The sequence below is a fragment of the Rhamphochromis sp. 'chilingali' genome, assembly GCF_963969265.1.
Source record: "Rhamphochromis sp. 'chilingali' genome assembly, chromosome: 3".
NCBI lineage: Eukaryota > Metazoa > Chordata > Actinopteri > Cichliformes > Cichlidae > Rhamphochromis > Rhamphochromis sp. 'chilingali'.
In genome coordinates this window covers 6,721,858-6,843,753 of record NC_137931.1, presented here as the reverse complement: position 1 = coordinate 6,843,753, position 121,896 = coordinate 6,721,858, and the positions used below count along the sequence as shown (strand labels likewise).

The window sequence follows — 121,896 nt, the reverse complement described above, 5'->3', positions numbered from 1 at the left end:
TGCATCTGGCAGCAGTGAAGCCGAAATTAAACAGTCGGATATGTGAGTTTAGAGCAGCCATTACTGGGTACAAATAAACAGCAGACAGACAAAGGCAGGCGGTGGTTTCCACCAATCAGTGACCTCGTGTCACCCCTGCCTCCAAAATGTTGCTGATTGCGGTTCTGTGTTTGAGGCAATCGGAGACTGACGGTGTGGAAACCACGTGTCTACACTTACTGGATGCTGCGTCTGCCAGTACGCCCGCATCAAACTGCACGAGGAAACCGGAGGTGACTTTTCCCTTCAGAAGAAAAGTCGAAGGAAAAAAAACAAAATATTTGAATTATAAAGAGGATTGATTTGTTATTTCTTCGTTATTTTATTTGTGTTTTCTGGTAATTGTGCTATAGCTTATACTACGTTGTTTAAGGTAAATTTTACTAAAACAACTTTTTTTTTAAAAACTTTATAAACGGAATAGGCTTTTTTTTTAAAAATCTTTAAACAAATTCCCTGTTTTATTTATTTCTTGTTTTCTGATAGTATTCATTTCTATGAAGGAGTATTGATGCGACATTAAGAAAAAAATATTACAGTTGTTGTTTCAAGACAAACTGTTGCTGTAGCCTATTGAAATCCTAATTCTGAATCGACAGTTTCCTCACATGAACTAAAAAAATGGTGAAAGGGGAGGGGCTTTTATTTTGGAATTACCAAGCGGAAAATATGTTTTGCTTAATTGGGTTCGGCTTTGCAACTGATTTGGCATCGTTAGTCAGTGCACCTCCTCGCGCCCCGCCGGCCGCTGGTTGCCTCGAGCGCAGAAAGACTTTGAAGCGCCGAAAGAAGCGCGTGAGGACCAGGAGCCAGACTCGGGTCTTCTTCTTCGTTTACTTTCAGTAGTCACAGACACGGCAAGCAGAACCACAGTCCAGCAGCTCCTGTTTATCAGGAAGGTGAAGAGTAGGAGGTGGAGGAGAGGATAGGAAGGGGAGACAGACAGCACCAGTGTCTTGGCGCATTGGAGCTTATGGATTATTGAGAAGTGAAGGCCAAAACGTGGATCAAATATTTATGAGGACTTTTTAAAAAGAAGCAAAAAGACGGAGCGGGGTAGCGCAGAGATTCCCCGCAGTGGTTCACCTGCCCGTTCCAGTGCCGTGTGTGCGCTCTCACTTGACCAGAGACCAGAGAAGCTGCTGGGTGAAAAAAAAGGACTGTGCATCTAGCGCGTGCGTGCGTGTTTGCGAGTGTGCAGCGTGCTGGTGTGCGCGTTTGGAAAGGAGCCCCCCTGCTGCAGTAGCCTACTCGCTCGCCGCGCGGGTACAGGGATGCCACCGACTTGCTGACGGATCTCCGGTATCCGCACCCCTCCCCTCCTCCCGGACGGACGGACACACCGACCCCTGCCATCCCCACTAATATGCAATGGTTTTTTGTGCAGAAGCCGACAGCTGCCGCGTACCGCCGACTTCACGCTAGCGCCGCCGCATGCCTGTCCGTCGCTGCCGCTCCTCTCCCCGCGCCGCGCGGCAGACGACGCCATTTGAAGAGGAGCGCTCGGGGGCTTTCCACGCCGCGGCGGCCGGGCAGCAGCAGCGACCGCTCCTTGGCTGAGGACCGCCGGCAGCTAGGGCAGCCGGAGGCGGGGACCGAGGAGACAAGCGCCGCGGCGGTTGCTCTCTTCCTGCCGCACGGGGACGACGTCGACGCGGAATACGTGCGGTTGGTGGTCTCCGAGCTCGTGGGGGAACCGGGCGAGAAAGCGGGCGAGGAGCCGGGCTTCCTGCTCTTATTCTTGTCTATGGTGCAGGTCAGGGCGGCCAAGCACCGCCGAACTGAGCCCAACAGCTGGCCGGCTCTGCTGGCATGCAAACAGGGGGGCGTATCAGCCCCCATGCGGTGGGTGAATTTTAGGCTGCCGCATCCGGAGCGCCTCTCGTCCCCCACCTCCTCTTCCTCCACTCCTTCCTCCTCCTCCTCCTCTCCCCCCGTCTCAGCCAAATCCATGCGGTTTATTTGGAACAACATTTTCAGCAAAGGATCGCATATGCTGCAGTGTCTTTGTGGCAGGAGCCTCAAGAAAAACAAGAACCCAACTGGTGAGTTTGTTTTGTGCGCGTGTGTGCGTGTGCGTGCTTGGAGGTGACAGAAGAAGACTTTATTAGGTGTTCTGTGTGTGTGTGTGTGTGTGTGTGTGTGCGTGCGCGCACGAGCGCGAGCCTGTGTGTGAATTCCCTCCCGAGACTGCACTGTTCGAGCGCTCGCTGGTGTTTCTCCGCAATCGTGGTTGTGCAGCAAGTGAGAGCGCCACGGGAACGGTGGGGGTGTGGGTGGGGTGGGGAGGTGAGGTGGTAGGGTGGGGGTGCTAACTTATTAGCACAAATACTGAGTATACGGTTGGCAGTGCGTGCCGACAAAAAAATAAATAAAATTAAAGGAAAAGCGTGCCGTGCCGTGCATGGCAGAGATGCTGCAGACAAATTAAGTCTAATGCAGCATGCAGACCCGTTCAGGCTCCAGTACTCTGCATGATTAAACAACACATGGCCTTATTTAGACTTCCACTGTGGATATACAGTGCATGATGTGGAAATAGGAAAGAGTCCCGTGTCTGTGTGTGTGTGTGCGTGTGTGTTTTCTATTTCAGTCACATCTCTTCTCCTGAGATCGAAGTCTGAATGCGATGCTGCGCACAGCAGAGCTTCTTTGGAAGGAGTAGGGGGTGTGGGGAGGACCCCTAATACTGTATGTGCGCCAACTTTTTTTTTTCATTCAGGTGAGCCGAGAGTTAGCGCTCCTCGTGCTCACGTGCAACATGTCCACCTTCAGGGATGGGTCTGTCACACAAAGATGCAAAGATTTGAAGTCAGAGGGAGATTTGATTGAATTTACCAATTCAGAGAGTACAGAGGGCAGTCTTGCAAACTTAATTATCAAACTTAATTAGTTTGCTTTTTGTGTTTGTTTTGTTCCAGCAGATTCCCCTCTGTGAGGCTGAAAGCAGAGCAGAGATTGACACTGGCATCACTAATGAAGCAGACATTGTTGACTTTATTGGCATATTAACATTGCACCAGAGAGCTGGCCCATGTAACCTGCACACAGTGTTGAGAGGGCAGTTAAATGATGCATGCCCTGTAGTCAGATATTTTCAGTGAACACAAGCGAAAGTTTATTCAGATTACTCATCGCTTTGTCACTTTTTTTATTCACCGGGCTTTTGTTGAGTACTTCATTGGCTCATGAAATGACAACAGGTAATAAGGAGTTAACAAGTGATCTCAGGTGTCAGTACGAGTGGTGGTAAATTGGAATGTGCACATTTGTAATCCCATAACTTAAAAAAAAATAGATTATGAGTCACCCTAGATAGAAACTGAGAGGGGAGTTCATTTTACATGCAGTGCCAGTGTCCAGATTCTGCAGCTGGCCTTTTTTTTCAGTGTGTCTCAACAGCTATTCATCAGTTAAAGGAGCAGTACACTACACAAGTCAAATAGACAGAGGACTATTTGAAGGGGTGATGTATGACGTTTTTCCACTCTTTGTCACTATCTGCCTTTGGACAAAGTGAAGGGAGGTGCTGGTGCAAATAGTAGACTGTATCTAAAAGATGGACATAGCCACCAGTGCCTTCACCCATTGGTTTTGTCATTTTGGAGCCTCAGTGTTGGCTGCTGCTGTGTAACTTTCTGGTGTCAAAAGTGGCTGTTTTTGAGTTCTCATCTAAGACTAGCAAGCTTGGTTAGCAAGATGTATTTGTAAACACTACAGGTGCAACACACAGACAGATAGAGGACTGCATAAATATAATGATACTTAACCAAAAGAATCTAAAACGTTAGCAGCAGCTGCATACAGAATGTTGATATTGTTCTGTCCTTCTACAAAGTCCTTTGCAACAGTGAGGTAATATCTGAGAGTCCACTGAGCCCACAGAGTGAAAAAGTATTCAGCTCTGAGAAGAAAATTGACATGCACAGCGGATCTTCAGAGGGTACGATGAGGTCAGCCATTAATGCTGTGTCTTCTCTTTGTCCCTGAATACTAAATGCTCATATCTTTTTTATTGTTTGAGTGATTACAAAGCACTGTCACCTTTTTGGTTTAGAGCTGATTTATGAAAAGGACAGGTATGCAAAAAATTTCAGCACCATGGACAGCAACCAGCATTTCAAACCTAGGCGTTGAAACATTTTTACAACGTGTAACCAGAGTTATTAACAGTTATTTAGAATTTAGCTGTCATCGCTAGGCTATTTCATTGTTTTTTTAGATGTTTTATGTATGTGTAAGCATCAATAAGTCCCTGCTTTTTATTTTGCTATGTTTTCTGAAGCAGCAAAGAAGAAGTTTAACAATATTCAGTTTAATATATATCCTTATCCTATTCTGTCCTATAGAACAGCATACTGTGTTAATCATATTAATCATGGAGAGATAACAAAATATTTCCAGCATTTTGTTAGGTACACCTTGTTGGTACCTGTTTGTTGTTGCCTTCAGGGCTACTGTGGCTCAGGGGTTTGGGAAGCGCATCTGTAACCGGAAGGTCGCCGGTTACAGATGCGCCGGTTTGATCCCCGGGCTCTCTGTCCTGGTCGTTGTGTCCTTGGGCAAGACACTTTACCCTACCGCCTACTGGTGTTCGCCAGAGGGGCCTTGCTTCTGTCAGTCTGCCCCAGGGCAGCTGTGGCTACAACTGTAGCTTGCCTCCACCAGTGTGTGAATGTGAGAGTGAATCAATAGTGGCATTGTAAAGTGCTTTGGGTGCCTTGAAAAGCGCTATATAAATCCAATCCATTGTTATTAGGGCTGCCTTAATTTTTCATGGTACAGATTCAACAAGGTGGAGAAAACATTCCTCAGAGATTTTGGTCCATATTGACATGACAGGGTCACACAGTTGCTGCAGATATTTTGGCCATACATCTCTCATCCATGATGAGAATCTCCTCCTCCACATCCCAATCCACCACATGCTCTGTTGGACTGAAATCTGGGGACTATGTAGGCTGTCTGAGTACAGAGAAGTCATTGTCGTGTTCAAGAAACCAGTTTGAGGTGATTTGAGCTTTGTGGCATGGTGTTTTATCCTGTTGGAAGCAGCTATCAGAAGATGGGCACCCTGGTCATGAAGGCATGGACATGCCCAACAATATTCAGGTAGGCTGTGGTGTTTAAAAGATTCTCAGCTTGTACTAAAGGTCCCAAAGTGTTACATCACTACCAGCCGCCTGAGCAGTTGATACAAGGCATGCTTTCATGTTGTTTATACCAAACTCTGCCCCTTCTATAAAGCCTCATCAGACCAACATTTATCCAGTCTTCTCTTGTTCAGTATTGAGGAGCCTGTGCAAATTCTTACCTCTGTTTCCTGTTGTTAGTGGACAGAAGTGGGACCTGGTGTGATCTTCTGGTGCTGTAGCACATCTGTTTGATTTGTTGTGCATTCAGAGATGCTCTTACCAGACCTTGCATGTCACCGGTGGTTGTTTGAGTTTTTGTTGTCTTCCTCTCAGCAGTCTGGTTATTCTCCTTTGACCTCTTGTGTCAAAAACATTGTCAGGCCGGTGTTAAGTTTGACTAACGTCTAAAGTCTTGTAGTTTTAGCCGACTAAATATCATGAGATTAAATCCAAAGTTGCCTCAGTTGACTAAAACATAAAGTTCTGTATTGGTGAGAGTTGCTTCACATGGTTTACAAAGCATCTTCTTTAACTTGACATCAAACGTGAAATGTGTCCATATGTCTGCTTATCTCTTCTTTATTAACATTTTGTTGAGTGTTTATAAAAAAACAAAGAGGATGGGAGCTTCAACTTATTTGCAGGGGGGCAGATCATATTGTGCATGTCTAACCTTACTGCCTCCGTAGATTAATTCTGAATTGATCACTTCCCACAAGATATTTAGTTCTGATTGGATCTCGTGTCACCAGAACATTTTCTTTTTTTTTAAATTCATTGTCCAAAGTATCAGTACAATTGATCGTAGTTTTTGTACGTGCATTAGTTTTTATTTACTTATCGTCTTGTTTTCAACAGAAAAAAGTTCACTGATGAAAACTATGATAAAAGTTTTTGGTTAACGAATAAACTTTGGCTCTTTGAAAACTACAGACAGTTTGTGAAATACTGACGACACCAGCCTAACCGCCACCATCAACCATGCCACATTCAAAGTCACTGAAATCACCTTTATTCATTTTAAACTTCATCAGGTTGCCTATGTGGCTAAATTGATTGAGTTGCTATCATGCAATTGGCTGATTAGATATTTGCATTACCAACCATATAAAGTGGTTTCTGAATCTATATTTATACTTTATCAATAAATGAAAAAGGCTCGTCTTATTAGAAAACACTCATTTAGTGTTTGGCTCCTGAATCTTACAGATTAAAGTTGAAAACAAACAAAACCAAACCATTTTTGCTGTGCTGACACAGGTGAAATAGCTGGTTTGCTAATAACTGCAGAGCATTCACAGCTTTAAATCCTGCCAAAACGTCACAGCTGGCAATTTACAAAGTGTCACATGACTGGATGTGTTTTGTTTCCTCTGGGCGCTTTGTTCCTACTTTAATTCCTTTTTATGTTGCGCTCCTGTGTGCTCATTTGATGAATTGGCTCGGAGCAAAGCTTGCTGGGTTTATGAGAGAGCGTGTGCATTCCTGTGATACACAAGCAGGACTCTGACAACTGAAATGCTCCTAACCAGAGCATTACACCAGCAGCACACTGCACACTAACACGCACACTTAAAAAACTTTCACACCCACTCTTTTTTTAGGGGTGTAAAATGTTATTAAATGCATACATTATGAGTCACAGCTTTGCTTTCAAACAGTTGACGAATAGACAAATACATAATCTGCTATACATTTTTTGGTAAACTTGTGTTGAATACAATGTAGCACTAGCTGCTTCCAATAACTGGCATGCTAAGTTCATCAAAAAGTTTGTAAGTGGATGCAGTTAATCACATTTTTCTGCAACAGCAGGGCACATCACACTATTTGTGTTTTGTGACAATTCAGTTTATTCTGCCATGGAGAAAATAATCTGTTGATCTGTTGTAACACCAAGCACAATGTTGTGTAAATAGCTGAAATGAAGTGACTGCAAATATTGAATTCGGCTTCAGAAACTCGGTTTCTGCGTGTGTTTTGTCATATGAGGCAATTAACCGAAGAAATAATATCTCACCCACCCACACGCGCAGCGTGAACGTAAAGAGGAACAGCACTATGTACTTAACACTATCTTGAGAGACATGAATTCCCACCAGTATCCTGCTGCAGCTCAGCCTGCAGATTTATAGCAGCCAGCACTATTTAGCTGTCTCCCTCTTCTTCAATTAAAGATAACATATGAACTCTTGCTCTTGTTCTCTTTATGTGCGGGCATTTATGTTGGCTGTCAAATACGGACCTGCTGATGGGAAGGAGACAGAGTTTAGCTGACTCAGCATTTACTGACCTTTTCTTTTTCTTTTTCTTCTTCTTCTTTTTAATTTTTTTTTACCATGAACTGCACTGTTTAGTGAGGGTCCGCCTGCATGGCTGAAATACAGCTTTGTTCAGCGTGTAAAGATACACGCGCTGATGGGGGTGATCAGAAGCAAGCTTCGGTTTTGGTTTCTTTATAATTGTAGTTGCTGCTGTTGGATGATGGTATAACTCCCAACTCTTGAGCCACGATCAAGAGTTGGGAGTTCGCCTTGTAATCGGAAGGTTGCCGGTTCGAGCCCCGGCTCGGACAGTCTCGGTCGTTGTGTCCTTGGGCAGGACACTTCGCCCGTTGCCTACTGGTGGTGGTCAGAGGGCCCGGTGGCGCCAGTGTCCGGCAGCCTCGCCTCTGTCAGTGCGCCCCAGGGCAGCTGTGGCTACAATGTAGCTGCCATCACCAGTGTGTGAATGGGTGGATGACTGGATATGTAAAGCGCTTTGGGGTCCTTAGGGACTAGTAAAGCGCTATATAAATACAGGCCATTTACATTTTGATCTAGAGTTGATTTAGCTATTTGGGATCAAAGCTAAGCAGTGACCTCTGACAAATAACCTAGTTCAAAAGCACCAAAACCTGCAGTTCCTCCAGTGGCCACTTGAGGCTGACGCTCAGTGTTAAAATGTTTGCAGCCTGGTATTTTATTGCTCTCTAGCTAATTTCCCCTCATCTCATTACAAGGATCTATTTTTAAAAGTTAATTATGGCTCAAATGCACCACTTTGTGGGTTCTAGCTGTGTACTGGGATTTACATTAGCTAATTCAAGGCACTGAACCGGACCTCTCAGCTGTGCTGGTGCCTTTTGGAACATCAATCCATCCATTTAAAAACAAAACACTTAACCAGTTCAGTGGGGTTAAAAGCAGGGTGTAAACGTGCACGGCAGACCCAGTCGTGTTCTGTACGTTTTTTATTATTCTGTGCACATCAACACCAACACCATCAACAACCAGTCAGGACCCAGTCCCATATTTAAGTTGGCGGGGCATAATTGCTGCTGCCATGCAGGTGTGCTCGCCTGCCCTGCACGGCCCCGCAGACCACGCCCCACCACACAGGGTATACCCTGGTCACATAGACAGTCTGTTGGAGGGCTAACACACACCTACAGCCAGTTTACAATGTTAAGCTAACCTAATATGCAAGACTTTTAACAGTGAGAGAGGAAGCAGGAGTGCCCAGAGGTCCCACATAGGCATAGCAAGAACATGTAAACTCCACACTGCCTAAATTTGAACTCAGAACCTTCTTGCTGTGATGCAACAGTGCTAACCACTGCACCACCCTGACACTCCCTATTGGTAGCATTTTAATTAAATGATAATTAACAAGACTTCCTGTATGGCAGCAAGCTGACCAAGAATTTTGAGCTTAAATTTTAGTAAGAGAAATTCCTATATTTGATAAAGTCTTTTAGTTAGTGCTAATTAGCAGGTACCTGTGAGTGTGCGCTGCATCTGCACAATTTAAAGATCCACCACACTAATCAAGGCTGCTGGTTACCAAGCCCTCTTGTCCAAATATGGACACTAATGGCTACAAAAAAATTAAGACGCTGAAAGGTTTACAAATGGTCTACAAACCTGTAGTTATGGTCACTTGCCATTTACCATCCTTTATATACAGTCTATGTGTTAAGTGATTTTGTTCAAAGAATGGCACTACAGGCTATATAACTGATATCAGGGACTAAATTCAACTAATGCATGTAGAATCAAGGCCATGGAATCAAATACTTGAGTTTAGTGATTCGGTTTGGCCTCGCTGTCAGTGTATATGTTCTGACAGAAAGAAGCTGAGTGAATGGTGTCTGACTACTGAAAAACTTCTCCACTAGCATCTGTATCATTCATTGTTAAGAGGAATAAAGCACGGTGTTACTCAATGTCTCGTGTCTCATGTGGCGTGACCCAGATAGAGACTTTCACCTTTTATAGCACACGTAGGTGTGCGAGTCCATGCATCCACACAGGCAAGCTTGCTCACCTTCTTCGGAGAGTTTCCATTAAGGTGTCTTACTTTATGTTTTATTCAAACTCTGGAGTATAGCAGCAGGGTTCGTGCCAACTCAGATCTGTCGCTGTAAGCGAAAGGGTCACATATACACAAACACGCATGGACTAAACATGCCATCTAAATATATTGCTTTTAAAAAGCGGTTATGCTGAGATCTGCCTTCAAAATCCACCTTCGTGTGCGTTGTTGAATCAACTGAATTGTGTGCTTCTTTCTCTGTTCTAGTTGCGCGCTGTTATGTTGTCCACAGATGATGAGTTGGCAAAATAGTGACAGCCGTAGTGATGTCTGTCCTCTACGGTCACATGGAGGGTTTTGGTGCAGTACTCTAATATCCCCCCTCATATGTATGTATGAGTGTGTGTGCGTGTGTGTGTATGTGTGTGTGTAAGGATGCTTATTAGATCATGGCGTCATTGTCCAAACACACTTAGTCTGCAAAAAGAGGGATGACTTTGCTGGTCCTTTCGTCTGGACTCATCATATATGCCATACCGAGCACTTGCACACACACACACACACCTTATATAATCAGGCTAGATTTTTGGTTAAAACAAAACAAACTTATATTGCAGACACAAGCCAAGCGTTATGCAACATTTATGCCAGAACTATAGGAATAAAATCTGAATATAACCAGCTGGGTGCCAGTCGAATCAAGTTCTGCTCAATGACATGGAGTGATTCAGATTGATGGCAACATGTTGGCAATTTGCATTTTAAATACTCCAATTTTTTTTACAAACTTTCAACAATCTCTCGGAGAGTGATTGCAGTCAGTCCAAGCCAGACTGCAGCTGCTTGCATCAAGGTTGCCTCCTCTCAGGTGACCTGTGCAATTGCCTTGCGGTCAAAAGTTGTCATGAGTGTGCAACAACCTCTGGGGTGGAAACAGTTGCAAAATGTGAAAACATTCAATATAATCAGCTGGCAGTCAGCAGTTCTGTGTAGGTGTAAGAAGGTTGCTGTCCTATTTGACTTGTGTGACCGAGCTGTTAGCTTGCTCTGAATTAGGGGGTGGGTTTTTCAAGCTAAGTCAGACCAGTGTTGGATTTAATGTGAATTTGCTAACGTTATCACCAGATGGTGGCTCTCGATGTCAGCCTTCTTGTTCTTAGTGCTCCAAGAATATTTTTATTTATTTAAATATCAATACTTGGTGTCTCTGTATCTATACAATGTTGCCATGCAAAACACTATCCTCTATCAATTTTTCCCCGCCCCTAATAAAAATGTAGTTAGGATGTCTTTAAAAAAGACTCACTCTTAATAAAGATCGCAGCCACACTGCTAACATCTTATGTCAAGCACAGTGTCTTCACTAAAAAGGAGGCTTTCATTCATGCTGTAAGCCAAGACAGTGAGTTATATAATCTTATGAAACATCTCAGTTCTGCTGCAAATCCTGTGTCATTAAATTTCTGCCTGGATAGGACAGCAGAGATGTGGAGGTAAATAAGTGTAGTTATTGCACGGTGTCAAAAAATCGTTTGAGAAGCTAGTGCTGTTAATTACAGTGGAGCAGCGTTCGCACTGGAAACACTATAATTTTCAAAATGAAGCAATGAGCGAGTGAAGAAAGGTGAGGATGTGTGTGTTTCAGCGTGGGTGTAGGAGCACCCGCATGTGTCTGGACTCGGCTCCAGGTATCCGTCACGAGAGAATGAGCGCCCAGTGACATTTTTCCAAGTGCACTTAAAAAAGCAACAGGGCATCAAAGGCGCCACTGAGAAGTGTTTTCACAGACTGAACGATAAGGAGCAGAGAGGCACTTGACGGCATCTCGGTCTCTCTCTGTGACTGGCTACATAAAAAATGTTTAATTGGTGTGGCCGGAGCTGCCAGATACACTCGGTCAATGTTACCATTGCTCGAGTACAGAAGGACAAGACTGGAGGAATTCTGTATTTTTCTAAAAACACCTCAAATCAGTGCAAACCCACATTATGGTCTTCATCAATAGTGCCGAAAGGACAATAAAAACTTTCCTTCCATTAAAGGCGACTCTAAACATTTGAAAAGCCCTCCTGTGTTGTTTGTTTTTGATGGCTTTTCAGTCTGTAGCTTTTCTTAGCACCTCTCCTTGATATCTCTCCCTTTGTTCTACCTCTCAGTCACACACTCGAGCTGACTTTTAGTCTTCTCTTGTCTGTGTTAACCTTTTGCTTGATGACAGCCCTGCATGACATAATCACCATATCTATCCCACTCACAGTGTGTGTGTGTGTGTGTGTGTGTGTGTGTGTGTGTGTGTTTGTGTGTAGCACTAGAGAGAAGGGTGCAGAGAATTTAAGAAGTACGTTTTCCAAGTAAGTCCAATGGGCTGGTGTTTGCAGGTGTGTGCGCGCCATGGACTTTGAGTTTATATTGAAGGTAGCGGAGAAGAGAATAAAGGCTGCTTTAGGCAAAGCTGAAGCAGGTAAGCCACTCTTTGCTAAAGGACGTAGAGCAGAAGAATAAGACTAGCTTTGCTTACGTAACACCCTCCTAGAAACACACATCTTCAATAATACCTGTAGTCATAAACATACTTCTATGGTTTTCATAGAAGGTTTTAGGAGGATTTAAACTCACCCATTAGATCTTTACAACAACTTTGAGAAAGTTGGTTAGAAACAGGCCAATCACAACTGATCAGTCTTGACTTTAGTTAAAAATTGATCACAAAGTTATTGTTAAACCAGAGTTTTTAAAATATATTCATTGTTTTGTGTTAAATTTAAGCGATTATTGGGAGTGTAGAGATGAAATAGCAGGTTCTTATGTGTTTCTCTTGTGTAAACTTGAAATTGTGACAAGATCAAACTTTTTTCTTTGGTGCATGTTTTGTGCCATGTGAGCAATCAAGAATTCAGGAAAGAGTCCAGCATAATAACACAAATGTGTCTGTTGTGAATAATCCCACCAATCTACGTCAATAATATTAATATTAGGAGGTATTTTAGTGTCTGGTCTTGACCACGACGACTCAAAAGGACACACACTGTCCTTATGCATTTGGACCAAGAGCACAGAGAACACAGTTAGATGCACACAACACTTAAAATGCCTCTTGTAGTAATTGATAAGTCAGGCGTCGCTCTCTAACGTCTGCCTGGAGGTCTCTGTTATATAGCTGTCGATGGTGTGTCAGTATGTGTGCATCTAGCGGACAGATGAGGTCATCCACTCATCTGGTGCTTGATTCTTTGCAAAGTTGTTTTTTCCTCTTGCAGTCGCTTGTTTTGCTCTTTTTGAGCCACATCAGGCTTTGGGAACACAGACGATACTTGTCAATTGTAAAATTTCATTGTTTGCTGTGGTCTCTACGGGATTTGCAGAATACAGTAGATTTATCTGAGCATTAGAGTCTGCTGCTTGTATTTTTTCTCTGTTTACTGAAGTAAATTGAAAGCTGAAGTAAAGTGAAAGCTTTTATGAAACGGTATTCTTTAAACATACTGTTATTTAACTCTAACTGGGCAGAAGGATCTTGCTTTATCGAACATGACTTGGAGCTGTTAGACTATGCAAAGTGAGAATTTTAAAGGACTTGCTTTGAGAAAAATTATATTGAGTTATTATCTGATAAATGTTCTGCACCGGCCATGAAAAGGTTGCACCACTGCCTTCAGCTATTATCAAAATAAATCTGTTAATAAAGGAATTGTTACAGAGTGCGTATTTTTAGATATATCCGATTTTCTCACTCAACTGAAATCTCCTTTTTTTTTTTTTCGCCACAGAGGAGATTTACTCTCACATCGGTATTGTGTCACAGTTTGAATTGGATGCAGTCCCATGTTAGCCTCACAGGCTAATGCACCATGCTGCTGAACTGTCATTGTTATAGGGATTACCGTACACACAGACATGCCACATGCACATATTTCTATAAAAGGTGTTTCCTTTTATGTAACACTGTGTCTAAACCAGATTTGTGTGTGAGGTCTTTTTAGTGTCACAGCAAGGCTAAGTCATGTGTGCAATAAGTGGAGACTCCCAAAGAATATTAGCTTTGTTTTTGTGACTTTGTGAATTTGGAGTTAAATTCTTGATAGAATTATGGTGGCTGTAGCTGAAGAGGCAGAGCGGGTTGTCTTATAGCTGGACAGTTGGTGGTTTGAACCCCAGTCATGTGTCCTTGGGCAAGATACTGAACCTCTAATGCATTCATCGGCACATAAGTGCATGTGTAAATGGATGAATGAAGCATGTGGTTGAAAGTGCTTTGAATGCTTGAATTGATTTAAAAAGTGCTACACAAGTACAGTCCTTTCACTATTTTACCATTTAGAACATCAGAAAAAGAAACAGATGAAATAAACCAGGCAGTAGAAAGACAGTAGTGTGTAAAAATGTTCCCACTTAAAACAAGCATGCTAGGGTAGGGCGATATGTAAAAATATTCCAACCGACAATCATCAGTCCAGTCCAGACGATGGGGAATACATTTGCGCATGCGCACTTTTTGATGATTTGCAATGTAATCATGCATGGACTGATTTGGGCGTTTACAACACAGAAATCCATCGTCCTCACCTGTTAGTGAATCACAATCACTGAGTAATAGACCAAATGATTGTGATTCACAAGGGAACATAAGATCCCAAAACTTTATACCACGCTCAACGAGGCAGAAACGCAAGATTAATGAAGAAACAAACCCAATAAAACTGTTTACTTCAGTCCACTTCTTTAGCCCTAGTTGCTGATGCCATGCTTCTACTTTTCCAGCTTCTACACAGTGCACCGGATGATGTTGCTCTGCAAGCAAATATATTTCATTTAACTGGCTTTACCTTGAGGTTAGCCTGGCATAATTTGGTTAGCTCCTCATCCAAGCATGACAAAGGCTCCAGAAAAGTCCAGCTGAACACAATAATTTGATTGTGGTACACTAAACAAGTTATTGAACCTAAACATGCCAGCACCAAATCCGTCAACCTCTTAAATATGTTGGGGCTATTGAGCTCTAAAAGAGAGACACTGGTAATGGATGCTGGTTTGTCTTTGAGATCCTCAAGCTATCAAGGACAAGCTTGTACAATAGACAACACAAAAGTGAATCATCCCACTTGAGGACAAGAACTGGTCTTGACCAGGGGGTTCAAGGGTCAAAGTCATTTTCAAGCATCTGTTTTAGATGCACTGGCTTTGCGTTAACTGTCCCAGCCTGATGCAAATAGATGTGAATTCTCCTCAAACAATGACAGACTCACAAGCCAAGATGGTTTCACAGGATATCATCTTGGCTGGTTCCACTTCCTTAATTCTTCGATAAGCCAGGCCCAAGCCAGCTCCGATCAGCAAGAACCCTGTTATCATGGTTCCGAATAGGTAGATATCTTCAGCAGTCAGGCTCACCCGAGCCCAGACTTCTCGTTGAGAAGGGGTGTCAATTGCATTCAGAGACCAGTTGATCAAATCCATAATTCCTCTTTTAGGTTTTAGAGAACAGACTGTGAGAGAGTGTTCCAGGGAAAAGTAAGTAAAAACACAAGAGAAGACAAGGACATAAGAAGCTAAGCAGGGAAGATAAGGGCAGTAGAGGAGAAAAGTGCGACCGCCTTCGCTGAGAGCCAAATGAGAAGATGAAGGAAGAAATCATTTTTATCACAATTAAATTCAATTTGCCTCGTACCAAACAGTTTGTAGTACAAACTATAAGACATATATCTCAGTCAGCGTCAATTAAAAACATGGCGAGAGGCAATTATCACACAGACACTGTACACCCCCTTAGGGCACTGCAACTGGATATTGCACTGCAACTCACACCAAAAATTACAACCCTGCAGGCATAATACTGTAGCTACTGCAAGCCAGAGCCCTCGGCACATATGCAGGAGAATTTCTGCACGAAGAAACTGAAATGAGGTGGAAGTTCAAAAAGGCTCAAATCTCTCCAAAAGTCTTTTCTTTGAGCGGTGCAATAACTGAGCTGGTGAATGTTCTGCCCTTTTGAACATGGAATGTGACTCTGGTAGAAACATCAAACAAAGAAACAAAAAAGGTTTAGCATCAAAGCTGGGGCCTGCACTATGAAGCTGGATTAGGGGTCTAGGAAGGTAACTTCAATTTGACATAGGGTTACAAAGGGTTTTCATTACTTACATCGCCATGGTAACTCATGCTGCAGGCCTGCTGTAGATAAACACGTGTTACTGAATATGCCATCAACCTCGGTGTGCAATTAGTAAGAGGATATATAGTTTTAGGGACACTAGTTCTCCAGGTTTTCTGAAGCTCTTTCTGTTTCTTTGGACATTTATTTTCAGTCCAGTCTTTGTACCTGACCACTTTCACAGGAATGCTTCTTGTTATTAAGACAATTAACTAACCTATGAATAATTCAGACAGACAATAACACACCTAAATCAAGGGATGAACCAGTGTTTCTGTACATAACAGAGAACTTAGTAAAGAAGCTATTTAAAATGATATCTTTAGGCACTTTGTATCTGTCACAAAACACATTATTTGTTCAAATTTTTTTAGTTAAATGAAAGATGAAAAAAAGTAAATTCTTTGTGGAAAACATGGATGCTGCTTCCTATAGTCTAAAGAGGAAAGAGAGCACCTGGCTTGTCATTGGTGCTCAGTTCAAAAGCCTGAATTACAATGGTATTGTGGTGCATTAATACATCTATTACAACAACATGGCTTAATAGTAGAAGAGTCCTTGATCTGGCTTTCCTGCAGTCCAGACCTTTACCTAGCTGAAAACATTTAGCACATCATGAAACCAAAAACATGAAATCATTTCCAATCAATCCAAATCAATCCTCCATCAGACAGGAACAGGACAGCATTCCTGTCCAAAACGTTTCAGCAGCTGGTCTCCTCAGCGCCCAGATGCTTATGGACTGTTCTTAAAAGAAGATTTGATGCTACACAGCTGTAAACATGGGCCTGTCCCATGTTTTTGTAAGACATCTTGCTGCCAACAAATTGAAAATGATTTAATCATTTTCTTAAAATGCCACATTCTTTTAGTTGGCAACTCCACCTCTCCCAACCAACTACAAAGAACTGTGAGCTAAAGCAACTTTTTTTATGGCCTAGTGGCTGAAATGAGACCTTTCGTCACTCAGTCTACGGGCTGCCTGGAGCTGCTGCTGAGAAAAATAAGCTTAAGTTCCCACACAGCGTGTGCACGACTGTGGGTGGCTCTGAAAACATTCTCCATTGTTGAGCAGCAAATGCTTAACAAAGTATTTTATCTTTTTGTCATATTATCTAACTATACACTTTGCTCCCGTTACTGAAAAGTAATTTGTGCGTCTTGTTCGGTAAGCCTTGCATACAGACGTGTATGAAAGCTAAACAAAAAAAACCACTGTTAGGGAAAAATAAGGCGTCTGTCATTGCAGTCAAGCCGAGCTCTAATCTCCTTCAGTGAGGAAATTATGGAGCACGCAGTTGACGTATTGTCTGTCTTTCAAGCTGCAACAAGCAGAACAAAACCTTCAATGCATAATAGTACAGATGGAGGACATCGGAACTAACCCGAGTTTCCAGCCTTTTGTATTCTGCCAGAGCATCTGAGCATTGTGAACACAGTGAAACCTGCCTGAGATGTGACTGACTCATTTACAGACAGGCCAGAAAATTACAGTGATGTAAAACTTCTCAGAGCAATGAGAAGAAAATCATAGCCATTACTCACTAAAGGTCCACAAACGGTTGGCAGGAGGAGCAGTGGGTAGGGGGCTGAGGTTTAGTGCAGGTTGGGGGAGTGCAAATCAGTTATACTTTGCCTTCTGAAGTAAATGGATTAGCATTGACAGATATATTAGATTTCTGCAGACCAGTCTGCTCAGGACTATAATGTTCTTCTTCTGGACCACACAATAATTTTACTGTCCATCGCTGCAGCAGGATCAACAGGAGGGTACACTTTTTTCACAAAATGGGTCAATACACGAAAAGGGATTGTGAATGGGAATGTGTAAATGATATGTGCTGTAAAAGGAAAAGAAGCTTATACATGGAGGAGGCACAGTGGTCACAAACATTTTGTTTTTTTGTTTTTTTCCGTTGGGCATCTTTCTTTGCCTTTAGACAATAATTCTGATGGCAAAAGAGCCAAACGGGACAGGCAAAAAAAAAAAAGAAAAAAAAAAGGGGGGGGGGGGGGGATTACATTTTGGCCACAGAAGGTACAAAACATGGACGTAGCTTCTCAGCCACTTGAGGCTGGCTTCAAAAGTGAGGTTAAAACTGGAGTTTCAGTTTTAAGGATTTCCTGTTTATTGTGGTAAATACCCATACTTATTTAGCATCTTTTTCTGTTTCTGTACTGTAATTGTCTGCTCACTCATCATTAGTTTCACTTGTGTCCAGTCAGTTCTCTGTAACTCGGTCAGTCCCCCTGTCCCTCATTCCCCTGGAGTAATTTCACATTACAGAAGAAGTTCTTAGATTTTGGTGTTACGGTCCTAACAAAACACATTTTTGGCCATAACTTTGGATTCACTAGCTAAATGATAAGTCTGTGTATGTTTTGTATTCAAAATCAACTTAATAGTGACATCATGATTTTCTAAGTTTGGTGGTGATACTGAATTGGTAAAGCTAAGCTTAGGCTCCCACCATACGCCCTTGTTCTGTGCAGCTGGAAATATATGTTGAGCATCCATATATTAAAATCTGTAGCTTCATCCATATCTGAGGGATTGTTTTCTGTCACTGCCACAACTTTTGTGTTCTGGTGGAATACACGGAAATGCACTTTTTAAAAATCAATTCAAAGCCTTTATACAGTGGGATGCAAATGTTTGGTCAACCTTGTTAATAGTCATTATTTGCCTGTATAAATCGTTGGTTGTTACAATAAAAAATGTCAGCTAAATATATCATATAGGAGACACACACAGTGATATTTGAGAAGTGAAATGAAGTTTATTGGATTTACAGAAAGTGTGCAATAATTGTTTAAACAAAATCAGGCAGGTGCATAAATTTGGACACTGTTGTCATTTTATTGATTCCAAAACCTTTAGAACTAATTATTGGAACTTAAATTGGCTTGGTAAGCTCAGTGACCTCTGACCTTCATACACAGGTGAATCCAATAATGAGAAAGAGTATTTAAGGGGGTCAATTGTAAGTTCCCTCCTCTTTTAATTTTCTCTGAAGAGTAGCAACATGGGGGTCTCAAAACAACTCTCAAATGACCTGAAGACAGAGATTGTTCACCATCATGGTTTAGGGGAAGGATACAGAAAGCTGTCTCAGAGATTTAAGCTGTCTGTTTCCACAGTTAGGAACATATTGAGAAAATGGGAGACCACAGGCTCAGTTCAAGTTAAGGCTCGAAGTGCCAGACCAAGAAAAATCTGGGATAGACAGAAGCAACGAATGGTGAGAAGAGTCAGAGTCAACCCACAGACCAGCACCAAAGACCTACAACATCATCTTGCAGCAGATGGAGTCACTGTGCATCGTTCAACCATTTGGCGCACTTTACACAAGGAGATGCTGTATGCGAGAGTGATGCAGAGGAAGCCTTTTCTCCAGCACAAACAGAGACACTTGAGGTTTGCTAAAGCACATTTGGACAAGCCAGCTTCATTCTGGAATAAGGTGCTGTGGACTGATGAAAGTAAAATTGAGTTATTTGGGCATAACAAGGGGCGTGGAGGAAAAAGAACACAGCATTCCAAGAAAAACACCTGCTACCTACAGTAAAATATGGTGGTGGTTCCATCATGCTGTGGGGCTGTGTGGCCAGTGCAGGGACTGGGAATCTTGTCAAAGTTGAGGGACACATGGATTCCACTCAGTATCAGCAGATTCTGGAGACCAATGTCCAGGAATCAGTGACAAAGCTGAAGCTGCGGCGGGGCTGGATCTTTCAACAAGACAACGACTGGAAACACTGCTCAAAATCCACTAAGGCATTCATGCAGAGGAACAAGTACAACGTTCTGGAACGGCCATCTCAGTCCAGACCTGAATATTATTGAACATCTGTGGTGTGAGTTAAAGAGCTGTCCATGCTCGGAAGCCATCAAACCTGAATGAACTAGAGATTTTTTGTAAAGAGGAATGGTCCAAAATACCTTCAAACACAATCCAGACTCTCATTGGAACCTATAGGAAGCATTTAGAGGCTGTAATTTCTGCAAAAGGCGGATCTACTAAATATTGATTTCATTTCTTTTTTTTTTGCGATGCCCAAATTTATGCACCTGCCTGATTTTGTTTAAACAATTATTGCACACTTTCTGTAAATCCATTAAACTTCATTTCACTTCTCAAATATCACTGCGTGCGTCTCCTATATGATATATTTAACTGACATTTTTTATTGTAACAACCAACGATTTATACAGGCAAATAATGACCATTAACAAGGTTGACCAAACTTTTGCATCCCACTGTATATGTTATGACAGACATGGACGTGGCCAAGTTTGTTTCTTCTCTCTTCATTGTGTGCAGACACACAGACACGAGTCAAATCGTGACATCAGATGGTCATGAATAATTTAGCAGTGGTTATATATCAACTTCATTTCATGACGTGCTGACTGACAATGCTTTTTTGTGCATTTAGTCAGTTTTTTCTCTTATCCCTGTAAGAGTTTTATTAAAGTCAGCCAAATACAACATCAGATATCATGTGATATGTAAGATAAAGGTATTCGTGAACACTGGACTGCAGGTGAAAGCTAGAGAATACTATTCCCTATATTTCTTCCCGCATTTTTTTAAAAATGCATATATATTTCATATCTCTCTGCCACCTCCACTCAGCTTTCAGCGTCTTCCTTAATTCAAACTCTCACTTGAAGGAGTTCTCCTTTCGCTCTTGTTATCTCTCTGCCCCCCCCACACACACACCTCCATCTTCTCGTGTAGTTGGGATTTTTTTTTTTGGAGGGGGGAAAGATCTGGAGTGATTATATAACTGTTCTGATTCAGAAGCCTTCCATTTTCAGCTGTTATCTTTTTTTTGCGTTGAAAATCGTCGCTGATGATTCGACCCTCGGGTGGTTTGGCGGTCTAGCGGTAAGCACAGCTACAAGAAGTTGCTGGTTCAAACACACTGCTCTGTGTGGAGCTCCTCTGCTCGACTGCTAGGGTCACTCTGATCATCTATAATCATTCTAAATTGGCCGTAAGTGTGAGTGTGAGCATGTTAGCCCTGCGATGGCCAGCTGAACTGTTCACCCAACCCAGCTCCAGCCTATCAAACTGGATAAGCAGTTAAGAAACAGATGGATGGATGGGTGCATATGGGAATGCCTCAAACCAATGCCAGCCCACATCAGTTTATGGCTCAGCTGATGCCCTTTTGGGGATCCCATTGACAAATCTCCTATGTGCTTGAAACTCCCCATACTGTTACATCTGCAAGCTCTTTGCAGACTCACTTCTCAATTTCCTGCAGTTTAATCAGTGTTGAGTCTGTTTTTATTGATATCTGCTCTGGTCTGTGCCTTGCTGCTGATCTCCCTGCAGTTTGGCTTGCCACAAATGGACATGGAAAAGTGGTGAGGCCCAAGAACAAAGCCATGCCACCAAATATGAATTGCTTTTGGTGCTAAAATTTATTTACTGTCCTATATGTAGCTATTTTTATATGTGATATAATGTGAAGGATTGTTTTACTGGTGGTCCATTTTATAAACCATTTTCATTTGTCTTGCTCCTACAAGAGCTTTGATTAAGTCAGCCCAATACAGTATCAGATACCATCTGTAATGTGAGATAAAGGTCTAAAATTAGAGATGGAAACTGGACTGCAGGTTATTCTGTGCTCCTCTCAGTTAATGAGCTGCTACTTTAACCAGCAGCCATACAGATAAACACGTGGACCTGATTGGAGCATTTCAGGTAATTCCAGTGCCATTTTTCTTTTTCAATAAACACTTGGTAACTCTATGGAAATTGGCATGACTAATATAAACTTTACTGCCACTACTTCATACTTCAAAGTGGCACAAATGGCAGAAGGCTTTGAATGGCATTTCACGGGAATATATAGGCTAAACTAAAAACTGAGACATCACTATGTAATCAGTGTGAGAGTGTTTTGGAGACAGGAGTACTTGATCTTGGGGGTAGTTGAGTTAGTTGCTTTTCAAGTTTGTCAAGAAAATCCGCCATGACAAGAGAGGGGGGAATTGTGTGTGTGTTTTTTGTGTTTTATTGTTTTTAGGGGGTTTTATTCAAGGTTATCCAGACAATTTTTCTATTCTATGATGTATGCACGATACAGTGGACTGCAAAATGCTGTAAGTAATGGCACAACATGAGTGTCAAATCATTGTACGCATGTTTGTGTTTGTGACTCTGTCTCTTGTGATCAGTTTCTCCGTCCTTTTTCTTCATTAGGTTTCTATTTTTCTATTTTTTAGAGAAACATAAAAGTTTACATCTCTTGCACATTATCTGCTAGCTACATTTGTTCTTTTCATATGTCAAGAATTTCGAGTTATTACCTATTATTACAGTTTAGCATATTTGATAACTATCTGCTAAACCAGTATTTAACACGTCTACACAATATGCATACTAATGAGCATTTGTACACTATAAGAATAGCCTGAAATATATGGGCTGGGCTATATATTAGCTGATGCTGACATTTACTACAACCGATAAGTGAAAGTTTAAGAAATAAAGAACAGATGAGAAAAACACCCTTCAAATGTCTTATGAGCAATCGGTGTGTTCCCAGCTCCCAAAACAGCAGGTCTGTCCCTGTAATCGACCTTAAGACCTTTGCTGTTGATCAACAAATTCTGAGTTGGAGGAAAAGGGAACTTTGTAGCTGCTCCATGCACCTCATACACAGAGAAAAATCTGCAGTAAGCCCTCAGAAGTTGTATTAAAATATGCAAGGGGGCATGAGGTGTACTAGACCATTTTGTTTCAAGGCTTTTGTAAAAAAATTTAGATTAAAAAAGTAAAATAATATAAAATATGGTATTATTTAAATTGCATTAATATTTTACATGTAAAAATAAAAGCCTTTTCACAAGCCAATAAAAAAAATGTACATAGGCCAGTAAAACGCTGAGCCACTGACCTGAGGGTAGTTAGCTGGGACACTGAATTATCATCGATATTAACATGAGATTTCGGTCACTGCAGTGTCTTTATAACCCTGCGCTTCTGGCGCTAATTTTAAGTTTTAAAGCAATAACAAGACCTCAAAATCTCAATCCCCCTAACCCATTCCCCCCACCCTCCTTCAAAAACTTTAACGCTCGCTTTAACAGCCCGAATGACAAACTATTATGACAGGAACAAAAATACTCTGTGTTTTTATTGCGTCTGTCCTTGTGATGCACATGTCCCTGTGAGTTTTCTGACATCCAGTACATGCAAAGTTTCTCACTGGTCTTTGTGCTAGTGAGCAAAAGAAAGAGAGAGAGGCTGCTGAATGCTTACAGTTTTTTCTGAATGCTTAAACCCTAACTGTGATTCCTGTAGCACAATCTCTAAAACTATTCAGACTTATAGCAAAACCACTCACTGAGTTTGCAAAACTAAAAGCACAAAAACTGCTTTGCACTCAGTTTGCAATTTTGTAACACACACTTTGCAAAACTGTAGGCACAATTCACTGCACAACACTCAATTACCAAATTTCCAACACACTCCTAGCAAAAGTATACACATGTATGGCTATCATTAACACTAATTTGCCAACTGTCTGGCACACTTTCACATGTGAAAACTTTCTTAGATAATTAGTTCACTTTGCAATCAGCCTAAGCACTATAATACAGGTAAGCTGTGTGTGCGGAGTACAATGGTGGGAGCAGAAAGAGTGAGAAGTAGAGGAAGCCGAGGAAGAGGACGTGGAGGTGAAGAAGTAGGATGAAGAGGACGACAAGGACAAGGAGGAGCAAGAGGAAGACGAGGAAGGGGGAGAGGAAGATGAGGAGGGGGGAGAGGAAGGGTAGGAAGAGTAAGAAATAGAATTGCTGATGACATCAGAGCTACAATAGTGGACCATGTCATCAACCGTGGAATGACCCTGAGGGTAGCTGGCCAATGGGTCCAGCCTAACTCGAGCCGCTACACTGTAGCCAGTACCATAAGGACATCTTGAAATGAGAATCGGTTAGTACAGTCACTTCGCACAAAGATTTGTAGCACTGCCATATGCCAATGAGAAACACACCAATACCATTGATGTGAAAATACTGAAATTGTTACTTTACAGAATTGCTAGATGACCAGATGCTGGGGGCAGAGGAAGCATGTTCACTGCAGACCAAGTAACCCATATAGTCATTATGGCGATTGCAAATAATCCTATACTTGGAAATAAACACTTGTGTTTGTTTTGATGTGTTTGAATAAACACCAGTACTTGAAGTTTGGATCCCTCTATGCTTATGGATCTATGACAGAAGTATGAGCTCAAACTGACATAGCCTACCTTGTGCACAGAGAAAGCAAAAGCCAGATGTGTTTTGTATTCATACCATCAGTGTGTAGTTGGCGCATTGTGTGCTTAGTAGATGATGGCTTGTGTGTACTGTTTGATACGGAAACACCATTTTTACGAAGGTGTGAAGAGTTAATCTAGCTGTGTTTGCTTTTGCAAGAGAACTACAATGTTTTGATTATTGGGTGACAGGTTTTCTTATTTGTGTGAAGAGTTTTGCAAAATTAGCCAATAGTTACAAAAAATGTGCTTAAGCAATCAGAAAAAACTGTAAAAAAATTGGGATGAGACAGGAATAGGTATAACAAACAGAGAGAAACAAGGAGGAGGAGCGCTAGAGACACCAGAGACAGCAGAGATGGAAGGAAAAGGGTGGGGGGGTGAATGAATAATTTAGTCCCCCCATTCCCTCTCTTCTTCTCCCCGCTGTGTTAGAGATGTTACAAACACAGATGAGGAGAAGAAAGGAGAGGATAAGAGAAGAGGGGAGATGGGGACAGGGGAGGAGTGAAAGGTGACAAGGAAAGGACCAAAGGGAAGCAAGGAGTGGAGACAGAAAGAAAGTGGCATCTTCTAATGGTGATTGTTTTCCTTATGTCTAACAGCAGCATAGGTGTGTGTGTGTGTGATCATGTGCTTGTGTTTCAGTGTTTGTGTGTGCACAGGAGCGAGGCGCAGCAGCAGCAGAGAGGAGAAAGTCAGAAAAGCCCTGTGATTAATGTAATTGATGCCAGATATGTGTGTGTGTGTGCCTGTGTGCGTGTTTGTTACCCTCTCAGCATTCAGCAGGTGTTCCCTCCCTCCTTTCGGAGACCCATCACTCGTTACCTAGGCAACAGTGGACTTCCCCGCGCCTGTGCCTCTGCGAGTGTGCGTATGTGCATGTGGGCGGGTGTGTGAGCGCGAATTATGACTCATCCTGCTGAGTTCAGAGCGGCTATCCTCACACTCCCGTCTGGGGAACACCCACCCACATCTGTTACCTTCCCTGTCTGTATCTCTATCCCCTCATCGCTACATCATCCTCTCTTCACCAGCTCTCTTATCTCCCCTGCCTCCCAGACTCACTGATATTACAGTTTTTTACAGACGCTAGGACACATTTCTCAATACTTAGGTCACTTTTGCAAAACTCTTCACACAATCCTCCTAACTGACCGTCAGCTTGGCAAAGCAGTTCATTTCACATTCAAAATGCACTACAACTACCAAAACACTTCATTCAGGTCTCAAATAACCTCATTCTTCCAGAACACTAGCAAAGGTTGACAGCCGACAAACACACTTTGTCACCCACAAAACAATGACCTAAAAAACACTAACAACATGTAGCATTACACAGTGTTTTCTTGTGTAAAACAAGGACACATCTCTGTTTATAATTTCAATATATGTTACTGGAATGAATCAGACATCATGCAGAATTCGTTAATATTTGTTTATGTATTTTTTTATTTTTTTTGCACTAAGTAATCCCAAAATACAAGAATTTGTATACACACCATCCACTGATACACATACAATAGTAATGCTAATCTACTCGGTCTTCTCCATTTGGCCACAGGTTCTCATCCACATCACATCTTATGTCATCTAGGGTAATACACCTAGGAAAGAATCTTCTGGCATGCCAGAATTGAAGGAGTTGAAAAATTGAAGGAGTAACACCTGTGTAGATGTTCATCTACAATGAGAATCAGCTGTGGCTGGTTAAACTGCATTTTTAGATTTAAAATATGTTTCAATAAAATATTGTTGTTGAATTTTGCTGTCTTTTCAAGTTTTGCATTGTGTTATTGTTTTGGCCATAAGTTTAACAGTTTTGAAAACAGTATGTAAGCACATGCAAAATGTCCTGTCCGTACAAAGATTTTTGGCAGTTGTTGTGTCTGAGTGAGAAGATAATTCATGAAATTTGAGAGATGTAGTCATTGAATGCATTTTGTGCCAAAACAACGATAACTGATCCTCAGTTTAGCCCACATAGACTTCTGTTGTGCTCACTGTGTGAGGAGTTTTGCAAACGTGACCTAAGTATTGAGAAATGTGTCCTAGCGTCTGTAAAAAACTGTAATAGTTCTTTGATTCTTGATCTCGACACTTGGATGCATTATTTACCTGTTGCTTTGATCAGAGCAGGAGAGAAAGATCAGTCAGCGCAAGCAGCTGTAGTCCTCATGACCGAGCCAGGCAGGCAGATAGAGCGCCACCTGCAGAGATTTTTTAAGAAGTGATTCCCGAGAACCGCCTTAAGTGTAATGCTGACTGATAAAATAGCCTCAGATGGAGGTTATTTTAACTGGTGTGTCCAATTAGATTGTGCTTTATGACCATTTGTGCTTTTCTGCAGTGAAACTTTGTGTTCGTGGCCAACAGTTTAACCGCCCACCCTGCAATCCTGTGCAGCACACCCGACTCTAACTATAGGAAATACACATGAAGCAGAAATTGGGAATCAAGATGTCTTAAAAAATGAATCTCCGTGTTTTTGTTATCATTGTAATTATGAGAAAAAACACTATTTTCACATTTTATGATAATAAATCAGTTACTTCTGATGTGCATGCCATAAACCATTAACCCTGTTATCAAAGCAAAAGAAGACATCAAAAATTTAATTAAACTTTATAATTTATTTATACGTTTGTAGGCAGAAACCTTTTCCCTATTTCCCATCTTATTCCCATCTTTTCAAACTTTGGGTGATTTTTCTAAGAACTGGGACACTGTGAAACAATCAACAATCAATAGGTTTGAAAGCAAACCCTTCTACTTCTTGATTTGTTTTAGGATTGTTTCATTCATAACTAATTTGGGAACTCTGTTTTAACGTTAGAGGGATTTGATGTTGGGTGCCGGGTGATAAAGTTAATGTTCAAGTTTACCTCGAAGGTGCTGGATGGGGATCTGCGTGTATCAATCAAATTATGCTGCTTGTTATCTGACCCCAAAACACAAACTTATGAGGACATGATTCTCCTAAACATTGCTACATGCTGTACAAGAAGCAGTAAGGTCTCGCTTCATTGGAGTAGCGCCCTGTTCAAACAGTTAAAATGCCACTAAAGGAAAATAAAAGTGCCCTACAAGAACCAAAGAAGCCAGCTTCACCCTCCCACATCCAACATGTTCAACATGTTTGCGCGCTTCTCTCAAGGTAGTCGAGCAGTTTTGGTGGTTTGTTGCCAGAACTGTACAATAATTCTTTTTTTCTCTCTTTCTTGGCAGCACTTTGGTGTTTGTGTCTGAGAACAAACACCTCAAAATGTCACAGGCACTCTTCTTCTGTTAGCATTTCATTGCTAATGTTTTGAGGCAATTAATTTCTTTAATGACCACAGATTTACTTTTGTAAAGGGTTTTTTTTGGTTGCAGTTTGAAGCAACCATAACTATATACATAAACCGTGAGAAAAGCTTAGTGCAGTCACCACCAAATTTGAGCTTTACTGCTGCAATAAAAAATACATTTTCATCCCTGTGGATGAAAATGTCTTCACAGCGGATGACAGAGTACATTATAATGAGAGTGAGATAGGGAAAAGTTGAGGTGAAGGAATGAGGGGTGAGTGCCGGTCTCCTTTAGTGCCCGTAGAGGGCGCCGCTGCCTCTGAGCAGGCTGAGAAGAACACTTCGGTGTGTGGAAAATGTTGAGACAGAAGATAACAGTATCTCTCAGTGTGTTTCCTCTCAAGGAGAAGATTTTGAATGGATTTAGAAAGAAAGCGAATCACAATGTTGCATCCTATAGTTTATGCATGTCTGGTGTGTTTGTGATCTTGTGTTGTCTCCCTTTGACTCTGTTTCCCTGTAAAGTTTTTTGTTTTTTGAGGCTGTGGGCAGTGGAATAAGTGGATGGAAGAAGGCGAGGCTTTTCCTTTTTGAAGCTTCTGAGCAGTGTCCCACCTCCCTGGGATGTTATAAAAAGCAGCTGTGGAGTTGAATTTTAATGGAAATGTAGCTTTGATTTATTCATGACTCCCTTACTTGAAGTGACCTGGATAAAAAAAGAAAAAACCTGTCATCTTCACGCAAGTACACACCAACACTTTCTTTGCTCTCTTTTTTCTTTTTTTCTTGCTGTCTGGGAGGAAAAAAACAGAGAGAAATGCTTTAATGGCAGCGCGTCATCACTGCCAGAAATTTCAGAGATACCTGCTGAAATGGGACAATAGATGCAGGGTGACGACGTCATGCTGCTGTTGGGTCTTGGGTCTGTTAAGCACAGTTAAATATAACATTAGGACAACGTTAAGGACACAGTGGCAATGACACAGTTTGATCTCTCAGAGATGAAAGATCTGATAGACTCTTCAGGACTTCATTAAATCATTAACATTAAAGGTTTTACAGTCATTTGAGTTTTTCTCTTACTGTTAGTCATCATGTTAGTGAAGGACTTCTGCTGCACTGGTCCTTCGCTTAGACAGGCTCTGCTGCCACCTAGTGGCAATGAGGACCAACATACATCATATTTCTGTGTTACCTTCTTAACCCTTGTGTGGTGTTCGTATTTTTGTTACTCAGCCAGTGTTCATGGGTCTGGTGGACCCGCTAGAGTTTTGGCTTTCCAAATTAACACTATCAAACAATTTTATGTTAAATTACTCAACAGATGTTTACTTCATCCCAATTACAAGACATATGAACAGCAAACATGGTTAATTTTTTCCCTTTACCTTTGTTAGATCACATTTATGAATTAATGTGCTTCTCGTTTTTCTTTTATATAAAATGTTATAAATAAATCAGTTATAATCAAGTGGAGTGAGTGGAAAGACACAACACATTTACACGTGAAAAAATAATTAATTGTTTAATTTTTCTTTTGAAAAAAACTGAACACGGGTCTCACAGACCCGAACACCATACAAGGGTTAAAAAAACACAATGTGTGTGTGTGTGTGTGTGTGTGTGTAAAACTCCCACACACACACATGCAGAGAGAGAGAGAGAGGAAGCAGGGTGAGAGGGCTGTCGCTGTCTCTGGTGCTGAAATATTTTGGTTCAAGTGTTCCTGACCTGCTTCTGACGTCAGGAAGCCTCACAGCAACATCCGATTATTTTTTAATCACATCCCACTGCCCTAAAGTCATTTTTTTGAAGCCGCACAACAAGGACAAAAAAAGACCTATGACAGGATAGCACTTTCATTATTATTGCAAAGTTTTATAACAGAGAATTTTCAAAGTAAGATAAAGAAACTATAGTAAAAAAACCCAAGAATAATTAAAAACATATATATTTTAAAATGAACACAGTAATAATTTTAGCCCCAGACTATACCAGAATCAAAAGGATTTACCTGCAGGGAAAAATGAATACTATCAAGTATAGTAATTACCATTAATCACCAAACTGCACCTTCTGGTTGCAGGGCACCACCAAAAGCACCTTGTGCTTCCTGGTTAAATTATGAATATGCAAAAGCTAAATTAAACTGAATTACAGCTGTGCGTATTTTCCTCCACACTGAAGTTTAGCCCAGCATATTTAAAGCACATGTTGGTATCACTGCTGCCGCATATCTGCAGAGAACTGCACTGTGCCAACTTGATCAAATGTGTCGTTCTCTGATAAAAAATTGAGGTTCTAGCCGGCGCGTCTTCAAAGACCCACGGGTCCTAACCCCACGGCCCTGTTACTCATCGTAAAGACAGATAGACTGGCGACGGTTTCGGGATTTTCTTTGATATCAGTTTCCCCAGAAGAAAGTGGGGGAAATTCATTTCAATGCTCTTTGTGTCCAACTGGGTCCCAGCCCAGCTCTTTATTCTGGAGAGATGGCTGACCTACATGCAGTACTGAAAAAGACAGATTCAGGCAGGCTTGTGAAGTTTAGGCAAAACATAAATTTTCAAAATAATACAGTTTTTTCTGATTGCTTAAGCACATTTTTTGTAACTATTGGCTAATTTTGCAAAACTCTTCACACAAATAAGAAAACCTGTCACCCAATAATCAAAACATTGTAGTTCTCTTGCAAAAGCAAACACAGCTAGATTAACTCTTCACACCTTTGTAAAAATGGTGTTTCCGTATCAAACAGTACACACAAGCCATCATCTACTAAGCACACAATGCGCCAACTACACACTGATGGTATGAATACAAAACACTTCTGGCTTTTGCTTTCTCTGTGCACAAGGTAGGCTATGTCAGTTTGAGCTCATACTTCTGTCATAGATCCATAAGCATAGAGGGATCCAAACTTCAAGTACTGGTGTTTATTCAAACACATCAAAACAAACACAAGTGTTCATTTCCAAGTATAGGATTATTTGCAATCGCCATAATGACTATATGGGTTACTTGGTCTGCAGTGAACATGCTTCCTCTGCCCCCAGCATCTGGTCATCTAGCAATTCTGTAAAGTAACAATTTCAGTATTTTTACATCAGTGGTATTGGTGTGTTTCTCATTGGCATATGGCAGTGCTACAAATATTTGTGCGAAGTGACTGTACTCACCGATTCTCATTTCAAGATGTCCTTATGGTACTTGCTACAGTGTAGCGGCTCGAGTTAGGCTGGACCCGTTGGCCAGCTACCCTCAGGGTCATTCCACGGTTGATTACATGGTCCACTATTGTAGCTCTGATGTCATCAGCAATTCTATTTCTTACTCTTCCTACCCTTCCTCTCCCCCCTCCTCATCTTCCTCTCCCCCTTCCTCGTCTTCCTCTTGCTCCTCCTTGTCCTTGTCGTCCTCTTCATCCTACTTCTTCACCTCCACGTCCTCTTCCTCGGCTTCCTCTACTTCTCACTCTTTCTGCTCCCTCCATTGTACTCCGCACACACAGCTTACCTGTATTATAGTGCTTAGGCTGATTGCAAAGTGAACTAATTATCTAAAAAAGTTTTCACATGTGAAAGTGTGCCAGACAGTTGGCAAATTAGTGTTAATGATAGCCATACATGTGTATACTTTTGCTAGGAGTGTGTTGGAAATTTGGTAATTGAGTGTTGTGCAGTGAATTGTGCCTACAGTTTTGCAAAGTGTGTGTTACAAAATTGCAAACTGAGTGCAAAGCAGTTTTTGTGCTTTTAGTTTTGCAAACTCAGTGAGTGGTTTTGCTATAAGTCTGAATAGTTTTAGAGATTGTGCTACAGGAATCACAGTTAGGGTTTAAGCATTCAGAAAAAACTGTAATAGTGAGTTTCACTGTTTGGGGGGTGATTAAATGTAAGGTGTCCTTATGGTGCATTTACCTGCTTAGAAATAGAGGTGTGACGTCAGCGCACAGGGTTGAGTTACAGCTGTTACTGCCCCACATGCTGTCACATTGTGGGTGAGTATCGTGTAGTCCGTCCCGTGGTGTAACCTTACAGCCGGAAACCTGCACCTGTAATATATATATATATACAAGCATGTGCACTGTAGGCGAACCACACAGGCAAGGCTGCCCCGCAATTTATCAGGCTATCAGTGGAGCCCAACTCTTGCATTTTTAAACCACTCATTCAGACAGCCTTTCCTGAGCTGAATACAGACAGCGGGGATATGTGAGGTGGTAATGAGCAGAACAGGCTTCACTGGCTAAAGCACTGTTCATTTTTTGCCAGTATAGAATGAAATAAGTAGAAGGAAGCTGGTGAATGTAAGAAAAAGCGGAACTGAAGCCAGCACAGTGCTTTATGTCTTTAAACATATCCACGTCCATAGAAAACACTTGAGACATTAATGGATATAAATCAAAGGCGGGAAATTAAATTTAATCAAGGGCCAGACTGGCATAAAAAGAAAACAGCCCTCCAGAATTTTCCCTTTCTCGGCTATAGCTGAGATTTTACAAAGCTGATACCATAAATCTACCTGAAAGTTGACCCGTACCTCACTTGATTACTTAAGTTACTTGACTGAGCTACTTCTTAAACTCATTGCAATGTATCACAATTTAAAGACCCAAAGTGTTTGCAGAGAGATTTTATAGCCAAATAGCAACAGTATTTTGCATCTTAACGGGTCAAGCAATGTATGCAGATCCTAAATTGAAAACCAGCTACTGCTGTTAAGTTTCCTGAAAACCAATCACGAAAATGCTAAAACCAGAACGTTTAGCATTAATGGCTGTCCTGTTGAGGTCTGACAGCACAGTGACACCGTAAACTCCTACGTAAACAGTGGCTGTGCGTTTAATTAGAAACATTTTAAATAAAATATTAGCCACAAATCTGGGTTCAGCCTTACAGCAGGACTAAGGCGCGCGTAAAGGACCGTAGAAGTTCGCAGCTTGCACTTACCTGCGTTTTATTTCAGAGTAAAACCCATCTGCTGCCGCTCCAGCCGGTGACGTCGTCCCCTCCTCCCCACCGGCCCGAGGATGACCAGTTGTTTTTGAGAGCGCGTGTGTGGCCGCTCGCCCGGCGCGTGGCTCCAGCAGCCGTGTGCTTTCAGGTAGAGAGCGCTCGCGCTTTCAAGCGTCAAATAACCTGAGGACATCCGGTCATTACCTTCAAAGTAACAAGCGCCGTAACTGACGCTGAAGCTTTGACACATACCCCAAATGATAACTTAACGGGACAATTTCCGAACTGGAAGCCTAAATTTATTTATTTATGCTTTTCTTAAAGCGTTAAAAATAACAGCTTTTCTCAATTAGGCGTAGAAAAAAAATTAAATTAATTAATTAATTAATTAATTAATTAATTAAAGGTTCAATAAAACAACAAAACAAAACAAACAAACAATAATTACAGTAAATAAGAATCAGACTATTGCAGGACAAATTTAACAATAACGCTACACTTAGTTTACACTGAAAGGCGAGCATAAGTCATTAAATGTTTTTTAAATAAATAAATACATAATAAATGTTTTTACAAATTTGTGACATTTTTTCCTAAAATGTATAAAACTGACCCCTTGATGGCAGCAACAGGTTGTTAAATCACGGAACAATCAGAGTAGAATAACAGAGTCAGACTTGAATAATAATAATAATAATCTTTTTTTATGATCTAAATATTTTTATTTTCTTTGCCGTCAAGTGGCTCATTAATGCGCACAACCCTTTTGGAACCACAGAGAGGGCTATGAGGCTTTCACTGTGAAAGACAAACCGCCCTCTTTCCGGTGATGCTCCTTGTGACTCTCGTTAGTTGCACACAGCTGGATGGGCTCGCGCCGGCAGCACGCGCGCCTCGCGCTTCAGTCAGCGGAATACAAACGGGCGCTTTTCAGAGGAGAGGACGCAACTGCTTTCTGAGGCACTGCTGTGTCTTTCAGATATTTTTTTTAATTGCCGGTCTCGCCCGTTGACCATGGGAGCACAAACTGACGAGCGGGGTGTGGAAAGATTGTTTGGAGGAGCCGTTCAGTGACAGCTGCTGTTCCCTGACTGACAGACAGACCGGTGAAACGTGACGGACAGGTAAACCACTGTGCGTTTCAAATCTATGGCCAGAAGAATATCGGCAGCAGAAAATATGCAGTAACGTGTGGTTTATTATTTTTTTTATATATATATTTTTATTTTTCTTGGACTTTACCGCGTTGTGGCTGAAGTATGGGGCCGTTATAGCCGGTAAAGCGGAGACTGGAGGTTTGTGTCTGGTTTCGTCTGCGCTCCGTCCCCTCCGGTGGACACAACTGAAGAGACTGGAGACGAGGACGGAGACAAGGCTGTTTTTGTATCGGCTGAGCCATGGCAGCGGCAATCGCCAGCGGTTTGATCCGGCAGAAGCGACAAGCAAGAGAGCAACACGCCCACCGACCGACTGCTCACCGGCGGCGGAAGAGCCCCGGTAAGAAGCAGGGGCTGTGCAACGGGAATCTGGTCGACATCTTCTCCAAAGTCCGGATATTTGGATTGAAGAAGAGGAGGCTACGGAGGCAAGGTGTGGAGGAGGGGGGGTTGCACATGCATGCACACATACACACGGTTGCAGGGACGCAAACCTATTGATACGCACGTGCGCGCGCGCTTCTACACACGCATGCGGGTATGCACTTTTACGCACGGCCACATTTTGTGCACAATCTCCTTCACGTTCACGCCCTGGCAGGCTGGGGCACGCGTATACGCACGAGCACACGCACGCGCAAGCACCCCGAACATGCAAAAATACACACTGCCAGACTCAGCCCCAGTCTCCCTCTCTCTCTGTATCCTCCATCTCTCTTTCCCCTCTGTAGTGTGACACACACTCGCGCGCACTGTCATGCCTTGTTGTGCCCTATGGTTCAGTAGTTTCCAGGTACATCCATTATTGAAGCCGCAGATTAGTCTGTCTAGCCTCTCTCTCTCTGCCTGTCTCTATGTGGACCTCTGCCTGGCTCTCTCATTTTCAGCTCATAATTGAAAGTGCCTTATCACCAAGATCACACTTTGCCTTAACACTAGCAAAATGTCAGACAAAAACCCCCAAAACTAAGCAATGACAGCAACCAATTAACCTTTATTTCTTGTTTCCTCCCTATAGAGAAATATGGAAACAGATTTGTTTATGTGGAGGTAAAAAAAAAAAACAAGAAAAGGGAAAAAAGTAAGGAAGATTTTCCACCATTCAGCTCTCAAGGCCCACTCAAATCCAAATTAACATCATTGTTACATCATGGGACGGGCTCTTTGCCACAAAGGGAAGTGATTACACGTAGAAGTGAATGTAGATTAATGAGAATGTTGTGATGATGCGCTATAGAAAGCGTTCAATAGCAGAGACGATAAGTGCTGTTGTAATCAATTGATTGTGTGAGAAACCAGCAGGTGACGGCGTGCGGGAGGGGAGGGGAGGGGAGAGGGAGGCAGGAAATGAGAGGAGGAGGTGGGGGGATGATATGGAGGGGTGGCAAATGTGAGGAGTTGCGCCGATATGAATTTGTTGTCACTGGTTTGGTCTGGTGACTGATGGGAAAATTTGTGGGGGATTTGAGAGCCTGATTCCAGAGCTCGGTGGGAGTTGGAGGTGGTCTCGCTTCTCCATTGTCCCCCCCCGCTCCCACCCTTCTCTCGTCTCTCTCATCTTATTTTCCTGTGTTTCCTTCTCGTTTCCTTTCTCACCTTGCCAACTTTCATCCTTATCTCCTTTCTTTCCTAATCGTCTTTCCTTTCAATTCTCCTGTCCTCTTTTCTTAATTTTCTATTTTTTCCCACCTCGTGCTGACATTTCTCCACCTTTCACCTCCATTTCCTCAGAAATTTTTCCCTCCCTTCACTTCCTTTCTTCTCCTCCTCTTCTTCATTCCTCCACCTCCTCCCCCGCACCATAATCTTCCCCACCTGCCTTAGATCTTTTTATCTGTTGTTCAAGCTTCACCTAGTCACTTCCTGTGCATTGTGGCCTCCTATCCTTTCTCCTCATTCCTCCCCTATTTTCCCTTTCCTCTCTTTATCGTCTCCTCAGCGTACTGCTCTCCTTTCCATTCAAATCTCCTTCCTTGCTTTCATCCCTCAATTTCTTCTCTCTCAGTCTCTTTCTCCTACTTTCTCCTTTTCCCCTTCTTCATTCTTCCTCACCTCCTTTAATCTCCTGCCCTTTGGTTAATCACCCCCACACTTTCCACCTCGTCCTGCGTCCCTGCATCCTTCTCCTTCCTTTTAGGTATTCCTGTCTTTCCACCCGTTGTTTTCCCTTGCCTCCCTCCATTTCTGTGTTCTCAGCTGTGAGAGCTGCTGGTGGAAGCTTGGCAACATCCATAGTGTCTGTGCTTTGTGTGTGTGTGTGTTAAAATGAGAAAGATTTGCCAACATCCCCTACTGTCTTCCAGAGGTTTTGTGAAGGAGACACATACACACCCAACTCACAATGATCCGCAGCCTCCATTACTCAATAACTCGAACACACATGTTATATCTGCGTTCTTCTTACTGCTGAAAATGTGATATCTGACCAAAGCGCCTTCTCGTCCACAGTTATTCTTTGTTAGTTGTTATTATTAGTAATTAGACATCTGAGCAGAGAACTCATCACACTGGTGTGGGTGGATTTTAGTCAACAGTCTTTAAATCCTGCAGTGAAATCAGCTTCACTTAAGAGCTGCTGCCATCACTGGAGGATTTGATTGCCACACGACGGACATGCAAATGAAAAAACAAACAAAAATAAAACAATTGTTGCCAAAAAAATAAAGAAATTGTGCTTTAAAAAAACATTCACCTGCTGTCATACACTCTCATTCTTGGCTTTGGGGCTAATTAGAGCAGATGCATTGCATACAAAATACATTGTTTCAATACATTTTATAAACAAATATTTCCCCAAATAAAATACTGAACATGACACTTTAAAAAAAAAAATTACCGCTTCTTCAGTGCGTCACATAAAGTTAAACGGGGCAGTGTGCTTTGATTTCTGTTCTTTGGTGACAGGCGGATGCTGGGCAGGTAAAGTCTTATTTTGAATCATAAATATCACAGCTGTCAGTTGGAATCATGTTTACATTAAAGCATGGGACTCACAAGAGCACGAAACAAAAGAAAAGTGCAGCTGAAGCGAGGAATGTCTTGCGTATAGAGACGCAACACGTGTTTTCGCCATCATTTTAAAAAAGCCTTCAGTGTTTAAAATTATCATGAACTTTGACAAGTCCAGACATTGCAACAAATGGACGTTGGTTTCAATTTATCAGACAACACAAAATAAATTACCGTCTACAGATATGATGAGCAACAAATTATGAATGATTTCATCTTTAATCTCTCCCGAATCCAATCAGAAGCAAAGTTACTTTTCTTAAGGGAGACCATTAAATCTGTGCTTGCAATTAGTGATAGCATGCAGATCTTTAATTTCTGGTTAAATTTTTCTTCATTTAAAGAGATATAGTTGCTTTTTCTAGTTGTTTTTGTTTCTAGTCATAAAAAAACAAATTTTTCTTTTAAACCTGTAAGTGTTTTATCCAGGACATAAAAACCTGACCTGGCATTTACTCAGGCCTTGCAGTAGGAATGTTTTCTCCAGGCTGACCTCTGATCACGTGCAGACCCTCTCCCAAGAGGCAGAGCCTAACTAAAAGGCAACTGAGCTGCTTCCATGTTGCCACATGAACCTGAATCTGGACTGAGTTGCTCTCAGTAAAACGGATTTCCACGGATCAGGTGCCAAATTGCCAATATTCTGCCACATTTTAAAGCCGGTGACTGACTGTCACCCACCGCAGCGAGGGGAAGCTCTGTGGCTCACTCTGTCGCCTCTGTTTGCCCAGATGCTACGTCTGTGAAGCTGCATGTCTGCACAGGGTGTTCCCGTGCTTTGCAGTCAATGCATAATAAGAAGCAGTATAGATAATCAATGAAGGACGGTGCTCTTGTCAAGGCTAGAAAAGCCTGTGAAGAAGTACCAGCACAGCGCAGCATTACCAGACTTGGCATAAAATTTGATCAGGCTGTCTCATTATGAAAAAATTCAGGTTAAGGACTTGTATTATTTATATCTCTAGATTCATATAAATGCCCCCTTTTCAGCAGCGCCTGTTCCTCTAATCACTAATCACGTTGATGCAAATGAGGATGAAATTGGTGCACTCGGTTTCTGGACGTGAATTCTTCGCTCGGGTGCTTTTGTTTGGTGAGACGGTGTGTGCGTGTGTGCAAAGAAAAAGAGAGAAGGTCTTCAAGCGTCTCGCTTGTATGAGACACTTGTGTTGCAAACCGTATTTTACGCCGCATGTAGACTCAGACTGGGGCGAATTAACAGACAATACGACATGTCAAATCAGCGTGGCAGCCTGATTGGCTGACTGATTGAATCAGATCACATCGTGGAGAAAATTTAGCTCTGTGTGTGCATGCGTGCGTGTGTGCGTGCGTGCGTGTGTGTGTGTGGACTGGGGAATACCCTTTCACTGGAACAGTCTGGAATCACGAGACTGTTGCCATGGCAACCCAAGAATGGGAATTTCTCTAGCAACAGACAGGATGGAGGGGAGATACTGGGAATTGTGGGAATGTCACCTCGACGACAGTGGGGGGATGACTGTAGCAGCGGCTGCTTCGTACGGTGGGAGAAGGAGTGAGTGGATGAGCAGGTGACTCTTAGAGGGTTATTGATTTTTTGTGTGTGTGTGTCTTTTTTCATCTTTTATAGCAGCGAGTTATGCAAAGACCAACATTCACCACTTTTAAATACATGAGTGTATTGTTTTCACGCTAAACTCCTGAAAGCGTGGTGTTCAGGTGAAGGCTAACACAGTTGAATTCGATCATCTTATGGAGTTAGGTAGGTTGTTATATACAGACGGGGAACAAATGAAGAACTCAACAACAAAATTATCAGAAAAGATATTTGTTTATTTAGTGTTTTGACCATGAAAGACCATGAATGATGATTTTTATTTGGGGGGGGGGGGGTCTTCCAGAGGACTTCTGTCACTTTTGCTTCACCATCTGTTCAGAACTTTATATTCTCTCGCCTGTAAATAAGACAAAGCTAAAGAGGAGCTATGTTGCTAGTGCAGATTGTGGAACTGGAACCTGCTAGCTAGCACCTCTTTCTTGACGACATCACTTACGTCACAACAGATGGCAGCCTTGACTGATGTCTCTCAGCCACAAAAAAACCCACAAAACATTTCATGACTCTATGATCACCTAACCTTCCACGACGACCATCGCAGCTGACGACAAGCCCGAGCCGAGCATAATGAGTCAGTCCTACCATTCAGTGAACCCTCACGTGCAGCACGGAGGCTGGAAGAGATCATTCCCATCAGGGTAGAAGCGTTTCATCACAGGATAGAGGGGATCTCTCAGAACAACAATTGATTTGCTGTGACCTTTCAAGCGAAGGCAGTGGTTAATCAGACTTTTTCTGCCACACCTCAGTAACCCAAAAAACACACACACAGTGGGGGACACCCCACAGTCTGAGAAGCCATGTTAGCACGACTCATTTGCCACCCTTCTGTAAAAAAGGAGATTCCTGCACTCTTCTCTGTAGATGCGAGATTAAGTTTACACGTCACACATATTGTGATTTTTGCAGCCCAACTTGGAAATAAATTGTTCCGTTAAACAAATCGCCCGTCCTTGTAAATTCCCATCGGCAGAGTCACAACACCAGCCAGAAAACGTGTTCTTTTATTACATGCTGCCACTAAAATCCACCTGCTGCAGTATATCAGACAGGGTTTTTTAAAGCCTACCGAGAGACAGATGTATCAAGGCAAAGCCCGACTGAAAGGTCTCATCTGTGCCTCCAGGTTTAGCTCTAATGCAAAAATAAATTTCACACTCTGTTTTATTAATGCCTTTTAGTTGATGGCACACCATGGGGGGAAAAAGATGAGGATGAGAGACAATGAATTAAATTTACAGCTGTCTGAGAATACGCGTCACGCGAACAAGGATAGATTGAAATGTGACTGATTTCAGCGTCTCTGAAGCAGGCGCTGTGCTCCCTGACTTTAGATTCAAATGTTGAGAGTTATATGGGATCACAAAGCAAAACGAAATACCCAAACTGTCAGCTGGAAACATGTTTACTTAAATGCATGATTTATTTATTTATTTTTTACAAGAGAGAGGCAAGAATAAAATGGATTTCCACTGAGGAGCGTTTAAAAGTATCTATTATATTATTTAGAAATCTTTAGTATAAAATGCGATCGATCCTTCCCTTGTGATTTCATAGCCGTCTCTATATTCTAACTAAGATTTTATTACAGACGCCACCGCATATCGTGCTTGGTTGTGTGCTGTGAATTTTTGCAGTTCAAGTGCTGGTTACAAGCGTCATGGCTCCTCTTTCCTCCTTCTCCCCTGCTGCACAAGATGGATTCTACGCAAAGATGGAAAACACCCCTCTCCCTCTCTGTCTCCCTCTCTCACACACACATGGTCCTCATTAACTGGGTCACTCGCAGCTTTTTTTCCCTTCTCTATGCATTAGGGTATACCTCCACAGAGTCCCTCTCTGTCTCTCACATACATGTTCAAAGGGGATTCCCACCCCTTTTTATAGCTGCGAAGTCACGATGTGTGTTATGCAGGGAGAATGGGCGTAGTCACGCGCGCGCGCGTGTGTGTGTGTGTGTGTACGTGTGTCTGTATGTTTGTGAGATGTCATTTTAGATAATCAGCTTCAGCAACCACTGTGTGTGTTTGTGTGGATGAGCGTTGTGCAGAGGGAGAGATGATAGAGAAAATAACTGTTAGTACCTGTCGAAGAAGCGCCTAAATGCCTAACTAAGACCCAGTCAGAGTTTCGTCCGATTTTCAGTCTCTCTCTGTCCTTCTGTGACTCTCTCGATCTCGATCTTTGTCTAGTGAATCAGTCTGTTGTCTGTCTCTCAGCTGCTTTACATGTCCGTTGTCATTTCGTGAGTTTCCACCCTCTCCTTCAGGCCCGCTGTCACTTTTGTCATTTTGTCTTGTTTTAGTTGTTCCTTGTACGAATACAGGATGCACGGAGTCAAACGGCGAGAGGCAAATGCAGCTTCTGCTTAATTGTAGCGACATGAAATAGCCGAGAGCACAGCCTTCTGTTTGCTACATTAGATGTGCTTTTTAATTATTGCAGAGGTTTCAAAATCTGCGGCGGTTATTAAGTATTTACGTACGATGTATTTGAATCTGAGCTTTAAAATAATATGGGGGGGAAAAGTGCTTGAGATAAAGAGAAATCATTAGAACAGACAGAATAGCACGTGTATACAAAGATGTTGGTAAATCATGACAGAGCACAGTAGACACAAAGCTATTTAAGGCTGCACTTTACCATCAAAGGTTCAGAAATAATTTATCAATGTTATTCAAGTGGAACAATGACCACGAAGGACGGATTAGTCCAAGAATCCTGTAATGGATTGGATGTGCTTGACTAGTCTCTCCACAGGAAATCCCTCAGGATGCAGGAGGCTTCATGTGGTCACATTGTCCTTCTTTTTAAACTGTACTGTACCACAAATACGTCCTCCGAGATGTGCGCAGGATGTGAGTTCAGAGCAGGAATTTTCTACATAAATCAGCGTTGAAACGGACACAAATCACCACTTGGTTTTGTCTCGTGTTGCTTAACAATATGCACGGGTCCTTACAATGTGCGGCATGCTCTGATTTGAAGATCAGCTTGTTTTTTCAACTCTTCCTCTCTCTGTCTTTTGTCTGTGTTTTGTGGCGTGTAGAACCACAGCTGAAGGGCATAGTGACCAGGTTGTTCTGCAGGCAGGGCTTCTATCTCCAGATGGGCCAGGATGGAAGTCTGGACGGGACCAAAGACGACAGCACCAACTCCTGTTAGTAGACACGCTACACACCCACACTCACGCACACATACACACACTGGAAGACATCATAAACAATCATGTGTATATAAGGAATAAAACATCTGGAGATATTCAGTCATAGTCAAAAGAAAGTACACCCTCTTTCAAGTCTAAGGTTTTATTCATAAGGACATAATGAAAAATCATCTGTTCCTCAGAAGGTCTTAAAACTATATAAATATCATATATAATATAATATGGCAACAAAAATAATTGAGTAAAATAATTAAGTGTGCCTTCACTGCTTCCATAGGAATTAAGAAGGTCAGTATCAGACAGGTGCTGCTAATCAAATGCACTTGGTTAACTGATCATCAGCAGGTGTGAGCACCTCTATAAAAGCAGAAGTTTGGGAAGTTTGCTGGTCTGTTGCATTCAGGTGTGTGTTTATACAATACCAAGATAGGAAGGCAATGATCCCTTTCTATCAGTTGTTTTCTTAGAGAAACAACTGTTGCTGCCTGTCAGTCTGGGTGGGGTTATAAGGTCATTTCCAAACCATTTGAAGTTCATCATTCCACAGTGAGACCAGGTTGTTCAGTAACCTAGAAAACATTCAGCATAGCCGACAGTCTTCCCAAGAGTGGATGTCCTGGCAAATCCACCCCAAGGTCAGAGCATGCAATGCTCAGAGAAACTGCAAAAATCCCAAGAGCTACATCTCAGAGTCTACAGGCCTCAGTTAGCGTGTTAAATGTTAAAGTTTATGACAGCACAATGAGAAAAATAGTGAACATGTAAGGATTGTTTGGAAGTGTTGCAGGAGAAAGCCTGTTCTCTCTAAAAAGATCATGGAAAGCATGGATTAGGTTTTCAAGATTACATCTGAACAAACCACAAGACTTCTGGAACAATGTGCTTTGGACAGACCAGACCAAAGTGAAGCTGTTTGGTCATCATGCACAGCACCACGTTTGGGGAAAACCAAATGCAGCACAAACACCTCATATAAACCGTCAAGCACGGTGGTAGCGTACTGATAATTTGGGCTTGTTTTGCAACCACAGGATTTGGGTGCCTTACAGTTATTTAGTTGACCATGAACTTCATGGTCAACTAAATAACTTTAAATAAATTTGATTTCTAGAATCAAATGTGAGGTCATCTGTCCTACAGCTAAAGCCCCAAATCGGATGATGCAAAAGGACAAAGATCACAAGCACAGCAGCAAATCTACAACAGAAAATAATCAAGGTTGACTTGATTATAAAGCTGTGGTGGGATCTTAACAGAGCTGTTCATAAACAAATGCCTGCAAACCTCAAAGAACTGAAGCAATGTTGTAAAGAAGAGTGGACCAAAGGTCACAGAGGGAATGATTACGATTAAGTTGCTACTAAAGGTAGCTAGCTACTGAGTGGGTGTACTTTCCACACATTACTTCTGCATTTTGGCTTCTGTTAGCTGAATAATGACAGGTATGTTTCAAAAATGTTTTCAAATCATTTTAAGACTTGTTAAAGGCCATATGTTCTTTTTTATTATGTCCTGATATATAAAACCTTAAATTTAACAGAAGGTGTATTTTCTTTTTACCACGACTGTACAAACAGCCCAAATGTGTATTTCTGTTGTGGAAAACGGTGTCAAAGGTGGACAAGGCTTTTTCACAGTCTGCTCACAACAATATGTTCCAAAGTTTGTTGCAGTTCTTATTGTACAGATTAGTAGCATGAGGTGTAATGCTATTTTTATGTAAGAAGTCTACACGAAACTGCTTTAACGTAATGGCCAGATTGCCAAATTGTCACTTGTAAAGTGACAGAGTATTTTATTTGCTTTCTTACAACATCTGCTCATGGCAACTAAAACTACAGATGTGTTTGTTTTTCAGAATTTACATTATGTGGAAAAAGAGCTTCCTTTAAACTTTAGGTGGCACGCAAATTATCGTGAATGCCACACATGCCTCAATGCATGAAAAAGCATGAATTTATTTATGTAAAACCTAATTAATTATCAAAAACACACATTAATTAAAAGTATCTCATGCATGTGCTGCTGCATAAACAACACAAGTAAATTGGAATTAGACTGAATACACATTCAGTGACATCCTCTCTGAGTTTTTCAGGCTATCCATGAGCCGCAAACGTTTACATGATAAATAGTTTCTCATTCGTGATCAAACTAGCATTTTTAACACAATGATTAAACATTTTATTAAGATATGTAAGAAAAGCTCTCAGTTCATGTATGTTCCCTTGTGCTTCTTGGTGGCAAAACACCTTTTTTAACATTTAAGCATCATTTGGGTCATATAGAGGTCAGAGCCATTGCTAATAATTGGCCTCCTGGACAGACAGTTGCACACTCTTGACAGATGCACGTACGCAAGGCACGTCAACCAGTATCTACAGTAAATAAGAGAGAAATGAGAGGAGCGTTTTAAACCAAATATATTTCATAGCAGTGTAAAAACTACTGACACTGTTTCTCAAGGCTGCCTGGGTATCTAGAGATGACGTGTCAATCTCTCGACCCTCATCTAATATGAAGGTTGGGGCACGTGTTTTTTTCCCCACTGTTAAAGAGGAGAGTCCATTGGGAAAGAGAGAAAAAAAGACAAGCTAGATATTCAATAAATATTTTACAGTAGTTATAAGTGGTTAAATAGAGGTTCCTCAGTTTGCAAGGGAATTAGTAACATGCTCTTCAGCTTTACTGTTCAGTCACAGTGATCTGCTCACTTTATCGGACCCTCTACGCCCAACCCAGCCCCCCGGGGGAGGAGCGGCAGATGGACAGCTTATTGATTGATGTAGCTTTGTTGTAATATTCTGATGTACTGGGCTTAGAGAAAATCAAATGCTAATCAGTAATCACTGCGGCGTGCCACTCACTCATCCAAAGTGTCCTTTTCACATTGGCCGAGTCGCCTGAGCTCTGCGGTCCGCCTTTTGCGGTAGTGTTCTACTTATTTACTATTATTATTATTTTTATTTTTTTTGCCAAATGTCCTCACATCTACATTAATTTATTTATTTTTAACATTTCTACCACAACGAGTCTGCAGTAAGTAGATGAGACAAAGCTTGTTGCCAAGCTGCAATTTATTTATTTATTTATTTTTCATTTGTCTGGTCAGTAACATTTCCTGCTGCATTTAAAGGGGCAGCTGTCAGCACCTCTGATCAGTTTCATGTCTTCATGTTAATGAAGGCTGTGTAATACGATGGTGGTTGACTAACTGTGGTATCTATCGAGTCTGATTCCTCGCAGGTGTGCTTGGGCATATTTCCACTGTAAATGTTGGTTGAGAAATCAACAACCATTTCTAAGCAACCTTGATTAATGAGGGCTCTGATATCCCAGGTGCAATCAGCCTTTGATTACAAAGAAAAGAGCACATGCACTGTTGTGACCTTCATTTTAGGTCATGGTTGTTTTTTTTAATGCTTTTACGCGATAATGTGTGCACTCGTTTCCTTTCTAAAGGTCTCAGCTGTCGAAAAAAATACTCCAAATGTTAGTCAGCAAGTACTGTATCTATACCTAAGGGTAAATACAGTATACGGTTGATGGATGCATATCACATCAATAGGAGTTCATTGCCTGACAGTCGTATAAAACTTTCAGCAGTTGACAGTGAAGTCTGTGGATTATCCAGAGTATCTGGGACATTGTTGTAGGAAAAACACAGTTGCTGTTGGAGGCAGAAATCTCAGAGGCGGATGTTTCGAAGCTGGGCCTCAAACTCGCAACATGAAACGACGACATCTTTAAGCTCGAGCCGTGGGACGCGGCAGCTAATCAAAAGAGGAGTCACAAACGCCCGAGACAATTATACCGGCAGCGATAGAGGAAAGCATCCGCCCAATAAGACAATAATGTAAAGTCTAGTTCTGGATTCACAGAATGCAACGGAGAATGAAAAACCTAATAAAATGCTTTTTTTTATCAGCTGGAGAGGTTCAGGTAGGTGAGAGGAAGCGAGGGAATGGACAACAGACTTCAAACTCTAATGAAACTTAGATATGTAAAATAGTATAGCTGAATAAAATCAAAGGTAGACATCATGAGTTAACAAAAATGCTGTGGATGTTAGGTTACAGCTAATCTATCACACGATTAGTTTACGTTGACCTGAGGAACCAAAGCTGTATATTACATTGAAAATATTCTCCTCTGTGTACACAAAGAAAGAAGGATTCACCTTAAACCTTGCTTGATGCTGTTTGTGTGTCGGTGCTGTCAGCACGCAGATCACACGAGTTAAATGTGGCACCACTTTAGCCGACCTCAGCGAGAGACAGAAGAATTTTAACAACCTTGAAAGGTCATAACTGCCGATGGGCGTGATTATTTTCATCTTTTCATATCCGAGGATCTAGATTAAAAAACTATATCAGAATGGAAATCGTGAGCATATTGTCTGTGATTTTTCATGCCCTGCCTTTGTCTTTGCAGGTTTATTTTAAAATTGAAAGATTTGCTGCTTGTGATTGTTTAACTGAAGTGACACTCAAGGCCTGATTGGGTTATTTGCTCCGTTTTTGCATCAATTTAATTTTAATCCTGATTCTCTCGCATGCAGAATCCATTACTGTCTTACTGAGGTTTGTAAAGCAGTTTTGGTAAAATTGAAGTCACTCTCATAGAGCTAAGAACATAATTAGAAAGCACAGTGATAATGGAGAGCCACAAAAATGCCATAGGTTATTTCTTCTTCTTGTAAACTGCCTAAATGAATTCCTTAGTTGACCCCTCAAAGAGTAAATAATGTCATCTACTGATATTCAGGTTTAAAGTTCTGTGTATATGTTGAGTTATAATTCTAGATTATTTATCTATTATTCAGTTTAAGAAAAGAAAACAAGATAAAAGATGCTACGTGATTGCAGGAAGTGAACAAAACCACCGGTGACGCTAGCCCCCGGGCTACATGGGTGCAACCAGCCGTCTGTTTGTTTACCGTCACTGACTGCTGTTCTATTTAAATAACACTGACCGATGGAGCTGAGAGGTGGACTGTGCCTCTGGAAAAAATGAGAAGTGGCTCATATTAAAATGTCACAGAGCCCTTGGTTAAGATATCCTTATGTCCTCCACCAGATCTTTATTTTACTGGTGTTCAGATTCAGATTGAACAAACATTTTTCACTGTCCTGCAACGCTTTTAAGAAGACTTTGGTCACAAAGTCTTTTATATGTTAAGCCGAACAATGGATGATTTTTTTTGCTGCACAAATAATATTTCTTATCCAGTTATATTAAATATGTTAATAGACATGAGCACTGGTGTTGGGATAGAAGAAAAGAAATCCATCTCTCTTCTGTAAAATTCAGAATTTAAAAGCCCTGCAAGCAGCCCCACGAGACCGTGGAGGCTGCTTCACCCTTCACCAGTTGACCAAACCAACTGAGCAGTTCTGGGAGCACTGCATTTCAACAAGAGACACACAACAAGTGTGCAGGAAGCGCAAACACATGAACTGAGTTTGTCTCCTTTTGTCTTCAGCTCTGTTTAACTTAATTCCTGTGGGTCTGAGAGTCGTGGCCATCCAATCAGTTAAGACCGGTCTCTACATCGCAATGAACGGAGAGGGTCACCTTTACTCCTCGGTGAGTGCATGCACGCACGCACGCACGCACGCACGCACGCACGCACGCACGCACGCACGCACACACACACACACACACACACAAGACACAACAAGAAATGCTTTGTTTCAGCTTCTTTAATGCGTGCGGCACAGCACAGGGAGCTTTAACCGATTACAACCGGTATTACGGCGCTTTCCTGTTTTTTGTGCATTGGGGAGCAATGCTCAGGAGAAATTGTTTAGCTTACTTGCGGATCTGAATTTATCAATGACAACTTCTTGTGTGATTTTAATTATTGAGAACTGGACATATTATTGCTTTGAAAAAAGTCAGAAGGCTTTGCTTTGTCTGCAGGGAAACTGAGCTGAGAGATTAGTCTGTTAACTTTAGCTCCGATTAAAGTGGTAAATTACTTTGCTTGAATCTGGTCAAAAATAGTTTGGGAAATAAGCAGAGATAGTTTTTAAGGTGTTATTTCATTATTTATTCAAACTTCATATATTTATTTTACATTTGAATAATAAAATGTAAAAGAAAATTGTCACTTTCACCTTAATCGTTTAATTTGGTGGGAAAAAAATCAGTTTAAAAAGAAAACAAGTAAATATTACAGTGTTTTTTTCTCTTGGCAAGCAAACAGTAAGAAAAAACCGGAAAAATTTTTATTTTTCAAGGAAGGTAACACAGGGTTATTACGTTTACTGTGCATGGATTGGTTAAACTTGTGATTTCTTTTGTCATTTTTGCTTAAATGGCTCATCAGTTATCAAAATGAGGGCCTATTATTTCTGTGAATTACCTAATGGGCTCCTTGACTAATTTCCAGAATAACATTTGGATCTAGTGACACTCTTTAAAAGAGCCAGACGTGAAGTAAATGAATCACTGTCCGGCTAATGTGACAGATATTTTAAAACATATATCATCACCTTCCACACTGACGTTATATTGTGTGGAAGAAACATGAGGTGATTTTTTTGTACAGCCCTGCTTAGTTACCAGGTGTAGGGACTGTTTGGACTGTATCCAGGGACCTTGGTCTTGATGTGGAGTTTTTGACTTGAAGGACACATGAGCTTATGCCGTGGTTAGGCGTTCGTTATCCATCTGTCCGTGTCACGAGAATCACTACGCCTCCTAGAGTTTTATCGGTTGTGCACACAGTGATCAACCAATGCATCTCGACTCGAATTGTGCTCAAGGTCAAGGTCAAGTTTGTCATTTTACAGGCACTTTTCCATTTTCACAAGATTCACTTTTCCCCCTAGAGTATTAGTCATATTTTACTTTCACACAACAATCATCTCATGGGTCCTTACCCAAACTGAGGTCAAGCTCAAGGTCATATTTGCTGTTTTAGCTTCTGTTTTAACAGCATAACTTTCTTGCACACTACTTAGAGTTTCTCCAAATTCTCACACTTGATGTACTGAACAATAGTCAGTTGAAACCATTTAGCAAAGATTCTCAGTGTCTATGAATTCTGCATGCACATGAGTACAAAGAATGAGCTTCATGAAAATACTAAACAATGTGATAGCTTTAAATATCACTTTGCACACGTGTTGAATCCCACATATCCTGTTAGATGGTGATGAGCATGATCTTATTGGTCATGATTGTGGAGGGAGTGGTCTTATTGGTTGCCTCCCACATTAGAAGGGATGGTTGGAGGGCCTCCCTATTACCATAATCTAACATCAGTATTGGGACCAGTGCTCTGCAATGCTTATACATTCATGTATTTTCATGCTTATCATGGCTACAATGTTAAAACACTTTCCTTTGACTTCAATTTGAGTGTTTGTGAGCCCCATTGACTTAATAAAGGACTTTTGATTCTCATTAGCTTGTGCAGTACTTTTCACTTCTGTTCTGCACTTCACACATTACAAAAACCTGTGAATTGTGATAGATTGTGAGCTGTGTGAGCCACTACGTCACAGATCTTCTGTATTCTGCTCTGTGTGACGGTACACTGATTAAAAATCAGATGCAAAGATCACTAACCCAGCATGTGTTGGGGAACTTTACTGAAATCTGGCTTTAAAATATGAAAAAAACAAACATACGCTGTTGTTCTATCAAACTGGCAATGAGCTGCAGCTGATTAATTCTTAAAATCAATTAAAAAATAAACTGGAAGGCTCGTCAGAGTTTTGATTGAGAGACAAATACTGAGTCAGAGCCAGCGGTGCATAATAGCACAAAAAGCTTTTTTCATGTCAGAAGATAATGTGAAAGACCCATTTTTTAGGTTTTGTGGGACAGAAGATTGGAGACAGTTTCATTAGATAGAAAAAGAGAGAGATGAAAAGAGAGATAAATTGCTTTGAATAGATGCCAGTGAAGCATATTAGCCTGATTACAGACGAGTATGCGTTCAGTCGGTCTTTTATTATTTGATAATCGTTAGATTCTGTGTCCTTTCCAGAAGCATCTCCTTCCTGAACATAAAAAATTCAGACAATGAAAAAAAGAAAGAAAGAAAAATCTGAAAACCTTGTCGAATAATTGAAATAAGAAAGAGACATGGAGAACAATAAGAAAGACATGACAGGGAGACGGCAGAAGAGGTGAAGAGCAAGTGGAGCGGAGCAGGATGGAGGGGACGTGAGGTAGAAGAGTGGCGGCGTGAAGATGTTTGAGCAGAATATGAATTATTTCCATGCTGACTCTTCAGAGAAAGTTCAACCTCTTCCACTGACGTCCCCTCATCTGACATCACCCCTGCTTCCTCCCCTTCATTTCTTTTTTTGGTTGGAGATGACAGGAGCTGAGGAGGAGGGGAAAGGAGGTGACGGGAGAAGGAGAGAAGTAAGGAGAGGTGATGGAGAAAGAGAGAGAGAGGGAGGGAGGAGACGGGGGAATAGAAATGGATGGTAGCGGAGAGGAGAGGCAGAGACAAGAGAGATGAAAGGAGGGAAATGAAAGGGAGAGGTGAGAGGAAAAAGGGTGAGGCCAGTACATGACAGAAAAAAATGAAAGGAGGAGAGGGGAGAAGAAAGAATAGACTTGGATGTGAGGCAGAAGAAAAGAAAGTGGAGAGAAAGTAGGGCAAGGACAATGAGGAAAAGATCAAGAGGATGGAGGAAAAGGGCTGCAGACAGAAAATAAGAAAGGAGGGAAGGTGACACAGAAGAGGTGAAAATAAAGAGCATGTAAAAGGACGAGACAGTCAGGGGAAAGGAACGAGAGTAAAAGTCGTAAAAAATGACAGAAGGAGGTGGAGAGAGGAGATGAATGCAAGAAAGACAAGAGAAAATAGAAATATATAATGTAAATGTGAGGAAACGACATTGATTAAATAAGAAAGAAATCTGGAAATGAAGGAGAAAAGGGTAAAACAGAGGAAAATACTGAAGGGAGGGGACTGCAGACAAAATGAAATGAGGTAAAATGTTGTGGAGCTAGACGTGCAAAACACAAATGAAAAATGTATGGAGAAAAGGGGAGAGGATGGAGAGGGAGGAGGAAATGTTTAGGCAGAAGGGGGAAAAGGGCGAGAGGAAAAAGTTGTAAAAAAAGAAGAAGAAAGGAGCAAAAACAAGCCTGTAGACAAAGGGGGTAATCGGGAAGAGAAAGAACGGAGATCTGTGCTGCTCTGCTGGGCTTTCTCAGCCTGTCGCTGAAAGTCACAGATGCATGAGGACTTCCTGTAAATAATTGAGGAGGGGGAGTCCCCCCCTGCATATACACACTCACACTCAGCATAAATCCCCTCTAAAGCTGCATAGAGGGAAAGTGAGCATGTTTGATCATTTTCCAGCTCTGTGACTGATGTGCAGACAGCTACAAGATAACAAATATATAAATTATATACAGCAGGATGGGTTTATTGTGATGTCAGCACTGCTTGATGCTTAATTGGTTGCTGCAAAGGTCTTGGCTGTTGGAGTGCCTCGCACTGGTAGTATGAACCAACCTGTAGAAATACTCATTAAATGTTCTAAGGGTGCCATCACAGTTCGTTTTATCCTGCTCTGGACATGAGCAGCGATGTTTAGCTTTATGTATTTGGTAATTGGTTGTTTCAGGTTCGCACTAACCAAAGAGCCTTATTTTGGACACAGTTTGGTTTATCTTTCATCCCTCTTGGCTACATAGGAATTGGACTCCAGTGCCTGCAACTTCAACAAGACATGGTGCACTTGTTTGCAGTCTGTTCTGTAACGACTTCAAGATAGACCAGCAGTCCAAAGCATTTTGCACTTGGAAGGACTTTTACATTACTGCGTGTTTGCTAGCAGGTGTAAAAACATTATCTTGTAGCTGAAGTTGTGTGAAAATGTAAGCAACCCTTTCAAACAGTGCCTGCAGAAAAAGGTGATATATTTCAAGAACACCACAAGGAAAATCAGCTTTACCATATATTAATTAAAGTTTTTTTTTTAAGACAGATATCAATACTTGATGATTTTCTGATATATCGGACGATATTTTCTTTCCAACACACAAAACATAAACAGATTCCCCAAATGTGTTATATGTACTTTTTTATGAATCCTTATTGAGAATATTATCAATATAATATCAATCTATTGTCACAACTTGTGCGTTACCCCCTTACTCTCTGACAAACCCTGCTCAGGTTAGTCGGTTGTTTTTGTCACAGTGATGTGGGAGTCGACAAATTATGCAACTTCCACACTCATAACATGGTTGAAGGGTGCTTCTCCCTGCTCTTTGTTACGTTTTACATTTTAATTTATCATCTGTTATAAATGCCAACACTGATATACCGGCAAATAGCTAATATCAGCGGGGCCAATATACTGCTTGAGCTCTAATATTGACATATGGAGAATTTAAGTACATCTTTGACATAAGACTTATGTGCTTCCTGAATTCCTTTTTTTCAAGGATGCCTTCTTGTTTCTTCCATATAAAGCTTGTATTAAATACTCCACAACAATTAAATGTTTAACTATGAGCTATTCAGTAACCATCCAGTTTTTTTTTTTAGACATTTCTTAGGAGAATTGTTGATTCGCTTAAGGTCGTTATCTTGTTACAAGCACCACCTCTAGTTCAACTTCAGTTTTTAGACAGATGGCCACACATTACCTCTTTAATATGATAGAAAGTCCACAGCTGTGGTAATGGCTGGGATCTGGTCAGTCCATAATAAAGCAAAGCAAAAGTGAAGTCTAACATTTCCAACACCACGCTTGACAAGTGGTAAAAGAGTCTTCTCTTAACAAAGCTGTCTTTGGTCTCTGCCAAACATGGGTATGGTTACTGTGAACACAGCAGATAATGTGCCCAGTACATATTATTTCAAAAGATCTTTGATGTTTGTAGGGCTGTCAAAAAAGAAAGATAGTCAGATACTAATTGATACTAAAAACTGTCGCTTTAGATCAGGGGTGTCGAACTCCAGGCCTCGAGGGCCGGATTCCTGCAGGTTTTAGATCTCACCCTGGGTCAACACAACTGAATCAAATGATTAGTTCATTACCAGGTTTCTGGAGAACTTCAAGACATGTTGAGGAGGTCATTCAGCAATTTGGATCAGCTGTGTTGGATCAAGGACACATCTAAAACCTGCAGGACACCGGCACTCGAGGCTTGGAGTTTGACACATGTGCTTTAGATACTTACCAGCAAACAGAACTGATACCAACAGAGCCGTCTTCGCTTCTTCCAGTCAACACAACCTCATACAGCATTGCTGCAGACAGACACACCTGACCTCACTAACAGCTGAACACAAACACGAACAGCTAACTTTTTTAATGTTAGTAGGTGACATTCGCAACACTAGATCATGGCTCAAGAGTTGGGAATTCGCCTTGTAATCGGAAGGTTGCCGGTTCGAGCCCCGGCTCCGACAGTCTCGGTCGTTGTGTCCTTGGGCAAGACACTTCACCCGTTGCCTACTGGTGGTGGTCAGAGGGCCCGGTGGCGCCAGTGTCCAGCAGCCTCGCTTCTGTCAGTGCGCCCCAGGGCAGCTGTGGCTACAATGTAGCTGCCATCACCAGTGTGTGAATGGGTGGATGACTGGTTGTGTAAAGCGCTTTGGGGTCCTTAGGGACTAGTAAAGCGCTATACAAATAAAGGCCATTTACTAAACAATGCTTTATGAGGAATTCTAAGAGGTCAGTAAATCTCCTATTTCAATGACATTGAAGTATTAAACTGTTATCACAAACATCAGCCTGTCAGGCACACGTGTTAACACTGGCCATTTCACTATAAGCAATTATTCCACAATCATATCGGCCATCTCTTAAGGTATCATTAAAGTAACAGCAGTGGCTAATAATAAAACAGTAATTTTAATGTTGAAGCTGGGTAGCAAACTATCATTGAACTTTTATCTGTATTTTCCTATCAATAAAGACCTACACCACCCACCACCATCCGTACTACACCAAAGTACAAAGACATTTTCTGCAATTTAATGACAAGGTTATATACTAAATTCATAATTACAGAACAGTCTGAGCAATGATCTATCAGGACGTTGTCTGTAACACACATTTAATCACATAGTTTCACTGGACTGGCCCACTTATCATCAAGTGGACTGAATGTGGCTCACGTTGTAAAAATGAGGTTGTCATCCCTGCTCGAGACCTTTGCATAGTTTTTTTTTTCTTTTTAGAAAATGTTAGTTTTGCTTACCTACCATTTTTTCTATCTCTATTCTGATTGTAGAATTTACATAAATTGAATAGAAAATTGATTTGATTTGATTCATGCGCACTAAGAGGCCTAACAGTTCTTAGATCTTTACGGTGGTGACACATCAGTAGCACGCAGAACACCAGACCCCAGATGAAACAGGCTTCAGATGACGGTCATTAAGGAGGATCTAATCACTGGTACCTAATATAAAACTCCTGATTCTGATTTTGTAAATCTGAAGGTTATGTAAATATAACCTTTTACATGTTTTCATGTGACAGAATGACAAAAAAATAAAATATTTGCTTGTCTAAATAGATTGAAAAGGCCACAGTTTCTACAGGATGTGTTTTATTTTTGAGTATATTTAAAAATTTCTAGTCTCTTATCCGATATAGTTTAAATAACATTTATTTTGTGACCCATTAAGCATCAGTGTGTGTGCGCAGTGTGATGGACTAAACTAAACAGGAGTCCAGTTCAGGTTCTTGCAGAAGGAAAAATAATTCCATCGATCTCAACTTTCATATTCGGAATTAAAAGTGCCAGAACGATTCACACGACTTCACAGCCTACATTATGCATTCAAATCCCTGAATAAATGTGTCTCATTTGTCACTGAAAACAAGGAAAAGGACATTTTTGAAGAAATGTGAAGTAATGTAATCAATTTTAACACATTTTCTTCTGACGTGTCATCACTCACAGTTCTCAATTGTAAATGAAACTGAATTTTCTTCTCCAAATCTCAAAAAATATGAGATGTAAAATGCAATAATGTGCATTTTGGGGTTGCGTGGTTTTTTTTACTCTTTAAATGTCAAAAAAGACAAAAAAAGAGGAAACATTTCTTTTTCCCAAATTGCTTTAAGTATCCAAGCTGTGTATGTAGATTACATCATCCTCAGACATTTACATTATTCCTGGTATAGTGCATTTTCTTTGCAGCTTCTTCCTGGATGTATGCTGCTCTCCTCTTGGTGTGTTTTTTATCCTCTTATTGCAAATTGTTAATGATATGCTGCAAACTTAGTTATACATGGTGGCTCTTATTAATCCCAGATAACCATCATCTGGCGGCTGTGTGGTTGTGCACGTATGTGTGGTTTGTGTGTGGGTTTGGGAGTGCGTGCGCTCAGCTAACAGATGGCACAGTGTGCAATGAGCTGCTATGTGATAATTATGGAGCATGCTGGGGGAAGTGGAAAAAAAGTGCTGATGAGTTTGGGACTGTGTGTGTTTGCGTGTGAATGAGGACGAGAGTGGTAAAAGAGTGCGTCCCTGCGCAGAAGGGTGAATATTCCACGTATCGGTATTTTGTGTGTGCGCGGACGTATCAGGGGTGTTGGGTAGGTGTAGGTGTGAAGATGTCGGCTGAGAGGTGAAAGAGGAAATTGAGGTTTTGCCTTGTTTTTTCTTTTTTCTTTTTGCAAAATCATTGCACATTTCCTGCATCACACTGCTGTTACCGCCACACTGTGTTCTTCTACCGCTGCTGTATATGGATGAGAAAAAAGACAGGCAATATTACATTAGGGATGGCTTTGAACGTTATTTCCTGTTGATAATACCTGTTGTGACACACAGCAAACAAAACAGAAACATTTTTCAAAGGTGAATATTTTCATACATTTTGCCAACAGGCCTGTAAGGAGGTTTTGTAGACATGGTATGTTAATCACTTTATATACATTTTCCAGCCATTTTTTTAGTTACACCTTGATAGGGCCAGGTCGATCCCCCGTTTTTATCTTCAAGCTGCTTTAATTCTTTGTTGCATATATTCAACAATGTCCAGGAAAATTTTGCTCGGTGTTGGCATGACATGATCACACGTTGCTGGAAATTTGTCAACTGGATCCCAAAGGTGCTCTGTTGGATTGATCTGGTAACTGTGGAGACCATTTGAGTACACCGAACTCATCAGCAGAGTGGACAAAGTTTTTCTAAAGTTTTTTGGTGCAGTTTTGGTTAGCTCTTGTAAATTGTACCTTCAGTCTCCTGTTCTTAGCTGACAAGACTGATACCCAGTGTGGTCTTCTGCTGCTTTACCCCATGTCTAAAGCAGTCTGGCCATTTTCCTCTGACCTCTGGCACCTCTTCTCAATTCTGATGGTCGGTTTGAACTTAAACAGAATCTCTTAACCACGCCTACAAGCCTAAATGCACTGTGTTGTTGCCATGTGATTGGTTGACTAGGTATTTGCATTAACAAACAGATGTATTTAATAAAGGGCCTCTGTATGCTAGGTTTGTGTAGGTATTGGCATTAGGTGTGTGTATCTTGACAACTGTCCCTGAAAGCTCCTTTTTTCTCCCCTTTTTTCAATTTGTGTTTTGCTGACTGTCCACCATCATAGATTAGAAATGCAAATGTAGTTCTTCATGCAGTGAAGTCTCAGTGAATCGACCTTAGAGCCCTGGGGCCCGTTCTTCGTACCTCGCTAAGTAGGTTAGCCGGATTAGATTGTTGACGATTTCGCGTGATCCTGGATCAGTCGGTTCCCCGAAGCTCATCCGGGACTTGCTGTCATAGCAACAGAGCCGTAAGCGTAAACCTGCTCGGGAGCAGGTTTACTTTATGTAAACAGGATTAGATCGCGGCCACGCAGGTATGTCCGCGTCATCATACGAAAGCAACAGCGATATTCCACCACTGTTTCACCATAAATAAATAACATCAATGTAACTAAAGACAATGCAGCACCTGATCCATTTATTGATTTCACACAGGTCATTTCCTAAAAAAGGGAAATGTACTATTAACATTCTATTACATGTATGTGATTATTACAGATTCAATTCATATTTCAGAGTAGCAATTGTAAATTACTTCGTGTAATCAAGATGAGAGACCACGGCTATAAAAGCGAAGGTGGATTTGGGAAGCCTGTCGCAGCCATGTCCTGTCCGTATACGCGAGCCACCCATTGCGGAAGGTGCAAGATTGATAAGGAGAGTCCTCAGAATTCAGCGTATATTGCGGGATAGACAGGATCCTTTAGCTCAGCGCGACAGTGTGCTCATAGAGAGATATCGATTTTCCCGTGAGGGTATTATTCACTTAACCAACTTGTTGACGAGGGGGTGCAGGACCACCACCTGTCTTTTTTTCCTCTGCCCTTTTCTTGGTTGCTGTTATAAACAAACAGATTATTCCAGGGTCTCTTTCCAAGAGACTAAAAGCAATATAAGTGATAAATATTACCATTCTGTAGGATATTCTTATATTTCACTTTTACCTGTTCCCATGTTCTAGTGGGTCCTGTCGTGGCTCTAATGTGAAAGAGGATAAAATATAACATATTATAATATAATGTAATATAATATTGGATAATATAGTGTAATATAATAAATCTACCCTACCGCCTACTGGTGTTGGCCAGAGGGGCCGATGGCGCGATATGGCAGCCTGGCTTCTGTCAGTCTGCCCCAGGGCAGCTGTGGCTACAACTGTAGCTGCCTCCACCAGTGTGTGAATGTGAGAGTGACTGAATAGTGGCATTGTAAAGCGCTTTGGGTGCCTTGAAAAGCGCTATATCAATCCACTCCATTATTATTGTTATTATTAAATTACTTACGAGTTTAATTTGTCAGCAACTTCCTGCCAGCCCTCGCTCCTTGCTTTTGCAGCCTTTGCAGTGTTCCCTTGCGTTCTGATTAAACTCTGAAACTCCTGAAATCCCTCACTCAAGAGTTCTTGCTCTGCTGCCGAAAAATACCGAGCCGAGCGCGCTCCGTCGACATTTTCGCCGACCAATCAGAGGGTTGCCGATCAATGTTTCTACTATCGATGCGTGGCCCCTTTTACGACACCCAGTGATGTCACATTACTGCGTCCAGCTGTACTAATCGTCAACAGCAGGTGTGTTCGGGGAACCGGATTAGCGAGCTCACGGTTAGCGCGATGATTTGATCTTGGATGTGTCATTTGATCTTGGATGTAGTAAGCGACGTACGAAGAACGGGCCCCTGGTCTGCATGTTTGGGAGTCCCCTGTGAGTTTACACACCATCTTGTTGCTACTCTTCCATCTTTGTCTTTATACACCATTCTTATTTTTTCAGTCATCTTTCTGTCCAGGTATCACTAGATGATAGAAAAGGACAATGGTATTTAATGAAACTGTTTAAAAAAAAAAATTGATGATTAGGAGCATTTTTAAACAAAAACACAGAAAGAAAATACTGAAACTAGCCTAATATAACATAAATAATAATAAAATACTTATATAAATTAGTAAATTAAATAAGGGACCAGTAAGGTAGAAATTATACAAAAGAGAAAGTACAATCAATAGAAAATAGAAAAAGGTCAACTAAAGTAAAAGAGCTCAGTGAATAAAAATGTAAATGTAATACATTAAGGTGGTTTTGGGACAGGCCATTTGTTTGGCTTTGAATAGCGTCAGTTTCCAAGTATAAAAGCCATTAATGCTCCAATAAAATCATTCACTTTTTACAACAGAGGCATTCTGCTATTATATACACAAACATTGTAATATGTGATACACTTTTCTCAGATCCATATCACACGATATTCAGTATACATACTAATTCTACACATTATATACTATAGCTAATGGTCATCATACACAGCAGTTCATGACAAGTTTATTATAGTTAAAACTAAAACTAGATGTGAGAAAGCATTTCAGTTTACCAAAATAAAAATGAACTGAAACTGAAACATTTGTCATCACACCTTGACTGATGAGGCATTAACAGACACGTTTATTAGTCATGAAACATTAAAAGTTATGTTTTTATTCCAGCAGCTGTATTGATTTTCCTATATCTTACCTCTGTGATTTACCCTCCACACAGTAATACTAAAAGAGACTAAAAAAATATATTGACACAAAAAAAAAAGATAACAATAAAGTGTAATAACTGTTGTTTGTGATAAGGAAACTGCACCATATATAAAATAAGTGAACAGCTGGAATATAGTCAGTGTGCTACTTTAAAAATTAAACTCCAAAAATCTAATCTTTGACTCTCTTTTTAGTTTATCAAACGTTTTGTATACACATGCAATTTATAAAACTGCCTTTTGAGATTCCTAAGCTGACTAATAGCATATAATTATAAAGATTAGCATTACATGATAAAATATAGTTATGTAGGGAAGAAAAACAAAATTAAAAAAGTAGCGCTGTAAAAATAAAATAAAGCTACATCAGGAACACAGTAATTGTGTTTAACTGATGGGTTTTGACATTTCAGATGTGGAGAAGGAGAGGCTCCCGATGCATAGGAGAGAAGTCTAAAACAGGCTTTCTCTAATGGTCTCCAAGCTGAAAAGGAAAAAGGACGGATTCCTGGTGTCACAGGAGCAAAGATTTCAGATGTGTGTAGAGAGAAAGAGATCAGGGAAGTAGTGAGGGGCAAGTATGTGAAGGAAGAGCCTGTGCTTAATGTGTTTAATGCAAAAGACTTTAAATCAGCAGCTTTAGTTCAGTTATCCGATGCTGCAGAGATGAATCTTGTTTCAGAGGAGCTGAACAACAGAGCTGTAAGTAATGATTATTTCATTATTGATCAATATTTTTTAAAGGTTGTTTGCAAAATAATTGGATATGCTCAGAAAGACATAGAATATTTATTATTTAAGAGCATAAAAAGATCATATCATTCTTTTGCTTGAAACTAAAACAGTGAGGGTTGTAGTCGTGTTCTGACGCTGGGGTTTGGTGATGTTGAACGTTTGGTTCTTTTTTATTTCTTGAATCTCGTGTGCTCTTGATTTCGTTGTTGTTCTAATGATGGTGAGTTTTTGTGATTTTTGTGAAATTATTTAGCTGTGTTGTTATTTGAGAATCACGTTTGAGTCTCTTTAGTGTTTGTGTGGTTTCTGGTTATTTGCTGTTTTGATAACTAGCTTTCTTGTGTGCCTTGTTTGAGCTTTTACCTAATATCTGTCTGCTTGTCTACATTTGTGTTGACAGGCCTATATTATGACAAGTCAACCAAAGAAAATCTGAAATTGTCTCTACTCTCTATTAATCAATTGGTTTTTGATGATGACCTCTCTCAATCTCACATAAGCTTAAGTCTTCTTTTTTTTCAGCTGAAAATGGCTTTGCAGGTAGTCTGCCTTTCCCTCTGCCAAAAGTAATGACTTAATCCTTAGCTCCATTGATGTGGTGCTTTCACAGACTATTGTCCGACCAATGACAGGCAGGTCACTTGAAAGCAACCAGTCGATCTGGAGAGCTGTCGACAAGAAAGTCAATCAGGTATGAAAATAGTTGGTTACTAATTGTGTGACGGATCTATCGGGTAATTATTTGTCTCAGCACACTGTTAAAAGAGTTATTTTCCATCCGTATCTGCAATGTGGATATTTTTTCCCTTTTCAGCTTCTCTGCACAGCTCTGCGAAATGTTTCAGAACAAGAGGTTTTAGGCAAACACCAGGGGTGTGTGTGCTTTGTATGTACGTTCATGTCTGTGTATCTGACACACGCCTGTGTACGTAGGCGTGCGCTTCCATTCAAAACGCAGTTGGTACAGCACTCAGACAGAGTGAGTCCTGTGATGTCTACATCCAGAGAGAGATGAGAAGGAAGAGGAGTGGCAGAGAGAATAAATGTTAGCCATGTGAGTCATGACACACGCACAGATTTTCTGGTAACTAGAGAATAAATTAGTTACTGTGGAGCTGTGGAGCCTCTTCAAAGACACCACTCTGTGAATCATGACATTGAAGTACCACAGGACAGGCTTCACACTCTACTAGCAGGTTTGAACGTTTATAGAAACATACTGTCCACGGCTGATGTTTCAGAAAGGAGTGATATGCAGTACTTGTGGCAGTTTTTCCAGTGAATCTGCACCTTTTTGCAGAAACTCACATCACTAAAATGGAGGCATAGAGAAATCTAAAGAAACTCAAAACACCCCTGGGTCAAGGACAAGAAATATTTTTTATCAGCTTGGAAACAATTTTGCAGACCACGTTCAACATGTGTGAATTAGATTCTGAGAAAAGGGATAGTTCTGTGATGAGGGATCCTAAGGATGATTAGACGTTGGTCAAATGAAGTTGACCCAAACAGAACCAAACAAGAAAACATCAACACCCAAAGCCACATGTTGCATTTCAGTATAATTCAATTCAATTAAGTTTTATTTATATAGCTCCAAATGACAACAACAGTCGCCTCAAGATGCTTTTTATTGTAAGGTCCCTACAAGGACCCTACAATAATACAGACAAAATCCCAACAATCAGATGACCCCTATGAGCAAACACTTGGCAACTGTGGGAAGGAAGAACTCCCTTTTAACAGGAAGAAACCTTTGGCTGAACCAGGCTTTGGGAGATATGTTATTTTAAAGTATTTTACTTTGTCAAAATGAACAAGGTGAAATGGTTTATTTATGCCTTAAAGACTAATGTACAAAAAAATATGAAATGACTCTTTATTAAATTACCTAAAATTTGTACACGAGCAACCCATCATGGATTGCTCAGTCTCCAAATGCAGCGATTAAAAGGCACATTTTACTCGGTGTCTAAATGTTCAAATTTGAGCTTTATAGAAGTGATGTTACTTATACAAGCACTGCCTTACAACTAACACATACTGCTGGAAAATGCTGTCTGTAGAAGATCCCACAGAGTTTGCTAAGAGGGTCTCAAGAGAGCAAGAGTGTTCAGAGGCTTTACCTGACGAGCACAGGTAGGGTATGAGAGATCAGCGCAGAGAACTCCTTATCTTTGTAAGCTCATTAAAGCACTTGTTGACCTCATAAGAATTACAAGTAAGCCTGCTTACCAGTTTGAGTTATGTTTTCATATTTGTTCAAAGATTAAACACTGCCAGAGTTGCAGCTTCAGAAATAAGGCTAAAATATTTCTCTCACCCCATAGGAATATGTTTAAGGGCCATATTAATTTAATGGAGTGCACAAATAGAATTATAGTCAGATATATTCATGCCTTGATGGTATGCTTTCCTTACTGGCTTTGGTTGAAGCAGCTGTCTCGCTTTAAATCTGTGTTATTTTGTCTGAGTTATCAGTGGCGTGTCTAGAAAATTTTTGTTGGGGGGGCCAGGTAGGGGCACAGATTTGGAGAAGGGTGGCAGATTTAATTGGCAGATAATGTTTTAAAAAAAAAATTCTACCAACCCTTAACCATAATTCAATAATCCTATAAACCTAATAACCAAATGCACTTTTAACTCTTATTAGAATGAGATTTTAACCACTACGGTGCAAAGTTTTTAGATACTGCGTTGATAAAGTACAAGAGATACAATCAGTGCTTTGTCAGTGCTTACTCAGCATTCAAGGACATCAATATTTGCATAGTATTTTTACTGACATATAGTGCACATGTGTTTTGGGCAAAAACATTTTTGAAAATTAAAATACGAACATTTGTAACAAACAATTGACAAATTAGCCAATGCCAATGCAAAACTTTATCTGCCTGTTAAAAAAAGAAGATAATCTTCTCACAAACTGGTGTTTGATTTTGAAACAGGAAAAAAGTGTGGAAACAAATGAAAAGACTAACATTTGAATAAAACCTGAAAGCAAGTAAATACTTTCTATGCTGCCTTATGGTAAACTTTGGTAATATTGATAAAGAACAACACTGGCTGATGATAAAATACAGTCAGCTGGCATGGTGACACTGCCAGTATTAACCTGCAGGGCTGGACTGGGACAAAAAAATTGGGCATTTTTACTACAGACCGACCCACCAGGTATTAAAGCCATAAAGCCTTTGAATGAAAACAAATGCTGTTGTGACAGTGATGTACAGTCTTGTTGGTATATGTATGATTTCTATACATTTTACGTCAGATAAAAACTTTGGTTGTAAGATTTAGATAATTATTTAATAAAAACTAGGTATTTGAAATGAGAATAAGAAAGAAAAGTATTTTTTTGTGCCCACCTTTCCCTGTTAATGCCCTACCTGGCCCCCTGGCAAAACTTTGCTAGACCCGCCCCTGCACAGTTACCAGCTGTCAGCTACATAAAAAAGGATCCTGGTGTTATTTATCTCTCAGAAACAGTTGATAACTTCAACTCATTCATGTCACCTAAAAGGTAAACCTGTTTCTCCATCACCTGTTCAGCTCTGATGATTCAGTAAGGACATCTCCTGGTTTCATCTTCATGTTTCCCTCTCACCACATATCTAAACAGACATCATGACCAGCAGCTTTACAGCTGTGGCTCCAGCAAACATCAGCTGATACTAGAAATTAATATTAAATACATTCTAACAACAGCTGATCAAGCTTAAACGTGCTGCTGTTGTTTAGCGCAATATCCGCTGGTTTCCTCTTTCTGGCGCAAAGTGGGCGATAAACAAACAAGAGAGAAAAGCCGATCAGCTGATCATTGATCAGTTTCATGATTGAAGTAGCAACAGGAGAGGGAGGGGGAGAGAATGAGAGAAGAAGAGGCAGCTGTGCAGCATAAAGACAGAATAACTCCAGCTTTGTGTCTTTTTTCCATTCTAGCTAAAGTCCGGGACAAACTGCGTCTCTTCTCAGCTCAATACGAAACGCGTAATATTTTCTCTGAATGAGGGACCATTCCATTTTTTTAAGGAGCCGTTGGCAACTCTACTAACTAACCTTATGAATAAAATAAAGTTCACTATCAGTAACATCATAGCACCCACCCAGCTGTATAAAAACTCCGTCAAACTGGCTAGAACGCAGTATGAGTTATTGCAACTGACAGTAAAAAGTCAGCAACATGAAAATAAACTCCACCTAAACTTGGTTTATATCTGACCCAGATAGACTGCAGGTCATAACTTCTTACCTGAAGTTCAGTTCACCTGACACTCGGACTGGCGGCTGCTTCGGGTCTCTCCTCCTGCCTCCCCTTCCCTCATCCACCTGTTGCCTCTGTGGAAGCCCCGTCATAGCCACCACCAAACAACGGAGTTATTTCTACACATCGACCTGCATCTGGCCAATCCACCACCTCTCATTGTTCATGCCATTACAAAAAAAATAAAAAATAAGTCACTGGGGATATGCCCGGTATGCCCGATGGCCAGTCCAGCTATGTTAACCTGCAACCAAATCTGCAGCTCCATACAGCAATGTTACGACTTAGATTATATCTTATAACTCATAACTCTTATGTTAGCTGCCCTCAGTAGCATACTGTCTGAAATATTCCACAGCTGCAATAATTCTTTAAGTGTTATTTTTTTCCTTGGTATTCTAATTTCACCGAAGTTTACTAAACTCAACAAACTTGATATTACTTACCGGGACATTTATTCTGTCCTCATTTTCTTTCACCGAAAAATTGTTTCCTGCAGTGCCGTCTTTCGCGCTTGGCTCTCCTACCTTTGCTAACGTGATGCGCATAGCGCAGAAGCGATGCTGCATTCACTTACACTCGGATATCTGAGCGTCACCGTGAAAACATAATCGGACATTTGATATTTGATTGAATTTTATTGTTTTGCCTTTGGGGTGGCACCTGGGGTGGCCAGTCTGGTTTGGGGGGTGGCCTGTGCCCCCCCAGGCCACCCCGCTGGACACGCCATTGTGAGTTATATGCAGCTTTAGTCCTGTCTGAGTTTGCAATTGGTCATCTGGTGCCAGACCAGAGGTGAACATGCAAAGTAAAGAACGAAAAATGCCGTTGTAGTGCCATTTACTGTGACTGCAGTTGTTAGGCTTAGTGAAACCAGATAACCAATGATTCTCATTTCCGGTTCCATATTTTTTCTTCCAGACACCAGAGAGTTCAGTGGTAGAAAATCCTGATTTAGCCTATGCTAGGCCTTGGTCTAGCCTAGAGATAGGCATCTCCAGGCCTCGAGTGCCGGTGTCCTGCAGGTTTTAGTTGTGTCCTTGATCCAAATTGCTAAATGACCTCCTCAACATGTCTTGAAGTTCTCCAGAGGCCTCATAATGAACTAATCATTTGATTCAGGTGTGTTGACCCAGGGTGATATCTAAAACCTGCAGAACATCGGCACTCGAGGCCTGGAGTTGCCTACCACTGGACAAGCCTCTCAGGTATCGCAGTCATCCTGGTCATCGTAGTCTAAGGAGCTTGGAAAGAAAAGCAACTGGACTTCTTTAAGTTTCCTTGAAGACATTTCACCTCTCATCTGAGAAGCTTCTTTAGTTCTAAGAGCAATTGGTGGAGAGTCCCAGATTTTAAGCCCCATGGGAGTGTCCCATAAAGCTTGGGATCCCTTCCCAGATGCCTTAACACTAGGGATGGGTATCGTTTAGGTTTTATCCGATACCGGTGCCAAACCGGTACTTTTGAAACGGTGCCGGTGCTTAAACGGTGCTCAAACCGGTGCTTAAAGAATGGAGAACACAAAATTGGTCCAAAAACCTCCCATGTTCAGCTGTTTTTATGTAAAAAGATAACAATGTTAGCCTTTTCTGCAGCTATGGGGCATATATGGTATCACTCTTGGCTGGAAGCAGTGCTTAAACAATGGAAAAAACACAAACTTTGTCCAAAAACCTCTCATGTTTAACTGTTTTCCACTTTTTCTTTGGTCATTTTAGCCTTTTTGGCCAGGGTGAAGGGAGTATCTGCCATCAAACAAGAAGACAGCCGCATGTAGCTATGATGGTGTTTGCTAGTTCACCTTACATGCATTAATGTAATAACGTGGTTAGCCTACTCAACGTAAATTACACACGAACAACATTAAGCTACTCACGCAGAGAAGAACGGCTGCTGCTGCCATCATCATCCTCATCATTTCTGCTACACTGGCAGGGCTAGGGGCCAGGACTCTCCTCTTCGTGTTTTTGGGGGATGTTGCATAACAGGCAACCCACCCGCAGTAGATGTGCTCGGTGTGAGGTCTCGCAGCAAGCTATCAAATACGGCGCATTTCTCGGCTTTTAAAAAAAACGCTATGCGTCGCCAGGTGTTTCATCGGATTTGAGGAGTTACCTCCTTTGACAGTATCACAGTATCAGCTTAAAGCACTTGTTGCTGCTGAGTTTGCATCTTTTGCTGTGAAGTACAGCCAGACTTTTGACCGCTTCGCCTTGGGCATTTTTAATCTGTAGCTCTGCTCTAAAAGAACGTACGTACCTGGACCCGCCTACTATCCTCGGAAATGTAAAATGATTGGCTAGAATCTAAAGTGTATCACAGCTCAGGAAAAAAAAGCACCGAAATGTGCGCTGCTTTTCGGTCTGGTTACTACAGTTTATGTCAGAACTGGTGCCATCATGGCACCGGACACCGGTACCCATCCCTACTTAACACCTACTCACAACCTGGGCTATTTGACCTCAGTTAATCACATGATAGGGTGGGGCTAGGTTTCCCAATGGGTTCACCTGAAACCTTGAATAGGGAAACCTTGGCTGATTGGGACCCACAACCCTTTTCACACCTTGGCTCGTGTGATTAAGTAGAGGATCAATAGGGGGCCCATGACCCTCTTGTGGACACTCCCATAGGGCTTAAATCTGGGACTCTCCACCAATTGCTCTTAGAACTGAAGAAGCTTCTCAGATGAGAGGTGAAACCTCTTTAAGGAAACTTAAAGAAATCCAGATGCTTTTCTTTCCAAGCTCCCTAGACCTCTCAGGTAAACCTTCTCTCCCTTTAAGGCCATCCTACCTTTTTTCTGATTGGCTATAACTTCCAAATAGAAGGTTTAAAGAGAAGGTGTGTGGGGCTTCTTTCCTCATAGCCATACCTGTGTCCCTGAGATGACCTCATTAGCGATATCTGCTGTTACTGACATCATGCAGGGTCAAGACTAGAATCTGTCTGAAATGGAGCATTTGCAGCAGGCCCAAGCATGGGCTTTTGGATCACATTACTGTTACAATTGACCTTATTTTCAGTAAGATGGCCACATTCAGTGTGATGGGGCCATATTCAATATGAACATCAACCATTGTAATAATATAAATATGACAGAAGAGAAGGAAAGGAATATTTAGTCCTCCCTAACAGGAGCCTGTGCTGTGGTTGTTGCTGCGCCTCTAACACACCTGATCCAATTAAGAGCCACACATTTTCATCACAGAGTAATTGGATCAGGTGTGCGGATCTGAAGTGGTTGAGGAACACTGTGGTGTTGCTGACATGCTGAGAGCAACGCTGTGATCTGAATCAGATTTATGCTGTAATTCAGTATGCCTGGGCTGGAGGACATCCTTTCAAGTCTCTTTCCCAAGCACACTCCTCGCTCTTTTGTTTCCTTATGCCAACACTTTTCTTTCCACTCCTCCTCTTCCTCCTTCTCTGTGGGCTTCTTTTCTTTAGGATGATTTGTTTACCCACAATTCCCGTGGGTAATTAGCTCTGTGATAATAACTGGTGTTGGAAACAAACACACCCACTCACTGAGCAGTGCACACAAACAGACACACAAACACGCGCATTGGGATGAAAAACAACTTTCTTGAGCTAAGTCGCATTAAGTCTCGTTACAAGGAGAGCAAATTCACGTTAAAGAAGGGGGAACAAATACGAGCAACGTGTCTCAGCATTTGGTAATAATAAAACTGTACAATTTTTATGATGTTTGAACCGAATTAAATGACCGTAATGTTGGGTGATAATCACTGCCATTAACTTACTTGATGTCTCGATAATATAATTTTATGATCATTTTGTGGTGGTTGATTCGATTTTACACCGGCAGCAATTAAATAGAGTTAATGATTTTTTTTGTTATAATGAAAAACATGACACTAGGCTATTCAATTAAAAAAAATAAAATAAAAATAACTTGATTAAGTAGACATTTAACGAGGACGTTTGGAAGCATGTTTCCGCCACAGAAAAAGTTGCCATCCATAACCTAAAATTCGGAGTAAGGTATTTAAAATTTCAAGTTAATCAGTCAAAATTTCAAGGTAGCAACTCGAAATTTTGAGTTAGCTCTCCCAATCAGGAATATCTGTGCAAGTATATTAATTCCTTGTTATTGGAAGCATTAGATGCCAGCTGTCCAACAATTTGGCATGATTTGCTAGAAGGCATTCAAACCTGAAGAACCTGGTGTTGATTAAGTCATGGTTGTTATACACTGGTAGCTCACTCATGCTGATGATACTACCTGATTTTGAGCATGCATGCATCTGTGCCATCTGCTTCTGGGTAACAAGGAAACAACCTGATTGGCAGAGCTCATCTGGAATTCAACTTATCAACTCAAAATTTCGATTTGAGGATGTCATAAGAAAATAATAACCGGAATAAGGTGGGAAATTTTAACTTTTATCTGAAAAGGATCTTTGTGTGAATCATAATATCTTAGATCTTGGTATTGGCATTTACAACAACCACTAAGTGAAAATGAAAAGAACAAAATAAGACAAGAGAGAAACACCCTTCAACCATGTTATCTGTGATGTCATTGCATAGTTTGTCCACAAGAGGGCACTCTGCAGCTTCCCTATTCACGACCTGTAATATGAATGCCAGAAACGCAACAAGAAGCTGATCTGAGCAGAGCTGGACCGAGCGTTAACGAGTAAATACATAACAACACAAAACATACGGCAGAAAATTCTGGTTATGTTTTGATTTTCCGAAAGAAAAAATATCATCCGATATATCAGAATATCAGATTTTTAAATTCAGAAACACTGTGTGACAGGTGAGACCTGGAGACTTGGGACCACCCCTGGTGGGCGGAGCTGGTCTTCGCTCCTTTCATAAGCGCAGGTGTGGGCAATTGGGTATTCCTTTGCAAACCTGAAGCTGCGAGTGCTTGGTCCGAGTTGGGCATGTTGGTGTTTCTTAACTATGAAAGTCTGATACGCGTCCTCCCCTAAACTTCTGTTAGAACGGTGGGAAACATTGCTCCCGTGAGAACGGTATAGAGGACTTCATCGCCACTGACCCACATTTATTAGGGTGTGACACGAACTTGCGGACAGAGTACCGAGCTGCTGCTTTGCCAGGTGGATCTCTGGCTGCGGGCAAAGGACCCGACACATCAGTGTGTTTTAATTTGTTTTAAACTGGTGTAAGCCGACAGACTGACTGCTGTGGCTGTCGATGGTTTTGGGTTTTTTTGTTTTACTTTTTCTGTATCAGTAGGCACCACAGATATTGATTCGCAGGCGGTGAAGGCGCTGCAGGGAAAACAAATCCTTTTTTTTGCCTCCCCGCTTTTGCATGCACAGCGGGGGGCCCGAGTGAAGACGGCACCGAAGATTTGCCTTTTTTTTTTCTATAGTGTTTTACCCATTTGGGGTCATGTGTGAGTTGCCGTCCATTTTTAACCTGTGTGCTATGTCGATTTGTTTTTAAACTGTTCCCCGCAGCGCTTGTCCTGTCTCACGGGCAATCGTACAGTTTTATCGTTGTTAATAAGGTAACGTTTTTAATTGTTTTTAGGTGCTGCTGTTACACTGTTTCTTTTATTTTGTATTAAAAATTAAACTCTTTTAAACTGACTGTGCGCCTACGGCTCTGTCCTATTTTAAATAGGTACCTACCACGGACCACAAACGGAATCAGTCTTAAAAACCCTATATTTTTATATTTGGCTGTAATTTCTGTTTACATTCTCTAGTTAAATTAATTTCGATCGATGACAGAATGGTTTGGCTCGTCTCCATACTGATCCATCCCTCTTAACTTGCTCACTCAGTCTTTAGTCTTTTAGCCCACAGTCCAGGACAAGAAAATCATGAAGCCTGTGAGTCATGTAGCAGGTGCCACAGCCACAGGTCTGCACTCTTTGTCTTCTTTTAACCTGTGTTTGATTCGGCTCCCTTCAGCAGTACATGTTCCTCATTCTACCAAATCAATAGATTATAGGCTTTGGTAAAATGCAGTAATTACTTACAGTGGTGTATTGTTGCCCGTGTTTCTACTGAGAAGTTCCCAGTGGCCAGCAGTCAAGCTGTGGCAGCATTATCAGCTAGGTGCCAAGCTCTGTTATTAGTGCAGCCTTACGCTGAGCCAAGACTTTAGACTGCTTCTCTCTCTCTCTCTCGGTCTGATTTTGAATTCCTTATTTTTTAGGCCTCTAATGGATGAGGGACAAAGTGCTGCCTGTATCAATTTAGTCTGTTTTTGAGCAGCATGTTTAACATGTTAATGGGCTCTTCTCTCTCTGATTATGGCTGGCCTGAAAAGCGGCGTCTGTTCTGTCTAGCATGCGTGTGTGTGCGTGCTATTCAAAAAAGATAACAGTGTGCATGCATGTGTGCAGTGTGTGTGTGTGTGTGCACTTTCTCTAAATCTCTGCAGAGCGCAGAGAAATGACAGCGTTAAAAAAAAAAAAGGAGAGCGATGGGAGAAATACAAAGATAAGAAAAGGGAGCGAGAGTAAAAGAGAGAGAATCCCCTGCTGTTTTTCCAATCAGGAGGCGTCGTCCTCCTCACTTGGTGATTTATTCTCTCTCCCCTCTTCTTCATGTCCCAATTTCCAACCTCCCCTCCACCCCACCCCACCCTTCCATTCATTCTTTCTCCCTGTCTTTCTTTCTGCGGGCAGCCCGTGAACATAGCTGTTTAGAAATGACGACAGAAGCACGTTCGAGGCGGGCCGCGCTGTTAACATGACTCACCTGTAAGGCTGTGAGATTTTCATATGAAGTCTTCCTTCTACTTCACTTCTTTTCTTTTTTTGTCTTCTGAAATCATACTGGACCAAATATTGCTGCTGCAGACCATCAGACGTCAAGGATCTTTTATTTTAAAAGCAGCATTAAATGATGTATGACCTTACTGACCGACATTAATAAGTGTCTGGCACCGCTCCTTGCACGCCCCGGCAAAGATCACCCTACTTAACAAATGAATAATGAATACAGGGTGCAGGTCAAGACTACATATATATATTATTAAGCTGGTGTTTTGCAAGAATCACAAATAGTCAGCTCTGTGGAGATGCTCTATATTTAAAAGGAAGGCATCTGATGTGCTGAAGGGGTGTCACTGAGATTGCCAATAAATAGAGCATTCATTCATTATAATCTGCCTTGTTTCGTCACCAGCCAATCATGTAGTCACATTTCACATCCCAGCAAGCCCTCCTGCATCTCCCTCCATTCATCCCCTAGAGCCACAAGTGTGTGTTTTGCATTGGCGGCATCTCCCCGCCGTACCTTTAAAACCATATCACGTTAAATGTCTTCCTATGTTAGCGTGAGTGGATGTTGCAGAGCACCAAATGCATCATATTGTTACTGTGTTAAATTACCAATGCAAGTGTTTCTCTCTCGCTAGTGCAGCCCTCCCCTCAGACACACACAGACATACACCCACCCACCCGCTGACCCCTCCCTCTCAGCGCTGGTTGGTTGCCACGGCTACCGTGTCGCCACTCTTCCTCATGTTGCTATGAGACTCGGACCGACAGACCTGAGCTGAATGACAATGTGTCTGTGGCTCTGGCAAAAGGCCCACAACAACCAATAAGAGACAGTCTAGACAAACACTTCCTAATCTGGGGTCTGGGGACCTCCGGGGTGATTGTTTGGGTTTGCAGGAGCCTTTGCAGCCAAACGAGGTGCAGTTTATTAACGCTTTAGTATTATTTTTATTAAATTATTACTCCAGCACCGTTTTGTAAATTATTGCGTGATTGATATCTGTGCTTGATTAAGACAGGAGTGCTCTTGTTGAACAAGGAGGAATCAAAATGAATGCTTGGATTAAAATTTTACAGTAAAACAGAGGTAGTTAGAGCTATCGTCGTCAATATATATCAATATATATTCTATATATATAGACAGTGGGCTGCTGACCATGAAAAAAGCTCCTCACATAATCAGAAGAATTTCACCAAAGCTTTTCAGCCTCCTTTAGCTCACTGTTTTGGTTTTTAGACCCTCAGTCACTCCATTTCCAGCCACACAGACACAAGTCATCTCCCTGTCTCGGTATGTATATTAATATGCAATCTTGGTTTTCTAATCATCTCTCATGCTTTGATATAATGACTGAAAATCACTCTAATTTCCCCACAAGGGCTATCGAAGTTTAATCTTATTCACAGAGTAAAAGGACATAACAGATAAAGTGAATACCGTTTTGGGAGCTTCTTCTTTGCTTCTTCCGCATTTGAACCTCAGAACTATAGAAACTCCCAACCATTATTCAATTAACTGATCGGCTTTAAAAAAACAGCAGATTAAAGAACAGCCGTTGTATTATTCTATTAATTTATCACGAGAAAATGCAAAATGTTCTCCCATTCCTGTTAACCCTACAGTTTTAATCAAAAATGGACTGATAATGAGATTAATCATTAAATGCAGCCCTAAGGGGAAAGCGCGCTCTCCATAAATGATTTCATGCTGGTTTGGTTTGATATTACTTTTATTTCTACCCCAAACATAGATTTGATTTGCCAAAGGCGAGTCGTTCCACTGTCATATACATATTTTACAAACTACATAATACAACAAAGAAGAAAAGTACTTGTGTTGCTAATCCTCTAATAAAGCAAAAATAAGGGAATGAAGAAATAAATGCAAGAAACATATTGCTTTTATATCAGCTATGATATCAAAATCAGTTCTGTAGTATGTACAGGACATACACAGTGGTTTCTCCCTGACCCACGGTGTACAACTAAAATAAATAAATATAATAAATAAAGTCCAGGTTAAAACAGAGAGCTATGAGATTATGGGTAAAGAAAAAAGAATCAAGAATATGCATTTCACAGGATATATGATCCTTTTAAAGCCTGAGCCAAGAGATAATCGCCTGAAAATTCATATTTTCTGAAAATGGAGTTTTTATTGAGCCTTCTGACAAATTCAAAAAGCTAAATAAATAAATAAATATTAATTTGCATGTATGAGTTTTAATTAATGAGGTTCATAAAAATGTGAGGGTCATAAATGTTATGTTATTATGATAAACATGTTAGAATATCAAGTAAAAGATCCAAGTAGAAATTATACATCACTAAAATTGTTGTATCTGAAGTTGTATATGAAGACATTGTTACCAGTTTTATTTGTTGTGGTGCATTAATTTTGTGATGGCTAAATGTTCAAATACAGTGGGATGAAGACTTTAAAAAGGCAAATCTTTTATGTGTGGCTTTTTTCCTGCCTGGTTTAAATGGGAGTAAAAGAAAATAAACCAAGTAAGCCAAACTATTATTTGAAGGACTGAATTTCAGAGTTGATAACAAATATATAGCACTTTGGTTCAACAAGCAGAGCCTCCTGATATGTCATCTGCAATTATTCTATGAGTCTTTTTAGTGTTTTTGTCATACCTCCGTCCATTCACCCCCAATAGGTAACAGCAGATGGCCCCGCCCCTCCCTGAGCCTGGTTGTGCCGGAGGTTTGTAGCTGTGAAAAAGGGAGTTTTTCCTTCCCACTGTTGCCAAGTGTTTGCTCATAGGGGTCATCTGATGGTTGGGTTTTTCTCTGTATTATTGTACCTTGCAATATAAAGCGTCTTGAGGCGATTGTTGTTGTGATTTGGTGCTATAAAAATAAAACTGAATTGAATTGAGTCTGAAAACCCCCAGAAAAGAGTAACGTTTCATCCCAGCCTGGCTTTTATTCGTACTCGGCAGTGCAAGCGCACACCGGGGAGAGACGATTTTTCTCCCCGTAAGAATAACACCTTGTCTCTAGGCTGAAATATGCTCCGCTGGAGGCGCCCGCATCCATGGAAAAGAGTTTTGACACATAACAGCAGAGCTGATGTGGGTGGGGAGGTGAGATCTTTGGGGCTTTGTGTCACCGGAATCTATCTGCTTTTTCTTTTTATCTGTTTAGTTTGCTGTCGGTGCACATAGCCAGAGCGTCAGGGGAGAACGAGAATGACACGGGTTAGAGCAGTACATCATTCAGGCGGTGCTGTGCTTCTACTCTTTGTCTGCGGCTGGTCAATATCGGGTTTTTCTTTCTTTGGTTGTTCCTTTTTTTTCCTACAGAATCTGTTGCAAGAAAATAACGCCAGATCAAGCATAAGCAATAAGTCGAAAAGGGACAATTTGTGAGGAAGTGAGACTTTACAGATAATAAACTTTATTAAAGTCTCACGCAGACAATAGCAGCAAATATACAGTGCAAAGTAGTATCTATACATAAAGCACACATAATAGAAAACCGTATTAAGCTTGAAATGAGAGAACAAGACAGTTAAACCATAGAAATGCAGGCAGTATAACATTTATTGCAATTTTATTGGAATTTACTGCTCTAAAGTTTTCACATTTGCCCACATTCACAACTATATACACAGAGACATCTCGGTAGACTCTCATTAAAAACTTTTTCTTTTTCCCTTTTAAACCGAAAGCAAATATAACACCACTGTAAATTAAGTTTTCTGTAACAGTGATGCATACATACACTATGTGTGCGGCTATTTCATCAGTTCGTTTATTTTATTCTGATACCATTTCAGTTCAGAATTTGGTTTAATAGTGTAGAAAACATAAATATTTCATGAGTTCAGCACTGCGAAAGAAAACGTGGCTCACAAACTGTGGTAAAGTAATGTGATCGATATTTTCTTATGTCTCTGTCTCTCTCAGGAACTGTTCACGGCGGAGTGCAAGTTTAAGGAGTCGGTGTTCGAGAACTACTATGTTATCTACAGCTCGATGCTCTACAGGCAGAAAGAGTCGGGTCGGGCCTGGTTTCTTGGCCTCAATAAAGAGGGACAGGTCATGAAGGGCAACAGGGTCAAAAAGACCAAACCAGCAGCACATTTCCTGCCTAAACCCATAGAAGGTAACAAACTGGGCTTTTTATTTTCACTTTATATATGTATACATAGACATATATCCTCTGTCTCTCTTCACGCTGTCCTTCTGCTTTTCCTTTGCTCCTCCCCTGCAGTTGCGATGTACCGAGAGCCTTCGTTACACGATGTAGGAGAGGCAGTTCCTAAACTGGTCGGGTGCCCGCCATCCAAAAGCACAACCACTGAACCGGTAGTCATGAATGGCGGCAAACCAGTCAACAAACCTGACAAGGAGGCGACATAACCCCGCTCCCTGTTTTCACCTCGCCTGGCTGACGGGAGGCCAGGAGAAGCCACAAACTCGCCCCCACCCCCACTGCTGCGCTCTCCAAAAAAACAAAAACTGCAACAAAAAAGGTAACAAAACGAACAACAGTGGGACCACACGTCCAGCCTCACCAGGGGGGCCCGTAGAGACCACGCTGCAGTTGACGGCGGGGGGAAAAGGGGAGAAGGAAGACAGTAAAGTCAGGCTGATGTCTGACTGATGTTTCTGAACGAGGACAGTAGCATGTCCTCATCGTATGGCAGAAAGCAGGACTTAAAATCTAAACAAAACAAACAGAAATCTGAAAAAAATGACGTCCTCACCGGTATTTTTCTGTGACAATCTGTAAGAATGAGGCTGTCGTCGTCCCCGCACCCTCTTTTTCCTTTTCTGTTTTTTCCTTTGCCTGGTTCGCTCGCTTGCTGGTGGCCACAGACACACATGCACGCAGCGCAGCCTCCCCACAGAAATCGACCACGCGTTCGGGTTCGATCTTTGAGTAAATAAGGAACAGATTAAAAGCATCAGCAAACATTGGGCGAAGAGAACACCTTAAACCAAACACTGATGATTCAGAGGACGCTTAGTCATCGATCAATTAAGATTTGGCACAGGACATTCTGTACTAAGCACACAGGGACATGTGCTTGGAAATTGCCGAATGCACTAAATACAAGGTAAACGCACCGGTTCACCTGTCCCTACTTTTGATCACATAATAAAGAGAGACTTGTCATTTATGACCACATAGCTTAAAGCATGTTTGACTTCTCAGTATTCTTTTACTATCTGTTTCTCAGTTATTATTCTAAACAAACAAAGCACTAGTGATTTTTGAGCTACACTGCTGTACAGACGTAAATCGGATTTGAGTTTCTACCTCTGTGTCTTACACCCCCACCCCTTTCTGTTGTTTTGGTTCCTTTACAAATGCTATGATTTCCACATCGCTGACATAAGTGCAGCTCAGGAGAGGAGGAGGTCGGCTGATAAATGAAGAGTTTAGGCATCGAGTTGCTCAAATCAGCATGTAGCTGAGTATTGAAAGGAGAACGATTTACACAAATTCCTTGTTTGTAGCAGCACAGACAGTATTGGAGGCATGCTGGTGTCTAAGCAGCATGGTAGCAGTCAGTGTTTACATAGAGTAGCAGATATTCTAGACTGGTCGGATGGCGCTATAAGCCTGGTAGAACTTTTATTTATTTATTTTTTTCAATTGCCTTCCCATGTACTTGAAAACAAAAGCAGGAATTAGGAATACTGAACAGGGTAACTGATGTTAAAGCCACTGTGTGTAGAACTTGAACATCTCTCGCTTCCGACACACCGGACTACTCCAGTGTGTCGGAACCAAGGCCAGGTCTAGATCAGGAAGTGTTGCCAAAAGCCAGTAAAAAATATGGATGTAGCTTCTGGGTCTGAAAAACGAAGCAAACGCAGAAGTGCCTTAGAAACCTGTACTCTTTTTAATGGCCAGCAGGGGGCAACTCGTCTGGTTGCAAAACGACTTCTGGCTGTATAGAAATCTACGGGAAAACAGGCCCTGGCTTTCTTGGTCTGTGACCCCTGTAAACACTTACCTGATGACTTTATGTGCTTTCAGGTCAGGCTAAATAAAACACCATTTTCCATTTTGTCAATTATGGTCATTTCTAGAGTTAGGATGATTACCCTGGTCAGCTCATTGGCTAACAGCTGGTGATTGCCAAGTCACTAGCCAGTGAGCAACTGATCCAGTAAACAACAGCCAGATCTGCGCCTTGTTGTCACCAAGACACAGTGACGGTAAAAACATTCAGCTTGAGGCTTTAAAGCAAGACTTTACTGAGGGACGTAACAGTAGCTAAGTCCGTCTTTTATACTGGCTTTGGTATTGCCAAGGGTCTTTTGCATTAGTCGAACATTTAGATTCTTCCGAGAATTTAACAAAAACGCACTGTGAAGTTGGTTCAATGAAAAAAATTGCTAAACACAAATTATAAACAATGATACAAGTGTACTATCAGCTAAGTATACTGCAAGGGTCCGCTTAAGTCCAAGTGACAGACTTCTGCCATCAAAGGGTGAATATGAGGCTCTGCGTTATAATGAACTCGTTCAGGGTTTTCGCAGGTCTTCGTGTCTTTATTATCAGTTTTCATTGTGATTTTAAAAAAATAACCTAAACTGTAGGATTATAACAGTGAGTCAGTAAACAATTATTTAGAGTTATTAAACACATTTTAAAACCTCTCAACTCACACAAACAGAAATTAGGCACAACAAATCAGCCACTTGAGTTTTAGTCATAATAGCATTAGCGGGTCCTCTTCAGTGAGCCAGCTTTAGTTTCATAACAGATTGTGTCTGGTCCAAGTACAAGGACTTCAAGGTTGCAAAAGGTTCAGTCATCATAAAATAAAAATTCTTGTTATCAAAAAAAAAAAAGGCCCTGAAATTCATATTAGTCACTAGTTACCTCTGCCTCAATGTTTAAGTGCCATTGTAGCTGAGTCCAGAAGTTTATTGGTTTTTAAACATCAAGAGCCACAAAATAACTCTGGGCTGTGTGATGAATGGGCTGGGAAAGATGATGTTGTTTGTGAAATGTCGGGCCGACAGTAATTACACGAACGAAGCTAAAACGAGGCACTTATAATTAAAAGTAAGAAAAAGACCTCTCAAGTAATTTAGCCTACGATATGTTTTATAAGGCTTATAGTGTAATCTTTGTAATGTAAACTCGTTATCCGAGCGCTAACAGATTCCAAATAAATGTGGTGGAATAAGGAGAAGAAGATTTTTCTCTGAAATGTTTAAAGTGGGCTTGTTAAGGTTATTTCCAGCTTTATTTTTTTTAGCTTTGCATGAAATACTGTTCAAAATAATGCTTATTTGCTGCCCTTTAGTTAATCCAGTGTCTGAAGGCAGTTGTTTTAGCTCCTCCTTTAAGCCAACTTCCTTCTGATTGGCTGCCCCTCGTTTACTGGTTCCAGAGCTGTGCGCCTGAGTTTTTGACTCCTGCGTACACTAACTTATTTATTTGAAGCTCCGACCGTGTTCGATGTGAACATACTCCACTGTAACAGCATTTGAATATAACAGATTATAAGGAAAAGCATGATCGGTTCCCTTTAAGTCTATTAAAATATGCAGCATGTGTTTACCTTCCACCTCTGGTTGCAGATCTGTGTGTCAACGCTGGATGTGTGAAGATCCGAGCAAACTGCCTATCAGCGCTGCATAATCGGGCAGGAGAAATGTTTGTTTTTGGCTGTTACATTTACACACAGTGGCTTTAAATCAGCCTGCGCAATGGCCTTCAGAAATCTGTGTAGTTTACTTAAAGTGTGGGAAAAAAGGTCGTTTCTTTAGAACACAATAAAAAACCCCACCAAACAGCATGCATCAATCCCAGCATTGAATAAAGCGGTTGTAAAAATCGAAACACTCAAGAACGACAGTACAAGGTAGAAAATCAAAGAGATCAAACCAAATAGATTCCCCCCGCTTCGCCCTCTCACTGTGACTGTCAACATGGCGCCAGTCTGTTCTGGGCCTGAATCCTGTTCAGGCTGCCAGCCTTTCTGTTTACTCGTCTTTCTTGTGACGGCAACACTAGATGCCAATTAACTCCTCGAGAAGTTACACTAAGTAGTTGGTCACATCGCTGAGATCCAACACTTCAAATTAGCGTTCAGTGACAATGAGGCATGCAAATGAATATCTTCTGCGAGGCTCAGGATTGCAGTGCGTCTGCTTTTAATCAATGAAAACAGACACTGTGCATCTCTCTCCCTGTTGCGTTGAGTCCCAGTTTTTTGGGGGGAACAAGCGCTTTGCACGTTAATCACACGACTGAACCACTGTTCAGCAGCCTGCCGACACGAACCAAGCCCAATACCTACATCAAACGAGTGCTGGCCCCGAATCTACGGCCTCAGCAACAGGTATGTGTCGCCATAGCGGACGAAACACAGAGCTGGTGTAAAAGTAGTCTCGCTGCGTTGTGCAGAAGATCCCCTCTGTGACTGAAGAGACTGTGAAAAACACTAGACAGCTCACAGTGTTTCTAATTTTCAGATTTTTCTTTCCTCACATACGCCACGTTTTTTCTCTCCTTCCCTGATCTCATTAGCTGTTGCCTTCATGTTCCAGTATGTGTGGCTGACCAGCGTTACATAAACATAAATCCAGTCTATGTGGTGATGCAGGTGTAATTTCTCAGCCCTTAAATGCTGTTTTGAAAGAAAAACATTAGTTAAAAAAAAGAAGTCTTATTGAGCCAAATGAAAAAAGAGAGAGATGTTTCTTTGTCATGTCGTGTTTCAAACTGTAATCTTGATACTGAAAATCTGCAAGTACATGTGCAGGTTATGAGGTAAAAAAAACAAAACAAATATATATATATCTATATATATCTATATATATATATATATATATATATATATATATCGATATATCTATATCGATATATATCGATATATCTATATCTATATCGATATATATCGATATATCTATATCTATATCGATATATATCGATATATCTATATCTATATCGATATATATCGATATATATATATATATATATATATATATATATATATATATATATATATATATATATATATATCTCTAGCTAGCTAGCTAAATGAGTGCCTCTCATTCATCTCCAGCTAAGAGAGCTGTGAGCTTGCAGGGCGGCTGTAGATTTGTGTTAAACCCTCAGTCTTCCTGGAATTCGCCAAGGTTTACTGAAGATTTCCCCAAATTCTCAGAGTGGTTTGACTCCAGTTCTGCTCTGCCTGACGTTACTTTGGATATTGTTGATAAGGAAGACGTCTTTGACTGGTGTTGTGCTCGTCTCACATCGAAGAAACGTGGATGTATCGTTTATTGACTACTCGTCGTGTCACACTAGGGGTTAGTAATAAAAAAAAAAGGTTTAAAAAAAGAATAAAAATAAAAATAAACCAGGTCTGTGAACTCCCTTTTTTATTTCTTAATGTGTCCGGTGTTGCCTGTGTCAAAGCAGAACCTTTTTAATGGCGCTATAGAGGACGATGTTTTTGTACTTAACAACCATTAGGAGATACAACTGGTAACAAGGCTCCAGGACAGCAGCTGCTTTTCATTGAATTATTGTCAAGCGACTAATTTGCGCTTCGCTGCTGGCAGAGGGGAAAAAGATCGACTTAGAGAGGGAACCGAACCTTCCTCTATTCAGAGAGCTTGTTAGGTTACCAGCAGGGGTCCCATCCTGTGAAAGCAGCTATTAAAGATCTACGGGACATGCTCAAGAATTAATGATGGCTGAGGCCACCGAAAAATGGCCCGGTTTCCTGGCTACTGACCAAATATAGAGCTTCAATAGTGTTTCCAGGCTGGTAATCACAGCTCCTGGTTCAAACAACGAAGGCACAATTACTGTCAGCTTCTCAGTGAGAGATTCCTCTCCACCGGGTGGGTAGCCGTGTAGCAGGGCTACAGTCACGAAACGTCTAGCAGGCGTCTCAGCACAGGAAGAGAGTATCTGATTTAATTAGAAGCGAGCAATCGCGACAGCCCGGGTCATTTTTAATTTCCACGTACCAGTACCGCTCGTGTTCTTGTGGCAGGTACACATGTAGCCATCTTACTTTGTCCTCTGTGAACTGTAGCTTCTGGAAAAAAACAAAACAAGACGAGACATAGCAGGGCAAAAAAGAAAAAAATGCTTTTGTGACTCGACCACTGCGGTGCAGGTGCACTTTAGAGACACAGGAACATGTAATGGCTAGCACTGTACTCCTGATGTAGCCTGTCTCCCTCAGGTTTCTTTTTTTCTGTTCTACTTTATTCCTCTTACAAAAGACTGCCTTATTACATCTGAATCTGCAACGAGACAGTAAACGCGCTCTCCTCCCAGCTGTTTCTTTCTCTGAACACTCTCATCCCACACACGCAGCAGATAGTCACTCCTCATCCTATTTTACTTTTCAATTATCCTTTGATCCCCAATCTTCTGTTCACTGTAACTATGCTAGCTTTCACTCTCTGCTCGTCTTGTAATCATGCAGCCAGAGAACTTATCCCTCCACAACCACCCCCCCCAATTCCTGGTCCTCCTCCACCCTCCCCAGTCTTTCTCACTCTCTCTGTTTGGACAGTTTCTCCACCTGTTGCATGGTTTTCAAAAGAGGAAAGACGATGGGGGCTAATGCATGTGGTTATGTAGGAAATGTGCTCTCGAAACAAAACAAACATTTACAGCATAGCACCGGTGAAGCATTGCCTCTGGCTCATCCCTGCCGTCGGTTAGCACTGGTCATTTATTAAGTATTATAGGATCAGTTTCCAGTGGCATCAGAGACGACTCACAAAGAAATATTGTTTTTTTTTTAAACACTATCCATCATTGCAATTTCACTAATATTGTTACACTAATGCAAGTCTTAGTCTTAATACTTTAAGCAGGCCATCAATATTTAATTCAATGCCTGAGAGTAAGAAACGTTACAGTTGTGACATGAAAATAAGATTGTTGAATGAGTGCCTTTGCTTTTAATAGTGATGGCAGATTAGAGATTAGGTTGTTTTAGTTAAACTGTTCCCCCTATTCCTAAAACACAGTAATCTTCTGTGACTCGAAAATAGCAAAGCCAGAATTGACTCAGAAGATTTTCTTCCTCACTCAGTGGCTGGATTGTGGTGTGTGAGTATACTCAGAGGCCAGGCTCTAAAAAAACACCTTTCTTAGTCAGAATATATCATCTCTATGTTACCTGGCACCCAGCTGGTGCTGCTTTTTTCTGAAGTCACAAAGACAACAGCTTTTCATGCAGTTACATTCTTTTCATGCAGTTAGTTATTTTCTTTTTACTTTTTAAAATCAAATAAAACATATTTTATGAGCCAATTAGTGACTAAACTACCCAGGCTTTTCCCACTGATAGCCTTGAAACAGCAAGAGTGTGTATATACACTTACTAAGTTGAACAGATGTAACTCACATAAAAGCAAAGTTAAGATGAAGAATAACAAAACCACAGCCGGTTGTATCTCCCCAGTGCAAGCCATGCAGGCTATGAGCCAAAAGCAAAGTGCAGCTCGTGCTAACTTTAAAGGAGATTCCTCTGTCTGTCAGTAAATGTACAGTTACCTTTACATATATATATATATATATATATATATATATATATATATATATATATATATATATATATATATATATATATACATACATATATACATACACACACACACATATATATATATATATATATATATATATATATATATATATATATATATACATACATATATATTAGGGGTGCAACGATACACAAAATTCACGGTTCGGTTCGACACTTTGGTGTCACGGTTCGATATTTTTTCGATACAAAAAAATGTTCATGCATTTTTAATTTGTCATTTATTAAAATTATAAATATATATTTTAACTCAAAAGTACAGTTTTTAAATTTAACCCTAACCCTTGTGCGTGTTTTTTATTTTGACAGCGAATGCGCACCTGCGGACCACTTATGTGCAGCCCTGGTTATTTAGCTCGTCATATCGCAGCCACAGAAATTCTTTTGTCCATGAAACCATAAAGCTGCACTTTCTTTTTGCCTTATAGTCTGATTTGTCATAACTTCTCCGTTTTGTGGTAAGCTTTTCTTTGGCTGTCACTTCTTCACCCTGACCTGTCTTATTTGGCTCAGCAAAACTGAAATGCTTTTACACGCTCACTCACATAAGCTCAGCGATTCTCTGCGCGATCAACCTCTCACATGTTTAAGCTTGCTGCGGGAGATTTCACTTGTCATGTTTGCATAGTAAGCTAACGATTAATAAGACGATGTCAGAGGAATTGGTGCACAAATTATCATCACTCACAGATCAGTACTGTCGCTCTCTATACACAGTTCGCACGATTGCAAAGTGAAAGCAAAAAAACGAGCGCAAATTCAAACGCGACTTCAATATGTCACATATTGACAGTGGCTCACCGATGCCAATGACATAATTACTCAGCTACATTTCTGAAAGAATGCAAAAGCATTGACATATATTTTTCCTACAATAGCCCGACGGGCAGGGCAGAGATAGATTTTGGTAGCCCGACTGAAAAAATCGCTTGCTCCGGGACGTCGGGCTAGCGATATTGCAAGCCCTGTATCTGATTGAGGAATCACTCATCTTTGGAAAAGAGAGTTTATTACAGAGAAATGGCTCTTTCCAAAATAAAAGCTATACTATCCGCTTCTTCTGGGCTATATTCTCAGCAGCATAAGGAGAATCGTGTGCTAACAGCTGTCTAAATGACTCGGCTAAAGTTAGTAGCATGCTTGCTTTTTTTTGTCTGCTTCCACTTGTCTTTGCACTAGGATGATGTCGGCGTAAATGTGCAGTCATATTCGTTGTGTTCCCACTAGTGCTTTCGGGTTAATCTCGTTGAAATGACCTTAACGCCACAACACGGCAAATCTCCGTTAACGAGCTACCGCTGATTGCTCTGTGCATGGGGCTAGACGGCCAACACGTTAACGAGCTAACTGCGCTAGCACACTAGTTCACACCAATGTAATTGAGCATTGCATGGCACATCCAACATACTGTTTTACTTTAGTCCATGACTCGCTTACCTTCAGGGTCATACATCACATAAAAACCAAAATAATTCCAAACGCCAGATCTGAATGAGGGTGGGGGAGGTGCCCTGCGCTCTTCCTTCTGACTATGCTGTCTGTGTTGAGCGCTCAGTGGATCTGCGCTGGACAGTGCAGCCTAGGCGGAGTAGTCGAACACAGATTCACTGAGCGCTCAACACAGACAGCATCGTCAGAAGGAAAATTGATAAAATAAATTACAAATGTTGTATTGTTCGATACATATGCGTACCGAACCGAAAGCACTGTATCGAACGGTTCAATATCGATACGAATATCGTTGCACCCCTAATATATATATGTATAAATATATCTTATGCAAACAGAGTTTGTCTGCACTGTACAGTTTGTGTCCAATCCATTGTATACACAATGAAAACAAAGATATTGAATAAAGGATTTATAGAAAGGAAGCGTGACTGGGCTGATTCATTGATTGATTTTAAATGCTTTGATTGATTTCTCACATTTCAGTCCACTGTGTTTACATTCATTTATAAAAGCCCCTTAATACTGGGGAGGGATCGATACACCACCACTGCGATATTTTTTTAGAATGGCAATGTTGTATGAATACTTGGGACACCAATTATCTGTATTTTTATTTAATAAATTAAAATACAAACAAGAGGGCTCCACCATCCTCAGGTAACGTAAACCATCAAACGCTGGAAACACTTAGCTTGACAAAGCAGTCTGCTAATTCAGCACAGAAGTATAAACAGGACAGCAATCTCTACAAAAAGTAAACAAATAAATAAACCAGTGGTCATTGTAATTATATACATACAACCAATTGCAACTCATTTGGACTACATGGTTGCCTGGAGCTTGAGGCGATTGCACAGGTCGCCTAAAATGAGGCAACCTTTCTGCAACCAGTTGCAGTCTGACTTGGGCTGACTGCAATCGCTCGCAAAGAGTTTTTCAAATGTCTATTTTATAAATGCAGACAGATTGCCAACATGTTGCCATCAGTCTGAATGAATCCTTGTCTATGAACACAACTCGAGGGCACTCGACTCAACTGTTTGTATTCTGGCTATGGTCATGTGAAATAGGAAGGTTGCTGAGTGCAAATGTAATAGTTAAATGTGAATTTCTGTGTGTGGAGACAACAACAGATATGAGTTTTGAGTTAATTGCTGAATTATCAGAAACAGATTGCATGTAATTGCCAACTTGACACATTCAATCACAGACTGACTGTGTTATGGCAACATTTACAGCAGGTTTTACTAACAGTCTCATTTTTCAGCCAAAAAATAAGTGAAGTGAGATAACGTTCTTATTGGATAAAACAGATATTGGTGAAGTTTACCTTTGAGGACATTTTTTTGTAGGATATTGAAAAAAAATTTAAAATTGCAGTAATATTTTATTGTGACTGTCTGATGATTCCCACCTTCATCTAGAAGAAGGTGAAAATACAAAAGCCTGTTTTACATCATGTCTGAACTAAAATTCTCCTGCAAAACTGCCTGTTTCACTGTTTTTTAAATTATAAACGCTTGGTCTCTGGTGCTCAGCCTGATGCAAATGCTTCAGATGCAATGCTTTCAGACCAGAAAACACTGGCTCATTCAAAATACATCGATTCGGAGGTGTGGGACCGGCCTAGACGTCAGTATGTGTGAATACTTTTGACTCATCATCATGAAAGTAAGATGTGGAGTACGCAGACATCGCAGAACACCTGCCGCCACCTCAATTCTGTTGTTGTTCCCCGAATTTCATTAAGCTGTGATCAGTAAATGTCAGAAGAAGCGGTTTTTCTCCTTTACGCAAACCAGTCTCGTATTTTTTTTGAGAAAAAAGGAAAACGAGACAAAAAGAACGTCTAGCACGAGAATTTGAATTTGCTACAAACCTATAATTAATTAAATGACCTCAAACAAATAAACCCAGAGCCTTGGGGGCTACTTGCTTCCTGGAGACAGATACACACACACACACACACACACACACACACACACACACACACACACACACACACACACACACACACACACACACACACACACACACACACACAGAATTACCATCACTCAGTTTCTACAATGCAGACTTTAATGGAAGTACCACTGAAGTGCTCCACTGTCAGACAGATAGCTGGAAAGACAGATAGACACAGACAGATACTGCAGGTTGACAGATATAACACACACACACACACACACACACACACACACACACACACACACACACACACACACACACGTTGCATCACCTGCCTCCTCTAAATAGCAGATGAACAAGCAAATACTGCAATTACAGTTTTTTACAGACGCTAGGACACATTTCTCAAAACTTAGGTCACGTTTGCAAAACTCACACAGTGAGCACAACAGAAGTCTATGTGGGCTAAACTGAGGACCAGTTATCATTGTTTTGGCACAAAATGCTTTCAATGACTACATCTCTCAAATTTCATGAATTATCTTCTCACTCAGACACAACAACTGCCAAAAATCTTTGTACGGACAGGACATTTTGCATGTGCTTACATACTGTTTTCAAAACTGTTAAACTTATGGCCAAAACAATAACACAATGCAAAACTTGAAAAGACAGCAAAACCCAACAGCAATATTTTATTGAAACATATTTTAAATCTAAAAATGCAGTTTAACCAGCCACAGCTGATTCTCATTGTAGATGAACATCTACACAGGTGTTACCCCTTCAATTTTTCAACTCCTTCAATTCTGGCAGCCAGAAGATTCTTTCCTAGGTGCATTGCCCTAGATGACATAAGATGTGATGTGGATGAGAACCTGTGGCCAAATGGAGGAGACCGAGTAGATTAGCATTACTATTGTATGTGTATCAGTGGATGGTGTGTATACAAATTCTTGTATTTTGGGATTACTTAGTGCAAAAAAATAAAAATACAGAAACAAATATTAACGAATTCTGCATGATGTCTGATTCATTCCAGTAACATATATTGAAATTATAAACAGAGATGTGTCCTTGTTTTACACAAGAAAACACTGTGTAATGCTACATGTTGTTAGTGTTTTTCAGGTCATTGTTTTGTGGGTGACAAAGTGTGTTTGTCGGCTGTCAACCTTTGCTAGTGTTCTGGAAGAATGAGTTTATTTGAGACCTGAATGAAGTGTTTTGGTAGTTGTAGTGCATTTTGAATGTGAAATGAACTGCTTTGCCAAGCTGACGGTCAGTTAGGAGGATTGTGTGAAGAGTTTTGCAAAAGTGACCTAGCGTCTGTAAAAAACTGTAAGTGGATATAATTATAATTTGCATATGTAAATGTAATGTAAATGAAGTGTTCTCTGAAGAATAACACAGTGCTTAATTAGGGGTTAGCTCTCCAGCTTTAACTATAGCATTAAAAAAACTGCAACTTCAGCTCTCCTTCAAGCTGAAACTCGTTCTAATTCCACGCAAGTTTCTTTTTAGAACTATGATTAAGACTCTGGACTTAATGATATTTCTTCCATCACACCATAGTTATTTATTATTATTTTTTAGGCATTTTGTTGCACTATCTGGAATATTCTCATGCGCGCAGTGACATTGAGGCTTTCTTTCGTGGTGAAATCAGAGGCCCCCTGCATAAATTTAGGCTTTGACTTCCGTGCTTTCATGGTACCGCACTGTGTAATTCATCACTCTGCAGATAAATTCAATTAGACTAGTTAAATATGAGCAAAGCGATAGTAAGATCAGATTTAGCTGCTCGTTTGGATTTCTTCCATCTTCATGTATCTGTAAGCGTGGACCTCAGCATGGAGCGTTTTATCTTGTGAGGACGAGATAACATATCCTGCTTTATTGATATTACCGTACCTGGAGGAAGTGTCGTCTGCATTCTGGAAACATCCATCTTCCTCCTTTTCGCGTTTATCGTGGATGAAGTTGATGATGAGGCCTAGATATATATAAACAAGGGTTTTGATCATTATACCATTCAGTTTATTTATGAAGCTCGTGCTTGTTTTTAAGCGTTAGTTCTGAAAATATTAAGTGACAACAATGTGGAAAAAGCCAACAAAGAACCCGCCAAACACTACGATTCCTTGGATGGCTATTTAGGTTCCCACAGCCTCCCATGCTAAAATTCTAAACTCTGAAGCAGCAACAAAGATGTTTGCAGACTGGTAGGAAAATAGAGTTTGGCCCCTGTAGCTAATTTCTCCTTTAATGAAAAATATCTATAAACTTCCTTGTGACTATTTAAAGTGGTCTTGATGTTATCATAGCAGATTATCTGATTATCTGAAAGTGGTGAAAAAAGAAAGCTATCTGGCACTTCCGTTGATCCATCTATTGTGAAACCTTCCACTGTTACTATCGGAACTGGTTCTAGGAATAGTAAGCGAAATTACACAAGGACTGCAATCAGTGGCAACAGGCCTGATGGAGTGATGAATCCAAATTGAAAGGTTTTGGTTAAAATTGTCTTCAATATGTACATAACATCACAACAGTGTCCACAGCAATCTCTAAAGCATGGTGGAGACTAAATCATGGTTTGTGCTGCATTTCAGCCTTTGGTGTTGGAGATCTTATCAAAGATCAAGAGATCAAAGGATGAAGCACCAGCTTATTTTGTCAGCATGACAATGATCCCAATCATGGATTGGCCTCCCCAGAGCCTGGACCTCAACATCACTGAAGCAGTGTGGGATCATGTTAAAAGGGAATAGAACAAAGGGCAGAAACATCCAAAGAAGAGCTTTGAATGTCCTTCAAGAAGCCCTAAGATTGTTTACAGATATGACAACCTCTGTTTTTGCCTTATATAGGGCTTCGGAGTTGACGTCACGCCGCAATGCATTGTGGGAGCGCGGCGGCATTTTCGGGGTCTACAAATCAAATCAAACACACTGTGTTGGAACGACGATTACAAGATGCTTAAAAGCAGCTTAAAAGAGAATGGACTGTATAGAGACCGATTGCGTCCAGAGGCGAAGCGGCGGTACTTGCAGAAAATAGCGTGCATTGGAAATGTGGACCCGTATGAAATACGGCCGTGGAGTAGAAACCCTGAAGACCAACCGCTATTGACGTAGCCTGATATATTTCATACCTTATCTGTGGAGTCAGCGCGTACAAGTCGTCATTCAATCAAAGGTAAGTCAGCTCGAGTACAGCGAGTGAAATGCGTTTGATTTCCCTGCAAACATTCAGATTACTGCAGCATAAATTCATTCATGAGGGGAAATTACAGTGAGAACATGTGGAGACTGTTAGGTGGATAACATAGTGAGTTCAGTGCATTGATGAGACACTGTCCTGAAGGATTTAGTTATTCTCTATGGTTAAAGAAATTGCAATGATTTATTAATGTTTATTATAAATAATTCTAATTATACATCTTGCTTCCATATTTGTATCTTGTGTCACTAAAAATACATTTTATTTTAGTTTTATACTTTGATTAATGACCTGCAGAATCTCCTTATCATATTAAGTGATTCATAATTGTCACTTTATGCTTTCTCCATCTCTAAAGTGATGACATCCTTGCATTACATACTTTAGGTTCATTTTCTGCAGGCAGGTTTCTGACAGAACAGACAGATTTAGACTATAACATGCAGCGTTCTATAGATGGACACATAAAGAAATGAAAAATTACATGTATGTGCTAACTTTCTAAACACTTTGTTACATTTATGATAAAGTAGATTAAACACATTTGTGTCGGCCTTGGCTCATAGTTCTTGTCTTTAAATGAACTTTGTCTGTGTGTGTTTCAGGTGCTGCACTCTAAGACTGAATGAACCAGCATTGCAGCCATGGGTCACTGTGAGCATCACAGGGAAGGTTGAAGCCGCCCGCTGCACCTGTATGGCCGGAGTCGCAGAGACCTGCACCCACGTCGCTGCTCTTCTGTCTAAAGTAGACGGAACAGTGTTGATCCGTGGCACAAGGACTGTTACAGATGAACCTGCATACTGGGTTTTGCCTGGTAATAATACCAAGATACACCCAGAGGTTGGCCATAAGATAGACGACTTCTCTTCAGCTGCCCAAAAAAAGGCTCTTGATCAAAACATACACAGACCATCTGTAGTGACAGGTAAAAGGAGCCGTCCTCAAAAAAGAAAAACCCCACCTGCTACTGTGGAGGAGTTGTCACTGCTATAATGCCATCATGTTTTATCTAGGGGTCTAGATGTATGCCTGTAGTGCACTGCTGTGTAAATAATTTGCATTTACTGAATATGTACTGACTGAGTCCCACTGTTCAAAAGTTGAATAAAGAAACTAAATTATTTTGCCTTTTTTTTTTTTTAAAATTAAAACCACTTTATAGAACATCACATCAGTAACAGTGTAGAATCCATGTCATTTACAGTTTACAAATGACAAAATGTTTACACCAAATCATGAGTGTTTACATGATATCACCCACTACTAACATTACTTTATTTACTGTATCTTTTGAAAAAATAACAGCACAAGACTTAAGAACATTTAACAGGAGCAGGTTTCATTCTTCTCTGGTTTTATTATCACACTGTTCACCAAACGCAGCAAACCTTCACCATCTTATCCAGAAGGGTCACCTCTTCACCCTCACATGGAAGAAGTAATCTGATTGGCATGGTGGTTTGTTTGAAGCAGGTCCCTCGTGTAGCGCTGGAAACCAGTCATGATGTTTCATCCATTTCATCGGCTGGTTTGCTGCAATAATGCCAAATAATTAGCAACTCTATAAATAGACGGTAGTTCTGCAAAATCACTCAGTAGGATGTTTGTTCTAATTTGCTATGAGCTCAGAGCGCATCGAAAATGAAACTAATAGGCTATAAAGAGAGATATGAACATATTTAGAACTTACCGGAATGAAAATGTCTGGAGCACCAACAGATATTTGGAGATGGAAGAGAGCTGCACGTCAGCTCATCTCACAGCTGCTATCCAGGCTAGACGCCTTCGTTTGGTAACATCGATACACGAGCTGCCTCATGTCGCTTCCAGGTTGGGAAAGCATAAAAAGACAATCCAACCTTATTCCCGTGCCGGTCGTAAGATCGAACATTGCAGCCGAGCACACAGCAAGTACGAACCATGGCTATGCTATCGCTCCTAGCTTAGACCCCCAAAATGGTGAATCGGGCCAAAATCCTTTCCACGCCCACCCCCGTGACATCACGCTCCGAAGCCCTATACTGTATTTCCACATATAGTTAGCCCTAGTTCCCATTTTTCTAGCAAAATATGAAGAAATGAGGAGCGTGTGAAGCATTTTACACAGAATTTTCTAGCCCCTTTAAATTGTATTAATACTTAGGTTAAAGGTTTGGTAACTGTGAGTGACATGTATATAAAAAGCTTTTGATACGTTACAACATTCTATTTTGATTTCTAAATTGTATAATTATGGTGTGAGAGGAGTGGCATTGACTTGGTTAAGGAGTTATTTAGAAAATAGGTCGCAATATGTACATTATCTTGGTAACACCTCTGAAAGATTGAAGATTGTATTTGGCGTTCCTCAAGTTTCTATTTTGGGACCTAAACTTTTAAATTTATATATTAATGATATCTGTGACGTATCAAAAAGGTTAAATTCTATTTTATTTGCAGATGACACAAATTTTTATTGCTCTGGAGAGAATTTGAAAGATTTGGTTGAAATTATGACTTCTGAGATGTTAAGATTAAAAATATGGTTTGATGTAAATAAATTATCTTTGAATCTGACAAAAACGAAATTCATGATATTTGGCAATCGTGTAAAGGAGGATGAAGTCATTATGTCCATTGATGGAGAATTGATTGATAGAGTTACTGAATTTCGTTCTTTGGGTGTAATAGTAGATGAAAATTTGACGTGGAAATCACATATTGAGTATATTAGAAAGAAGATGGTTAAAAACATTTATATTTTGGGAAATGTAAGAGATTTATTAGACTATAAAACAATGCGCATTTTATATTTCTCATTGTTTTTCTCATATTTTAGTTACTGTATTGAAGTCTGGGGGAATACATATGAGAATACTATAAAACCTCTAAACTTATTAAAGAAGAAAGTGATACGAATGATTCATAATGTTAAATATAGAGAACATACAAATAAATTATTTATAAAATCGAAATGATTAAAATTAGGAGATTTAGTGAAATTACGGACACTATTAATTATGTTTAAGGCTAAAAAGAATATTTTGCCCTTTAAGTTACAAAGAGTATTTTTATTGTGCTCAGGGGGAGAAGATAGCAGAAGGAAATTTTATTTTAAGCATCAGCTAGCTAGGACTACACAAAGATTAATGAGTCCAACGGTTAGGGGTATACGACTGTGGAACTCACTTCATTATAATTTAAAGAATTGTATAAATTTACATTATTTTAAAAAGTGTTACATGCTTAAAACGATAACTCGATATGAAGAATGTGAATGAAATTGGAGTTCATTGAAAAAGGATCCATTATAATTTTTTGTTTTATTTATTTTAATTTTATTTTTCTCCTTGTTACTATGTGTAGTGGTATATTCTGATTGTAAATTTGTTGTTTGGTTTAGGTTAGGACCGGAGATAAATGTTAATGTTAGTTTGTTCCCTGATTTTTGGTGCCTACTTGTAATATAAATTGGATTGTAGATAGGGGGCAGGGTTTAATAAGAATATTTTCTTCTTCCTGCTCCTTTTCACACATGGTTGTAGTGCTTTTTGATAGAAAGTGTGGTTGGTTTGTTTGAATTGTTGTACCAAGTGTGAAATAAATAAAGAAATGAAATGAAATGAAAAGATGCTTAAATTTAAAAGTTTTTGCACATGTTTAGACATATACAAATAAATAGCTGAATGGATAAATTATGAGTGGACCCAATAAATGTGTCTCGACCCAACCCCCATGAAATCTCGCTGGCCACCAGTGTGGAGCAGGGAAATTATTTTACTGCTATTGTTAAATAATCATCATTATTACCATTGCATTAATAATATAATCTGTAGTTTAGGCCAGACGAGGCCATTTGAATTACTAGGTTATTCAAATTGATCATTGCTTTAACAATGTAACAGATAGCTTTAAGATGGCCTTAAGATGTTTATGATAATGTTAACTTTGTATTCCAGGTGCAGTTCTAACTATTTTATACACAATGCATATCTGTGCTTATTTGAGTTGATGTTCAGGTTCATTAATGGTCTAAAGCTTCACCTAGTGAGAGTGTCTAGATGATCCATGCTGAGGGAAAACTAGAACATAGAAGGAATTGCAATACATGCTTACACAACAGTTCATTTTAATATCTTTTATATGTTCATATTCTTGTATTAAGCTTTTAGTAGGGGTTCTTGATTAAAACATTTATTTAGTAGATGACACATACATAGTTTCAGTTGTTACATATCAGAGTGGCTTCTGTCTCTCTGTCTGGTTAGAGGTCAGGAGCTAGTCGCGAGGTGAAACAGGGTGCAATTGTGGTTAGCACACAGACACACACACACACACACACACACTCAGTTAGAGAATCATTTATAGGTGAAAGTTTAATCATGTTTTGCTTGGGGTTGCAAAAAGAGCAGTTTGTCGCAGAACTGCTGCTGAGGTGTCAGGATGACAAGCGAGCATCCGGCAGTGACAGGAAGCACCTGTTATGAAGATAGAAGACAATTGTTCTTTTAAACGGTGTCAAAAGTCATTGTGGTTTTGATTTGATCTATGTATAAAATGTATCTGTGACGTTGAAGGGGCGTCATTAAATTTAAGCCCTGACGGTATAAATATCTGTTTATGCTTTGATTAAGTTGAAGATCAATTGCTGTCTGTAGCGATCTTCCCACACGTGTGTATACATTAAAATCATTGTTTGACCAAGAGCTTCTGGACCATGGTGGTTTGTACTCTCCTTCCTCAATTTTGAACCTTAACACCAGCTAAAGTGAAACTCCATTATTCGCAAAGCAAAATGGCAGAGCAGTAATCTCTTATTAAAAAGCAGCCAATTATAGCCAGAAAGAAAAATGGCATTTTGTTATCACATAACACGAAATGTTTCGATTTCCCGTCCTTTTTGATTAATTTCATTAAAACAGCATCGAGTTGGGATTTTCGGTCTCTTATCTGCCTGCCACGCACACGCACACACCCCACACACGTGCAGGGATAGTATGCAGCAGTGTGTGTTTGAGGTGGCAATGAAAACTCACTTGAGAGCCTGTTTCTGTCTGCCTCATTATCATCAAAGACAACAGGCACTCCAGCACACACATACATACACACACACAGACACACACAGGCGAGCGTCATAGACGGTTTCCATTGCAATCATGGCCACTTGAAGCTGCAATGCCCCTCTCCGCTGCCGCTGCCTGTCACGTGAAAACCTTGCATCCCCTAAGCTGTCAACAACTGTGAAACTGAGCAAAGGAGGGCAGCCCGGAGCTTTAACCCACAGTGTTTGTTTTCAGTTCCCCGGCACTGTTCTGCGGTAGGAATTTCCCGAGAACAGAGGAATGTGCGATCCATTAATTTCACTGAAATATGAAGTATGATAGAGCAACATTGTGAGGTTTTCACACAACAGCCGCATTATATAATGACAGTCTGTGGTTTCATTATATCCCCATGGCAACCAGGCTGCTGTCAGTCACTGAAAGGTTAAGATCAAACCCCATACTCTTTTTATCACCATTTGACTGATGTTGTTTTCTCTCCCTCTCTCTCTCACTCTCCGGGCTCTCTTTAGATTATCCCAGGACACAAAAACATCCCAGTGAGGCCCAGGATGATGATCATAATATATAACACACTGCTACTCATGTGTATTAATATCCAGATTCTTCGTTATATTTGAAAACCCAGTTTTCATTGACAATCTAAGCCTCCTCTGACCGAAAGCATATAGATCAAAGTCTTCAGAGTGGCACCTGTCATACAGTTGCTGTCACTCACTCTTGTCATCTCTTTGCTGCTCTTGCTCTTCCCCACTTCATTCCCCTTTTTTACCCATCTTTCTTCTCCTTCTCAGTCCTCCCTCTCTCTCTTCGTCTTCATAATAAGAAAAGGAAAGGAAAAGTTGATTGAAGAAAGAGAAAGAGGAGAGGATGGAATAATTCATCTCTCAGGTGATAAGTGACATTTGATGGATACACACACACACACACACACACACACACACACACACACACACACACACACACACACACACACACACACACACACACACACGGAGCAGGGTAGGGTAGCATCCAGCCAAGCAAGCATGCTATCTGAATACTGATCAGCCAATCAGAGGCCATTTCTGCCGGGCACCAGAGATACTTGTTGGCAACCATGGCAACCGAGAAAGCATCATAGCTGAGAGGAAAAGAAGTGCAGCTGTGTGTGTGTGTGTGTGTGTGTGTGTGTGTGTGTGTGTGTGTGTGTGTGTGACAGTACATAATGTTAAAATGATCACTTCCACATTGTTTGTTATGAAACTTTCAAAGTTTAAACAGAAGCGCACATAAAAAAAAAAATTGCAGGTGCAAGTGTTGCATTTGGAGGAGAAATTTATTTTGAGTGAAGAAAAGCTGAATTTGAGTGAACAAATTTCATTGCTGTGTGCAAAAAATGTATTTCAGTGTTTGCTATTATCCACACACACACACAATAGCAGCCCCTCTCGCTCAGTTTTTGCACTTTCGCAATGTGTTGCTTGCGCTCTCAACATTTCTGCCCGTGCCCGCTCAACTCTTTCTATACTCCGTTATATGTGTGCCACAAAACCAGCCAATCACAGACTTGGATGCCAAAAAATCTGATTGGCTGTTTTGGTCTCCAAACAGCTCGAAATGACGAAATGCAATATCCCAGAATCCATTTCGCCCAAAACTCAAACGAGGCAGTCAACATGGAACACAGAGTGGCGGAGTTTGAAATATTACTCTTTCTGGGTCACAAAATAAACTTTTAAGATATTTTCATGCGAGAATGGTGCTGTGTTAACTTCAAATATCTGCTCGATTTATCAAGACATCACATATTTGCATAAGTGCTCTAACATTTTCGGAGAACCTGTTACCCACCAGCTGACCGGGTGGTCACTCGGGTTAAACATAATATATAAGGCTGAACTGACAAGAAATCAGCCGACTGCACCACCAGGTATTATAGGAAAAACCATAAAGCCTTTGAACAAAAACAATCGCTGTTGTGACAGTGATGTACACTGTCTTGTTGGTATATATGTATGATTTGTATCACCTTCATGTTTCCCTCTCACCACATATACAAACCGATATCATGACCAGCAGCTTTTACAGCTGTGGCTCCAGCAAACATCAGCTGATACTAGAAAGTAATATTAAATAAATTCTAACATCAGCTGATCAAGCTTAAACATGCTGCTGTTGTTTAGCGCGACATCCGCTGGTTTCCTATTTTGGGCAAAGTGGGCGATAAACAAACGAGAGAGATGATCAGCTGATCATTTCATGATTCAGTTTCATGATTGAAGTAGCAACAGGAGAGGGAGGGGAGAGAATGACAGAAGAAGAGGCAGCTGACAGTGTAAAGACAGAATAACTCCAGCTTTGTGTCTTTTTCCATTCTAGCTGAAGTCCGGGACAAATCACGTTCCTTTTCCCCTCAATACAGATGTATTGTAATTGGTCCAGCCCAGAGTTGATCATGACCAATTGGCTAATCCACCATCTTTCATTGTTTATACCGTTACAAAAACAAACAAACAAACATAAAAATGAAAAATCACCATCGGCCCAGCGGGCAAATGAGCGGTATGCACAATGGCAGTCCAGCTATGCGGTCAGCTAGTGGGTAACAGGCATCTCCGAAAATGTTAGAGCACTTGTGCAAATATGTGATGTCTTGATAAATCAAGCAGATATTTGAAGTTAACACAGCACCATTCTCGCATGAAAATATCTTAAAAGTTTATTTTGTGACCCAGAAAGAGTAATATTTCAAACTCCGCCACTCTGTTCCGTGTTGACTGCCTCGTTTGAGTTTTGGGCGAAATGGATTCTGGGATATTGCATTTCGTCATTTCGAGCTGATTGGAGACCAAAACAGCCAATCAGATTTTTTGGCATCCAAGTCTGTGATTGGCTGGTTTCGTGGCACACATATAATGGTGTACCAGTGTTGCCTACTTAGCGACTTTGTTGCTATATTTAGCGAGTTTTCAGACCCCCTTAGCGACATTTTTTTATAAAAAGCGACTAGCGACAAATCTGGCGACTTTTTCTGGTATTATTGGAGACTTATTTATGACGACTTTTTGACGTGAAAATGCGTATCGCTCTTACGCTCAACAAGCAGCGGTGCTGCTGTGGGCACCTCGCCGTGCCAAAGCGTTCACAGGTGGAGGATAGTCCTCCCCCAGTTGCTATCAGGGCAGGAGACGTTCACACACCTGTGCGTCCAAACGGCAAATGAATCGCGCATGGGCGAAGCCGCTGCTCCCATACTGACTGTAATGCAGTCAGTTCTTCTTTTACTGTTATGCTGTTTTGTGGATCACAAGGTTTAAAACTACTTATAAACACACACTCTCACACACAAAGTAACTCCACCAGACTGCCAGGTCACTTTTGCCGGTCCAGGCCCGGATAAAGGAGCAGGGTTGGAATTGTGACAATAATTGCTAAAAGAAATTTAATTTGTAGTTCTAAATAAATTCTAACTGCATTTAGGACGTTTTTTTACTCACTTTATGTCTCTTCCACGATGTTATTTCTCTCTCCAACAGCGTAGGTTACAATTACATTAGCATGACCGATTATGCAAATTAGGCAATGCGTCATTTGGCGACTTCTTGCGACTTTTCGACAGCCAATAGCGATTTTCCTTACTGAGGAGTTGGCAACACTGCGGTGTACAGATAGAGTTGAGCGCGCACGGGCAGAAATGTTGAGAGCGCGAGCAACACATTGGGAGCAAGCGCAAATGCAAAAAGTGAGCGAGAGGGGCTGCTATTGTGTGTGTGTGTGGATAATAGCAAACACTGAAATACATTTCTTGCACGCAGCAATGACTTTTGTTCACTCAAATTTAGCTTTTCTTCGCTCAAAATAAATTTCTCCTCAAAATGCAACACTTGCAACTGCAAATTTTTTTTTACGTGCACTCAAACTTCTTTTACATGCGCTCAGAATAGTGGCAAAAAAAATAACGCCATACAGCTCCTCCACTCTCCTCTTCCCACTCTTTAGAAGTGCACGGTTACTTGTCAGCATCAAGCATTACTGCAACCGGAGCACCAAGGGGCAACTTGTGCCTGTTTGTGCTACACCAGCCACCTCAGAATGGCAGTGTTTTACGCCCCGGGATGAGAACGCGCTGTTACAATTTTAAAAGAAGGCAGTACGTCAAAGTGTTTTCAGTTCACTCTTTCCCAGAGGCACGTGTGACAGCTAGAAGCGCTCAGTTTGCGCTCCAGAATATTTGGTTTTGCCGCCTTTAAAAACCAAGTTCGACATCCCCAATCCACTGAGACCGATTTAGTTATTCAGCTGAATTTAAACCTAAAAATGATTTGAAGCACAATGAACTCATTTATTTGGAAATGCTGCTGCAGCTTTCTCCTGAAGAAAACTTCAGACTTTATTTCCACTTGACATCACTGCTCTCTGTGATTTGGTGCACGTGATCAAACCTGTTGCTGGCTTCAGTCTGGACAGGGGGTCACGCTTTGATGACTGCGAAACATCCCATTATCTGAGAGGCTCTGAAAGAGAGAAAAGAGAACAAAATTAAAGACAGAGAGAGCCTTTGTCTGGACTGCTTCGGCAATATTGTTCTCAACTGTCATGCAAATGAGGAGCAGTGGACTGAGGAAAACATTGGGGAAACGGACAGAGTGGGAGGGAGAGAGTTATTGAAATTTATTATTCCATATGGAAGCACCATTGTTCATCATTAAAAGGTAGATGTAACCCTGGAATGGCTAACGTTTATCCTCACTTTCCCACAGCATACCTAACAATGAAACGCACAGTAAAATGAGTGCAATTAAAACATGGCACTTCCTTTATGTGTCCCCCAGTATTTTTCACATTTGGAGATTATTATAGCACAGAACCGCTTCATGCACATGCACAAATAGCCTTATTTACTCATCCAATCCCCAAGATTTAGGTTTCTCTGCACACCCCATCCATGCTGGCAGAAACACTCTCTCACACAGCAGTGAGTCACAGGGAGGTTTTCACAGTAATCACGTCCACTTCAAGCCAATGCATCACTTATCATCTCTGTTGTGCTGCGTCGTGTTTAGCTTTGACCACTGAACACTACCCACTATTGTACTGCCAAACAGACAAACCACAAGCATATTTACCTTGAGAATTTGGGGGCACGAGCGGCGTCTTTCACCCGGCACTTGATCAGGATCAGCTTGGTCATGAACTGCATGCACTTTCAAAGGATGAACTGTAAGCCAGGTGGAAATTTGAAGGATTATTGAGTGGAATGTTATCCTTCCTTTAACCCTCAGTTGTAATATCCTCGGATTAACGTTTAACAAGTGTTTCTTTGAATCTTTTGGATTAGCCACAAAGCCCGAGTAGTCAGAGTCTGTCCTTACTACACAAAAAGCAGCACGTATAAAAAGAACTGTGTTTAAATTTATCCGAAAAGAACATCCAACAATGTAGTTTTCTTTTTTCTTCAACTGATTGCTTTTTAGGTCAAAAGTGAACCAAATCTCTCACTACAAAAGCACCAGTACCCAGTTGGATTACAGTTTTTTTCAGTCGCTAACAAGCGTTTGTCCAAACAGTTGTCACATTTGCAAAACTCTAAACACAATTAGCACAGCATCGGTCTGTTGTGGCCATACCATTCACACATTTCATGTCGTGTTCACCCAATATGCAGTCAGTGAACACATTTCCACAATGCTTACATTTTCTTAACAGACAAGCTATACCTCCCAACAAAATTATGGACTGTTTTTGTAGTATGTACGAATGTTAACACACAACATCCCACAATAGCAAAAACAATATTCTAAACCTTAGATACAGTATAAAAACCTCTGCTTCTGCAATGATATCAGTACAAAACCAATATCAATATCAAAAATATATCTCAGCTGATAATAAACAAACAATTGAATAATTGACACACAGCTGATTTATGTTGGGTAAATTGGGCCAACCACAGCTTCTTCCATTCTGGCTTAGACTCAGTGGGGTTTATAAGGCAAGACCTTGAGGAGTGATGTTTTTGGAAACAAAAAAAAAGACAAACACTGTAATGTCTGGTCGAGGAAGAGTAAGAGCAAGGGGCCCAGGGAGAAGAGCAGGCCCAAGGAGAGGGCAAGGTAGAGGTGTAAGAATGCGTGGTGGTGGCATTCCAAGGGCTGCAAGAACAGTAGTCAGTGATGAAATTCATGCCACTATCATTGACCATGTAATCAACCATGGTCTTTCACTAAGAGAGGCTGGTGAAAGAGTGCAGCCCAATTTGAGGCGGTCAACGGTTGCCTCCATTATACGCATCTTTCAACAAACCAACAGGTAAGTATTGCATTTTACATGGATTGTTTCTATTCTCACTTGACATGTCAATATGGTCATACAGTAATGCATATGTTGAATTTTTTGTCTTTCTAAAGAATGCAACGTCTTCCACCCTCTGGGGGAAGAGGAAAGCTCCTCAGTAATGATCAGGAGCTTGCCATTGTAGAAATGGTTACTGCAAATAATGCAATAAAACTGCGTGAAATTCAAACTAGAATTGTGGCGGACCATGAGATATTTGACAATATCGATAGAATCAGCCTCACAACCATTACGCGGACATTGTCCAAACACAGAGTGCGGATGAAGCAGCTCTACACTGTTCCCTTTGAGAGGAACAGTGAGAGGGTCAAGGAGCTACGACGACAATATGTCCAGGTATAGTGTATATTCAAGGAGGGTCAGGAGGGTGAAAACATGAGGACCTTTGTAATTACCTGGGACAATGTGGCTTTCCATCACTCGCAAGCAATAACAACATGGTTTGAAGTCCACCCAAGACTGGTAAGTCTCTTCCTTCCACCCTATTCACCTTTCCTCAACCCCATAGAGGAGTTTTTTTCTGCATGGAGGTGGAAGGTTTATGACCATCAGCCACATGACCAGATGTCCCTCCTTGAAGCCATGGATGCTGGCTCCAGGGACATCACAGTTGACGATTGCCAAGGGTGGATCCGACATACCAGGCGGTTTTATCCCAGGTGCATCGACTTGGATAACATCAGATGTGATGAAAACATGTGGCCTAACCCTGAAGATCGCAGAGATTAGATGCAAATTTTTTGCCTTTTTTTAGCCCCCCTCCCCCCCTTTTATCTTGGCTTTTTGCTGTTGTTTTTTTGTTCAGAATGCTCTTGTGTGTTTCATGGATATTTTGTTCACTGTAAGCAATACTGTAGAACTTTCTCTGTCCTATCATACCGTGTTTCTACTGTACCTCCTGTAGTAAACAGTAAAGAAACAGAAACTTGTTTGCTTTTTACTGGAATGCTTTCGAATGTGAACATTACTGTACATGTGGACATACAGTTACCAACCAAGACATTTCTGGTGTCAAAATGGTGGATTGCATGTTTCGCATGCAAATACCTGTAAAACTGAAACATAAAAGTCTATGCAGTTTTTGTAATGTCAATAATAGCCAGTATTTTGAAACAAGGTGTACTTTGATTGACTGCATGTACCTTGTGAGGTGAAAACAAGTGTTATTCTTTGACAGACTAATTTCATTTTGAGTCAGATTTATAGTGTTTTTGTACAGTTAGTGTGTGCAGAGAAAGATGTGTTCTATTTTGAAATGAAGAGTTAAGATATATTTAACAAAATGTATTTTTGAGAAGAAAATTATCCATTTGGCCAATTGTGTTTTGTAGGTGTGAGTCTGTGTTAAGAGTTTAGAAAAAGTATCTGAAGTATGGGTAGGCGCTTGTTAGCGATTGAAAAAAACTGTAAACCAGAAGGCCAGAAAAAGTCATGAATAGGTTAAATAATCTTCTTCTTCTAATCTTCTCTGAACCTCTTTGGAGCTAAAGCTAGAACAGTCTTCCTCTTACAAAATTACAGTTTTTTACAGACGCTAGGACACATTTCTCAATACTTAGGTCACTTTTGCAAAACTCTTCACACAATTCTCCTAACTGACCTTCAGCTTGGCAAAGCAGTTCATTTCACATTCAAAATGCACTACAACTACCAAAACACTTTATTCAGGTCTCAAATAAACTCATTCTTCCAGAACACTAGCAAAGGTTGACAGCTGACAAACACACTTTGTCACCCACAAAACAATGACCTGAAAAACACTAACAACATGTAGCATTACACAGTGTTTTCTTGTGTAAAACAAGGACACATCTCTGTTTATAATTTCAATATATGTTACTGGAATGAATCAGACATCATGCAGAATTCGTTAATATTTGTTTCTGTATTTTTATTTTTTTGCACTAAGTAATCCCAAAATACAAGAATTTGTATACACACCATCCACTGATACACATACAATAGTAATGCTAATCTACTCGGTCTCCTCCATTTGGCCACAGGTTCTCATCCACATCACATCTTATGTCATCTAGGGCAATGCACCTAGGAAAGAATCTTCTGGCATGCCAGAATTGAAGGAGTTGAAAAATTGAAGGAGTAACACCTGTGTAGATGTTCATCTACAATGAGAATCAGCTGTGGCTGGTTAAACTGCATTTTTAGATTTAAAATATGTTTCAATAAAATATTGCTGTTGAATTTTGCTGTCTTTTCAAGTTTTGCATTGTGTTATTGTTTTGGCCATAAGTTTAACAGTTTTGAAAACAGTATGTAAGCACATGCAAAATGTCCTGTCCGTACAAAGATTTTTGGCAGTTGTTGTGTCTGAGTGAGAAGATAATTCATGAAATTTGAGAGATGTAGTCATTGAATGCATTTTGTGCCAAAACAATGATAACTGATCCTCAGTTTAGCCCACATAGACTTCTGTTGTGCTCACTGTGTGAGGAGTTTTGCAAACGTGACCTAAGTATTGAGAAATGTGTCCTAGCGTCTGTAAAAAACTGTAAGGTAGAATTACCTTAAACCTACATTTCTTCTAATGCCAGCAGGGGGCGACTCAGAACAAGTCCAACTGTATATGGGAAAACTGCCCTACTTGTTCATGGTCGACTCAATGATTGCATGGTGTCCAGGTTCTTTGGAGTCCAAAACAAGCCCAAATCATTGCTGCTCCACCAACGTGTCTGACAGTTGTTTTGAGGTGTTTGTGCTGATATGCTGCTTAGTTTTCTCCAAACGCGCCACTGTGGATTATGGCCAAACACCTCAACTTTGATCTCATCTGTCCAAAGGACATTGTTCCAGAACTTCATAAGGCTAAGCTGTGTTCTTTTCAGAGAGAAGGGATTTTTTTTTCCAGCAACCCTTCGAAACAAGCCATGCTTGCTTAGGCTTTTGTTATTTTCACTGTCATGAACTTTATCATTTAACATGCTAACTAAGGCCTGTAGAGTCTGAGATGTAGCTCTGACTGCAGGGTTTAGCCCACTTTGTTGACAGATGACCTTGTGCTTTTAAGCTGTAATCGCCTACCCAACATTTTATTGCACAAGCAACAGGAAAACCCGGGGAAAATATTCCTTTAAACTCCTAAATTGTGGGAGCTGCTGCTTTATGTTTGGATTTGTGCGAGTAGGGTTACTGGTAGTGATGTGTCGGTCACGAATGAAACGGCTCTTAGATCCGGATCTTTGAAGTGAACAACGCGAGCCCGCTCCTTCTTGGGAGCCGTGGTTTTTTTTCTTTCTCTCACCCTCTCTCTTGCACTTTTTTGCCGCTTCACTCCGCACGTGAGCCTTGCTGCTTAGCGCTGGGAAGAGGGGGGAGGGGCGGTAGTTACACTCGCAGTAGCACAGGAACAGAGCGGGAGGGAAAGAGAGAGGCAGCCGACAGACACAACAGGAGATAAGATGTACCACAACGTAAGGAGTGCTCTGACACGTTGATAAATATGTTTTTTTCCTTTCTCGCAGTCGATTAGATGAGATGATAAGGCTGTATGCCGGAGGCAGCCAACAGGTATCGACAGGCCAAGCGGAATGCGGCTCGAGCAGTGGCTGAAGCAAAAACTCGGGTGTGGGAGGAGTTCGGAGAGGCCATGGAAAAAGACTTTCGGACTGCCTCGAAGAGATTCTGGCAAACCGTCAGACGTCTCAGGAGGGGAAAGCGGTGCTCTACCTGCACTGTGTATAGTGCTGGCGGAGCGCTGCTGACGTCGACTGAGAAAATTGTCAGGCGGTGGAAGGAATACTTCGAGGACCTCCTTAATCCCACTGACACGTCTTCCGAGGAGGAAGCAGAGTCTGGGGATGAGGGGAATGACCCGCCAATTTCCGGGGGCGAGGTCACTGAGGCAGTTAAACAACTCCTTGGTGGCAGAGCCCCTGGTGTTGATGAGGTCCGCCCCGAGTTCCTGAAGGCTCTGGACGTTGTAGGGCTGTCCTGGTTGACACGCCTCTGCAATGTTGCGTGGAGATCAGGGGCAGTACCTGTGGACTGGCAGACCGGGGTGGTGGTCCCCATCTTTAAGAAAGGGGACCGGAGGGTGTGTTCCAACTACAGGGGGATCACACTCCTCAGCCTCCCTGGGAAAGTCTATGCCAGGGTGCTGGAAAGGAGAGTTCGTCCGTTAGTCGAACCTCGGATACAGGAGGAACAATGCGGTTTTCGTCCTGGTCGCGGAACACTGGACCAGCTCTTTATCCTCTCCAGGATACTTGAGGGTGCATGGGAGTTTGCCCAACCAGTCTACATGTGTTTTGTGGACTTGGAGAAGGCATTCGACCGTGTCCCTCGGGGTGTCCTGTGGGAGGTGTTGCGGGAATATGGGGTGTCTGGCCCATTGCTACGGGCCATTCGATCCCTATACAACCGTTGCAAGAGCTTGGTTCGCATTGCCGGCAATAAGTCGGACTCGTTCCCGGTGGGTGATGGGCTCCGCCAGGGCTGCCCTTTGTCTCCGGTTCTGTTCATAATTTTTATGGACAGGATTTCTAGGCGCAGCCAAGTGGCGGAGGGCTTTCGCTTTGGTGGCCTCAGAATCTCATCTCTGATTTTTGCAGATGATGTGGTTCTGTTGGCTTCATCGGGTGAGGGCCTCCAGCTCGCACTGGAACGGTTCGCAGCCGAGTGTGAAGCAGCGGGAATGAGGATCAGCACCTCCAAATCTGAGGCCATGGTTCTCAGCCGGAAGAGGGTGGAGTGCCCACTCCGGGTCGGGGATGAGTTCCTGCCCCAAGTGGAGGAGTTCAAGTATCTCGGGGTCTTGTTCGCGAGTGATGGGAGAAGGGAGCCGGAGATCGACAGACGGATTGGGGCTGCAGCTGCAGTAATGCGGACGCTGCACTGGTCCGTCGTGGTGAAGAGGGAGCTGAGTGTAAAAGCGAAGCTCTCAATTTACCGGTCGATCTACGTCCCTACCCTCACCTATGGCCACGAGCTGTGGGTAGTGACCGAAAGAACGAGATCGCGGATACAAGCGGCAGAAATGAGCTTCCTCCGAAGGGTGGCTGGCCTCTCCCTTAGAGATAGGGTGAGAAGTTCGGCCATCCGGGAGGGGCTCAGAGTAGAGCAGCTGCTGCTCCACATCGAAAGGAGCCAGCTGAGGTGGTTCGGGCATCTGACAAGGATGCCCCCTGGGCGCCTCCTGGGTGAGGTGTTCCAGGCATGTCCCACCGGGAGGAGGCCCCGGGGCAGACCCAGGACACGCTGGAGAGATTATATCTCTCGGCTGGCCTGGGAACGCCTTGGTATTCCCCCGGATAAGCTGGAGGAGGTGGCTGGGGAGAGGGAGGTCTGGGCCTCTTTGCTTAGGCTGCTGCCCCTGCGACCCGGCCCCGGACAAAGCGGATGAGGATGGATGGATGGATGGATGGATGGATGGAAAGAGAGAGAAAGAGAGCCAGGGACAACAACGTCACATTGGAAAGGTATAGTAATCATCCACAACTATTTTCAGTTGCGGATGATAAAAGATTCACAAAGTTTATTCATGCAGGCCCATATGACAGAGAATGTGCATCTTCTTTTTGTTTTCATATTTATATTTAATTGTGTTGTGGTTTGCAGTGTTTTGTGTTGTTTCACTTTAAATTTGTTTAAAAGGAAAAAGCTGAAAATTTAAATAGTTAAAAGTTGAAATGTAAACATGTTTTTGTATTATATGATTTATTTATTACATTTTATGTGAAGTGAATAAATAAAAGCATATTTACGGTGGCCCCTAGAGACAAAGCACGTACAAATTCCAAAACATGTACAAACACAACAGAAGTGCTCCAGGATGCTAGGCGCAGTGTTGAGCTTTTGTTACCTAGAGGCTACACAAGCCAGCAAGTACCAACGACCGGATTTGGTGTGTGGTAGTAACAGGTAAATGAACATTTTTTTAAATTATTTGAATATATGAGTGCCTGTGTACAAATACACAAACAATACACGTATGCTTTCAATTGTGTAATTTAAATGATCTAGGGAGCTCTGTTTTGGAAGTTCAGTTAATGCTAGAAGTGTGTTTTGGAGTTTGTACATGTTTTGTCTCTAGGGGCCACCATATATATTTATATATAAACATATATATAAATAAAACCACTGTTTTTTTTGTTTGTTTGTTTACATTAGTAATTCCTTTTGTGCATAGTTTTATATTGTTGTTAATAATAAATAAATTAAAGCAACAAAATAACCTGAAGAGCCGGTTTGGAGCCGAAAGAGTCGGATCTTTTTAGTGAGCCGAGCCGAAAGAGCCGGTTCTCTAAAAAGAGCCGGAAATCCCATCACTAGTTATTAGACAGACCGATGGGGGGAGAATAGAGAAAGGGAGGAGTGGATTATTACGAGATTTTGAAGGGCACCTCGGCAGGTTTAATATTGAAGTTGGAAAGAAGCCTCAATATCAGAATTCATAAATATTGTATTTCATTTCACTGTGATTTCCCTGGCTGGCTCTCATCAGAGAAACACACACCAATATCCTATTATAATTTGAGATATTCAAATCTTCTATCATTGAGCTGCCTCATCAGCTCTTAACTCACTAATAAGACGCTCAAACAAATTCTAGTTGGAGTGCTTGGCTTTGTGGGGTCGTTAGCAAGTCTCAGTCAGGGGGCTTCCTAATTTAAAACATCTGGAATGTGTGTATATTCACAGTTATGTGTATGACTAATACACTGCATTCATTTGCATTTCTTTCCTGGAGTTTATGAATATTCCATGCAGTAATATACAGCAATTTCGAAAAGATATATATGAGACATATAGAAAGCAGGTGTGAAAATGGAGCTGTTCCACCAGTAAGAAGACCTCATTAAAAACATAGTTGACCTCTATAATAAAAATGACAGAAATATGCATATGGAAAGATGTGCTCTACATCTATTCATGTAAACATGGAGTGAATTTAATGTTTTTTTTTCTCTCTAAAAAACCAACAACATAATTTTCAACAAGACTTGTAGTCAGCCTGGGGTGAGCAGTTAAGTGTGGTTGAAGGAGTGAGCACAGGGAAAACAAAGGCAGCTCTATATATTCCCAGCAATGTTTTATTGCTATTGTTATTATTATTATTATTATTGATTTCTTTTTAAATTCATTTAGGAATAAAATGAATTTATCAATGGGCGGATGGTGTTTCCCCCCCATTAGTGAGCACTAATAGAATTGCAGCAGCTTATGTTAATAATCATTTACCAAACAATAACTCATGGATGCATGCCTCGTGTGTTGCACTGGGAGATAAGAGATGTTGCAAATGTCATTTTGCACATGAAACGTCCTGCATCCAAGGTGCACATTAGAACAGGATGAGACAGGCGCCTCTGCCTTCTTTATGGCTCGAACGACGTAACAATGTTTGCTGACATAAATCTGTTACAGTGGAACAAATGTAAAGCTGTGCCAGCTCAGACATGCTGTGGGTCACCTCCTTAATGCCCACTGACATCTTGAGGTCTTCTTCAAAGTGCTGCCACACAAACAGCGGACAGCACCTCTTAATGAGTGCAGCAATTTGCAGCTTCTTGAGGATGAATAAGGGGTTTGTCTCCGCTGTGGAACGATCACTGTGGGAATGGGAAAGAAGAGCAAGATGGTTCCAAGTGGAAAAAAGAACCAACGACAGGTAAGTCAGCATGCTGGTTCATTCACAAAACAGCTGAGCTATAGCAGGTAGGAGCCATATCGAGCGCCTTTTTTTCCTCCCCACATTTTTAGAGAGGGGCTTTTGAAGTCACAGCTCCGTGGACTGAGAGAAAGAGGGAGGGCGCACTTCCTTTGGAGATTTCTGAGAATAGGCCCGCTTTATTTCTGTCTACCTCTTTACTTCTGCGTACAAGGGGAAAAATGGACTGAGGAGAGAGAGAGAGAGTCAGGCAGACAGAGAGATCAATGCCTGACTGCAGCACAAACAGCAAGAAAAATAAAGTGTTTTTCTTTTCTGTTAGGGAGCAGTAGGTGTGCGGGCATGGTGACCTTGGCAACCGGGAAGTGGAGCACAACATGATGCGTGTGTGTGTGTGTGTCACGGGCAGGGGAGGAGGTCAACATTTCCAAATGGTAAAATCAATAGTTCTTCACTTACAGACGTGCAACGTGTGTTTTCAAAATAAAAGCCGCTCGGCCCTACATTCGAGCAGCTACTTCAGGCACACAATAGGTAAGAAGCTTTTTAGCCCGATGAGTCAGATGGTTTTGTCAGCTGATGACGATGATGTGAGACACATCGAACCTTCCAGCAGTTTCACCCGTGGGTGCAGCCGCCACTCAACCATTTCAGCCCGTTCACAGCAGGTAATTGTCCAGATCTGTGCGGTGTTTGTTGTGCCAAAAAGTGGTCTTCTTCCAAACACTAATTTCCAATGTTTCCGTGTGTTTTTATTTTTTATGTGCAATGTCTTTACTTATATTGGTTAATATACTTTAGTGAGCAGGATTTACGACGAGGTCATATATGAAAAATTTTAATGAAGATCTCAGCCTGGGTGTTTATTGTCTTATGTAGTCTGGAAGATGAGTGGATGGTGGGGTGGGTGCAGTTTTCTCTGTGGTGGGGTTGGGTGGACTGTCCCGGGCTCTGTGGGGCCGGGCGGCGCTGCTGCACTGGGCCCGGTCTGGATGGGCCTGGGCCCCCTTTCCCTGGCGGGTCGCGGAGTATGGGGGTGCCTACTGGGGTCAGCGGGGGAGCTGGCCCCAGGGAGGGGTCACTTGCCCCTCCCTTCCTTCCCTCCCCATCTCCAGCTGCCTCCCTCTTCCCGCTCCACCACAACCACCCACACATGCAGGGCCTTGGAGTAGGGGTATGTCACCAGGGTGCAGAGGAGGCTACCCCCCCCCCCTCTGTCCCCTTCTGGCTGCCTCTGCCTCAATTTTATCCCACAACTTAGACATTCACATTACTCACACTCTCATTACACATACATATAGGATCTTGGGGGTGGGCACGATACACGGAGTCCAAAGTACCATCAGGGTGTACACCCCACCCCTGGCATCGTTGCCCACCTCTCAATTTTAAATACACGTAGACATTGAGGGCTAGCAGGAGGGACCATGCGCTTACCTGCTGCTCTCTGGCAGGTAGCTCCAAGCCCTCCTGGGTTTTAAATGCACCTTAGAACACACATGCATCAACATTACAATGAGCGGGTGGAGGGAGGTTCGGAGTCTTCTCTCACCCCCGTTCTCTGCGACCTGCTGGAGCAGGGGGGCTAGGACTAGGAGGAGGAGTTGGCCGTCCGACTGCGGTCTGGAGTGTGGAGCCTTCCTGCTGCTGCGGAGTCGGGGCGGTCTGCCTCCCCCCACCGCAGGGAAAAGGGAAACACCACCTGGGTCTGGGTGCAGTTCCCCCCTCCAGGGGCGGGGGCACCTAGACCCGGTTTGTAGAGTACGCTTGGGGAGTGTGATCGTGTGTACAACGTCTCTTTATGTCTGTCTCCACGTTGGTTGAGTGTGGAGTAAGTGCATATGAGAGCATGAGGGTGGGAATGGATGTTTGTATCTGTGTGTGCCTGTATGTCTGTGTCTATATGTCAGGTTGGGTGTCAGGCGCCACCTCTCTGGGGACATCTCAGGCCCTCCAAGGTTTGGAGGTTTATCCCCCCCCACCACCACTTCCCCTGCCAGTGGCGGACCCCCTCAGACATCGGTGCGTTGGTGGTTCTTTGTGTCCGGGGATGGGCGTCCAGGTACACACCGGCTCACTCCTTGGCAGCCGCTTATCGGGGCCTGGAGCCTGGGGCTCGCTCGGGCCATTTTGGAGGTGGGGTGCCCCCGGCCTCTCGGCCTGGGGCTCGGTCACTCAGGCGCAGCTGGCTGCCGGCGGAGCTCACGGGCGCGTCACTGCAACTCCCCCTGGCTTCTGCTCCGCGGCTGCTGAGTGAGCCCTCATCTGGGACTCTCCTCAGCTCTTTCCGGGACAGTGGCGCGGCTGCCCCTCTGTTGGTCTTCCTTGGTCTCTTGTGTTCTGGGGGCCTCTGGATGTCTGGAGTTTTGATCTCTTCCACACCTGCTTCACGCCCTGGAGGACGGGGCTGTGGACCCCCCACACCCTCTAGCAGATTATTACATGAAGGAACCTTTTAAAAAAACAAAAAACAAGCACGTCCATGCTCACAGGTGTACACACGGGTGATCACACCCACAAACTACACCCTTTTTGGCTCCTACCTCAAAGCACACTGTGTTCTGTTGATCTTATGTGCTGCACAATAATGTTTAACATTTAGTATTTACTGTCATATTCCCATATATCATTGTGATGTTGTTTATTCTATTACTCTTGTTCTCTTCTGCTTGCTTTCTTTTTTCTTTCTCAGCAGGTGATCCAGGTGATTGATATATGCATTTTTTTTTTCTCTGCCCGTTCTGTTGGTTTTTGTCTTTTGCCCTTCTCCCCCGTCCCTCTTCTCAGCTGTTTCTCTTTCCCTCTTTCTTTCTCCCCTTCTTTCCCCCAGTCAAGTCTGTCCCGTATTCAGTAAGTGAAAATAAAATAAACAATAAAAGGTGAATCAAATGGACCATTACGGCAAGGCTGGGATGGTCAGTTTGGTAAAGTAAATCCGTTGGGCATCTTTCTTTGCCTTTAGACAACAATTCTGATGGCAAAAGAGCCAAACGGGACAGGCCAAAAAAAAAAAAAAAAAAAAATTTAATGGCCTGTTTTCCAAGTATCTTATCTTAGTATCTGTCTATTATTGTATCTGCATTATAGCCAATCTGGTCCTCTTTGGCCACTTATAATTAACTTTACAGAACTATTGTTATATTTGTTACAATTTCAGCTAAAGTCTTGGCCAGATCACGCTTAAAAATACATTTTTAACATCAAAGAGATTTTTAAACTGGATAAATAAAGGATATCTAAAAGTCACTTTGCCAAAAACTAATTGTGGCATTCTTGTGACACGAATATTGTTTGTGGCTCAAGATGACTTGATATCATTCATGATGGATACATTTGACATATATTTCCCATATTACTTACAGCAGTTTAAATACAGACAATAACTTTGGCAAAATACTGGAAATCAGTTTTTGGCACAGCTGTTATGCAATTAGGTAAAATCGTAGAAAAGGAGGGGAGGGGGAAAATAAAGAACCTAACTTTGTTAAGCTGCTCTGGTTGACATTTTTTCTAACATTTCGCTCGGGCTGTTGTCAAAGCCATGAGATGATTTGGGGCTTTGGAAGAGGAGGTAATACATTAACAGGTACACTGATCACAGTTTGTCTTCAAAACTGCCAGAAACACAGCATATAACAAATCACTGCCTCTCCAGCGGATAACACATGGAACCATTACGGAGACAGTCAGCAGCATTTATGGGCCTTTGTGTCGAGCTGTATTACAAGAAAATCAACTTAAGAGCACCTGCAATACTTTAGAATGATGGACTGCTGTTCGGCATAATCATATCAGCCTAGGAATAAGACTGATGTTTAAAACTGTGAATATGTCACGGCTGGCGGAGGGAGCCGTGTGGTGTGGAGGAAAAGGAGGACCCAAGATGCAGCAAACTGATGATACGAGTGATGTTTTATTTACAAAGGTGGCGGTGACAAAAACAGGCAACGAGGTATGAGTACTTTACAAACGGAAACCTAAACTGGGAGAAACTAAATAGCAAACCTGAGACCGTACAAAGGGGGTGCGGGGCAGAGGGACGCAGAGACAGGACACCATGGAACGCAGATGAATGCAGAGATACGCAGAAATACACGGATGAGTGCAGATGAGCCGACGAGGAGCACAGGCAGACACCAACTATAAATACACACACCAGGTAATGAGGAAATGGCACACAGGAGGGGACACAGCTGGAACTTAATGGGCATAACGAGACACAGACCTACAAAGTAAAACAGGAAATCTAGAACCCGAACCGGACACAAGGGGGGAGGACACAGAATAACTAGAACAGAGGGAAATAGTCACAAAACACAAAACGCTGGGTCAACGACCCAGGACCATGACAGTACCCCCCCTCCAAGGGCTGGCTCCAGACAGCCCAAAACAAAAACAGACGACCAACCCAGGGCGGGCGGCGGGGGCCCAGGGCGGAGGGACCAACACCGAACAAAACAAGCTCCAGCGGACCGAGGGAATTGTCCAAAACAAAAACACACATGCTGGAGTACCAGGACAAAACACAGTTCAGGAGGCCGGCCCAGAGGCTCACAGCTCAGAAGTCCAGGACAGTTTATCTTCTGAGGCCGGCCACGTCGGCGACACAGCTCCGAAAGCCGACCGAGTGGAAGGCAGCGGTGGCGGAGCGGAGGCAGTTCAGGGGGCCGACCGTGCACACGGCAGCGGCGGCGACGAGGAAACCGTTCAGGCGGCCGACCGTGCGGACAGCAACGGCGGTGACGAGGAAACAGTTCAGGCGGCCGACCGTGCGGACAGCAACGGCGGCGTCTAGGAGGTCGTCCATAGTGACGATGACGCTCCACCAGCGGCCTGGCAGATGACCGCCGATGTCGAGGCGGCAGTTTGGGACCCGAAGGTGGCGTGGCCGTCGCAGCACCAGACGAGACCGAAGCAGAGGCTGGACCAGACGAGGCAGCTGATGAGGATGCTGGAGCCGGGCCAGGCGATGCTGAAGACACGAAGGCTGGAGCCGGACCAGGCGAGGATGAAGCAGAAGCAGAGGCTGGACCAGACGAGACTGAAGCAGAAGCAGAGGCTGGGCCAGGCGTGGGTGAAGCAGAGGCTGAAGCCGGGCCAGGCGTGGGTGAAGCAGAGGCTGAAGCCGGGCCAGGCGTGGGTGAAGCAGAGGCTGGACCAGGCGACGGCGTGGGTGAAGACACAGAGGCCGCAGCTGGCGAGGATGGAGACACAGAGGCTGCAGCTGGTGGCGATGATGGGTCTTGGGGCTGGACGGGCTCCTCGGGCCCCCCAGCAGGCGAGACAGGAGGCTGGACGGGCTCCTCGGGCCCCCCAGCAGGCGAAGCAGGAGGCTGGACGGGCTCCTCGGGCCCCCCAGCGAAAACAGTCTCTGGACCAGTGGGCACCGGGGCCCCTGGAACACACAGGTCAGAACCAGTAGGCGCACGGGCCTCTGGCAGGCACAGTTCAGAACCAGCAGGCGCACGGGCCTCTGGCAGGTACGGGTCAGAACCAGCAGGCGCACGGGCCTCTGGCAAACACAAAGCAGACTGCAGCTGCACAGAGCATTGACTCAGCTCAGGCAGCGACAGCCGGATGCAGTCCTCAGCTGGCTTCTTAACCTCCAGGGGTCCAGAGTCGGCCGGGGGCTGGGACCCAGCCTCTGGGGAGGCCCTGGAGTGCGTCACAGTCTCTGGGCTGGCCAGCTGTTGCGGACTGACTACTGCGTTATGTGGTGTGTCTCTCTGCTTGACATGAACAGGTGAAAAACAGTGCTTTTCCGGTTGGATGGACTGGACTTGTAGTACAGGCGGAGCTGGTGAAGATGGTGGCTGAGCTGGTAATAACGCTGATGAGTCTCTTGCCAACTGAGCTATTGACTGAGCCACGGATTGTAACAAGGTGTCTAATAGGTCTGGCTGTGACTGTAATGGAGGTGGAGATTGAGTGGCTAACTGAGGTAGCGGCTGCAGGGCAGCTAACTGAGCTACCGGCTGGGCAGCTGGCTCAACAAACACAGCCCCGGAATAAACAGTCATGCGAGCTGGCGAAACAGACGGAGTGTCTTTTCCACTCACCACAGCCGGCAGTTCCGAAGTCCCAACCTCCGGCTGTGGGGCGACGCGCCGACGGCGCGATCGTCGCTTCCTCCCGGGCAAAACCTCCGGCGGGCCGGGCAAAACCTCCGGCGGGCCGGGCAAAACCTCCGGCGGGCCGGGCAAAACCTTCACCGCCGGGCTGGGTTGGGAAGCGGTAGCGGCTGGAGGGTGGAGGTGAAGTTCGTTAAGGATGAAGTCCTGTGCGAGCGGGTGAAGAGAGTCGAGTAGCCAGCAGTGAGCAGACATCAGCTGCTGTAGCCTAGCTTCTACAGCGTGGTGAAGCTCTTCCTCCTCATGCTCCAGCCACAGGTTGACCAACCTGGAGACGCTGTCGATCACTTCCTCCCGAAACTCCTGGGACGGTGCGGATGCTGCTGGGTCCATGTTTGGTCGGGTCGTACTGTCACGGCTGGCGGAGGGAGCCGTGTGGTGTGGAGGAAAAGGAGGACCCAAGATGCAGCAAACTGATGATACGAGTGATGTTTTATTTACAAAGGTGGCGGTGACAAAAACAGGCAACGAGGTATGAGTACTTTACAAACGGAAACCTAAACTGGGAGAAACTAAATAGCAAACCTGAGACCGTACAAAGGGGGTGCGGGGCAGAGGGACGCAGAGACAGGACACCATGGAACGCAGATGAATGCAGAGATACGCAGAAATACACGGATGAGTGCAGACGAGCCGACGAGGAGCACAGGCAGACACCAACTATAAATACACACACCAGGTAATGAGGAAATGGCACACAGGAGGGGACACAGCTGGAACTTAATGGGCATAACGAGACACAGACCTACAAAGTAAAACAGGAAATCTAGAACCCGAACCGGACACAAGGGGGGAGGACACAGAATAACTAGAACAGAGGGAAATAGTCACAAAACACAAAACGCTGGGTCAACGACCCAGGGGCCCGTTCTTCGTACCTCGCTAAGTAGGTTAGCCGGATTAGATTGTTGACGATTTCGCGTGATCCTGGATCAGTCGGTTCCCCGAAGCTCATCCGGGACTTGCTGTCATAGCAACAGAGCCGTAAGCGTAAACCTGCTCGGGAGCAGGTTTACTTTATGTAAACAGGATTAGATCGCGGCCACGCAGGTATGTCCGCTTCATTTATACGAAAGCAACAGCGATAAATAAATAACATCAATGTAACTGAAGATAATGCAGCACTTGATCCTTTTATTGATGTCACACAGATACATACAGGTCATTTCCTAAAAAAGGGAAATGTACTATTAACATTCTATTACATGTATGTGATTATTACAGATGTAATTCATATTTCAGAGTAGTAATTGTAAATTACTTCGTGTAATCAAGATGAGAGACCACGGCTATAAAAGCCAAGGTGGATTTGGGAAGCCTGTCGCAGCCATGTCCTGTCCGTTTACGCGAGCAACCCATTGCGGAAGGTGCAAGATTGATAAGGAGAGTCCTCAGAATTCAGCGTATATTGCGGGACAGACAGGATCCTTTAGCTCAGCGCGACAGTGTGCTCATTGAGAGATATCGATTTTCCCGTGAGGATATTATTTACTTAACCAACTTGTTGACGAGGGGGGTGCAGGACCACCACCTGTCTTTTTTTGCTCTGCCCTTTTCTTGGTTGCTGTTATAAACAAACAAACAGAGTATTTCAGGCTCTCTTTCCAAGAGACGAAAAGCAATATAAGTGATAAATATTACCATTCTGTAGAATATTCTTATATTTCACTTTTACTTGTTCCCATGTTCTAGTGGGTCCTGTTGTGGCTCTAATGTGAAAGAGGATATAATATAACAATATAATATAATGTAATATAATATTGGATAATATAGTGTAATATAATAAATCTACCCTACCGCCTACTGGTGTTGGCCAGAGGGGCCGATGGCGCAATATGGCAGCCTCGCTTCTGTCAGTCTGCCCCAGGGCAGCTGTGGCTACAACCGTAGCTGCCTCCACCAGTGTGTGAATGTGAGAGTGAATGAATAGTGGCATTGTAAAGCGCTTTGGGTGCCTTGAAAAGCGCTATATAAATCCAATATATTATTATTATTATTATTATTAAATTACTTACGAGTTTAATTTGTCAGCAACTTTCTGCCAGCCCTCTCTCCTTGCTTTTGCAGCCTTTGCAGTGTTCCCTTGCGTTCTGATTAAACTCTGAAACTCCTGAAATCCCTCACTCAGGAGTTCTTGCTCTGCTGCCGAAAAATACCGAGCCGAGCGCGCTCCTTCGACATTTTCGCCGACCAATCAGAGGGTTGCCGATCAATGTTTCTACTATCGATGCGTAGCCCCTTTTATGACACCCAGTGATGTCACATTACTGCGTCCAGCTGTACTAATCATCAACAGCAGGTGTGTTCGGGGAACCGGATTAGCGAGCTCACGGTTAGCGCGATGATTTGATCTTGGATGTGTCATTTGATCTTGGATGTAGTAAGCGACGTACGAAGAACGGGCCCCAGGACCATGACAGAATATCTCTGGCATAATACTTTGAATCCTTTAAAACCCTTAATGCTCTTGTTATTTATTTATTTTTATTAAATACTTTGTAATCTAAAGTGTTTTGGTCTTCAGTGAGTGTCACTCTGAGTCTGTACCTAATGCAGAAAAGGTGGCAGGAACAGTGTAGGACTAATATTACATCTTAGTCACACCTTTGGCTGTACAATGGCTGTAATAAACTACTTTTGCTGTGTTACATGTTTGGATTATAAACGAGAGTGTACCGCCTTTTTCATTATGTAAAATAATGTAACTGCTACACTTCCATCCATTCATCCATGTTAATTAAATGCTAGGTTGTAGCATATCCAGGGTTTTGGAGGGCAGCACAGATGGAGCCAACAACAACAGCTTGGTGGAATCGATTCTAAATATTATTTGTGTTATGTAAAAGTGGGGGGAAAGTATTTAGAATGTACATGAATAAAAGTTATAGAAGCTTAGTTATATAATAAAAATACAGTCAGTGTATCAAAAGTAAAAATACTCATTATGTATGATGGCACAATTGAATTGGATAATAATTATTGATCCACTGATGTCTCTTCAACCATGCAGCAGTCGATGATTTTGATTACTTTTATAGTTTAATCTATGCTAATGCAATTAATCTGCAAAATAATAAGTAACCTGACCTTTAAAATAAATGGTATGGAGTAGAAAACACAATATTTGCATCCAAATATAGTAGAGTAAAAGCAGAAATCAGCAAATGTAAAAACACTTAAACATGTACTTCAGCAAGGTACCTCTGTAAATTGACTGTATTATGTTCCTGCAGGTCCTGTCCAGGCTCTCATCCAGTGGTGTTGGGCACTGTATAATTAACAGTACTCTAGTCCAGTGGCAGACATACAGACACACCACTGAGAGTATCCCAGTTGTCATAGGGTGAACGGTGTGGAACACCCTGGACAGGTTGGCAGTCTATCGCAGGCCCAACACGGAAAGACCAGAATTACCAATTAAACTCACAAGCATGTGTTTGGACTTCACAAGGAAGCTCGAGTATCCAGAAGGAAGCCACGCAAGCATAGGGAAGAACATGAAAACTCTACACAAGAAGGTCCCAGATGACTGGTGGATTCAATCTCAGGACTCTGTATCTCAGGACACTTCTTCTTCTTCTTAAAAAAATCTCACTGTTGTTGCATACTTTTGAAATAAAAGGATCAAAAAAGGTTTTCATGCCTCATCACCTTTTTTTTTTTTTTTTTTTTTAAAGGTTTCTTCCTGTTAAAACTGAGTTTTTCCTTTCCACTGTTCAGGCCAATTGCCCGATCATATGAGGTTGTATAATTGTTTGGGTTTTCTCTGCATTATTTTAGGGTCTTTGCCTTAGAATATAAAGTGTGTTGAGGCAACTTTTGGTGCTATATAAAAAAACTAAACTGAATTGAAATTAAAAGGATTGTTATGGGGAGCATATCAAAAGCAAGATCATTGTAGCATGTTTACCTTTCTTGAATAAGCAGTAAACACAAAGCTGAGGTGATGCAATTCCTGTCTTCAGTCATAAACAACTTCAAGTTCTGGACAATTGGACCACCTTCTCAGAAAAATGAGTGTAGGTTTCGGATCTAACCAGTGTCTGTTTGACTCTGAGCTTCGACATTAATGTTTTGATTTAGTGCCTTTGTACCCCAGGAGAATAACACACAGAGAGTTTCCCCCTCATTTTCCACTGCGTGATAATTAGCAGCTGCTGTACAAACTAGACATGTGTTGAATATTTTCTGAGTAAACTAATTATTAACCAAATGAATTCGTGTGCTTATTCCCAGGACGCCATGCCAAGAATGTATATTTGTCAAAATGACCTTTGCATTTGTCTCGTGTGCACACAGATGTATCATCCTCATGTATAGCCCTCGGACTGAACAGTAGAGGAACAATGATGACATACCATCTTTTGTTTTCACTGCTTAAAATATGCGACAGATAGGCAAAACAAACCCACCCTTTTCCTCCCACGTCCCTCTGTCTGTCGATCTGGCTCTCCCTCTGTTTTTGCTGTCTGTCAGCGTTGGAGACGATGGCATTTCCAGTCTGCAGACAGCTTCTCCCATCAGGCCTCATGACTGACGCTGGAACTCTTGTGCATGCGCATGAATACAAGAGCGATAATAAACGATTCTCTGCTCGTACTTTAATGTGTCCATCAATCCATTTCGCCATCTTGGCTGAATAAATATCTTTAAAGCAGCTGCGGCTTGCCCTGCACAAATGTCACACCCAGTAACTGAAATCGCACTGGCTTAATGGGCGGTGGTGTCAATCAGCTGTTTGTCCATCCAGCACTTTGTTTCACTGCATTAAATCTCAACAACCTTTTTTTCACTAGATGTCATGAGTGGGATACAGTATCAGAGTTCCACTTCAGATTTATAGCAGTGAATATTGGGCAACCTACTGAGACTAATGCCTATAGAAAGAAGTTGACTTTTCAGAGACAATTCTCATTTTCCCGCCATCACCAACACTCTGTGCACCGGCTGTCTTCATGACCTTTTTGAGAGTATCACACCTGGAGAGTTCACAAGATGATTTGCCTCACACGCTTTACTCTGGAATATTTGAACAGCGAAGTTGCATCATTCCCAAATGAGCACGTGCACAGTGCTGATAAACCGCAGGTGGGAAACAGCAGTGAAAATGTCACCAGTGCTTCTTCTAGCTCCAGAGTAAAGGAAGATTTGAAAAGGAATGACACAAAGAGGGTTGTCTAAAAAAATCTCTATTCATCAAGTGCAATCAGACAGTCCAATCATTCATGTCCTCCATTTCACAGGCACAGTGTAAAAGTGCAACTCAATCAAAAGTCAGTCAGTGCATTCTGGCATTCATGCAATGTCCATATATAGCCCTAGATCTATATTATACAGTTTATAATTTCATTTTTTATATTTTTACCAATATGTTTGATAGTTTTGGACAGTCCCAAAAGATATATAGTCTCCCACCCAGCCTCAGCTACATTGCATCTTTTTCGCACAGACTGTAGATCTTTTGAAATTTTTAATAATTAAACGCTGCTCACTAATTTATAACTATTGACCCAGTCTGCACATATGGGGGGCATTACAGTTTAGCTTGTGATGGGTTTTTTTTGTTTGTTTTTTAATCAATCTAATATAATTTACAATAATACAGAGAAACCCCAATAATCAGACAAACCTCCATGAGCAAGAACTTGGTGAGAGTGGGAAAGAAAAACACCCTTTTAACAGGAAGAAACCTCCAGCAGAACCAGGCTCAAGGAGGGGCGGGGCTATCTGCTGTGAGCGGTTAGGATGAGGGGAGGGAGACAGGACAGATACGTTGTTAGATTTATAATTAAATATGGATGCCAAACAAAAACGTGGCAATAAAGAGGTTGATGTGAAACTTCAAATGTTTAAAAATCTGTGGCAAGAAGACAACAGGTACAGTATAACACAAGCACACCATCAACTGTTCACTGTTCCAGAGGAAATGTCTTGGCTTCCTCTTCTCCCTGCTTTCACTTTTTTTAACAGAAACAGGAGGAAGACAGAAATGTGAGCTTCTTAAAAACTTCAGCTGTATTAAAAAAAGCAGAGAAAGAAAGAAAGCTCACATCAGTGGGACAGCGAGAGGAATCTGTCACAGCTTTGCACAGCAGGGCAAATTGTTTTCAATGTTGTAGCTCATTTTTCATCAGGAGGAGTGAGATAAGAAATTATTTAAATTCTGTAAAAGTCTCTTACCAGATCTGAACCTAAGATACTTTATATCAGGCGTGTGAAACAGCCAGAATCGGCCCAGTAAACAAGCTAATTTGCACCCCTGGACTGCTTTAAAAAATGTGAAGGAGGACTTTTAACATCCATCCATCCATTCGCTTCCGCTTATCCTTTACAGGGTCGCGGGGGGTGCTGGAGCCTATCCCAGCTGTCATAGGGTGAGAGGCGGGGTACACCCTGGACAGGTCGCCAGTCTGTCACAGGGGGACTTTTAACAGTGTTTTTTAATACATTTTTTAGCTTTTCCTGCTGACAAAGATCTCTCACGTGGTCAGTCACACTACAACAAAGTAATCAAGTAATACATAAAATGACAGAAAAGGGTTTTTTCACATTCTAGTATAGAAGTTGCAGCTTTTTCTGGGTTGTCAAAAAAAAAAGAAAAAGGGCATTTTTCACAAATTAACAAAAACTTTCTGTTTCATGATTACAGGACAGTCGATGTGTGATGAGCAACCAGAACCTCTAAGGTCATAGTTGTGCTGACATATTTCTTTAATTTACCACAGCATCATTATTTTTATCATGTCAAAAAACTGAAATGTACTTCTGAAATTATACTTCTTTTTCTTATATTAAGACAAAATGCATACTTAAACCAACACAAAGAGCAGTGTTTACTGGTTTGGCCCACTTGAGATCTATCATCTCACTTGAGTTTGACATCCCTGCTCAACATGGACCATCTACAAGTTACACCCACAGGAGCTTTTCAGCCATGGAAGCACATGCCATGAAGCTCCCGGCACACGGTTTTTGTGCTGATGTTAATCCCAGTGGAGGTTTGGAGTTCTTTGTGTCGCTACAAAGCTGTGTCACTGTGGTTCCTAAACATTTCCACTTTGCAGAAATACCACTTAAAGCTGGTGTGGAACATCAAAGAGAGGAAAAAAATTCACAAACTGATTTGTTCCAGTGGTGACATGCTGTTATAGCACCACACTTTAATTCACTGAGCTCTTTAGAACAACCCATTCTTTTACAAATGTTTAAAAAAGGTCGTCTAAATAGCTGAATTCAAAGATTAAGATGTGTGACCCAATAGTTTTTGTCCATAATGTTTACCGCAGATGAGGTTTATTACTTATCAGTGACACTATCGATGTCACAATGAGCCCTAAATCAGCGGCATGCTTACTCTGTATTTATTACAGGTTTAGCATGTGAGACTGTAAGGCCATATAATTCACTGTAGTAGGAGCAGCACACTGCAGCCATGAGTATAACTTGACAGCTCCCAGCCAAGACTGCATTGTCACGGCTCTCTGCAGCCTGTTGACAGGCAGCTCTGCTGTCCTGTGGACACTGAGGAGCTACAGCACCATCCACAACTGAAAATCATTTGATCCGGGGGTGATGGCAACTCAGCTGGAACTGTCGACATGTTGTCTGCTCCACGTGTTGAATAGTCTTCCCTTGTCTGAACGGTTGGCCGCCCACAGAGGTGGCCTGATTCTTTTCCAGGCTGAAAGTGAGGAGGGAGATATCATCAAAAATGAAAAGCTGAAAGTACGCATTTAGAAGCGGAAAACACCGTCCTCTCCTTTGAGTTTTCCACCCAAATCTACCGACCTCTCAGTTGTTAAATCAACACAGCACATTTGGACTAAGTATCAGAGGAACCAAACAAGGTCTCACTGCTTTTTCCAAGAGAAAGAGATGTGGTGATGACAGCTGAGACAAGGGCTTACTCAAAGAATCCAGAAGTGCCGGCGATGGTACGGGTGCGTGAGGCTTGCTTAAAATTCAAAATACAAAAGTACAGAGCGAAGCTGTCAAGAAGTAGATGTGTGCAGTAGAAGGGTAATGCAAGAGAGAGAAGGAGCAGAAAATATAGTAACCCTGCTGCAACATGAAGAAATCCAGCTGAGCTGAAGTAAGCTCACCTGCCCAAGTGTTTGAAGGTGGAAAGCTGGTGAGATGAGAGGCAGAGAAGAAGCACGTAAGATGGAGCAAACACGGATTAACAAGTGCAGGTGAAGGGCTCCTTTAATACCCGAGCGTCTCTTTATGAGTTATCTCCCGAGCCTTCCTCGTTCTGGTCTGAAGTTTTGTTTCAACCTTGTTTTTTTGGGGGTTTTTTGCTGGGTGTGTTCTCTGATCTGATTCTCTCCAAAAATTTAAGCTGTCAGCAACTGGAAGACTCAAACGAAATCATCCCCCCTTTCTAGTGTCCCTTTATGTGTTGTCTTTAATATAATGTTTGTCATTTTTTTCCCTTTTGAGGAACTAAAGAAATGTACACCTTCTCTTGTGAGACTTCAAAGAAAAGAAGGAAGCGCTGCACATTCAGAGTAACTCTGCTGCAATCTTTTCTGGTTTCCACACACTCCCACCTGACTGACACTGACAGCATTTACTACATCATATGTGGTTTTCAGCAATGATCAGAATGGATGCTAGTCCTATGTTTTTAACCACACATTGAATGTTACCATTCATCCTTTATGGTAAAAATGGCAAAAATGGCAGAAAATTACCAGGATATTTCTCTTTTTATTCTTTTCTTTAAAAAGAAATAT

The 121,896-nt window shown here is 41.7% G+C and overlaps 1 protein-coding gene across 3 annotated transcripts; it reads left to right on the top strand.

Annotated features, from left to right (window-relative positions):
* The first annotated feature begins 771 nt into the window (after window positions 1-771).
* On the top strand, window positions 772-78,627 carry LOC308393560 (fibroblast growth factor 14-like). 3 transcript variants are annotated; one of them, XR_013971001.1, is made up of 6 exons: window positions 772-2,084; window positions 40,977-41,087; window positions 46,579-46,682; window positions 73,780-73,978; window positions 74,087-74,936; window positions 77,428-78,627. XR_013971001.1 is itself a non-coding variant. In XM_080877426.1 (6 exons), the coding sequence occupies exons 2-6, from the start codon at window positions 33,559-33,561 to the stop codon at window positions 74,233-74,235; spliced, it is 756 nt and encodes a 251-aa protein (XP_080733552.1). In that variant the 5' UTR covers window positions 33,276-33,295; window positions 33,420-33,558; the 3' UTR covers window positions 74,236-78,627. The 3 variants fall into 3 exon arrangements, 2 of the variants coding, with proteins under 2 accessions (XP_080733551.1, XP_080733552.1); XM_080877426.1 differs by lacking the exon at window positions 772-2,084 and adding exons at window positions 33,276-33,295; window positions 33,420-33,751 and having other exon boundaries at window positions 74,087-78,627; XM_080877425.1 differs by having other exon boundaries at window positions 74,087-78,627.
* The last annotated feature ends 43,269 nt before the right edge of the window (window positions 78,628-121,896 follow it).

Excerpts from the sequence above, each read along its gene's own strand:
- LOC308393560 (XM_080877425.1), top strand. The coding sequence starts at position 1,406 with ATGCAATGGTTTTTTGTGCAGAAGCCGACAGCTGCCGCGTACCGCCGA. Across the intron at positions 2,085-40,976 it reads GAAAAACAAGAACCCAACTG|AACCACAGCTGAAGGGCATA; the intron begins GTGAGTTTGTTT and ends TGTGGCGTGTAG. Across the intron at positions 46,683-73,779 it reads AGGGTCACCTTTACTCCTCG|GAACTGTTCACGGCGGAGTG; the intron begins GTGAGTGCATGC and ends TGTCTCTCTCAG.